General features: G+C 39.6%; 2 protein-coding genes across 6 annotated transcripts; one reads left to right on the forward strand and one right to left on the reverse strand.

The window, feature by feature from the left end:
- Positions 1 to 27,562: 27,562 nt before the first annotated feature.
- On the reverse strand, positions 27,563 to 52,132 carry FANCB (FA complementation group B). 3 transcript variants are annotated; one of them, XM_047765592.1, is made up of 9 exons: positions 52,008 to 52,132; positions 45,212 to 46,273; positions 41,348 to 41,500; positions 40,475 to 40,567; positions 34,031 to 34,159; positions 31,722 to 31,888; positions 30,650 to 31,092; positions 30,290 to 30,527; positions 27,563 to 29,560 (listed from the first exon to the last, which is right to left on the reverse strand). In XM_047765592.1, the coding sequence occupies exons 2-9, from the start codon at positions 46,139 to 46,141 to the stop codon at positions 29,149 to 29,151; spliced, it is 2,565 nt and encodes an 854-aa protein (XP_047621548.1). In that variant the 5' UTR covers positions 46,142 to 46,273; positions 52,008 to 52,132; the 3' UTR covers positions 27,563 to 29,148. The 3 variants fall into 3 exon arrangements, with proteins under 3 accessions (XP_047621548.1, XP_047621547.1, XP_047621549.1); XM_047765591.1 differs by having other exon boundaries at positions 51,729 to 52,132; XM_047765593.1 differs by having other exon boundaries at positions 29,287 to 29,393; positions 51,729 to 52,132.
- A 271-nt stretch (positions 52,133 to 52,403) lies between these two features.
- MOSPD2 (motile sperm domain containing 2) lies at positions 52,404 to 117,166 on the forward strand. Of its 3 annotated transcripts, none has more exons than XM_047764563.1 (15): positions 52,404 to 52,556; positions 52,724 to 52,793; positions 75,114 to 75,269; positions 76,883 to 76,969; positions 78,773 to 78,927; positions 82,326 to 82,386; positions 83,873 to 83,911; positions 91,937 to 92,061; positions 97,909 to 98,085; positions 98,778 to 98,890; positions 103,828 to 103,924; positions 104,718 to 104,814; positions 105,072 to 105,201; positions 113,926 to 114,028; positions 114,632 to 117,166. In XM_047764563.1, the coding sequence occupies exons 1-15, from the start codon at positions 52,548 to 52,550 to the stop codon at positions 114,767 to 114,769; spliced, it is 1,557 nt and encodes a 518-aa protein (XP_047620519.1). In that variant the 5' UTR covers positions 52,404 to 52,547; the 3' UTR covers positions 114,770 to 117,166. The 3 variants fall into 3 exon arrangements, with proteins under 3 accessions (XP_047620519.1, XP_047620520.1, XP_047620521.1); XM_047764564.1 differs by having other exon boundaries at positions 116,243 to 117,166; XM_047764565.1 differs by lacking the exons at positions 113,926 to 114,028; positions 114,632 to 117,166 and adding an exon at positions 105,793 to 105,833.
- Positions 117,167 to 144,179: the final 27,013 nt, after the last annotated feature.

Here is a 144,179-nt window from a genome sequence, read left to right on the forward strand (position 1 = left end):
AGGCAGTTGAAAAAGATTCCCATCATAGACTTACAAAATATGGGATTTGCAATATACCTTAGAGCTTACCTAATCTCTTTTCTAGGTGAGAAATTTCCAGAGAGGTGAAGTGCACTTATTCCAAGGTCAGGTGCCCAGGGAGATAGGATTGGAACTAAAAGCTTAGCTTGTTGACTTTGTGGCAAATTATTTTTCCACTACAGCACATCTTCAAAAGTATAAATTTATTTCTTTAATTAATTAAAACGGCCAAATTTAGTATCTGGCAACTCAATAATGGTACAATTCAACTATATGGAATTTTTCTTCACTGGTCCTTCTTGAGCCTTTGTATTGTTCAAAATAAAAGTTCAAATTTGGTAGATGTGACAAAGAAGGAGAAAGCACGATGCTTGATTCAAATTGACTGAACACTCTAGAAGGGAAGTGAAGATTTGCATGTAAGAAGTCAGAGCAATGCAACAAAGCATGGAGTGTGGCAATGAGTGTGAGTGTGTAGAAACCAACTCTGAGTGCTCTGAAAAAATCAAGAGATAGGAGACATCAATCCATGGCGTATAGTCAAGGATGGCACAGCGGTGGGAGATGACATATAATCGGATTTGGACCCAGAGGATATGTATACTTCAGTAAAAAAAAAAAAAAAAAAAAAGTGTTCCAGATGTAAAGAACATTATTGGAAGACACTAGAAAGGGGTAGAAGCCTGGATTGCATTTTCTAAACCATTCACAGGTTATCTAACAATTATGAGTTATTTATGAGGATGGAGGAGGTGGTTACAGAAAATATTAAAAATTTAGCCTGCCCTGGAAAATATAAGCTACGGGAGTGAAGAATAAGGAAAATGGCCCAACTGTTTTCGAATAGCAATGTCTGATAGAAGCGTAATACAAGTTACATGTGTAATTTAAGTATTTTAAGTAACCTCATTTTGGAAAAAGCAAAGGATTCAATTCACTTCAAGATGTATTTCATCTAACTCAGTACATCTAAAATGTTATTTCAATATGTATTCAATACATAAAAATTATTAGGTGATATTTTATGTTCTTTTACTAAGTCTCTGACATCTAATATGTGTTTCACACTTGCAATATATCCCAATTTGGATGCTAAATTAATCAGAAATTATTAATCTACATTTTTCTTTTTTTTTTTATTTTTGGCTGCTGCATGGAGTGGCTTTATGTGGGATCTAAGTTCCCAGACTTAGGGTTTGAAATGAGGCTGCAGTGGTGAACACAAAGGATCGTAGCCACTAGGCCACCAGCGAACTCCCTTAATCTGCATTTAGATATTATAAAATCACAGCTGAAAAGATGAATTCACATACCCAAACTGTTTCAAATATGTACATATAAAAGTTTTCTCATAACTGAATCAAATACTAAAAGTCATTGTTGATATTCCCATTCACATTGACAAAACTGCTTCTATTTTTAAGTTTAAAAGGCAAACAATCACAATTAAATAAATTAAAAGTTCAATTCCTCAAGCCTACAGGACAAATGTCAAGGGATCAGTCACACACGTGGCTAACGGCTACGTGTTAGGCTGCACAGGTCAAGAAGTGGATTTCAATGGTGACATGCGGCCCTCTGATGGCTGACTCAGAGGAGTGCCTGGGGGCAGACTCTGCATGAGCTGGTACACAGGACAGAGCCCCTCTGCACTACCCGCCAAGAAGCAAGGAGATATCAAGACAAAACCAGATTGCTAGGGAGGCTATCCTGCACCAGGATAGAGAAAACAAAAGAGAAAAAAGCAAAGTCGGGAAGACAGATGGAACGTTTACTGGATTAAGTAAAGTGTGAAATAATGAGGACTGGAACCCGACCTGGGAAAGGGGAGTGAGGCAGAGTCCATGAGAGGCTGTTTCTTGGCTGGAAGAACAGACAAGACTGAAGAACAGATGGGACACGGAAGAAGAGCCACCGGCTGAAGCCCTCAGAGAGACCTCTTGCTTTGTGGTTTGTTTGGGGGTTTGTTTTACGTTTGCTTTTCTGTATTCTTTCTTGTACTTGCATTTAGCAGGGAAAATTCTACTCCCTAGTGATTTATAGGAGTTCAGGGATTCCAGGGTCCATTATCATGGGCAAGAGGTAAAGACAGGAGGGGAGGGGAAAGGAAGGGTGAGGAGGAGACAAAGAGAGAGAGGTTCTAAATTCTAAGTTTAGGATTTACCAATAAACCGGTGAGAGATCAAACCACATGAGTGAGTGAGATCACCCAGGGAGGCATGGAGGGTGAGAAGACAGGGGCCACCCCACGGACAATACATTTCTAAGGACAAAGAAGCCTTGAAAGGAATGTTTCCAGTGTGCAAAGAGACTGAACCAGACAGGCTGGGGTCTGCTTCAGGGCCTCATTCACTCAACCAACATTTATTGACACGAGGCCTAGGTGTTCACCTTCCAGACCCAAGTGAAGTGGGCCACCATGGAAGAGTACACTGCTAGGGACACAGCCAGGACTGAAGTCCAGATGGCCTCTGCCTGCAGCAGGGTCTCTGTCCCAGGCCACAACACAGCAGGAGTCACGCACAGTGTCGGGGGCAGGCTTCTGGCTTTGGAGATAGGTCAGTCTCAACTGCATTCATTTCTGTTGATGTTTCACTTGGTATTTTTAAGAAAGCTCTTCAAATAAGATCTTATTTTTACCACCACCAACAAAGTAATTAGATACATATCTAAAAGGGAAAAGACGGGGCTGGGCAGAGTTGGGATGGTGGGAAAATCTTCTCCTTTACAGCAGTGATGGTGCTGGAGGCAGAGCAGGGTTTTGGGGAGGGAAGCAGGTGTTGGTCTCCCATCCACTAGCTGCTGCCAAAAGATGAGTGTGAAGATACAGGGGAAAAAAAAAAAAAAACATATAAACTTATGGTCTCCGGAGGAGACAGTTTGGGGGGTGGGGGGATGTGCTTGGACTGTGGGATGGAAATCCTGTTATGATCATTATACAACTACAGATGTGATAAATTCATTTGAGTAATTTTAAAAAATGAAAAACAAAAAAGATAAAAAAAAAAACCATAAGACACAAGAAAACTCCAAGGACATTCAGTTCAATGTGAACTGATGACACATTATACTATTTAACTTTGAAAAGAGCACTCAAATTGAGTTAGGATAGAAACGTCTAACTTAGGAACTTTTTCCAAAGAAATGTCACAATATTTTCCATTAAGGATCCAAGGGACCACCATATTTTCACTTGCTCTAACACAGATTTCTATGCGACCCTGTTGAACAATTGGGGCTTTACATTTGTTAGTTATAAAGCTTCTATTTCCCCTGCTTTGTAATTTGGAGGAATGCTTAGTATTCTGGGTTCAAACTGTGAAATACAATAGAGAAAATTACCCATCCTGGAAACTTAATTCCTTTGATTGCATAGTTGACTTTTCTTTTTTATTAAAAAAAAAGGCCTTTAAAGAAAGAATTTATTCATTAAATCTAACCATTTGCATAAAACAATGCTGTCCCTCAATTCAATCCTTGTTTCTTTCTTTCCAAATTTTTCAGAGAAGGTAGAACTCAGTCTCATTAACTTCATACTTCTTTTAGTGACATTCAAGATTCTGAAATCAGAGAACCATGGAACATGCAATAAGAAAAAGCAGTTACCTGGGGTGTCTTTCTTCCCCCTTCACCTGACATCTCCTACATCATTCAGGTGGACTCTCTGTGCCCTTACAAAACCTCAAGTCTTTAGGAGAAATCTACCTGTGTTTTTATTTTTTGTCTTTTATTTTATTTTATTTTATTTTATTTTATTTTAGGGCCACATCTGTGGCATACTGAGGTTCTCAGGCTAGAGGTCGAATCACAGCTGCAGCTGCTGGCCTACACCACAGCCACAGCAATGCCAGATCTGAGCCACATCTACAACCTACACCACAACTCACAGTCACACTGTGGATCCTTAACCCACTGAGCAGGGCCAGGGATCGAACCCATGTCCTCATGGATACTAGTCGGGTGCATTACCACTGAGACACAGTGGGAACTCAATACTTGCCTCTTTCTTATATGTGAACACATCTGTCTGTGCCAGATCTCCAGGGAAGGACTATCATGCACATCTTTGTATGTCTGCAGACTGCCCCAGTAACTGCTCTAGGATGCACACGATAAATATCAGTGTAAGAAATAAAGAATGGATATTTAAATGAATAAACAAATGAATTATAAGAACTGGATTCAGAGCTGGAATTCTTGAGCAACTCACTCCACCTCTCTGAGCTTCAATTTCCTTATCATAATAAAGAGAAAGAGTGGACGGTCTAGAGAACTTCTCAAGGCACTGGAAAGCATCACATATGATAATATGCGTGAAAGCTCTTGACACACGGGAAAGCACTATGGAAATGTGAGTTGCCGTCTGGTGTCTGGCGAGAGACGTAAAAGCCTAGCCAGGGAGTGAATCCCACACGTCTGGGAATGGCGTCGTGGTTGACCTGGATTCCATTACAAAATCCTGAGAAACACCCTTGATTCTTCCTTCTCCCTCGCTCCTAACACCCAGTTAGAACCAGTGTCACCTGTTTGACCATCACTGAGGACATACAGTCATGAACAATTATGCATTCAGGCCTCTACCCCTGCTGGTAGCAGCAAGTCCATTTCCTCCCTCTATAGCACATCTCCCCATAACTGACCATGACCTCCAAAGGATTACCCAATCCCAGAAGTAGGATCAGGATGGAAAGGATGGTAGTGATTTGTCATACAAACACTCACTGGAGAACCAACTAGAGAACTGCTAGCTGACAGAGTTCTCCCATAATTTTGCTGTAAACAAATCCTGAACAGCTGAATGCTGCTGGAAAGTCTGGTCAAGAGCCCATCTGAAGGAGTTCCCACTGTGGTGCAATACATTAAAAATCCAACTGCAGTGACTCAGGTTGCTGTGGAGGCACAGATTCAATCCCTGGCTCAGCACAGTGGGTTAAAAGGATCCAGCCTTGCTGCAGCAGCAATGTAGGTTGCAGCTGTGGCTCAGACTGGACCCCTGGCCCAGGAACTTCCATATGCCATGGGTGCGGCCATTAAAAAAATATTCAGGCTCCAAGGCATGCCAGATCATGTGCCTTAACAGCTGGGGAGGTTAGGTCTAGAGAAGCCTCCAGCACAAGCTACAGACTATGCCTAAACCAGCCCTTCTGCATCAATTCCAAAACCCCTGTTTTGGCCCCTGTTCATAAGCCCCCTTTCTTCAGTCATTGTATGTGCAGGATCTCACTGTCTGTCTCTACCACTGGTTCTCAAGAGAGGTCTTTCTGGCCTAAGTTTACAGGTCTTCCTAACTTTGAATCTTGGGAAGCAGGTATGGAGTTCCCACATCTTTCCCCATGCTGAAGAATGGGTGCCCTCTCCTCTTGTATCGACATCACTAGAGGAGGTCAGATTTTATAAAATAATGAAGATCAGGGTCAAGGACACCACCCACCATGGGCACTCTGCCTTCACAGGCACTCTATTACATAAGCAGTCAGAGTTCTGCCCTTTTGAATGCCAAAATGTTTCTCAGTTCCATTCCTTTGCCTTGCCACTACCTCGTTCAGGCCACATCTTTCACCTGGATTGTTGTGACAGCTTCCTAACACTGTCTGCTTTGTACTGCTCTGTTTCAATCCACTCCCCAAACACAAATCAGATCCCATCACCTCCCTGTTCAAAACAAGTCAGATGCTTCCCACTGACCTCCCAGTGAACCCCTTAACAAGACTGTCAGGATCCGGCCTCTACTTACTTCTTAAGATTTACGTGTCCTCTTCCTCTGCCTCCCCCACAGCTCACCAGTCCCACTCCTTCTTTCCTAGTCCTGTTCTCTTGATTTATTTTCCCTTTCTGGCCAATACTAATTAAGCAATAAATCTGTCTGTCTCTTCCCATCCCTGCCCCTCTACCTCTTACTTCTCAGCCTTTCCCTTTCCTATTCCCCAGTCTGAAATCACCTTCTCTCCATTCTTCGCTGATATGTTTTGTGCTTGTCCTTTATGTCACAATTTAAAGCCACTCCACTTTTTTTTTTTTTTGTCTTTTTGCCATTTCTTGGGCCGCTCTTGCGGCATATGGAGGTTCCCAGGCTAGGGGTCGAATCAGAGCTGTAGCCATCGGCTACAGTCACAGCAATGCAGGATCCAAGCTGCGTCTGCAACCTACACCACAACTCATGGCAACACCGGATCCTTAACCCACTGAGTAAGGGCAGGGATCAAACCCGCAACCTCATGGTTCCTAGTCAGATTCGTTAACCACTGCACCACGACAGGAACTCCCAAAAGCCACTCCATTGAAAAAGTCTTCGTTGATCCTCTGTGAATAGGTTAGGGTCATGTTTTACATGCTCCCACAACTACTGAACTTACTTTATTGTACTGTAACATCCATCATGTTGGTATTGTAACTACCCATTTCATTTGTTCTGTTTTGTTTGTTTGTTTCCCAACTAGCAGCAAAGCTCAATGAGGCAGGGACTTTTTATAAGAGTTCAGTCCATAGGAAGGACAGAATAAAAATGTGACTATAGGAGGTCATGTAAATGAATAAAACCTAAAAGAACTTAATATCAAAAGTAACTGAACTCTTAATTGCAAAGCAGTGATAATAAATAGTCTTTGTTAGGGTATAAATCCAGTTAGACCTAGATTATGCCATCTTTTGGATTTTATCTTTTTTTTTTTTTTGTCTTTTTTAGGGCCGCACCCATGGCATATGGAGGTCCCCAGCCTATGGGTTGAATTGGAGCTGTACCTGCTAGCCTACGGCACAGCCACAGCAACGCTGGATCCGAGCCGTATCTGTGACCCATACCACAGCAATGCCGGATCCTTAACCCACTGAGCAAGGCCAGGGATTGAATCTGCGTCCTCATGGATGTTAGTCAGATTTGTTTCCACTGAGCTACAACACGAACTCCCTAGATTTTACCTTCTTGAAGTTTAAATCTAAAAGACATAACTGAGAAACCTCAGCTGTCTAAAACTTTACATGAAAACAGTATTTTTACTATTAAAATGCATTTTCTTATATAAGATATTAACATAAGGAGAAGTTGGGGAATAGTTCACAGGAACTATATACTATTTTTGCCCCCCTTCAGAAGTCTAAAATTATCTCAAATTTAAGTTTTTAAAAATGCTTTTTTTGTATGCATCCTTTCCTTAGCTATGTAATCCCCTTCAAAAAAAGGAATTCCACAAAAAATGTCAAGACAAAAGAAATGAGAATCTGAACATTTTTTGAAGTTAATATTGATTTAGAATTTCAGATAGATATATATATATATACGGAATGCCTAAAATATTCTATTTGTTGCATTAAGAAAACTGTAATTAACTGCTACAAATTTCTTTTATTGCTTAAAGACAAAAGTGTATATAGAAAATTAACATATTTTTACCATAAACAGCTTTGATTCTAAAATTATATAATGCCTACAATGGCTAAAATCGTGATTTTTGGTAAGAAATTGTCACATCGATTTAGTTGAAATACACTACAGTTATACCACACTTCAGTAATAGGTTACATGTCTCAATTAAAGAAAACCTTTGAGAGAGAGAGAAAAAAAATCATATGAAAAGCGAGGCCCCATGCTGAGTATAAATTTGATAAAAGCCAGAAAAGTGAGGGAAAAGGCATCCATCTAGTTTCATGTTTTCATTATGTTTTCATTTTCATTCAGAAAATGCTACCCTCTAATAAATTAACTATCATACAGCTGACAAATAGTTATGACATATGACATGACAGAATATAACATAAAATAGTTAATATGAACACATGATTTGTCCAGAAAGTGCTTTTTGAGTCTGAATAAATTCATATAGTCACATAACCAGGCCATGTTAGACTAATATAAAGTGATATGCAATGAGGATTTTTGTAATATCTGGGCAGGGGGAGTGTTCCACGAAGCCCTCAGAGCTGAGGTCAGTAGGTATCAAGTATTCTAAAGATAGGTGATGACTTAATCACCTAAGTGGGTGGTTCAGCTCCCTCCACCTGCCTCCAGCTTATTTAGGAGAAACTCAGAGAGACTTATTAGAAAAATGAGAAAACGGGTGGTTTCTCAAAGTGAGAAGTAATGAGAACATCCTGGAATTTTTGTTTTCTTCTTCACGAGGACATTTTCTCTGCCTTCAAACTTAGGTCAAGGGAGTCAAGGGGTCAGCAAGAAACTCCTTCGGGGAGATGGGAGAATAGGACTAGGAAAGAAGGAGTGGGACTGGTGAGTTGTGGGGCAGGCAGAGGAAGAGGACACTTAAACTGAAGAAGTAAGTAGAAGCCAGATCCTGACGGTCTTGGAAAATTTGTTTGAATGGAGGTATGCAATTTCTTTAATCACTTCCTTTCAGTTTTCTCTTTTTTTTTTTTGTTTTGCCATTACAAATAATGACAAAGTAAATACATATACACAGATACATACACACATAGAAAGAATTGCAAATATATTTTAGGATAAATTCCTAGAAGTAAGATTTCTTTGTCAAAGAACATATGTATTTGCAATTTTGTTTAGATACTGCCCAATTTCCTGATTAGGAGATAGATCTGTTTGCACTCTGACCCGTAAAGCATGAGAGTACCAGTTTCTCCATGTCCCTGATGGCAGATGGTACTGTCAAACATTTAAATTTGTGCCAATTCAGTCAAGGAAAATTGTTATTTCAGTGAACTGCTTGTGTATGTGGGAACATGATTTTTAAGAGTTGTAGAATATTCCATTATATGAATGAAAAAAACTCTAAACCCATTTTTCCTATTGCTAGACATTTTTTCATTGTTTAAAGTAGTGAGTGCAGTGATCATCACTGAGAATAAATCTCTTTCCGCATACTGGATTGCCTTCTTGCAATAAATTTCCAGCAGTGCCTATGCTCAAAGAGTTTGCTATCTAAGGTATTTGATACATACTGCAAAATGGCTTTGTAGAAAAGTTTTACCTGTTTTACTTTCACCTGTAGTATATGAGGGGCATATATCAGAATCTTAATTGCAATTATTTATAGTAACTGCTTATAAATAAGCAATTACAAGTGTCTAGTGTTTTGGGATCCAATATCAATATGTGGGGGTGGGGGTTTCTACACACTTCCAACAAAAAATTCTCTGGACATCAACTGGGTGTCCCTCAGTTCAACTGAATTCTGAGGCCTATTTACCCAAAGACAGCACTAGATTCCACAGGTGAGGGGTTCAGTCCTACAAAACAAGTCCCTCCCATTTCAGATGCCATTCATGAGCCTAAGCTGTTACTTGTACTTCTAACTAATAGGTTATGTATCAGAGGTTCCCATGACCTCCTCCTTGGGTTTCATTACTTTTCCGTCTTCTAGTTCACTGCTTCTTTGTTCTCTTGATCCAATTTGGTGTTGAAGCTCTCTATTGCACATTTTAATTTCAATCATATATATTCCTCAGCTGCAAAATTTGTTTGGTCTCTGATGTTTTCTCTGTTGAACCTCTCATTTTGTTCTTCTATCATTTTTTTCATTTTGTTGTCAATCTGTGTTCCCCTGTAGGTCTCTAGGCTTTAGACCAATTATTTTATATTATTCGTCAGGCAGTTTGTGGATTCCATTTCTTTGGGGTCAGTTACTGGAAGTTTCTTGTATTCCTTTGGTGGTGTCATGTTTCCTAACTCATCACAATCTAGCTTTGTGTATGTGTCTGTGCATTTGAAGGAGCCGCCTCTTTCTTCCAGATTTTACGGACTAATTTTGGTAAGAAAAAACCTTCATCTATGGGTCAGGGCATGCTGGTGCATGCTATGGTCCTTGGTCTAATGGCATGAGGTGCCAAGTATGAAAACAGATAGTGGCTCTGAGTCTGGGGGTGGGGTGCACAATGTTTTGCTGGCTCAGGCATCTGTTTATCACAAGGTTGACAACTTCAGGATCCTTTGTGGTGAGAGCTTCAGGGTGTCTGGTGGCTGCAATGGATGTTGGAGTCCTTAGGGATACCTCCAGTTTCAGAGATGAGGGTCTGGGGCTGGTGTTAGTTCTGGCCAGAGCTGGTGCTTTGCACATGTTTGGCTATGGGCACTGCCTATAGGTGCCTTTGTAGTGTCAGAGGCCAGCCATGTGTACACACGCAGTAAAAAGGTCCAAGGTCAGGGGCCAGTGCCAACTGTGGCCATGTGAATATCTGTAGAGTTCCAAGCTATTTAATGTGCCCTTGTGTGGCTGTAGGGGCTAGTTGCAGATATAGTCATGGCAGTAAAGTCTAGTGAAAGGAGGCAGGGCCAGCTCCAGGCATAAAAGCAGCTGTGGGGCCTGAGCTTTTGGCATGTACTCATGCTTCTACTGGGGCTAGATGCAAATATGTACATGGTGGTGATCCAAGGATGTTAAGCTGGCATTATGCACCCACATATCACAGAGACTGAGATTGGTGGCCAGTTCGGATCCTGGGTCTTGAGCATCCTGAAGCAAAGTCACTGGGGGAGAGTAGAGGAAAGCAGGAAAGGACTCAGGCAGGTGGTGTCTGTGAATACAAAATCCTATGGGGCCCTCGATAACAGAAGCTGCAGAAGGTCTGTGGTGGCTGTTCTGGCCGTTTCCTTAGTGGCAAAATTGTTGGGATATTCTGTGGATGGAGCAGTCTGCTGGGGTCTATGGTGAGGTCCTTACTGATGAAATATGCAGGGGTTTGTAGCATCCACAAGCCTGTCAAGGTCCCCAGCCACAAAGGCTACTAGGGTCCTCTGTAGAGCAGATCCCTGGGAACCATATTCACTCCTACAGGCATAGCTGATACTGATAGGCCCTGCCCTTCCTCCTCTGTGTGTGTGTGTGTTTTATTACAGTTGATTTACAATGTTCTGTCAATTTCTGCTATACAGCAAAGTGACCCAGTTATATATATACATTCTTTTTCTCACATTATCCTCCATCATATTCCATGGCAAGTGATTAAATATAGTTTCCTGTGCTATACAGCAGGATTTCATTGCTTATCCACTCCAAAGGCTATAGGTTGCATCTACTAACCTTCTGCCCTTCTTCCTTGATCCTAGCCATCTCTAGATGTCCCAGCTAAGGCAGTCTCTGGGTAGGGTGAAATGAAGCAGGTATTTTGTGCCATGCCCTGCAAGGCTGGGTAAACTGGTCACTTATCCCTTTCTCATTTTCTAAGCAAAGAGAACTATTTTGAGCCAGGAAGCTCCCATTTGGCATTGAGTAGTAATGACTTAGAACTGGGATGATGCAGGCAAAGTGAAACTGTTCTTCCTGTCCTTTTCAAAAAGTACAATTATCCTAGGTTTTTGGGCCACTGTGTTGCTAAAACTGCTTCTTTTTTTTTTTTTTTTTTTTTTCGTCTTTTTAGGGCCGCACCCACAGCATATGGAAGTTCCCAGGCTAGGGGCCTAATTGGAGCCATAGCCATCAGCCTACACCACAGCCACAGCAACGCTGGATCCGAGCCGCGCCTGCGACCTACCCCACAGCTCACCGCAATGCAGGATCCTTAACTCACGGGGTGAGGCCAGGAATCAAACCTGCGTCCTCATGGATGCTAGTCCGATTGGGGTTCGTTAACTGCTGAGCCACAACGAGAACTCTTGTTGAAGTTTGTTTTTGTTTTTTGTCTTTTTGTCCTTTTTAGGGCCGCACCCGTGGCATATGGAGGTTCCCAAGCCAGGGGTCGAATCGGAGCTGTAGCCACCAGCCTACACCACAGCCACATCAACGCCAGATCCGAGCTTCGTCCGCAACCTACACCACAGCTCATGGCAACGCCGGATCCTTAACCCAACTGAGCAAGGCCAGGGATCGAATCCGCCACTTCATGGTTCCTAGTTGGATTCATTTCCACTGCACCATGATGGGAAGTCCCTGAAGCTTCTTAAGTGGACTCTTGAGCACTCCCAGACCTATATTTGTTTGTGGAGAGCTAATTGTTATTCATCATGGGGAGACAGAGACTTGGGTCTCCTACTCTGCCATCATGGTAATGTCACTCTTCAGTTGGAATGCATTTTAATCCTACAAATAATTTAAATTCAAGATGTGAAAATTGTTTCATACAATACTGATTTGTGTATATTTAATCACTATACAGCTTTTCATATGTTCTTCATTTCCTCCTGCATTTTCATGTTTCCATACAGTATCATTTTGTTCCTTCCTGGAGAAATCTCCTTAATATTTCTTTTAGAGCAAGCCTGCTGGCAATGAATTCCCTTAGTCTTTGTCTGAGATGTATGTATTTTATCTCCATTTTTGAAGCATATTTTTGCTACACATAGATTTCTAGGCTCAGTTATTTTCTTTTTGCTTTTTGCTTTTTTTGCTTTTTTTTTTAGGGCCACATCCGTGACATATGGAGGTTCCCAGGCTAGGGGTCTAATCGGAGCTACAGCTGCTGGCCTACACCACAGCCACAGCCATGCCAGATCCAAGCCGCGTAGGTGACCTACACCACAGCTCACAGAAATGCTGGATCCTTAACCCACTGAGCTAGGCCAGGGATCGAACCTGCAACCTCATGGTTCCTAGTCATACTCCTTTCCACTGTGCCATGATGGGAATTCCAAAGCTCAGTTATTTTCTATAAGCAGTTTAAAGGTGAAATTCCATTGCTTACTGAGTTTCCATTGTTTCTGATAAGACAATGACTGTTGGTTATACTCTTGCTCTTTAGAAGGCAATGTATTCTTCTTTAACCCCTTTTCAGATTTTCAGTTGACTGGCTTTTATAGGCTGTTTTTCCATGATGCATATAAGTACAGTTTTTTGCTTGCTTCCTGAGTGTCTGGATTGATTGTCTTTCATCAATTTTAAACAAATTCTCAACAATTACCTCTTCAAGTAATGCTTTTGCCTCATTCTCTGCCTTTTCCTACAGAATGTCAACTACATGGATGTCAGACCATTTAATCTTTTCTCCACCTTTTCTTTCTTTGCTTCAGTTTGTGTATTTTCTACTGAGCCATATCTCAGTTCACTAATCCTACATTCTGCTACCTCCCCTGTGCTGCCAAACTCATATATTTGGTTTTAAATTTCAGATACTTTATTTCTCAGTTCTAATCTTTCCTATTAATTATTGTTCGTTCCCAATTGTTTTAACTTTTCTATCCTTTCATCTATTTTGCCATTTTCCCTCTATTTTGAATACATTATATATTTTAGAGTTCTCAATCATCTCACATCAGAACCAGCAACATCTGTGGATCTGCGTCCATTTTTTCCCCTAATTTCCAGTCATATAGTCTTGACTTTTTGCACATCTAGAAATTATTTTCTTGTGTGCCAGACAGCATGTATAGAAGAACCATAGACATTCCATGGAAACGTGGAAACCATAGATGTTTCATGGAAAAATGGCAAAGAGAGTTTCCCTTTTATTTCACTAGGCAATTAAGGTGAGTAGCTAATAAACTCAATCCAATCAGACATAGAGCTAGATCAGGGATATATTGCTAGTTTAGTGAGACTCAATTTCCTTCTGGTATGTTCCTGTTCCTAGATTTTGGAAATACAGATCTCCTCAGCCCTAGAAGCTAAGAGACAGTTCTGTCCTTCAGAAGTTTTCAGCCTCCTTTAGCCTCCTGCTTCACTCAGCTTCAAAACTTGGCAAATGTCTTTAAGGGGAAACTCACTGTGTTTGAAGCAGAGCTCCTATTTGGCAACACTATACAACTGAAAGATATTTCAGTCTTTCAGTCTGTCTTTTACAAGGTTTTATGCTACCTCCTCATGAAAATAACCCAAGGTAAAAACTGTGTGCATTAAGAGCTCCTTAGTATTTCAATTTGTCCCTACAGTACTACGTAACTGCTAAAGGTTGCTGACTTCTCTGTCTTCAGGCAGATGCCCTTTGCCTGGAACAAGCCTGATCTACAGCCTGCCCCCAGAAAAACAAACAGCTGGCAATTATCAAGTAATTTTCAAACAATTTTCCCTTTTGTATAATTTTAGTTCATCCAGCCCTTGTTCCCACAGCTCTCTAAATCCTTGAAAATGTGATTTTTATAGTGCATCCACTTTTGTCTGGTGGGAGAGTGAGCCTGTGGCAATATATTTCATTTCGTTGTTACATGAAAGTCCAGTTTCATTGATGCGGTTTTTTTGGGTTTTTTTTTTTTGCTTGTGTGAAGTTGCACATATTATTAAATGTTTACTAGCATCTTCTTTTCCATTAATATTTTTGTTTCTTTGTCCTTTTTTCTACTGATACTTTCTCTTCATCATTAAGACATTTTCTCTGTATTGTAGGTATTAGTCCTTATTTTGAGCTATGTCATAAATAATGTTTTTCCAGTGTTAAAATGTCTTTTGACTTTTTAAATTTTTTAATAAGGATGTTTTGATTTTTTGCTTTTATGAATGAATTTTATGGCTTCTGTATTTTCTGAAATAGAAAAGGCTTGCCCACTCTAAATTAACATGGAAGTTATCCCTTGTTTTCAGCTAATATTTTGTTTCCTTTTTTGTTTTTTGCTTTTTTTGCTTTTCTTTTTAGGGCCACACCTGCAGCACATGGAAGTTCCCAGGCTAGAGATCAAATCCAAGCTGCATCTGCCAGCCTACGCCACAGTCACAGCAACGACAGATCTGAGCCACATCTGCAATCTATACCACAGCTCATGGCAACACCAGATCCTTAACTCACTGAGCAAGGACAGGGATCGAACCCATGTCCTCATGGATATTAGTCAGGTTCGTTACCACTGAGCCACAACAGGAATTCCTTTGTTTATATCTAAAAATATGATGTGTTACTATTACTTGGTTTTTTTTGGAGGGGAGGACCCTTTAGTAGTATTCAAATGTTTCCTTCTTTCAGGTCTTGTACATTTGTTATTACAGGTGTTTTTGTTGTTGTTGCTACTATAATTACACTACATTTGCTTTCTTACGTAGTTTCATTTTGCAGATAATAGATGGGAATGAACATTTTAATTCTGGAAAATGAGATTGTTCTTTAGTATCTAGAAGTGCCAGAGAATCCACAGAGTTGTGCCAGAAACACTGTTTGAGAGTAGGCAAAGAAGACTGCCTTCAGGGAATTCAACCCACTTAATAAAAGTTTTCATAAATGGAATAGATTCATTGAAAAAGTTCAAATTATTCTTTCCCCTAAATTCTATCATTAACCAAAAATAAAAACCTGGGAGTCATCTTTGACTACTCCCTCTCCTTCTACTGACAATCTAGCCATGGTTTCTAACTGATAGTGAGCATCAGAATCACACTTACAGCTTTGAAAAATACATACAGGTAGTCTCTACCCTGGACCATTCTAGTTCACGTCCAGGGCAAGTCCAGCCATGTATGTGTGTGTATATACACAACCAACTCCAGTGATTGGGATTCCCCACCTTTTAAGAAACATTAATAAATTAAAAACTACATCCTGTTGACTATACATCCTAAATATCTCTCCAATACATTTCTTCATTTTTACCTTTGCCAATTTAAACCAATTCATCATCTCTCCTAGATTATTCTAGCAATTTTCTTGGTACTATTCCTAAATCTCTTTGTCCCTTACAATCCAACCTCTAAAAAGCCAGTAAGGCCATATATGTAAAATAAAACCAGACTGTGCCACTTGCCAACATAAATTCCTTCAAAACTTCCCATCTATGATTCCTAAACAGTGATCCACTTGCCAATCCATAAGTTTCCACTGGTATGTTGCACAATAAGACTAAGAAAAATAAAGACAACATAGTGACTTTTTTGTGAAACCAAATTTATTCAGTTTAAATTATCTGAATTCTATGATGATATATTTAACATCAATATATTGTTTTATGGAAACGATCATGGCATGGGTGCCATTTTTTAACATTTTTATATGAAGAAAAAATGTCAAATCTATGCTTTTCTCCCCAGTGTTTAGTGTTAAAAATTACACCCACTCATGATCAAAGTCTAGAAACCAATGACTGAAGAATTAAGTACAAGCTTCCTAATGTGATATGTGATATGGAACCCCCCCCCCCACACACACACACACAAACACACTCAGACTGGCTCTTACTTGCATTTCTTAAAACTATATTTCATTTGATAATGTTTCCTTTTTATATTTATTTATTTAGTCTTTTTAGGGCCGCACCTGCAACATATGGAGGTTCCCAGGCTAGGGGTAGAATCAGAGCTACAGCCACTGGCCTACACCACAGCCACGGCCACACAGGATCTGAGCTGCATCTGCAACGCTGGATCCTTAACTCACTGATTGAAGCCAGGGTGCAAACTTGCATCCGTATGGATACTAGTCAGATTCGTTTCCCCTAGGCCATGACAGCGACTACCTGTTTCCTTTGTTAAAAAATTATGCTAATATTAGTTCACCATCAATTATGTGCTAAGTACTATGCCAGATCAGATAGAAAGGAGATCAAGACAGAAAAATGGGCCATGCCTATAGATAAGTTAGGCCTATGGATGGCTTTACATTTTGGAGTCAAAGGCCGGGATTTCAAGTTGAACTTAAAACTATAGTGCCGAGACCAGCTCAGCAAGCAGGGGTGAAGGACGGGCACTGCAAAGCTTAAGTTAAAAGACAATGAAGATATACAGACAGAGTAAAGTTTAAAGATGGAACTGGGGGCTCAAGACCTCATGGATCGAGAGCCCAGATGTGTGGTGCCTCACCGCTTTTACTGTGCTCGGGAGAAATGTGAGGCGGGGCAAAGGCTTAGGGGCGTGACTGCTTACAGTCACGTGGCAAGCTATTCTTTCACTATGGCCTGTAGGCAGATGTTTCTTATCCATAGGAAAACTGGCCATAGCTATCCACGCGGAACACCCTGAGAAACAACGTGTGCCTGCCTGCGCAGGGGGTTTTCCTGCTTGCACTGACTGCGTTCCAGAGTAGACACCATGTTCTTTTAGTTCATGTATATCCTTCTTACTAGTCCCTTTCAGCCCATTTTCCATAGTTAATCATATACTAGCCACGGGCCATTGTGCAGTCACTTCAGAATTAAGGGAAGATGTTTTTCCACACTATCGTATCTGCCTAAAATGAGGGAGCTAAAATTATAATTAAGGTCACTGGAAAGAAGTATAGTGTACTACAAAAGTAACAGGGGAACCTGGCCTGGTCTTTGAGAGTCAAAGGTTACCATGAGGAAGTGAATTAAGAACTGGGATCTGAAAGATGAATGGGAATGAAACTAGGTGAATGGAAGAGCAGGAATGGAGAGAGAGTAGCACAGACAATGGGAAGAGCATGTACAGAATGTGAGGTGAGAAGCACAAGGCTGTGCTTGAAGAGCTGATGAGATGCTGGTGACTAGTGACCAGAGAGTAGAATCCTAGCTGGGATCAAGAGGAAGACTAGATGACACCAGACCTCACATGCCATATATAGATTTTGATCTTTAAAAGTAATGGGAAGCCACTGAAGGAATAGTGAAACAATGAACAGGTGAGGACACAAACTTCTACTTTAACACTCGCAACCATCCGCTTGCAGTCCTAGGCAAACATCATGCTGTTTTACTTTCTACTGCCTTTATAGTGAACTATCCTCCCTTTCTCCAAAAAACTCTTGATATTTTAATTGTGTTTTGGCCATACCCACAGCATGCAGAAGTTCCCAGGCCAGGGATTGAACCCGAGTGATAGCAGTGACAACGCTGGATCCTTAAACACTAGGCTACCAGGGAACTCCAATTTTTTAATTTTTAAAAGTAATGAAAACAAAAACAAAATAATAATAATAAATAAAACATGATGGATGATAAGTGTTGCGTTAGTTTCCTAGGGCTACCGAAACAAAATGCCACAAACTGAGTGATTTACAACAAACAGAAATCTGTCTCATAGTTCTGGAGGCTAGAAGTCTGAAATCGGGATGGAGACAGGGTCACGCTCCCTTTGAAATCTGTAGGGGAACTGTTCCTTGTTTCTTCCTAGTTTCCAGTGTCTTGCTGGTAATCTCTGGCATTTTGAGGCTTGCAGCTATATAACTCCAATCTCTGCCTACAGTGTTGCTGTGCATTCTCCCTGTCTGTCTTTCCATCATCTTTTTTATCTTTTAAAGCTTTACTGAAGCATAGCTGATTCACAAGGTTGTGGTCTTTTCTGCTGTACAACAAAAGTCTTCCCATCTTCTTATAAGGACACCAGTTATACTGGAGTAGGGGCCCGCCGTACTCCAACGTGATCTCGCCTCAACTGATTACATCTGTGACAACTCTATTTTCAGATGAACTCACATGCTGAGGTACTAAGGATTAGGACAACCTATCTTTGGGGTGAGGACAAAATTCACTTCATAAGCAATGCCTATGTTAAAACATTTAAGTGGTAGTAAACACTAAGTAATGAAGTCCCCCTCTCATAACCCCGGCCTAAGCCAATCAAAACAGGATAGTGAAATGACCACAGGCCATTTCAGGTCTGAAGGTGGGTAGAAAGACATGAGGGGAAATTGTCCTTTGGAAAAGAACATTCTTCACTCTTCTGTAAGCTCTCTTCTCCTGGATGGAGTGGTGTGCAGATCTGTATACCTTAACATCCTGCTGAGCTTCTGAATCAAACATCTCAAACTTGTACACCTTCCACCAGTTACAATAACCATGACATCTCCTTCACTGGTAAATTCGTTTTGAGTTGGATGTTCCTTTACTATAAGTCCTAATGGATAAACTGTGTCATTTGGCACTGTGCAATCATTATCTTTCCATTGTTTCAGTATTCGGACTAATTTTTCATTGTTAGTAATTAAAGATATCCTTCCACAATAATTACGGACATAAGGCACAGAAGATAATGTTAACTGGGAGTTCCCGTGGTGGCACAGTGGTTAACGAATCCAGCTAGGAACCATGAGGTTGCGGGTTTGATCCCTGGCCTTGCTCAGTGGGTTAAGGATCTGGCTCTGCCATGAGCTGTGGTGTAGGTCACAGACGTGGCTTGGATCCCGTGTTGCTGTGGCTCTGGCGTAGGCCAGTGGTTCCAGCTCCGATTGGACCCCTAGCCTGGGAACCTCCATATGCCACAGGAGCGGCCCACAAAATGGCAAAAGACAAAAAAAAAAAAAAAAAAAAAGAAGATAATGTAAATTGGAAAATGTCAAAGGAGAGAGTAAGATTAAGCTTATTCATCCTTTGGTTTTCCTTTCATCACCAAAGATGCTGGAACATAAATAATGCAGGGAATACACTTGTGTAGAATTTGTATCAGTGGAAGTACAATGGCAGCAGAGAAGCATTATCTTGTAGCGGATACCTTGTAGTGATCCGTCCAGAAAATACATCCAACTGTGAGGACTGTACATAATGACAACAAGAGGATATTTGAAAACTTGAATATCCCCAACATAAAAGCCTTGACTTTGACAATACCACAGAATTGCTTATCACCTTGCCTCTCAGAATGTGGTCCATGAACCAGCAGCATCAATATCATCTGTGACCTTGCTAGACATGCAGGCTCAGGCCCCACCCTAGACCTGCTGAAGCAGAATGTGGAGCTGAACAAGATCTTGAAGTGATATGTATGTACATTAAAGCTTGAGAAACGTTGGCACATTACATGGTGAAGAGAGAGATGACAAAGAAAAATCTGCAAAGCCATGCCCCTTGAAATGGTCAAGCTGATTTGCTGCCTGCTGCTGCTTGTTGGCTCTGGCTATACATCAAAATCATCTTGGGAGCTTTTAAACTGATGCCAAAGCCCAAGGCAGAACCTGGACTAACTGGATCAGAATCTTTGGGGTGATGCGTAGAATTAGCTAATCCCTTTAAGAAGTTTTCAGGTGACTCTTATCAACAACCATGGCTGAGAATTAGTATAAATAAAGGGTTAGGAAGAGGAGAAGGAAGATTTCATGTTTAATGCATAGAGAGTTTCAGTTGCACAGGATGAACACTGCTAAACTGCACACTTAAACATGATGAAGATGGTAAATTTAGTATTATGCATTTACCACAACAGGTAAAATAATTCAGATAATCAATGTAAAATTGTCTGCTTTAATGTACACAAATAGGTTATTTCAATTTTTACAAAAAAATTTGTTTCTAAAAGGGTTTTGGATATAATTATTTTATGGGCTCACTAGTGCATTAAAACCATTTTTTGATCAATAAATATGTCAAAATTGCATGATTTAAACATTTTAGATCCCTTTGTATTGTCCCAAGTGCTCTGGTTTGAACTTCTTTCTTTGTGTATACACATCTCTCTGGGCCTTTCTTCATGGGGCAGCAACAGGTCTGGTGGATGATCCCTGAATCATAAGGCACAATTCCACTGTATCACTTTAATCCACAACCATCCCAACATGAATATCGTTAGTTTATCAGATGCCCAAAGTGTCCTGTCATGAAAAATCAAGAACTACTGCTCTCAGAGGGTGACCCTACGGGTATAGTGCCCCAGAAGGGCATTCCCATGAGACCCCAGGAATACTTTTATGAATTAGTATAGCATATAACTGTGCCCCTGTCTCTCTCATGAAGGCTGCAAGCTTTACGAAAGCTGTGAAGAGTTGTATTTATCTTTAGATCACTATCACCTACTTATACGCCTGTGCACAACAAAGTATTCAATGAAACTTCAATAAACACACGACTGGATAAAAGATCTTCGTATCTTCTTCCACATACCACTGATACTTTGAAAGAGATGAAACCTTTTCTATAGACACATCATTTGAAATAATTCGAGCATACAAAGGATGAAAAAAGAACTCTACTCCCTTTCTTTTCAAGTGTTCTTGCCAATTCGTATGGAATAAAGACAGACATTTTCTGCGTTTACTTTTCCTGCAATTCCAAGATCTACCATGGTGATTCACAGTTAATGACAAACACTTCAGAGAATCTCAAGACTTCCTACAGATGTCTCAAAGACAAGTTATCTAAAGAATTGACACTTTCCTGGAGTCCCTGCTGTGGCACAACGGGCTAAGGATTGGGCAATATCTCTGCAGTGGCTGGGGTCACTCCTGAGGCAAGGGTTTGATCCCCAGCCCAGCACAGTGGGTTAAAAGATCCAGTGCTGCCAAAGATATGGCACAGGTCACAGCTGCAGCTTGGATTTGATCCCCGGCCCAGGAACTTCCATATGCCAAAGGTGCAGCCAAAAAAAATTAATAGATTGTAAAAAATAAATGAAGAACTGACACTTTCATTTAAGAAACCCTTAAATACAAGTGAGCAATGGTAAATGGTAATTGTGGAGAATGATGGTTCTAACAAAGACAACTGAGAGGAAATAGGGAAGAGACACTCAAGTATTTAGATGTATCTGGAGACAGAAGTAAAGAGTTAAAACTCTGCTCTCAATAGATCCTCTCAATAGATGCAGAAAAAAAGCTTTTGACAAAATTCGACACCCGCTTCTGATAAAAACTCTCCAGAAAGTTGCCACAAAGGGAACCTACCTCAACATAATAAAGGCCGTCTATGAAAACCCACAGCTAACAACATTCTCAACGGTGAAAAGCTAAAAGCATTCCTGCTAAGATCAGGAACAAAACAAGGATGACCACTCTCACCACCTTTATCCAATAGAATAATCTGAAAATCCTAGCTGTGGCAAGCAGAGAAGAAAAATAAAAGGAACCCAAATTGGAAAAGTCAAACTGTCACTGTCTGCAGATGACATAATGCTATACATAGAAAATCCTAAAGCTGCTACCAGAAAATTACTAGAGTTCATCAATGAATTTGATAAAGCTGCAGGATAGAAATTGGATACACAGAAATTGCTTGCATTCCTATTCACTAACAATGAAAGATTAGAAAGAGAAATTAAGGAAAGAATCCCATTTACCATCACATCAAAGAGAATAAAATACCTAAGAATAAACCCACCTAAGGAGGCAAAAGACTTACACTCTGAAAACTGTAAGACACTGGTGAAGAAATCCAGGATGACACAGATGAAAAGATATACCATGCTCTTGGAAAGGGAAGACAATATTATCAAAATGACTCTACTACACAAGGCAATCTACAGATTCAGAGCAATCCCTATAAAATCACCAATGGCATTTGGCACATAATTAGAACAAAAAATTTTACAATTTGTAGGGTAACACAAAAGACACCAAATAGCCAAAACGATCTGGAAAAAGAAAAATAGAGCTGTAGGAAAATCAGGGCTCCTGACTTCAGACTATACTACAAATCTACAGTCATCATAACAGTATGGTACTGGCACAAAAATAGAAATACAGATCAGTGAAACAGGATAGAAAGTCCAGAAATAGACCTAAGCACCTATGGTCAATTAATCTATGACAAAGGAGGCAAGAATATTGAAAGGAGAAAACAGTCTCTTCAATAGGTGGTACTTGGAAAACAGCTACATGTAAAAGAATGATATTCGAACACTAACACCACACACAAAAATAAACTCAAAATGGATTAAAGCCCTAAACATACGGCTGCATACTATAAAATTCTTAGAGGAAAACATAGGCAGAACACACTGACATAAATCACAGCAGTATCTTTTTTGATCCATCTCCTAGAGTAATGAAAAGAACAAAGAAAAATAAGTAAATGGGACCTAACCAAACTTAAAAGCTTTTGCACAGCTAAAGAAAACATAAACAAAATGAAAAGATAGCCCACAAAATGGGACAAAATCTTTTTGCCAATGAAGCGATGGCCAAGGGATTAATCTTCAAAACACTCAAACATCTCATACAGCTTTATACCAGAAAAATAAACAACCCAGTTAAAAACTCGTCAGAAGATTTTTTTTTTTCTTTTTGCAATTTCTTGGGCCGCTTCCGCGGCACATGGAAGTTCCCAGGCTAGGGGTCGAATTGGAGCTGTAGCCGTCGGCCTACACCAGAGCCACAGCAACGCAGGATCCGAGCTGTGTCTGCAACCTACACCACAGCTCACGGCAATGCTGGATCCTTAACCCACTGAGCAAGGCCAGGGATCGAACCTGTAACCTCATGGTTCCTAGTTGGATTCATTAACCACTGAGCCACAATGGGAACTCCAAAAAACTTGTCAGAAGATTTAAACAGACATTCCTCTAAAGGCAGACAGATGGCCAAAAAGCATAGGAAGATGCTCAACATCACTAATTTTTGGAGAAATGCGAATCAAAACTATAATGAAGTATCACTTCACACCAGTAAGAATGGCCATCATCAAAAAGCCTACAAACAATAAATGCTGGAGAGGGCCTGGAGAAAAGGGAACCCTCTTATACTGCTGGTGAGAATGCAGACTGGTACAACCCCTATGGAGAACTGTATGGAGGTTCCTTAAAAACTAAATATAGAACTACCGTATGACCCAGCAGTCCCACTCCTGGGTAAATATCCAGAGAAAACCATAATTAAAAAAATATACATGCACCCCAAAGTTCATTGCAGCACTATATACAACAGCCAAGACAGAGAAGCAACCAAAATGTCCACTGACAGAGGAATAGATAACAACGACATGGTACATATATAAAATGGAATATTACTCAGACGTAAAAAGAATGAAATAATGCCATCTGTAGCAACATGGGTGGACTTAGAAATTATCCTACTAAGTAAAGTAAGTCAGAGAGAGAAAGATAAATTTCATAGAAGATCACTAATATTTGGAATTTAGTAAAAATGATACAAAAGAACTTATTCACAAGATGGAAACAAACTCAAAGATTTCAAAACCAAACTTTTGGTTACCAAGGGGAAACACTGGGGTGAAGGATAAATTAGGAGGTTGGAATTAACATATACACACTATGACATATAAAATAGATAAGTAACAAGGTCCTACTATGTGGCACAGGAAAATCTATTCATTACTGTAACCCCTATGGGAAAAGGATCTGAAAAGGAATGAATACATATCTATGTATAACTGATTCACTTTGCTGTACACCTGCAACTAACACAACATTGTAAGTCAACTATACTCCTACATGAATGTGTGTGTGTGTGTGTGTGTGTGTGTGTATATATAAACAGCTCATACAATTCAGTATCAGAAAAATGGGCAGAATACCTGAATAGACATTTTTCTCAAGAGGGCATGCAGATGCCCAACAGGCACATGAAAAGATGCTCAACATTACTAATCATCAGGTAAAAGCAAATCAAAACCACAATGAGATAACACCTCACGCCTGTCAGAATGTCTATTATCAAAAAGAACAAGTAACAAATATTGGCAATGATGTGGAAAAAAGGGAAGCCTAGTACACTGTTGGTAGGAATGTAAATTGGTGCAGCCACTGTGGAGAAGAGTATGGAGGTTTCCCACAACACTGAAAAATGAACTACCATATGACCCAGCAATTTTACTCCTGGGTGTATATCCGAAAAAAAAAACAAAAAACAAAAAACAAAAAACAAAACCACTAATTCAAAAATAAATATGCAACATTATTCACAGAAGCATTATTTACAATTGACAAAATATGGACACAACCTAATTGTCCATCAACAAATGAATGGATTGCAGTTCCTGTCGTGGCTCAGTGGTTAACGAATCAGCAGCAAATAATAGAAACCTTGATTCTGGTAATAATTTTTTTTTTTTTTTCCCGAATAGGCGGTCCCAGGAAAGGGTGAGATTTAGGTTTGATTCAGGGACACGACAAAATAATTCTGCAGTCTACAGTGTCAATCTAAAGCCTAATTTCCTGTGATTATAACTCTCAGCTTTTCAAGTTAGGGCCACCTAATTCCAGCAGAACAGGAAGAGCCTTTTCCTAAGCAGACTGAGGGGAAGAACCAAGCCCTGGCCCTCCATCCAATGAAGCCCCTAGGTTTTGTGCCCAGCCCAGACCAGTAAGAGCTGCCAGGGAAATGTCTTGCACTAATTGGCTAAATGTAGTCAGGACCAACCTCTGGAACTCAGGGTGGAGTCCACTTGTCCGATCACATGAATGGTGGGAAGGAAGTTTCTTGTGCAAAAATGACAGCTCTGGTATGAGAAAAAGAGGAAGTCGATGTCGAACAGGCAATGCATACAGTGCATTACACTTGTCTCCCACTCTGATGTGGTACCTAGAGACAAACGCTTTGGCTGGTTATTAAGAGTATGCTTTACTGGCCCAGAACACTACTCCCACCTTTGGGTAAGTGACCGATGCCACAGGGAAAGGATCATCCAAGGTGAAGTTAAAGTTGCTAAAGAATTTTCCCAGCTGAACTCAGAACTATTCTATTGACCTGCAGTTATACACACAGGCACGTTTGTCCAGTAGAGCTGCTCATAAGGGGAGCACAGGCAAAATCTACACAGTGAGGGCACAGTAGGTGTCTGGTTTTCTGTCCTTATGAACATTCGCTACCTGAATAGTGGCTGCTTCCCTCCTGAATAAAAAGGCAAGGCAGGATTACTGAAATCAGATCCTGGAAAGCGGCCACGCCAACAGAGCAATGAAGATACTCAATACCGTAGGATTTCACAGCATAGGGCTATGGTGTTGGGGCAGTAAGCAACTCAAGAAACCTCTCCAGGAAACCCAGAAAGCAAAAACGGAACAAATAACTGAAGGACTCAACTAAATGTATTGGTTATGGTTCAGCATTCTTTCCACTGCACCATACTGACTTTAGCAGTAAAAGCCCAAAGTTCTCCAGATGGGATTATACAAGAAAGAGCTCTTACTCTCAGATTCTTAGGATAGAAAGTAATGTTTTCACAATTTAAAAACAAGAGAAAAGATACCTCTCAATGTCTGGTAGTAGCTAAGTTTAGGGAGGAAAAAAAAGAAACGAAACAAAGTTTTGATTTTATTGGGAAGAGCCAGCAAGAAAGTAAGTTAATTAGATCTTTTCCTTTCTGAGACTGGGAAAAACCTGACTGGTCATTCCACGTGGTGTTATCAGGACAATAAAAGATTCACTTTTATATGATTAGAATTCTTTTGTTGTTGTTGTTGTTGTTGTTATTGTTGTTGTTGTTGCTGTTGCTATTTCTTGGGCCGCTCCCGCGGCATATGGAGGTTCCCAGGCTAGGGGTCGAATCGGAGCTGTAGCCACCGGCATACGCCAGAGCCACAGCAACTCGGGATCCGAGCCGTGTCTGCAACCTACACCACAGCTCACGGCAACGCCGGATCGTTAACCCACTGAGCAAGGGCAGGGACCGAACCCGCAACCTCATGGTTCCTAGTCGGATTCGTTAACCACTGCGCCACGACGGGAACTCCTGATTAGAATTCTTAAAGGGTCTGCTGATTTTGAAAAAATGTGTAACAGGAACACAGGATGAGGCTGCTTGCATGCAACCCCTTAATTGGGTTTAATCTTTTTTTTTCTTCATACTGGGAACAACACTAATGAGCTGCCAAGAAGGATTAAACCATATATACATATAGATAAGGATATTAATATGTTTGTGCGTGCATGTATGTGTGTGTGTGTGTGTGTGTGATTTCAAGCTTACTGTTTGGTATATAGTTGATTGTCACTAAATCTTACATCTCCTCTCCCTTCCCTCAACCTGTCACCAAACTGAGTAATACCCTACCAAAGCTGGCAGGCACACATTCCTTAGTTAAGGGATCAGGAGGCCAACACAAAACCTTGTGTCTGGAGACTGGAGGATTCTGTTCCAAAACAAAACTTATTTCCACTTAAGCAGCATGGATTTGAGATGGCAGGTTTTTTGGGTTTTGTTTTTAAGTGAAGTATAGTTAATTTACAGTGTTGTGTTAGCTTCTGGTATACAGCACAGTGATTCAGTTATACATATATATCTATTCTTTTTCATATTTTATTCCATTACAGGATATTACAAGATATTGAATATAGTTCCTTGTGCTACAGTAGAACCTTGTTGTTTATTTAATATGTAGTAGTTTGTATCTGCTAATCCCAAACTCCTAAGTGATCCTTCCCCTCGCTTCCTTTTTGGTCACCATAAGTTTGTTTTCAAAGTCTGTGAGTCTGTTTCCATTTTGTAAATAAGTTCATTTGCATCATATTTTAGATTCCACATACAAGTGACGTCATACGGTACTTGTCTTTGTCTAACTTACTTCACTTAGTATAATAACCTCTAAGTCCATCCATGTTGCTACAAATGGTATTATTCTTTTTTATGGCTGAGTAATATTCCATTGTGCATGTACCACATCTTCTTTATCCATTCATCTGTAGGTAGACACTGGGGTTGTTTCCATGTCTTGGCTATTGTAAATAGTGCTGCTGATAACATGGGTGAATGTATCTTTTCGAATTAGAGTTTCATCTGCATAGATGCTCAAGAGTTGGATTGCTGGATCACAGGGCAACTGCATTTTTAGTTTTTGCAGGAACCTCCATACTGTTTTTACACAGTGGCTGCACCAATTTATACTCCCCAAAACAGTGTAGAAGGTTCCCTTTTGGGAGGACAAAATCTTGAGGGGAGCCTCAGATTCTTGATGAAGTGGTCAAAGGGGTATGATTACAGAGACAAACACAACTGAATCATGACAGCAAAGCAAGAGCATCATTTCCTCAAACTTTGGCTTTTCTAGTCTGTAGTAAGTATAAAAATTATACTGGAGTACAAAGTTCACTTGTGAAGAGGTTATCAGGTACATATAGATTAATACCTTTTGGTTGCTTTTATAAATAAAAATAAGCAATATGCTATTTTCTTTCCTTTTTTTTTTTTAAAACTATCCCAACCTTCCTACAGATAAAACTAAACTTTGGTTTAGTTTTCTGACAGCCTCCATTTTACAATTTAGTTCTTCTATTTTCTACCTAGTTTCTCTTTCAGAACATGTCACGGGCCAGTTTCACTGTATCAACTGATACACAATGCTTCAAGATTTCCACAATTAATTCCCAAATTATCGCATTTCCATTTCCAGAAAGCCTGAAATATTTTCCATTGACATTTCATAGAAATGGAGATAAAGAGTTCTACCTCAATTTGCAATGGATCTCTAAAAAAAGAGATAGCCTATTATATAGACAGTCATAAAAACCAAGACAAGACAAACCACAAAACGAAATAACCACAACAACCACAAGGCAAAAACCCACCTGCATCACCAGATCGTTAGGGACAAGGGCTTCTGAGGTGTGAGGGAAATTAGCATTTCATTACAGCAAGCATGAAAGGCCACTTTCTATAATCATCTTGATTTCTTTCACGGAGACAGAAACCTCTATCTCACTTAAGGACTTTATAGCAAAAAGGATCAGAAACATTCTTTTTGGCCCATACTCTTTTGTGTCTTTGCCTTTCTCCTGACATTCTCTTATTACTCCAGAATTCTTATTGTTCTGAAAAGAAAGTTGAATTTTTATGCCTTTGAAATGCCTCATTGCAACCCTTAAAAATCACTTAACTGAAGTGAATTTTCACTTATTTTTTAAATTTCTCAGTCCCCAAGGCGTGCTATATTCTTTATCTTAGAATTTTATATTTTACCTTTGCCTAGAATTGGAATTACAGATGGCTTTAAGGCATTTTCAATTTTTTAAAAATAGTGACCTGTGAGGTATGCTTAGCCTTTTGAAAGAGAGATGTTTTTCAAAGAAAAGCCCTAAAAATTTTCACATGCCTACAGACTGACACAATTTCAGAGACGTTTTCTAACAAAATTTAACTTAATAAGGGTTTCCAACGTGTTCATTTTAATGTTCTCACCTAGACACTCTTCCATTTAAATTTCTACAGGGGCTCGACGTTTACAGGAACTTTGACAATCATGTTTATCTGTTTGAAACTGATGTCTATATGCTAGGTTTTTACTAAGCAGAGTATGACTAAGGACTATGTAAGTTTTTTAAAGATTTAGAATAAAATAATCGCTTGGGTCCTCACTAAGTGGTAACTCTAAGGCAGGATTTCTCCACCTCAGCACTACTCACATTAGGGCTGGGACAGTCTTTGTTGTGGAGCTGTTCTGTGCTGAGGAGGAAGTTTAACAGCAGCTCAACCCACTAGATTCAAACAGCACCCCTCTCCCCCTGCCCCTCACGCTCCTGCCACTGCTTCTGACAACCAAAAACCATCCCCAGACATAGTCAAACACCCCACGGGCAAAATGAGCCCAGTTGAGAAATGCTGCTCTAAAGCAAGCTCTTCTGTGCATCTTCGAAACCAAGGATCCTACATAAAACTCAATCTTTATTTTTGCAGAGCAGGCCTATCAAGGAAAATGAAAACGAGTAGAACCAAAACATTCTGGAAGGGAAAAATTATTCTAAAATATAACCAAATTGAGACGGTAATTATAAATCAGTCAGTTTCTGGGCAGCAAGGTCTGATTTCAGCTGAACCTCAGCTAATTTCAAAGTCATTTCTCTGTAAAGGGCACCACTCACATTTAGGTTCGTCCCCAATGTTTGCTGCTTTTCTCTCTGAAGTTCTTCTCTGTAGAGATGGATGCGTTCCTCTCTGTCTGATGAAGCAGCCACATTACTACTCTTTCCTTCGCTTGCTTCAGAGCTCTGTACCAAGTTGCTTTCAACCTTAGCTGAGGCAGAAGAAAGAGAACCAAGGGTAACCAATTCCTTCTCCAAAGCTAACGTCAAATGATCAATTAGGATATCTTCGCTTCCTAATTTTAGATTTTTGAAGAAACTGTTTACAGGGAGAACTCTGCTGAGATTATGAAGGCACTGGAACAAAACTGTCTGATTCCTGGAATTAAGAAAATTAAAAACAGTATTACAAAACTCAGGACAGCTCAAAACGGTCAAGTACAACATACTGTAGTAATCAATTAATATTCATTTATAAACCCTCTAGTGATGAATAGAAGCAACAATGCATGCATGTGGTCATGGATATAATTCAGACTGTAGCAATGAAATACATTTGGCCCTGCGGTTCATCGGACGCATGGATGCGCAACTCATGGATGTGGAGGGTGGACTGTAACAGTACAGTCTGTTTTATATAAGGGCCTTGATCATCTGTGGACTTTGGTGTCCACCAGGGTCCTGAATCAACCCCCCGTGGTAATAGACAAAATAACTATACATCCAAGTCACTTAATAAGGTTTGCTTCCTGATTACATTTTCTCTAATAAGATCAAAATTCTACTTTTAAAATTTCATTGTGGGGAAGCAGTAAAGGGAAATCTTAAAATAATTATTAGGTCCTAAGCAAACCCTACCAAAAACCAATAACAAAAATTAAAATAGCTTTATTTTCTAAATGAGATCACCCCTTTATTCACAATATACCAGGTAATCACCTGGACATGTCCCACAATGGCATGGAACACTAACGTGGTGATCCCAGTAGGCACATGTCCACGTACACACACACGTGTACACACACACACACACACGAACACGCACACATGCATGCGCGCGCACGCACACACAAACTTCCTGAACCAATTCCAACGTGATGTGCATTACCTGAAATAGACTATTAAAATCCCTTCAAATGGTGTTCTTTCTTTCCAGCTGAAGAATGTTCCATAGAAATTTCCTGGCCTTTTGCAAAAGCAAACTTGTGGAAATTCCTTGATTACTTCACATTCCATGTGCTCTAGGAGCCATGACTTCACTGAAGTCAGAGCATAGCTGCGTGATGTAATCTGAAAACAAGCTCTGTGCAACACAGCAAGAAGTGCAAAGAGATCTTCCATGTGTTCTACGGCAAAAACATGTCACAAATCACTGTGATTAAACTCTGTCCATTATCACATAAAGAAAGTGCTTAAAATTTTCTGATTCCATTAGGTATATGATTTAAAAGTTACCCATAAAAATTACCTAAAGGTTTCTTCTTTGGAAATGTCAGCAGGTATTTCCCACTTGAAAGATCTTCTAGACTTAAAAAAATTCTGCCACAGTGAACATAATGAACTTTGGAATAGTTCGCATTCTCTCTCTCTCTAATTTGTAGCAGCACAATGCAACAAAAATTACTGAATGCTAAAAGCGGCGAAAGAGATGTCACAGCAGTAATCATCTGTACGCAGTCTTTCTCAGAGGGCTGCTCACAAACAAGGCTTTCCTTCTTCTCTTCCTCTTGCTCACTATCAACACTCAACTTGATTCTTTTTACCCCTGATCGTACTTCATACGGCACTAGGCATGGTGGTGGGGAAGAATTCCTATTCAACTGGAGCACCCTATTTTGACACTTAATACCTGGAAAGCTGGAGTTGCAGGCTCCATGCATTGACAGTGACAAAGTCATGTGACTCGGGGACCTGTAAAAACCATAGGCCTCAGTTTAGTCTAAAAGCTCATTCTCAACAGTCAAACAGATAATTAAAAGTCATGCAAACAACAACTTTTTATTCTCTCCTTTCCTAAGAAACAATTTCAAATGTAAAATGCATCAGAAAATTAAGTATAAAAGCCAAACACCTTTTTAAAGATCATGTAATGGCACTTCGCTTGAGACAGGAAAACAGAACCAGCGTAAACATGCTGGACTTTAGGAAAGTAAAATTTTTAAGGGAAAGGGCAGGTGGGATAATGCCTGTATTTTATTTGGAGGTAGATTTTCCTCCCTTCTTCAACAAGAAAAAAACCACTCGTTTGTTAAACAGAGTTGAGTTTGGTAATATTTACAATGAAATACCTCTAAAGTAAAAACCGCATTTTATACTCTTCTAAATAACTTGAATAAAATCTGCATCTTAATACAGAATATTGCTTATCCATCAGCAATAATAATGTCTTTGATGTGATAGTATTAAAAAATAATTTCACTTGTTTCTATTTATATATGGCTACTAGAAGATTTAGGATGACTCATGTGGCATGCATTCTATTTGTGGTGGACAGTGCTGTTTTAGAGCATCGGGATGTTATCATGTTAGAATTTACTTACACCTTCCAAGAAGATGTGGTTTTCACGCCAACAACCAAGCTATCTTCTATTACACGATACCATATCTTCTCTACTAACTGTTTTGAATCTTGAAAATTTTCTGACAACTTTTCATCAAAGGTACAGACAGGATTTTCTTCTTTACCACAAAGAGTGACAAGACAGTCCTTATAGAAAAATAGGTTTAAATAACTGATTATAAAAAAAAACTACCAAATGTAGCAAAACTAAAAAAAAAAAAATGTAAATAAGCTTTTGGCTAGGCCTTATTCCTTATATATTTTAGAATAAATTATCATAATGACATATTATACATTAGATATAATTCACTAAAATAAAATTTATAAAACATATAATTTACTATCTACTCAGATCAAGAAGCATGGCCAGAATATAAACAAGGCTCTGGGTACTCTACACAGAGCCAGCAGAGAGGCAAACCTGGAGTCCATTTTGAAAAATAATCTGGGAGTTTCCACTGTGGCTCAATGGGTTAAGAACCTAACTAGTATCCATGAGGATGCAGGTTGGATCCCTGGTCTCATTCAATGGGTTAAGGATCTGATGTTGTCACAAGCTATGGTATAGGTTGCAGATGTGGCTTGGATCTGGCATTGCTGTGGCTGTGGCGTAAGCTGGCAGCTGCAGGTCTGATTCGACCCCTAGCCTGGGAACTTCCATATGCCATAGGTATGACAAAAGAAAGAGAGAGAGAGACAGAGACAGAAAGAAATAGAGACAGAGACACAAAGAGAGACAGAGACAAAGAAAGAGACAGAAAGACAGAAAGACAGAAAGACAGAAAGACAGAAAGACAGAAAGAAAGAAAGAAAGAAAGAAAGAAAACCTGTTAATATCTGCCCAAGGCATGCTGAAAACAATCCAATCTTTGTTTTAACAGAGACTGACACCAAATCTGTAACTGTAAACTTTTGTTATGAATAACATTGATTAAACTATATTTGGACAGGTGATAGATCACTACTAAAATTTTCTTCTTAAAGTTCAGGCCATACTCACCCATTTCCACACATATATGGATTTATAATTCAAATGCAAATAGGAGGAGTAATGATAATATACAACACTTACTGAATGCTTACAGTATGTCAGGCACTGTTCTATATGTATTCATGTATCAATTTGTTGACCTATCACAACAACTCTTGTTCCCAAGGGTGGTGGTATTATTATTATCTATGTTTCCAGATAAAGAAAACCTGAGGCACAAGGAGGTTCAGTACCTTCCCTCAGGGCACACAGTTAACAAGAGGCAGAGCTGATACTGCTAAGACTGAAATACAGATACAGGACAAAGACCATGACAAGAATGGCAAATCTTAAAGGAAGTCAGAGCAAGGCACTGAAGTGACTTGAGGGAATTAAATACAACATCAAGTTTCTCTAGGTCCAGCTTTCACTGATTTATCTGTAATTCTGCTATGCTGTCTTTCTCTGTATGGAATGAATGTGCATAAACACTATTTTTTTTATGAAGTCAAAGCAGTTTTTGTTAACTTTCTACACTACTGGTATAAGTAACTACAAGGTATCTAAAGAGGTTCTTACGATGTCAACCACAAACAAAACATGAGTAAATTTATAAAAAACAGATATAAAGCCTAAAAAAAGGAACTGAGCGACAGTATAAACCTAGAAATGAACCATGCAACAGACCAAAAGAACAATGATTGTATTATTGATGAAATTATGTCACTGTTATAATAATACTCTGTATACTCTGTTGAAGAAGTCAGAAAACACAGGCACTTGCCCCTTGAGCTGGTTTGAACTGCGCAGGTCCACCTATACGGGGAGTGTTTCCAACAGTAAACACGACAGTACAAACACATCCGCAGTTGGTGGAATCTGTGTGTGGGGAACTGGGGATTCAGACAGCCAAGTGTGACATTATTCATGGACTTTCATCTACAGTGGGCGTCAGCGCCCCAACTTCCCTGTTATCCAAGGGTTAACTAATTCATTTAGGAGTCATTTCTATTCAAACTATACAAACAAAAAAGGTTAATAGTTAAGTCTTTTTCAAACAAAAGGACTTGTTCCCCAAGGTTCCTGATGACTATTTTAATATCCCACAGAAGAATAATAATTTGCAAACTGGTAAAAATATTGGCTTTTTAACCAAATAGTTTTCAATGACATAAAAGCCTACCATTATATCCTGCCACTTTGTTTCTTGATTCACTGAGCAGCACTTTCTAATATATTCCAATATTCCCATTTAAATAATTCTTCGATAGCTTATAGATTTTCATAAAATGATAAAATGGTCACATGATTAACTTTACCTCCTTTGCACTTGGTGTACTATCATCTTTCCCTTGAAAAAGGTTTGTAAAAGCTTTGTAAGATTTTGATAGAATTTTTTCCTTAAGCAAGAGATTTTGCTGTAATTCCTGAATAGAAACGAAACCAACCTGTAAAGTACAAAGAAAAATCATTGTTAGAGACATAATTTCAAATGAAACCCGATGTGTTACTAATTCAGTATTTCCCCACATTTGCTTATTAATTCATTTCCTACAGAAAAGCAAAGAATACTTCTCAGAGCAAAACCATTCTATCTATAAATTTCAAATCTCTAATTAGAAAGGAAAATAACACAGCAAATAATTGCATTAGTTTATGCATTGAGAGAATGCAAATGTATTTACAGGTTTCACTATTAAGTAATAAGTCCAATCGATACGAATAAAAATCAAGGCCTAACAACGCTCCTCCCCCAACAAGAAAACTGTTTTTCTTGATGAAATAATTTGTTTCAGGAGTTCATTTGTGGTACAGTGGGTTAAAGATCTGGTGTTATCACTCCAGAGACTCAGGTTGCTGCTGTGACATGGGTTCAACCCCTGGCCCAGGAAATTTCACATGGTTCAAGCAAAGCCCCCCCCCAAAAAAAAGGGGGGGACTAAAAAAAAAATAATTTGTTTCAAAAAATGTCATTATGAAGAGACATGCTCACTTTTGATTTGATTCAGCTTGAAATCCTGTTCATATAACCTTTATAGCAAAATCTTGAAGACAATACATAAAGGATCCCAAACTGTTACAAGTTTATTTTTGTACTATTAAATCCACTACTGGGGTCGACTCTTAACTACCAGAAGAAAAAAACTGGCTCTGAACCTGGCAGAAGGCAAACCATCCCTTTTATTATACTGGATAAATAGATTGCAGTAGTAAGGAAGAAACATTGCTGAAGTGTATTTTGCCACTGAAGTGTTAGGCATTGCTTCATTTCAGATGGATATCTGAGACTGTTGTAGGTACTAATCTAGCTTTGAATACGCTTTTCTAGATTTAAAACAAGATGCATCCTGCATTTGCCTTTTATTTACGTATTTATTTACTTATTGTTGGCCACTGCATGTGGAAGTTCCTGGGCCAGGGACTGAAACCACACCACAGCAGTGACATCGCTGAGTTCCTAACCCTCTAGGCCACCAGGGAACTCTCTGCCTTTCTTTTAAATTACATTTGAAGGCAGATAAATTCTGCCTCCTTTTATCAATGAATACAAGTTGGAGAGTGAAGACTGAATTGTATCTTACCTCACTGCACAAAATACATAAAGTGTCTAGCTACTATTTGACCTAGTTCTTTGGGCTCCGTATCACTCGCACTTCATCACTCCCGGGCTGAGGAATTCATGACCAAGGGGAAGGGAGATGAACCAGCCCAAGGTGGAGAGCCACGTCTGAAGCTGCTGGAGGGGCAGGGAGTGGAAGAAAGGGCCACGGGGGCACACTGACAGTGAGGGCACCCTCAGAAACTAGCAGTGTGCCCTCTCCCCTACTCTCTTCAACACGACCCCCACTGCGGGAATAAATGGTGAGTCGCTGGACTACTTAAAACATTCTAGGTGGCTTCCAGTTGTGACAAAACTTTAAAAATAAGCCCATGGTAAAAACTTTAAACAACATAAAGATACCTCACCTTCCCTTCCCAGACCCTCAATCCCATTCGCACAGCTGACAGATTGTTTACCTTTCCAGAACTCTTCCAGGTATATGTTAGGGAATGCTTTCCTTCTCCTCCCCATAGACAAAGAAAACCCACCCGGAACCAAATGCAGGAACAAAATGCGCTGTGAGGCACCGAACCTCGCTTTCTTGTTCTCATTGTGATCTCTTTCATATGTGCAGAAGAGTACACGAGACAGACAGTTCACAGACTAACAATGAAGTCCACGCCCATGTAATCACACCCAGGTCAAAAAAAGCAGCTCTTTGGGGGCACCCCATGGGCCCTCCCCCAATCGTGAACCTCTCTCCACTGGGGCCAGCACTTCCCTGGCCCTTCAAGGTAACTTCCATGCTCGTCTTCATCACTTTACCATCATGATATGAACTCCTCGAGAGTATTTTTAGCTGTCTGTGTTTTGCTTCTGAGTCTTTTCTAAGTGGAAGCGTTCTGTATGTGATGGGTTCTGGGTTCGGGTCACCCATCCGTGGCTAGTAGCTGTAGCTCACACCTTTTGCTATGCTCTGGTTTCCGTCGCATCTCTACACCAGTTCCCCTTTCCATTCTCCTGCTGGTGGACACCTGGGCTATGCCCAGTTGTGGAGCATACGAACCACGCTGCTGTGAACATTCCTGTACAGATGCACAAGTTTCTCCAAGGTCCTGGTCTCTCCGTGTCCCCTCCAACGAGCAGTTGGGAAATAAACTTCACAGGGGGAAGAATAGTGAGCTGAACTCTGCTTCTAGCTCTGCAAGCCACCTACTGTTTCTGGACCTCAAGGCATTTCCTCATATGCAAAATGGGGCAAAGAGTAGATGTGTTCATCTAGAAGGCCTTCCAATGCTTAGAAATGTTTCTAGCCATGTTGAGTGCTAGGGGTAACACATGGATACTTGAAACAAGACAGACACTCAACTATATCTCCTCATCTGTATGTCCCCGCCTTCCTTCTATTTTTCCTATCTTCCTTGTGTCTGTGTTACCTTCTGGATAATACTTCTAACAGTCTGGTAGGCTTATCTGCATCTCTTTGAGTCAACTGTTAAATTCATCTGTTGAGGAGTTCCTATTGTGGTTCATCAGAAATGAACCTGACTAGTATCCATGAGGATGCAGGCTTGATCTCTGGCCCCACCCAGTGGGTTAAGAATCTGGTGCTGCCGTGAGCTATGGTGTAGGTCACAGATGTGGTTTGGATCTGGAGTGGCTGAGGCTGTGGCATAGGCTAGCATCTGGAACTTCGATTCGAACCCTGGCCTGGCACTTTCATATACCACACCTGCGACCCATTAAAAAAGAAATCTGTTGAGTTTTTTTTTTTTAACTTCAACATATTTTTACTTTATAGAAATGGCATTTTGTTATTTTCTGTAAATAATTATTCATGATTTTTTATTTTTTATGTGCTTGGTTATTCTGTGGGCGGCTCATTCTCTTTAAAAAATTACTTGTGAGATTGAGAAGATGCCTAGGATAAATGTGTGTTCCGAGAAAGGATTTGATGTTGTTTCTATCAGGTGCCTAGGGCACTTTCTTTGTTGGTTAATACAACTGCATCCAGGGCAACAGGAATATCAGTGTTTTGCTTGTATCTCTGTGTTCTAGCCTTTAGAGTTCGGCCTGCTGGTTTATTTTTATATTTTCAGCTTTTTGAAGCTTTTAAGAAAATTTTAAAAACATGTTTCAATCATCACTTTAATTTTGTTTGTTTGTTTTTTGTCTTTTTTTTGCCTTTTCTAGGGCTGCTCCTGCGGCATATGGAGGTTCCCAGGCTAGGGGTTGAATCGGAGCTGTAGCCACCAGCCTACGCCAGAGCCACAGCAACTCGGGATCCAAGCCACATCTGCGACCCACACCATAGCTCATGGCAATGCCAGATCCTTAACCCACTGAGCAAGGCCAGGGATCGAACCCACAACCTCATGATTCCTAGTCGGATTTGTTAACCACTGCACCAGGACAGGAACTCCTATCACTTTACTTTTATCAGGGGAGTTGATCCAAATAAATTAAGTGACATATTACCAGAAGTGGAATTTCTACAAGTCATGCTTTCATAAATTAAACTATTTTGATATCATTTAAAAAATCAGTATAGGAGTTCCTGTTGTGTCTCAGTAGTAATGAACCCAACTAGTATCCACGAGGATGCAGGTTCAATCCCTGAACTCACTTAGTGGGTTAAGGATCTGGCATTGCCATAGCTGCAGTGTAGGTCACAGATGCGGCTCAGATCCCGTGTTGCTATGGCTGTGGTGTAGGCCAGCAGCTGCAGTTCTGATCCCACCACTAGCCTGGAAACTTCCATATGCCGCAGGTGTGGCCCTAAAAAAGCAAAAAAAAAAAAAAATCAGTATAAAGAGTTACCTTACTTTTTCATAGATGCCTAGTATTCCACAGTTCAATTGGACCATAATTTATTTACCATACTCCTAATGATGGGTATTTAGATTGTAACTGAATTTTGTTTATAAATACTACTTAAACGTTCCTGTAAAATCAGCTTTGCCTGGAGTTCTCTCATGGAGCAGTGAGGGGAGGATCTGGCGGTGTCACTGCATTGGCTTGGGTCACTGCTGTGGCACGGGTTTGATCCCTGGCCCAGGAACATCGTATGCCACAGGGGCAGCCAAAAAAAATAAAAAATCAGCTTTGCTTATATGTATAGGTATAGCCTTAGAACAGATTTCTAGAAGTGAAACTGCAATAGTAAAAAGACATGTATGATTCACATTTTAAGCTATAACAAATTTCCTTTTGAGGAGGTTGGGTCACTCAATAATACTGTATACTCAATAATACTGTATGTAATATAATACTGTATACTCAATAGTACTGTTTTAGAATGCATACTTTTTTTTTTTTGGCTTTTTCGGGCTGCACTTGTGGCATATGGAGGTTCCCAGGCTAGGGGTCCAATCAGAGCTGCAGCTGCCAGCTTATACCACAGTCACAAGCAATGCCAGATCCAAGCCACGTCTGCAACCTACATCACAGCTCACAGCAACGCTAGATCCTTAACCTACTGAGCAAGGCCAAGGATTGAACCCTCATCCTCAGAGATACCAGTCTGGTTCTTAACCCACTGAGCCACAATGGGAACTCCTAGAATGCATATTTATATGAAGAAAAATTAATCCTTTGTTACATGTTACATGAGTAACATGGGAGAAAGTCATTTTTTTAGAAGATTCCTGCTAAAATGCATAGAAGTGAAGTATTATAATATTTGTAACTTTCACATGGTTTTGCAAAAATACAAGTACATGCACACACACATGCTCCAACAGATGCAACAGTTTTTTTTAAAGGAAACAATAATTGAGTCTACATGGGACTAGAGATAACCACTGTACTATTCTCTGAATTTTCTGTATATTTGGAAATTTTTACGAATGAACGAAGAACAGCAGGTTACATAAGAGCATGTACTTTATAATCACACATTTTCACGTAAATTTGCACATATTCATTAAAAATATCTACAAGAATATGGAAATCAGGGAGTTCCCATCGTGGTGCAGTAGAAACAAATCCGATTAGGAACCATGAGGTTGCAGGTTCAATCCCTGGCTTTGATCAGTGAGTTAAGGATCTGGCATTGTTGTGAGCTATGGTGTAGGTCACAGACACGGCTAGGATCCTGCATTGCTGTGGCTCTGGCATAGGCTGGCAGCTGTAGCTCCAATTGGACCTGTAGCCTGGGAACCTCCATATGCTGAGGGTACGACCCCAAAAAGACAAAAGACAAACAAAAAACACAAAAAATATGCAAATCAAAGTATTACAATTGGTTATATTGCAGTAATGGAATAATAGGTAATTGTTAAGTCTCTTTTTAATATTTATTGGCACTGTCTTAGTATTTTACAGGGAATATGCATTACCTTTGCACATTCGGGAAAAAAACAAACCGTTTGAGAGAGTTTTGTATGGAAAACTTGAAGGTAAACTGTTCATATTTAGAACATGTCATGATTCATCATATTTGCTGTTCTTTAAAGAGTAATGGTATACCAATCCTAAAAGCTAGAAAGAATGTTTTCAAAAGTCAGCTTCTTATATTTTATCTTATAAGGCTTATTAAATTGACATAATCTTACTACAAAAAGAAAAATGATACATTTATAAGTAATGTCATAATCGTTCTTACAAAGGTACCAAAGAGGTAAATAGATCATTTGAAATACAGGTTTTCCCACTATCTTAAAGTAGAGTACTTCTATGAAGCCTTTTTGTAAGCCATTATGAAACGATGTAAAGTGAAGAAGCAATTACCTTAGGACTCATCTTGCTAAGAGATGTACAAAATAAACCAAGATAAAGTGCAGGTGCTCACAGACACAGGTCAAAGCTCCAGCAGCTTAATGCTGAGAAGCTGAGTGCAACTGCTGGGAAGCAGCTTGGCTGGGACCCTCTGGCGGCTTGGGATGCCCAAGGCCTCTGTAATGGCTCTTTGTAAAACAAATGCTGAGCGCTACTTTCCCTTTTCACCCTTTCTCACAGAAGTGAAACTCCTCTTCAGATTTCTTTTGGTTAGCAAAAACAGGTGCTAAGGTATGTCTTTTGTAAAAGCAAAGTGGTGTAAAGCAACTTGGCATAAAGCAAAGTGACCTAAAGCAATGGAAAAGCAGGGATACCTGTACCATTTTTTTTCCACCAATCTAAGTTGCTTATAGTTTAAGGACCTCTCTTTCAATGTTCTTTCCTTCATTTAGAACAGCACTAATCCAAAAAAGCAAAGCAAAAAGCAAACATAGACACTAACTTTCAATCTTCTTTCCAGAGGTGGAATCATTAAAGAGCAGTTATCTTGTTCGTTGTCAAATAAGTCATCTTGACTGCAATCCACTGCTTGGCTCTAATGAACAAAACAATATGCTAAAAATTAAATTTTGAAATAAATTGAAAATCCTTAAGATTAGCAAAATACTATTAAAGTTTATCCAAAAGGCAGTGTGCCATGATACATGCTATTATATAAAAGATACATATTTTCCCTATCATCTTCTCAAAACTAGGGGAAAAACTATCACACCACTATTTCCACCTACCTAACATTTGTATACTGCTTCAAAAGTATCAGTTTACTAGGTTTTTATAAAATCCCTTAACTAAAAAAAGGAAACATTATCCTCATTTTCCTAATTAAAAAACTGAGGCTCAGAAATATTTTATATAGATCTGAAACTTCCAAGGTATTATTTCCCTCATGCTCAAAATCTTAAGATATTATGAACTGTTATTTCTTTTAATAGTTTTTCATTTCATTCCTTAATCTAGTATAATCATGTTTACTGACATAAAAATGTGCTTTTCAGAAGCAATCATAAAGTTAATTTACAGTATTACTGTCACCTGCGTGAATACCAGATATATTCCAAATTTATATCAAAAGCAGTCAATTTGTAAGGAGAGTCAGTGTATTACTTGTTGAAAGGAGAGTCAGTGTATTATTTAAGATTCAATGTATGTATTTTTAAAGTTATAAAAGCCTACTTTAAGTATAAAATAAAAACATTTAAAGGAGGGGCCAAAAGTATAAAATCAAAAATACTTAAAGAGTAAGTCAAAAGCTTTAAAGTGCTCAAATTTTCTAAAATGTTCTTAAAGTAATGTATAAAAAGTAAACAGAACTTACTGAATAGTTTATGTTGTCAAGGTTTGTTATTTTAAATGAACTCAGGCAATCTGAACTCAAGGAGTCTTTAAAAAGTAGCAATACTTGTTCAGTTCCAGTTCCAAGAAAGTCATCTACCAGTACTGAGCTCATTTTCTCCCATTTATCGACAACCTGAAAGAGAGTGGTAAAGAAGGAATAGAGCAAGAAAAATATCAGATGTGAAATAAGCTAAATCCTTTCGTCACACATAGTTCTAATCTGTCATCTTCAATTGTATAAACAAGTAATTAAAATGGTAGTGTAAACACTAAAAACTAACTTAAGACAAAGACATTAGGTTTTTTTCTCTCCTCTTCTTGGTCACCATGCTGTACAGTAGAAAACTGACAGAACCCTATAAACCAGCCATAATGAAAAAAAATAAAAATCATTATATAAATTAAAGTTATTGGGGGACCAGAAAATGTAAGGATTCATAAATTTATAAATAGCAAGGTACTTAAATTTAGCATTTTATCAACATTTCTCCAGGGGCTGTCATGTTCCTGATCTCTGTATTAAAATATTGTTATAAAATATAACACTTATCACTGAAACTCTAGTGAAGATTCTTTCTCTAACACAGGTAATTTAAGGATGACCCTCACTCCCACAAGACTTAGTATATATGGATTTATGATCAAAGCAATTACACGAGGAATTCAGTTGCATTAGTAACTAGAAGGTACCAGAAAATACTTTCAGAGCTCTCAAAGCACAATAACCTTTAATAGCTTAAACTCTGGTAGGAGAGAACACAGCCATTATCAGGGGCACAGAAGAGGAGGAATTCTAATACTGGGGATACCTAGAATCATGCTAGCCTTATAGAATGATTTGCTAAGTTTATAACAGAATATGAGACCCAAGTTTAAAATAGAAGACAACTTCTTAAACCTCCATCAAGTTGAAACCTTCCAGAATGGTCCCCTGGAAAACTAACACCATGAGGATCAGATAGCCCTTCTTCAGGCAGAAAAGCTGAAACTCCCACCCGGAGCCCCAAGAGCACAACTAATACATCATCTTCTAGGTGACAGAGGGTGGCTTACATTAACCCACAAACACATGTAAGAATCTTCAATCTATATAACCAAACATCAATCTTTCCTCTATAAGGCTAATTCCAAAGCTGTGACTTTTTTTTTTTTTTTGCTTATGCAGGGGGAATGCTTATTTGTAAACCCCTATCTTCCCTTCCTCCTGCTGCCCCCTTATAAGTGTCACGGAGTATAATGGGCCATGCCAAGAGACACTGAAAGAAGAATGTGGGAGTTCCTGTTGTGGCTCGGTGGTAACGAACCCAATTGGTATCCATGAGGATGCGGGTTTGATCCCTGGCCTCGCTCAGTGGGTTAAAGATCTGGCATTGCTGTGGCTGTGGTGCAGGCCAGCAGCTGCAGCTGCAGCTGCAATTTGACCCCTAGCCTGGGAATTTCCATATGCTGCACCTTCGGCCCTAAAAAAGTAAAAAAAAAAAAAATGCATCTGGCACACACACATCACTGACCTATGCACGCATGCATGCATTCACACACACACACTTGCAATCTCTAGCTCTAGGATGGTGTTGTCCAAAAGAAATACAGGTGAGCCACAAGTGCAAAGCACATATATAATTTTAAATTTTCCGACAGTCAATAAAAGAAAATTCTCTAGTAGCAGTAAAAAGGAAAAGGTGAAACTCATTATTGAATCTATCTAAAACATTATCATTTCAATTCAACAGAACCAATACAAATTATTGAGGTATTTCATTTCCATTTTGGGGGTCAGAGTAATGGGAAGAACATACTTAACCTGGGTTTCAGTCCCAACTGAGCACCATACTAGTGTTACCTTAAGGAATGTATTTACTTGGTGTCAACGCATTTTCCACCTGCATGGAATTGGGATCATCCTGCCTCTAACAGGGAAGAATTAAATAAAATGATATTGCAAAGTGACTTTCACAGTGGTTGGCGGTCAGAAGCGCAGCAAGTGGTAGCTGTTTCTCTGTTGGACGAGCTCCAATTAGACCACTAGCCTGGGAACCTCCCATATGCCGCGGGAGCGGCCCAAGAAATGGCAAAAAAGACAAAAAAAAATTGCTTTCAAAATAAAATAGAATAGTTTTCAAATTCCTTTTCCTTTGAGAATTTAAGTCCTCTGTGTGTTACACAAGTTGACTGAGGTCACATAATCCCTATAATCCCTATTAACACAAAGGTAATTTACAAGGCAAAGCCTGAGAAAAACACAATTTCAACCTGATATTTACACACACACACACATAAACAAAGTATGCCTTTCGAACTTTCTAAAACATTTACCAATATTCCATATCAAGGTGATAATATAGTGACAGAAATTTTAATTGAGCCTCTAATTAAATGGACAGGGCACACACATCAAGGCAGTATCTGCTTTTTTCCCAAAGGAACAAAAGAACTTTAAAAGTTGAATAATGTAATAAAACACTACGTTTGGAAGATCTTGAATTATAAACATTTTATATCACGTAACTGAACGTGCTGATAAACATCTTAAGCCAGGAGGATGCAGTGTTAACAAAGCATCAAGGCCAAAGCAATATTATTGGAGATACCCACTTACAATTCTCCGATATCCTTCTCATTTTCTGCATCTTTTCATCTGTTACTGAATGTTCAATACCAGTTAAGTATTTTATTTTATTTTACTTTATTATTATTATTTTTTTTTGTCTTTTTGCTATTTCTTTGGGGCGCTCCCATGGCATATGGAGGTTCCCAGGCTAAAGGTCCAATAGGAGCTGCAGCCACTGGCCTACACCAGAGCCACAGCTCGGGATCCGAGCCGCGTCTGCAACCTACACCACAGCTCACGGCAACGCCGGACCGTTAACCCACTGAGCAAGGGCAGGGACCGAACCCGCAACCTCATGGTTCCTAGTTGGATTCGTTAACCACTGCACCACGATGGGAACTCCCCCCAGTTAAGTATTTTAAAGTAATTTCTAAACCTGACATTAAAAGATAGGACTATATGTAGATAAAATGTGAATGCTTGCTCAAAGGACAACTCTCAGTTTCAAAATGCAACATAATGAAATGCCCCAAGCAACAGGTTTTAGAAAAATTAACACATTGCTTTTCTCTGGAAAACAATTATCTGTCTTTAAAGGGACAATGACAGATTTCAAGGAATTCCTCTAGATTTCATTTTAAGCTTAAAAAAAATTACCAACTTTTAAGAAGTTGAACAACTGATCTGAGTTTTCTAGAAAGGCTTATAATCTTATTCTAAGGAAAAATACACATCCAACAATTATCAAATTAATGAAAATTAGAACTACGGTAAAAGACAAATAGATAATTAGTTATATATTTATGTATTTCCAAAAAACTCAACGGTTTTATGACTTAAAATGGCAAAGCAAAATCTCAGATAATCTTTTTTTTTTTTTGTCTTTTGTCTTTTCAGGGCCGCACCCACGGCATATGGACATTCCCAGGCTAGGAGTCCAATTGGAGATGTAGCTGCCAGCCTACACCACAGCCACAGCAACGCGGGAAACAAGCCACGTCTGCAACCTCAACACAGCTCACGACAATGCCAGATCCTTAACCCACTGAGCAAGGCCAGGGATGGAACCTGCGACCTCAAGGTTCCTAGTCGGATTTGTTTCTGCTGTGCCACGATGGGAACTCCCAGTATTCAGATAATTTTTTTAAAAAGAATGATGTTAACACATGTGATTTTCTTTAAAATGCAGCACTAAAACTTGACTTGGATAATAAGACTCCATGGTGAATTCCATGAAGCACAGGGCTGCCTAGCAGGTCTAAGACTACACCAAGTGAATGATTTTAAGTACCATACCTGAAAGTTCTTTGCCCTAACAGCACAAGCATCATTGGACCTAAAGGATACGATGAAATAGAGGTTTCCTCCACCTGAATCCATAAGATGAACTGCACAAGGATCTTCAAATGGAAGCTGGCACACACTTTTAGGAGTCCCATTTTGGAATGAAATCAGCTGATTCTTTTGAGTAAGGGCAATCAGAGACATTCTCAATTGGTTGTCGACAATCTCAGTTGTGCAGACATGCACACAAGTTACCACGCTGCTGTACACGGGAGGGATAAGGTACGTGTCACTTAGGACTTCTTCCCTTTCGAGGGAGTATACACAAAATGGGGTATTCCAAGTTGCGTAATCTGATTTCGAAGGCTTCGGGGTGCATCCTTCCTCAGATAAATATCTCTTTAGTCCTAATAAAACTATACCTAGATTTTCAATCTCCCCTACCCAGTCAATAGAGGAAAAGTTAAAGGACACAGTAACAACTCTGCCAGTTTGGGAAGAGATATAGAAGAATGTCTGGACATGTCTCCATAAAACTAAAGGGCCATTAAGGACCCTTATGCTATCTTTTAATTCATAGCCTAGTCTAAAACTCAAACGCTTTTCAAATTTATTGGTACTGTGAAGAAATAGTACAAAGTATCTGAAAATGTTATTCTCTTTATTGCACTGTATCATAATGTAAGGCAGATTAATTCCAGTTCTGAAATCTGAAACAGAGTTGCAACACGTAATTTTTAAATGAGAGTATTCTTCTTTTATGCTAAAGGATCCAGTGGACTCCTGAACAAATACTCCTGTTCCTCTGTCAAATGTCATTCTTCTGACATGTATCATGGTTATTTTTGCAGGCCCTTTATCTACAAAATTCCCTTTGGACAAACGAAAAACAAGGACTTCCCCATTATAACATAAGAGCCTTTCTTGTTCATTAGATGACATTGCTTATTTGCTAGTCAATCCACAATATCAAGTCCGATTTGTGTTGGTGCAATTTCCGAATGCAAACCGATTCCAGTTGAAGCTTTTAAACCTAAAAATGAAATGAGAGCAACTGCCATTGAGTAGGCAGAGCTGAAAAAAAAAAAAAAAAAAAAACACAGTTTTGTTAGAGAACTATCACACAGGTCACAATAAATTTTAGTAACATTTCTAAGCTTTTTATGCTATCTTAGCAATGTCACGCTTATCAAAAAACTGTATTCCAAATACTATTTTTGTACAGCCCTTGAAAAACACAATTTGCAAAGAATGCAAATAACCACAACACAAAACAACTGAATGTGCCAACATCATCTATTAAAAACTGTGGGTACTCTATCAAAAGAGACTGTAGACATTCACCCTGGCTCAGGGAATTTTTTTTCGTTTTTTCTTTTTTGGCTGCTCCATGGCATACAGAGCTCCTAAGCCAGGGATCAGATACAAGCCGCAGTTACGACCTAAGCTGCAACTGTGGCAACACCGGATCCTTAACCCACCATACTGGCCGGGGAGCAAACCTGCATCCCAGCGCTTAAAAGCCGCTGAACCTGTTGTGCCACATTGTGCCCAGCGCAGGGCAAACTCCGGCTCAGGGAATTTCTTTAGGGGTTCCACTTCTGTCACAAACCTACGGATCTAATATGGCTTCACCATTTTCTAACCTGTTGTCTCAAACGTGGTTTCTCCCTCTCGGCCTTAGCCCCTTTACAATGACAATTCAGGGAGTTCCCGTCGTGGCGCAGTGGTTAACGAATTCGACTGGGAACCATGAGGTTGCGGGTTCTGTCCCTGCCCTTGCTCGGTGGGTTAAGGATCCGGCGTTGCTGTGAGCTGTGGTGTAGGTCGCAGATGCGGCTCGGATCCCTCGTTGCTGCGGCCCTGGCATAGGCCAGTGGCTACAGCTCTGATTCGACCCCTAGCCTGGGAACCTCCATATGCCACGAGAGCGGCCCAAAGAAATAGCAAAAAAAAAGACAAAAAAAAAAAAACAATGACAATTCAGTCAAAGATTCAAATCAGACTGCTCTCACAGTCTGGGCGCTTGGGTTTCTGCTTTCCTGAGAAAGGGATCTGTACAGATTCTATGGCCAGAATGAAAGCCCAGAAACAAAAACAGGAGATGTTATAACGTGGCTTTAAAAAATTTCCATAGAAGTAATAGAAATAAATCGTAAATCTTACTTTACAAAACCAATGCAGTTTTACACCCTAAGAAAATCACTACCCTTATTCAAAGTAGAAAAAAAAAAGAGAGACTTGGTAATCTTATAATGAACATAAGAATTAATAGCTATCATTTATTCATGCTTATTATGTGCCAAGTACAATAGATGCATTATTTCATTTAATGCTCACAATTATTCTTTTAAAATAAGTATTCTTATTATCCCATCTTTTAAATGAGAAAACCATATTTTAACAAAGGTCAGAAAATTTTATAAAGCTAATCAGCAGTGGCATTAGATTTGGAAACGGGGGCCCTCTGACTCCTAAACTTTTAACCACTAAGCTGCCTGGCACGTGTTCCCTTATTCTGAACACTGGTTACAAGAAAGGCAACTTGAGAGAATTAGTATAAAAAACAAAGGAGCACTTTCTTCTTGAACACGTTAGAAAACATTTAAGAAAAAGATGTTGATCTTTGTCCAGTGGCTGTATACGCTGAGTCACAGGCGGAACAGTTACGGAGTGCTCAGCATATGCTAAGAACTGTGCACCGTGAGAGCACCCTCTGAATGCTGGGCCTGCGTCTGACCAGAGGTGTGATTTAGGGCAAACTACTGAACTTACGTCCGCATCTATGTAATGGGGTGCAATAAAGTATCTACCTTACAAGGTATTGGAACTAGCTAATATAATCCACTTGAAATAGAACTCGTAACACAGAAAGTGCTAATAAAAGCCAGCAACTATCATCACCATCACTATCACCGCCAGCTTTGGTGTCCAGAGTACCTAACTTTAGAATCATCAAAATAGTTGCATACTTACCAGTCTGTGAATACTGAAAGGTCTCTTGTCACTATAAATAATTCTAACTCATAACCCTCTTTTTTCTCCTATTTGTGCATCATTTACAACAGGAAAATCAACTATTGCAGAAATAAATGAAATTTAGATCATACGAGTAATATTGTTTTCCTCTTTTGAATGGAAACAAACTCCAAAGGCTTAGGATTTGCTCTTTTATTAGAAAAATCTACTAATAGTTCAATTAGAAAAAAGTATCACTGAACCATAATTTATAAATTAAACTTAATGTAGCCTACATTTTATTGAAATGATTTAGAGGCAATTCTACTTAAAAGCAGACTAGATTAGTCAGCATCTATATTCAAACTGGAGATGCTGCACCTTCTTTAACTTCCAAGTACATCACTTGTGGTTTTAAAATATGCTCGCTGATTTCTTTGAAAGTCCTTCCATCCAGACGTGACACTTAATTCTCCCCTCCTTGAGTGAGGCCTGGTGATTATGACTCACTTCCAGCCAACAGCATACAGCCGAAGACTGAGTCACGGAGCATGCTGTCTTCCTCCGTGACCTCTTCCTTGGATCACTTGCACTGGGGAAAGCCACCTGCCATATAATTAAGACACTCAGGCAGCCCCAGGGAGATGTACACACTGCAAGGAACCATGGCTTCCTGCCAACAGCCCTCAAGGGACTGAGGCGTTTTGCCAAGAGCCATGTGAGTGAGCCTTCTCGGGACCACATGTTCCAGCTCCAGTCAAGCCCTCCTGAGCTAGAACCACCTAGCTAAATTGCTCCCAAATTCCTGGATCTCAGAAAATTTTAAGATGATAAACATTTGTTGTTTTCCACTGCTAAATTTGGGAGTAATGTGTTACACGGCAACAGATAAATACATTTCTCTAGAGCATTTTTTTAAATCAAAGTGATAATATTGTTTTTGAGAATTTCAAGAAGTATTACTGAAGTAACTGGAGATACTGTATCATGATACAAGCTAGCAGAAGCCCACTGGCTTACTGGTTTGTTAGGCAATTCATGCAAAGATCTGAGCCAATAGGCATCATGAAGGAGTTTCAGTTCATCAGTAAAGAAGATAGGGAAATCAAAGGTGTGGCTTTTACTTATGAAACTACCTTTTACTTTAAGGGAAATAAACATATTGGTTATATTACATGAAAATGAATAATTATTTATTCAAATATACCACAGACATCTCAGACCTCTTAGAAGATTTCTGAAAGCTGCCTTTAGCACTAAATGGTATATTAATTTTTTAGCAATAAAATTACATATTCTGAAGTGAAGATCTAAAACCTTATTTTTTACTAGCTACTCACTTAAAAAGGTTCAGATTTCTTTTTTTTTTTATTTTGCTTTTTAAGGCATCTTGTGCAGCATATGGAAGTTCCCAGGCTAGGAGTTGAATTAGAACTGCAGCTGCCAGCCTAGGCCACAGCCACAGCCCCGCCAGATCCTTAACCCACTGAGCAAGTTCAGGGATCGAACCCACATCCTCATGGATACTAGTAGGGTTCATTATTTCTGAGCCACAACAGGAACTCCCAGATTTCTTAATAATACTAAAAAGAACCAAAAATAACTTCTGTCCAAAAAAGAATTTTGTTATTTTAATATTAAAAGTCAGAGCTAATGTGTAAGCAACACAATGCTCTGGTTTGCCAATACCCAAGTGTAACAGGAGTAAGGAGGATCTGATTGCTAAACGGCTAGTGGAATCGCCCCCTTCACTAAACTTTAGAGTATGTACCTTGATAAAGTTATGAGTTTGGAAAATGTGGCCCCTTACATTCTGTTCTGTTAATGCTATCACCAAGATCCTTAACTTAGAAACTTGTTTCTTCCAACTCTCTGTTCCAACTGCCACAATGGTTTAAGCTTTCATCACTCACCTGGGTTGCAGTAAAGCCTTTTAACGTGTCCTCCCTACTCTCGTCTCTCTCCTCCAATATATCAAATTTATTTATGCTACTTCAGTTACTGTTCTAAAACACAAACTTGATCTCTGTTCCCTAATTCAAAAGTTTTTCATGTACCTACCTACCCCCCATCAACTCCCGACAGATCTATGATCCCTGAACCTGGAAAGACAGACACTAAACAATGTATATTGAATATACACATGATGGATGACCAATAATGTAGAGATAAAAGGTTGCAAACCATTGCTATAAAGCTTGGCATGGCATTCAAAGTCCTAGTATAATCTTGACCCAACATGCTTTTAGCATGAGCTCTATGCAAACAACATTCTCATGGACATAGACTCAAATAGACTAAAAGACATACATAGCTGTTACATGAAAGGTCATTTTTCAAATTTTGAAACAGTATTGTAAAACATGCACATTTTCAATGTAAGGTTTTTTGTTTGTTTTGTTTTCTGTCTTTTTAGGGCCACACCTGAGGCACATGGAAGTTTCCAGGCTAGGGATCAAATGGGAGCTGTAGGTCTACACCACAGCCACAGCAACGCGAGATCCGAGGGAGCCGCGTCTCTGACCTACACCTCAGCTCACGGCAACACCAGATCCTTAAACCACTGAGCGAGGCCAGGGATCAAACTCATGTCCTCATGGATACTAGTCTGGTCCATTAACCGCTGAGCCAGAACAGGAACTCCAATGCAAGTTTGTTTTTTTTTGTTTGTTTGTTTGTTTTGTTTTTGTTTTTGTTTTTTTTGTCTTTTTGCTATTTCTTTGGGCCGCTCCTGCGGCATATGGAGGTTCCCAGGCTAGGGGTCAATCGGAGTTGTAGCTGCCAGCCTACGCTGGAGCCACAGCAACTCGGGATCCGAGCCGTGTGCCGGATCGTTAACCCACTGAGCAAGGGCAGGGATCGAACCCACAACCTCATGGTTCCTAGTCGGATTCGTTAACCACTGCGCCACGATGGGAACTCCCAATGCAAGTTATTTTAAATGGGCCATCTTTGGAGTTAAAAATTAGAAGCAATTAATATATTAATTTATAAATTTTTACCTCAAGCTTTTTGTAATCTCAAGGCTTATTGAATTCACATGTTTTATTTTATATTGAGGATACATTTTTAAAGTTCTTGGCATATGTTCATAAGATAAACCTTTAAGCCTATGAAATAAGTGGTAACTTTCTTTTCTCAGAAAGAAATGACCTGAAAACAAGTAAAACTAAGATTCAATTTAGAGGTTCTTAAACCAATACAAACAAGCTCTGATTAGTGTGGAGAAGAGAATATCACCGTTGGGCAGGCAGTGGAGCCAGATAAAGACTGTAGCTATATCTGAAATACTATTTCAGGGATGTGCTCAAATACTTTTTAAACAAAGTGGCTTTTCTCCCCATAAAAAGTAAAATATAAAAAACGTTTGGGGCAAAGCAAAAGTGTCCATCGTGGCTGACTATGGATGGTGGGAATACGGGGATTGTTCTTTTCTTCTTATAATTTCTTTGTAGTTTTCAGCTGCGACAACCAAAAAGGTCTCCAGATGCTGCCAAAAGTTCCCTGGGAGACAAAATCGCCCTGGTTGAGAACTACATACATAAACTGACAGACGCTTTCTAACTTTTACCTTTATATATCTGTCTTAAAGATTTCGAAGACACATCCTTTGTTAAATATCTCACACTCCAAGTGGGAAAGACGCTGCAGAGGTGAAGAAACTTTCAAGCGAAAAAGTCCAATAGAGCAAGCACTTGGTATCTAGTTATCCTTCCAGAGAATGACGAGCACAGGCCCCGGGACGCCCACTTCCTTCCCGCTCTTCCGTAACGAAGGGACTAGGAGAGCAAACCCAGCCCCGCCACCCCCTCGTGGAAGGTCAGGTCAGGGCACACACCGCCGAGTCTACCTCTGAGCTGGAGGTCGCGCGTCCCGCAGCCGCCGCGTCCCCGACGCCGCAAACAAGCACCAAGTGAGGAAGCTCCAAACCTCCCGCCCGCGCGCTGCATCCTGGGAGGCCCAGGCCCGAGGCTGCGTCCCGCGCGGAGGAGGCGGAGCCTGCCCTACAGCCCAGAGCACGGTTGCGGAGGGAGGCCGAGGAGGCGGGGCCTCCGGGGAATGTTGTGAAAACGAATGGCAGACGGAGCTCGCACGGGCGGAGCTTGGCTGGGGAAGCGCCCGCGATCCGCCGGCTGACGGTCGCGGGGTGGGGACCGAAAGAGAAGCGAATGGAAAGCCACGCTGAGGGCCTGGTACCGCCTGCAGACCCAGGCGGCCGCACTGGATTGGGCGGCGTGGCGGTGCTTCCGCCCGCCTTCCCTTGTCACGCGACCGCCTCCACGTCCCGCCCTTCCTTCTACCTACGGGCCGGCTTGGCTAGTGATGAGATATTTGGATCTCAGCTGTGGAAGCGGTGACGGCAACTGCGATCACGTCCGCGAGCGCAACCATGGCCGAGGTGAGGAGCAGACCGCACCGTGTGCTGCCGCCCCCCCCTCCCCAAAGCGGATCCGGAAGCCGCCTCTGAGGCCCGGGGGCCGCACGCCCAGGTGCAGGTGGGCTGGGCTGAAGGGAAATGGAGTGGTGCGCGTGGTGTCCGAGCGTCTCTTCGTGTCTCTCTTCTAGTACCAAGCCCAGAATAAACCCAAGCTCATCGCTGACGTCCGACGGAGGTTCGAAGCTGAGTATGTGGCAGGTGAGTTCTCGGCGTTAAGGCAGGTGTGCAGTGAGCGTCCCCAACTTTGCTGGGGATGTTTGAGGGTGTCTCCGTGGGAGGCGTTAGGGGCCATTTCGGTCCTCACGGGGGACCGTGCGGTAAACGTTTCCAAGTTTTTTCTCTGTAATATGGCACGTATACTGATTGGGCAACTGATACGCCCATTGCTTCCTAAAGGGTTAATGCAAGTTGGAAATTTGTGTTTCTAGCCTCTGGAGTTTCTGGAACTTGCAGGACACTTGACATTGCCCAGTCCACGTTTCCTCTGCTGACCTTTCACCAGCAAAAATCGAGAAAATGAACCTGAAAATGGCCGTAATACTATTCACGTGTACTTAATTGGGGATCCAGATTCCTTGGATATTTTGCTTAATTGCACTTCATACAACCCAGCGTGCTATCCACAAAGTAGGCCTGCCTGTGCTGGAACTAGTTCTTACCTTTTCGTCCCACACTTGTACCTAGCAAAGTATCTGGGTGTCCAGAATTGATTTCTTGGGTGAACCTTCCGTGTCCTGATGTCATAAATACCTGAGTTGTCGGATATTTAAGTGTTGATTTCATCCTTGTATGGTAATTTTGAAAACCATGCAGGATAATTTATTATAAATATGGAGTAAATAGTCTAACCACTTAATAGCTTGCTTGTCTTTCCTGAGCCCCTGATTCCCTATCTGTGAAATTCAGATCATTAGGTTAGGCAGATTAAACAGAAGCATATATCAAAGTGTGTGGCACAGGCTTAGCACATAGTAGGCTCTCAGTATTTTGCCTCAGTAGTCGTTTTGGTTCCTGTGCAAGGAGTCCAGTTTCCACATCTTGACTCTAGTGCTGAGCAGAGGTTCCCTGAAACTTGAGACTGCCCTAGATTACATGTCAGTTGATGACCTAGAACAAATAAAGAAATCTGTTCCGAATAACTTGGTAAGTGTTTTAATCCCTCCCTGTCAGTTTTCTTCACGTCCCAAACATTGTACCAGAGAGTTGCAAAAGCACTCTGTTCACTTTTAGCCCAGAGATCTCATTTCTAATAATATAGCTACTTCCAGGAAAGACAGAATTCTGGAAGTATGTTCTATAGAAATGTAACTCTCAGAGCTGCAAGGTTTATAATATTTTAAGAAGTGACCCAGAACTTGAGCTAGTGTGCTCCCCAAGAGTTACTTACTTGTGCCCAACGGAGGAAGCAGAATAGTCAGAAATTGAGCAGTAAGTAAGATCTTAAAGGTCTCGTTGGTCCAGCCTTCTCAGTTTTCCAGTGAGAAAAGTAAGGTCTAGAGAGATTAAGTGATTTGCTCCAAGTCCCTGGTGTTAGTGGCTAGGCCAGGGCTGGCGAATTCACTGTAGTAATCTTTTGGTAACACCATCATGTCTAATTAGATTGTCACTTCTCAGCTTGAACAAACCCCTGTCGTACCTTGCCACTGTGTCTAGAATAAAAATCCCAGTTCTTTATGGTGGCTTACAGTGCAAGGCCATGCCCACCCCTCCATCCTCACTTGTTACTACTCTTCTTGCTTGGTACACTTTTCGCCACAGCCTACAGTAAGAAACATGTTATACATTGCAACCAAGTACACGCTCACATGCATACGTGACCGAAGCAAAAGTTCATTAAGGAATACTTAGGCTGGAAACCTATGGCCCCCTGATACAGTGACCCACAAAATTGACATTACAACCTACAAACATGACCCACAGTTGGAAAAACATGACCAGCCACACTGTTTCTTTGATGCTCTTCAAACAGACGGAGTCGCTTTCCTTCTCCGAACCTCTCCACTTCTCTCTGCCTAGAAGGCTCTTGACAGGTAGTGAGCACAGCCAGGTTCTCCTTTTCTTTTCCATCTTGGTTTAAATGTGTCAGAGAGGCCTTTGCCAATTATTAAATAGCCTCCCTGTCTTGTCTCCTTTCCAGCTCTTACCATAACCTGTAATTATCTGGTTCATTTGTTTACTGTCCATTTCCTGCAGTAGAATATATTTGAGTCCGGGGCAACCTGTGGGCATTGAGGGCCGGGTCTGACTCACCTCTTTGTACTTAGCACATTCTCCATACATGGTCATAGATTGAATACACCAGCGCTTAAACATACGCATATCTGTATTAAGAGTTGTCCCAACCATCTCTCCTCCCCCAACCAAATCTGGCAAAGAGTACCCCTCACAACATGTCTCATAAAGGCCAGTGATATTTCAGCGTCAAACACCGCTGGCATTAAGTGGAGGGCGGCTTTTGTCACACCTGGGTATGTGTAAAGGTATGCGGGTGAGTTATCTACATGGCCGTTGCAAATATTTTTTCACTTTTTTGCTTTTTAGGGCCACACCTGTGGCATATGGAAGTTCCCAGGCTAGGGGTCAAATTGGAGCTGCAGCTACAGGCCTATGGCACAGCTACAGCACCCCCAGATCTGAGCCACGTCTGTCACCTACACCACACCTCACAACTCCAGATACTTAACCCACTAAGCAAGGCCAGGGATCAAACCCATGTCCTCATGGATACTAGTTGAGTTCATTATTGCTGAGCCACGACCGGAACTCCACAATTTGCATGGAAAAGGAAAATGAAACTGCCTTAAAGACTTTCTCCCCTTAAAAGTTTTGGTTGTTTCCTAAAATACGGCACCAGGCAAAGGCAGAGTAGGAAACTGGTGAAAAGGGTTTTTTGATTTGCCTACATTCTCCCTTTCAAATTTACTTTTTAGAAACTAACGCAGGTGTTGAGAGCATCCACTTTCCTCCTTCCCCGCTCTTTTATTTCACCCTTTCTAGTGTGTTAACAATATTTTGTTTAGAAGAGGCTTAAGACCGACTTGAGCCAACGTGATGTTTCTCCTAAAGAAAGATATTTATTATCTGCAAGTCTATCACTTTACACCCTGGCCATACTCCAAAACCTCTTTTGGAGGCAGGTTCTTGGGAACTCCAAGCATGTTTTTGTTTCCACAGAAATTAACTTACCAATTATGGATGGATTTATAGCTGCCAAAAGAATGAAATCTAAATCCATAATTGTTGTATGCACTCCTAATGGGCCTTTTTCTTCACTTATTGTTTCTGTGAGAAATTTCATGCTGTCTCAAGTGGGAAATATTTCCCGTTCTCTCTTCCTCCTTCTTGTGGCCAAGGCAAAAGACTAATCCCTTGTGACATTAACTTACTCAGTTCCTCACATACTTATTATGTGCTTAATTCTGGAAAGAAGCGTGTCAATATTAGAGAAAGAGCCAAAGGATCAAGCCCCTTCCTGAACGACTACAGTCTAGTAGAGGCATTGAGACAGAGCTAACTATTAAAGGCAAGTTCTAGCAAGAGGAGTAAGTGCCAAAATGACTTCTGTAAGAATCAGAGACCAAGAAAAATCACATCTAGTTGGGATGACTGGGAGAGCATGGAGTTAGAAAAACTTCACAGAAAAGGTGGTGTTTCTCAGGAACTTTGGAAGGTGCTAGAACTCGGCCAGGTAGAGAATGCGATCCAGGTGGATCCAATAGTCCGAGCTGAGGTGCTGAAGTGGAAGGTAGGGGGCATGTTCAGGAAGTCACAGACGCCCACTTAGACGAGCCTTTACGAATCAACAGTGGGAATCTAGAGTGGAGAGCCTTGGACACCAAAGTGATGTGTATGTGCTTTAGTTTGAAAAGCCACTGAGAGGTTTGTGGGTCTCATTATTTTAGGTTTTATTTCTGACTCTGCAAGTATAGGAACTCATTTAAATAAATTTGGGTGATACCAAAAACAGTCCAGAAAATCTCCCATGAGCTTATCATCCAGAGAAAACTCTTCTAAGAGTGGATGAATTTTTTCTGGTATTCTATGCATAATACATAGTTAAAAGATCACTTTGGATGTAATGCATTGCATTTTTTATTGACATGATCTTATTTCTCTATTATGAAGTAAGCAATGTTTTACGTTACTACTTAATATTCAGTTCTATAAATAAAGGATTATTTGCGTATCTTTTAACTAGTTTCTTTTTGGACATGTAGGTTCTTTCTAGTTTTTTGTTAATTCAATTTTTTTTTTAGTAGTTTAGATTATTTCCTGAAGAGTCATGTCTAGAAGTAGAATTACTGGTTTTAAGAGGGTGTATATTTTAAAGACACTTTGTAATATGTGTGAAACTTTTCTCTGTAAAAGTTACACCAAGATTCATTCCCACCAGCACATATGAAAGTGTTAGTGTAACCACAGCCTCACTCATGCTAGGATCATTTCTTAACTCATGCTTCTTTGTTTCAGTTTGCATTTGATTACCACTGAGAGTAAACTTCTTTTCATATTTTTACATCTATTTTTAGTCTAAAAATTCTTTTTCATTAGTACGGTTTTTAAAATTGGTTTGGACTTTTCTTGTTGATGTCACTTTGGCTTTTTTCATTTTTTTTTTTTTTTACGTATTCAAATTACCCATTCCCAGAGTTCCCATCGTAGCACAGTGGAAACAAGCCTGACTAGTATCCATGAGGATGAGGGTTCGATCCCTGGCCTCACTCAGTGGGTTAAGGATCCGACATTGCCATGAGCTGTGGTGTAGGTCTCAGATTTGGCTCAGATCTGGCGTTGCAGTGGCTGCGGCATAGGCTGGCAGCTGTAGCTCTGATTAGACCCCTAGCCGGGAAACTTGCATATGTGGCCCTAAAAAGCAAAAAAAAAAAAAAAAAATCATTTTTGGCTTCTTCCATTGCTATTAAATAATTTTCTCCCATTCAGTAACTTTCTAGTCTTTTAATTTTAGTTTTGACTTGGCTTATTACTTTTTTATATTCTGAAATATCTTTGCAAAATGTATATCACATAAATTTAAAAACTCACATGTACTCACCACTCAGCCAAGGAAACAGAACTTTCTGTGTATCCCCAGCCCTGCCATTCATGGAGCAGCTGCTTGTCCAGCATTTGCTGTTGCTCATGCTCTTGCTTTTCATTAGATTTACCCACTTAGGATGTATTCCTCCCCAGCACTTTACTAGGTTTATTTCAAGTTCAAAAAAGAGGTAAAAGCTGAATATATTTTTCCATGAATGTAATTGATTCCTTTTTATCACTGTGTTGTAGTTCGTGGAATGAAAATACCAGTTGATGGATGTGGGGGTCTTTGTAGATTTTGTACCTAAAAAGGTACAGGGCTGCTATAAACACTCTTACACATATCTGGTGCCTAGACTCTGTGTAGGGCAGTGGTTCTCAAAGTTGGTCTAGGAGCTATATTTCCTTAAGACCATATCAAGGAGTTTAAGAGTCAAAACTATTTTACAAAGAGTAACACTGAGACATTTTCCTTTTTCACTGTCATTCCTTCACAAGCATACAGTGGCCTCTTCCCAGAGGTTACATGGCCTGTGTTGATATCATTGGTGAAGGATGATAGAATATGTGCTCGTGTGTCCTTATTGTTTAAAATTTTTCTCAGTTTAATACCAAATATAGTAACTACCAGTAAATATAACCTGTATAACCAAAAAAGCTCTTTAGAGCCTTCAGTTATTTTTAAGAGTGTAAAGGGGTCCTGAGACCAAGGAGTTCAAGAACTGCTGCTCTAGTTTGTAGCCAAGAGTGAAATGGATGGGTTGTAGAATAGGCCACATGGTCCACTTTACTAGGTAAATCTGAACTAGTTTTCAAAGTGATTGCACCCATTTTCATTTTAACCAGCAGTTTTGTGTGTCCTTACTTTTCTTTACCATAAAATCTGGCATTGTTAGTGTTTTGTTTGTTTTGTTTTGTTTTTTTAATTTTTGCCCATCTGATGAGGGTGTTGGGATCTCATTGTGATTTTAATTTGCATTTCTTTGAGCACCAATAAGATTGAGCATTTCTTTGTATCTTTATGGGGCCATTTGGTTTCCACTTATGACAATCACTTCTTCAGGATCTTCTTGGCCCTTTGTTGTTCCATAGAATCAGCTTATCATATTTCTGCAAAACAAACAAATGAAACCTTTGTTGGGATTTTGAGTGGAATTGTGTTAAATCAGAAGGTCAATTTTGGGAGAGTTGACATTGTCATGGTTAAGTCTTCCTGTTCAAGAACCTGGTACACCTATCTGCCGAACTCTTTTCTTATTGAAAGATTTACAGTTTTCGCCATAAATGTTAACCCACATTTGTTAAATTATTTCTGGATACTTTGTATGTTTTATTTTTGCAGTGGTTTAAACAGTCTCTCTTAAGAATTTATTTTCTAAATGATTGTTGCTGCTTTGTAGAGAGTACATTTGACTTTTTTACATTAATACTGGACTCAGAAATCTTACTAGCTCTTAATTAATTTTGATAATTTGTCTCTAGATTCCTTTGGGATGTCTGTGTAGACAATAATATCACCTTGAAAACATGAGTTTTCTTTCTAACTTTTGAACTTTTACAACTTTAAAAGCTTTACTTTACACCAGCTGGAAGCTTTAGAACACTCTTGAGTTGAAGCAGTGATAAAAGCCTACTTGTCATATTCCAGATCTTAGAGAGAGAGCCTGGAACACAATCTCTGTAGATAGCCTTTATCAAAAGGAAGAAGTTTCCTTCTTTTCCTGGTTTGCTAGGGGTTTTTTTGTTTGTTTGTTTTCTTTTGTTCCCATCCCAAATGAGGGTTGAATTTTTACTAAATTCATTTTCTTCATCTGTAGCACATATGTATTGTATCTAAAGAGACATTCTCTTGTTTTTTCTTTTAATCTGTTAGTATGGTAGATTATATTAATCAGGGTTTTAAAATATATTGCTGTAGTCAGCTGATATTTTGCGAGTTTTGCATCTGTATTCAAAAACTGGCCTTTAATTTTCATTTTTTGTACTTTTCTTATGTGACCTTAGCATCAAAATTACATGGGCTTCATAAAATGAGTTGAGAGTGTTTCCTCTTCTACTCACTGAAGGATATAGGCATTATGTAGTTGTAACCTGATTCCTTATATTCACCCTGCCTCCAATTTATTATTGTTTATGGTATTAGTGTTTACATACCATTTATTTGCCAATACCTTTATCATTCCTTCTTAAGTGTCAGATCTGGTATTTGAGATTGTTACTGTTTCATTTTAAGTGTAACCCTTAGATTTTCCTTTGGCAGGGTCATGGTGGTAAACTCTTAATTTTGAAAATGTCTTTATCTTTTTTAAAAAATTAAGCAATCTTAATTTTATTGCAACTAATAATTTAACCTCGAGGAATACCCACGTCTTATTAGGCTGAGGGAGACAAAGAGGTTAGAGAAGTAGAACAACTTTAGTATTGTAGATGATTTCAGAAAGGAGAATTTCAAGGACAGGAAAATCAGCAGTGAATGGAAGGAACCGCTGTAGGTAAAGGGTACATGAAACAGGAATTGTTCTTATCAGCTTCCCTCTCTGAAAAGGAAGGGTAGAAGGAAAGTGACATTTAAAATATAACTACACTACTGGATGTTTTACATAAACTCTCTAGATTATGAACCACCCAAGGGATCCGCTCAGGCTTTATTCGTCTTTGTGTCTGCAATATCTAGCTCTCTTTTCAGCTAACATTTGGTGGATGATCATCAATTAGTTCTTGTAGCTAATGAGTTACGTATTATTTCCCAAGAGAGGAAGCCTTTAAAAGATAGATAGATTAGATAGATGGACAGACAGACAGACACTTAATTCTGCTCCAGTATTCTCAAGGTCAACGTTTTAAAAGTAATCAGAATAATGGGAAGAGATCTTGAGTTTATCAGTTTTTGTCCTTGTCACACATATAAAACTACCAAGCCTCTAACGTAGTGAATATAGTATAATATTATAACTTTACATGATAGGATAGATATTTGTGCTCTTGGAACTTTTAGAAACATTCAGCACATATTAAGTCATAAAGGAAGTCCCAGAAATTCCGAAGCAGCTAGATCACGCAGACCATGTTCCCACTCCATTAAGCAGCTAAATGAGAAGTCACAATAAAAGGGTACTTAAAAACAAATCAAAAGTAAGGAAACTTAAAATAACACCTCTAAATGACCCATGAGTTAACAATTTCCCGGCAATGTGTATAATTCTTACTTCTCTTAAATAACTCATAGGTGAAAGAGGATATGACAACAGAAACTAGAGACTACTTAAAGCTGAACCAGGAGTCTTAGATTCATTTATTAGAAAACAGGGCCCAAATAAAAATCAGCAAAAGAGTCCATTCAAGAAGCTAGAAAATGAACTAGAGTAGATACAAAGAAAGTACAAGGAAAGAAGAGCAGATACTCATGGTATAGGAAAAAAAGAGATAGTAGATGTAATAAGCCTAGGCTGGCTTTTTGAAAGAACAAGTAAAATAGATAAACCTAGGATAACTGATTAAGAAGCAAGGGCAAAAGTGAAGGCATACTCTAGGACTAAAAAGCAGATCGAATTTCAGATGTGGTAGAGATTTTTAATCATGAGAGAATACAAAGACCAGCTTTATCAGAGTAAGTTAGAAGACTTAGATGAAGTAGAAAACTTTCTGAAGAAAAGGAAAATCATCCAAAAGTTGTCTCAGTAACAAGTAAAAAAACCTAACTAGATCAGTGACTATTAAAGAAATAGAATTGATGGTCATAGCCTTTTAGCACTCTCCCTGTCCCACCATCACAAAGGCACACATGTACAACATGTACACATAAGGCCCAAGTGCTTTTGTTGGTCCCAGGACTGCAAAGATAATTCACAGTCAGAAAATTCAGCAGAGGAACTAACCACATTAACAAAATGCTTCTCGTTGAAATTTTTTTTTCTGTTTTCTTCAGCTATCTTTTCTTAAAAATTTTATTGAAATATAACTGACTTGCAGAACTGTGTTAGTTTCAGATGTACAGCAAAGTAAATCAGTTATCCATATACATATATATCCATTCCTTTTCAGATTCTTTCCCCATATAGATTATTACACTGTTTTGAGTAGATTTCCCTGTGCTATACAGTAGGTCCTTGTTACTTATCTAGTTTATGTATTGTACTGTGTAAATGTCAGTCCCAGCCTCCTAATTTATCCCCCCCCCCCGCCACATTTCCCCTTTGGTAGCCATAAGTTAGGTTTCAAAATCTTTGAGTCCCTCTCTTTTGTAAGTTCTTTTGTATTCTTTTTTTTTTACATTCTACATATTTCTTCTGTATCCATTCCTCTGTTAATGGACATTTAAGTTGCTTCATTATCTTGGCTGCTGTAAATCATGCTGCAGTGAACATTGGGGTACGTATATGTTTTTGAATTATGATTTTCTTTGGATAGATGCTCAGGAGTGAGATTGCTGGGTCATATGATAGCTGTATTTGTAGTTTTTAAGGAGCCTCTATACTTTTCTCCTATAGTGGTTACACCAGCTTCCATTCTCACCAACAGTGTAGGAAGGTTCCCTTTTTTCCACACTCTCCAGCATTTTTGTTTGTAGACTTTCTGATGATGGCTATTCTGACTGGTGTGAGGTGATACCTCAGTGTAGTTGTGATTTGTATTTCTCTAATAATTAACAAGGTTGAGCATCTTTTCATGTGTTTTTTGGCCATCTGTCTTTGGATGAATATCTATTTAAGTCATCTGCCCATTTGTAATTGGGTTGCTTCATTTTTTTTTTGTCTTTTGTCATTTTTGTTGTTGTTGTTGTTGTTGTTGCTATCTCTTAGGCCGCTCCCTCGGCATATGGAGGTTCCCAGGCCAGGGGTCCAATCGGAGCTGTAGCCACCGGCCTACACCAGAGCCACAGCAACGCGGGATCCGAGCCGCGTCTGCAACCTACACCACAGCTCACGGCAACGCCGGATCGTTAACCCACTGAGCAAGGGCAGGGACCGAACCCGCAACCTCATGGTTCCTAGTCGGATTCATTAACCACTGCGCCACCACGGGAACTCCTGCTTCATTTTTAAATATAAAACTGTATGAGAAGTTTGTGTATTTGGGAGATTAATCCCTTGCTGGTCATTTCATTTGCAAATATTTTCACCCAATCTTTAGGTTGTCTTTCCAATTTTTTTATGGCTTCCTTTGCTATGCAAAAGCTTTTAAGTTTAATTAGGTCCCATTTGTTTATTTTTGTTTTTATTTTCATTACTCTAGGAGGTGAATCAAAAAAGATAGTTGCCATGATTTATGTCATAGTGTTCTGCCTATATTTTTCTCTAAGAGTTTTATACTATCTGGTTTACATTTAGGTCTTTAATCCAGTTTGAGTTTATTTATTGTGTATCGTGTTACCAAGTGTTCAAATTTCATTTTTTTTCATGTAGCTGTCCAGTTTTCCCATACCACTTATTGAAGAGACTGTTTTCTCCATTGTATATTCTTGCCTCCTTGGTTGTAGATTGACCATAGGTGTGTGAATTTATTTCTGGGCCTTCTCTCCTGTCCACTGATCTATGCTTCTCTTGTTGTTTCAGTACCATACTGTTTTGATGACTGTAGCTTTATTAAAGCTCTGTAGTATGGTCTGAAGTCAAGGAGCCTGATTGCTTCAGCTCCTTTTTTCTTTGTCCAGATTGCTTTGGCTATTCAGGGTCTTTTGTGTTTCCATACAAATTTTAAAGGTTTTTGTTCTAGTTCTGTGAAAAATGCCATTACTACTTTAATAGGTATTGTGCTGAAACTGTAGATTTCCTTGGGTATTGTAGTCATTTTGACAATATTGATTGTACCAATCCAAGTGCATGGTACATCTTGCTATCTGTTTGTGTCATCTTTGCTTTCCTTCATCAGTGTCTTGTAGTTTTCAGAATACAGGTCTTTTGCCTCTTTAGGTAGGTTTATTCCTAGGTATTTTATTCTTTTCGATGCAGTGGTAAATGGGATTGTTTCCTTAAGTTCTTTTTCTGATCTTTCATCATTAATGTATGGGAATGCAAGAGATTTTGTTCATTTTCTGTCCCACGACTTTACCTAATTCATTAATGAGCTCTAGTGGTTTTCTGGTAACATTTTAGGATTTTTCTATATCTGAAAACAATGAGAGTTTTACTCTTTCTTTCCCAGTTTGGATTCCTTTTATTTCTTTTTCTTCTTTGATTGCCATTGGTAGGAGTTTCAAAACTGTGATTGAATAAAAGTGGTGAGAGTAGATATCCTTGTCTTGTTCCTGATCTTAGCAGGAAAGTTTTTAGCTTTTCACCATTGAGAATGATGTTAGCTGTGGGTTTTCATAGATGGTCTTTATTATGTTGAGGTAGGTTCCCTCTGTGCCCACTTTCTGTAGCGTTTTTATCAGAAATGGCTATTGAATTTTGTCAGAAACTTTTTCAACATCTATCGAGGTGACCATACAGGTTTTATTCTTCAGTTTGTTAATGTGGAGTATCACATTGATTTGTTAATATTGAAGAATCTGGAATAAATCCCACTAGATCACGGTGTATGATACTTTTTGTTTGTTCATTTGTCTTTTTAGGGCTGTACCACTGGCATATGGAAGTTCCCAGGCTAGGGATCGAATCAAAGCTGTAGCTGCTGGCCTATGCCATAGCCACAGCAACAGCACATAGGATCCAAGCCACATCTACAACCTATACCATAGTTCATGGCAATGCTGAGTCCTTTACCCACTGAGCAAGGCCAGGGATTCAACCTGCCTCCTCATGGATACTGGTTGGGTTTGTTACCACTGAGCCATGACAGGAACTCCATACTTTTAATGTATTGTCGGATTAAGTTTGCTAATATTTTGTTAAGGATTTTTGCATCTGTGTTCATCAGTGATGCCTGTAATTTTCTTTTTTTGTGGTGTCTTTGTCAGATTTTGATATCGGGGTGATGGTGGCCTCATAGACTGAGTTGGGAGTGTTCCTTCCTTCCTCTGCAGATTTTTGGAAGAGTTTCAGAAGGATAGGTGTTAACTCTTCTCTAAATGTTTGGTAGAATTCACCTGTGAAGCCATCTGGTCCTGGACTTACGTTTGTTGGGAGTTTTTAAATCACAGGTTCAGTTTGAGTACTTATATTTGATCTGTACATATTTTCTGTTTTATCCTGGTTTGTTCTTAGAAGGTTGTACCTTTCTAAGAATTTGTCCATTTCTTCTAGGTTGTCCATTTTATTGGCCTATAGTTTCTTGTGGTAATCTCTTACGATCCTTTGTATTTCTCTGAGGTCAGTTGTAAGTTCTCCTTTTTTCATTTCTAATTTTATTGATTTGAGCCCTCTCCTTTTTTTTCTTGATGAGTCTGGCTAAAAGTTTATCAACTTTGTTTATCTTTCCAAAGAATCAACTTTTAGTTTCACTGATCTTTTCTTTTGTTTTCTTTATTTCATTTATTTCTGCTCTGATCTTTATGATTTCTTTCATTTTACTAACTTGTGTTTCTTTGTTCTTCTTTCTCTAGTTGTTTTAGGTGTAAGGTTAGGCTATTTATTTAGGATTTTTCTTGTTTCCTGAGGTGAGATTGTATTGCTATAAGCTTCCCTCTTAAAACTGATGTTGCTGCATTCCAGAGGTTTTAGATCTTGGTATATCTTCATTGTTGTTTGTCTCTATGTATTGTTTTATTTCCTCTCTAATTTCTTCAGTGATCCATTGGATAGCACACTGTTTAGTCTTGAGGTGTTTGTGTTTTTTGCAGTTTTTTCCTTGTAGTTGATTACTAGTCTGTGGTCAGAAAAAATGCTTGGTATGATTTCAATTTTCTTAAATTTACTGAGACTTGATATATGGCCCAAGATAGGATCTGTCTTGGAGAATGTTCTGTGTGTACCTGAGAATAATGTATATTCTGCTGCTTTTGGATGGATGTTCTATAAATATCAATTAAATCTATGTGGTCTATTTTGGATGGATGTTCTATAAATATCAATTAAATCTATGTGGTCTAATGTTGTCATTTAAGGCCTGTGTCTCTTTATTGGTTTTCTATTTGGTTGATCTGTCCATTGATGTATATGCGGGGTTAAGTCCCCCACTATTATTGTGTTACTGTCAATTTCTCCTTTTATTGATGTTAGCAGTTCCCTTGTATAATGTGGTGTGCCTCTGTTGGGTACATACATATTTACTCTTTTTATATGTTCTTGGATTGATGATTTGATCATTAGGTAGTTTCCTTCTTTGCTTCTTGCAACATCCTTCAGTTTAAAGTCTGTGTTGTCTGTTATGAGTATTGCTACTCCATATTTCTTTTTATATCTTCTTCCATTCCCCTCACTTTCAGTGTGGATGTGTCCCTAGATCTGAAGTGGGTCTATTGTAGACAGCATATATATGGGTCTTGATTTTGTATTCATTCAGCCAGTCTGTGTCTTTTGGTTGGAGCATTTAATCCATTTACATTCAAAGTAATTATTACATGTGAACTTATTGTCATTTTTGTAATTGTTTTGGCTTTGTTGATGATTGACATTTTTTCTTCCCTTCTTTTTTTGTTTTCTTGTGATTTGATAACTACTTTTGGTGTTATATTTGGGTTGCTTTTTCTTTTTCTTATTCTTTTTCTTTCTTTTTTTATGTGTGTGTCTATTGTCCTTTCTTGGTTATTTGTTTCCATGAGGTTTTGATATAGCATTCCCTATATATGCAAAATTGTTTTAAGTAGCTTGTCTCTTAATTTCAAATGCATTTTCAATATCTTGCATTTATACTTTCCTCTTATCACAATTGCTGGTTTTGATGTCATATTTGTGTGTGGATGATTTCCTACCTTTACTATATGTTTGCCTTTACTGGTGAGGTTTCCCATTTGTAATTTTCTGGTTTCTAGTTATTGTCTTTTCAACCTAGAGAAGCTCCTCTGACATTTGTTCTAAAGCTGGTTTTGTGGTGCTGAATTATTTTAGCTTGTTTGTTTGTTTGTTTGTTTGTTTGTTTTGTCTGTAAAGCTCTTGATTTCTCCACTGTATTTGAATGAGAGCCTTGCTAGGTAGAATATTGTTGATTACAAGTTCCTCCATTTCATCACCCTAAATGTATCTTGCCACTCCTTCTGCCTTGCATAGTTTCTGCAGAGAAATCAGCGGATGTCCTTATGGGGGTTCCCTGGTGTGTTATTTTTTGCTTTTCCCTTGTTTTAATATTTATTCTTTGTACTTAACTTTTGTCAGTTTGATTAGTGTGTGTCTCACAGTGTTACTCCTTGGTTTATCCTGTATGGGATTCTCTGCACTTCCTCAACTTGAATGAGTGTTTGCTTTCCCCTATTAGGGAAATTTTCAGCTATAATCCCTTCAAATATTTCCTTTGGTGGTTTCTCTCTTCCCCTTTTGGGACCCCTATGATGTAAATATTGTTATGTTTAATGTGGTCCCATAGATCTCTTAGACTGTCCTCAATTCTTTACATTCTTTTTTCTTTATTCCTTTCCATGGGAGTGATTTCCACTACTCTTTCTTCTACCTCACTTATTCATTTTTCTGCCTTCATTATCCTGCTATGGATTCCTCCTAGTACATTTTTCATTTCAGATATTGTGTCATTCATCTTTGTTTGCTTGTTCTTTAAATCTTCCAGCTCCTTGTTAAACATTTCTGGAAACTTCTCGTTCTCTGCAACCATTTTCTTTCCAAGATCTTGAATCATCTTTATTATCATCACTCTGAATTCATTTTCAGGTAAATTGTCTCCTCTCATTTAGTTCTCTTTATGTGTTTTTATCTTGTTCTTTTGTCTGAAACATATTTCTTTGTTATCTCATATTGCCTAACTTTCTACACCTTTGGTCCTCTTGACAGCAGGTGTATAGATGTGGCAGCTGGTGCCTGGTCCTGGAGTACTTGGCAGTGGTGGAGGTTCACATGCACCCAGAGCACATGATTGTGACTGCAATAGCTTGATACCTCTCTTGGATCCAGGTGGCTGTTAGGGATGTGGTCTGAGCAGGAGATAGCAGCAGTTCATGGGACTGCTCTTGAAACTGGGTGGGCTACATCAGCTCCCATGACACCTCCCTTTGCCATGTGGCTCTTGGGACCACTCCTTGTAGTTGTCAGAGCCAGTGGCTGCTCCTGTGACCCCTCCCTTTGACAGGCGGCTCACACAACTGCTTCCTTAGCTGCAAAGATAGAGGCTGCTCCCACAAACCCCCCTTTTCCCAGGCAGTGCTACAGGTTCTGGAGCTGTTGTGGGTGGTATCCTGGTGCCTCAGGGCATACAGGGAGCGCGTTGTAGTGGTGGATCCTACCCCTTCCTTCCAGCACCCCCAAACATTGGCACCTGGCCTCTAAGCCAGCGCAGGTTTCCTCACCTTACATCGTCACATGTGTTCACCTGAGACTCTAGTCCCTCCAGGCTGTTTCCATGCCACCAACCTCAGGGGTTTTTTTTTCTACACAGCCAGCCCCAGTTCTCTTAGTCTGATCTTCAAAGCCCTAGTTTTAGTTCCCAACCCCTGCCCATACCAACAGATGTTCATCTTGGGCTGGGGCGTGCAGGCCACTAGCATTGACTGTGCAGAGCTGTTGCCATTGGTATTGCTATAAACCAACTGCTGTTTTCTCCAAGACTCAGAAGTTCCTCCTCTGTCCTGGTTGATCTCCGCACCAGTGGAGGGACTTCCTTCCCAAGGTGCAGAAACTTTTCTTCTTTCCTGGCTCCCTCCTAAGGGCACAGGTCCCATCCCACTTTCTTTCTCATTTTCTTTTTTCTTTTTCTTTTATCCTACCCTGTTACATGGAGTTTTTTTTAGTCTATCAGACTCCTGAGGTCTTTTGCCAACGTTCAGTAAATTTTCTCTGCACATCATGCCACACGTAGATTTATCTTTGATGTGCTTGTGGGAGTAGGTGAGCTACACATCCTACTACTCTGCTATCTTAAGAATTCCCTCTGGTTTTTGTATTTTTCAAGGGTTGCTAAAAAAAAAAAACAAGAATCAGCAATGGGAGGCTATATGTGACCTTCAAAGTCTAAGATATTTAGACATTTACCATCTGGCCCTTTACAGAAAAATTTTGCCAACCCCTGCAATAGACCAGTAGTTTTCAAAGTGTGGTCCCTGGACCAGCATTATGAGCATACTGTAGGAAGTTGCTTCATATGCAGATTCTCCCATCCCACCCATGAATCAGACACTCAAGGGGTGGGGCCCAGTGGTCCCTGTTTTAACCAGCCCTCCTGGTGACTCTGATAGGTGGCAAAGTTTGAAAATCACTTCTATAGGCCGATGGCTTAATTCCATTATAAAAGATCACCTACTTCTCAATCTCTCACTGGATAGCTTCACAGGAAAGATGAGATTCAGGGTAGGTTGTGGCCAACTAGCAGAGGATGCCTTTAAAGGGAATTCTTTGTTATTTCAGCCTCATCACTCCCACTGTTGACATTTGCATGGTCCAGCCAATAGAGGTAGTCCATTCAATACAAATGCTCTTCCAGAGTCCCATCAGGACTTAAAGTAAATCAGTGCTCAGAGTCTTGGAGAGATAAAAGATCCTAAGAATTTTTAAACTATTGTAATGTGTGTCAGTTGTATATTTTCTGCCTTTGAACATTTTAACACCTAGTTAATTACTATCTCTAGTTTTCATTTTCGTAACACTTTTTTTTGTCTTTTTACAGCTGCACCCATGGCATATGGAGGTTCCCAGGCTAGAGGTCTAATTGGAGCTACAGCTGCTGGCCTACATCACAGTCATAGCAACACTGGGTCTGAGCTGCATCTGCGACCTGCACCACAGCTCATGGCAGCACCAGATCCTTAACCCACCGAGCGAGGTCAGGGATTGAATGTGCATCCTCATGGATACTAGTCAGATTTGTTTCTGCTGAGCCATGATGGGAACTCCATTTTTCATAACACTTTTGTATTTTATCAAGCTTAATATGAATTGTAAGCACATTTGTAATAACTATAGCATGTCCAAGATTTTCTCAACGGATTAACTAATAGGTCAGTTAGAATTTAGTCTTCTGTTCATGGGAAGCATTCTACCTTATGTTAATAAAAATTCAATGGTATAGTGTGTAAAATTTTCAGTGTCCTTGATCTGCATAAGACTGGATAGTCAGACCTTATCTCCATTTTACAGAGAATAAAGTCAGTCTCAGAGCAACATGCTCAATTCCCTATACATAATTAGTAGCGGGGGTCTTCCGGTTCCATTACTCTGCTTGCTATCCTGAATATGACTAGAATTTTTTCATGTTTTTTTAACTTTAAAACACAGTTTCTAGCCAGTTGGTAATTTCACCAGCCGACAAGTACCCAAGAGAGAAAAAGGAAAGTTAATAATGGATTTTGCTGTTTGGCAAATAAGCACTTTATCCTCTTTATGTTGCACCACTTAAAAATGTATTTGTGAGTGTGTAAAGGAGGTGCGTGTGCGTGGAAGAGAGAGGTGAAAAGCTGAGAGAAGTCATCTCTCTCTCTCTCTCTCTTTTTTTTTTTTTGTCTTTTTTAGGGCTGTACTCACAGCATATGGAGGTTCCCAGGCTAGGGGTCCAATCAGAGCTGCAGTCACCAGCCCACACCCCAGCCACAGCAACTCAGGATCTGAGCCGTGCCTGCAACCTACACCATAGCTCACGGCAACGCCGGATCCCCAACCCACTGAGCGAGGCCAGGGATCCAACTCGCATCCTCATGGATGCCGGTCATGTTCAGTAACCACTGAGCCATGACGGGAACTCCCAGAGAAGCCATCTTTACCCAGGAACATTTAGTCCTGTCTGACCCAGAGGTGAATCACCATTGCCGCTTATCTCCATTTATCTAGTCCTTTCTCTGCAAAATTAGGAACGTTACGGTTGGTTTGGTGCTTATATAGTGTTTAAACATAAGACCAGTTTACAGAGCGAAATCCACATATGGAGAAATAAATAGTAGAAAGAGACAACTATATAGATATGGCAATAGTTGATTAAGGTTTCTCAACAAAGGAGTGGTCAAAAATGAGCTTGAGCTATTTCAACACATGCAAGGATGAGGCTTAAAAGTCTGCCACTTGAGGTTGATACTGGTTCGTGATGAAGTTTTCCCTGGTTGCACAAGATGAAAGTAGTAAGGACAAGGTATTATGAGAGTACATACGTATATATCTGTGTAGGAGTTAACACAGTGGCACAGTGGTTAACAAATCCGACTAGGAACCATGAGGTTGCAGGTTCAATCCCTGGCCTTGTTCTGGGTTAAGGATTCAGCATTGCCATGAGCTGTGGTGTAGGCTGGCAGGTACAGCTCCGATTCGACCCCTAGCCTGGGAACCTCCATATGGCATGGGAGCGGCCCTAGGGAAAAAAAAAAAAAGATATATATCTGTGTATAAGACTCATCTTTTTGGCATCTGTATGCTTGAATCATTGGGAGGTAAGGTCTTTCAAAGTGATTTGTCTTGTGGGGGAGGAAGGTGCGTGCGCACATGTGTGTTTGGATATCTTCAGATACTTCTGAGTACACATCTTTAGCTTCTGTAACATCTGGACTTCCTAAAAGGCTGGTTTTCAGAAAGCTTAACACTTGATGTTTCTGAGGAAGTGAAAATCTTTCCCTTCTACCCTTTGAGGTTCTTTGGTCTAATAATTAAACTAATATAAGACAGATGAAGAGGAGAAAAAGAAAACCTTATCTTGTATACCTCCCGAATACATGGGAGAGACGCAGGAGAACTGAGTAACTCTCCAAAGTGGCTCCAGCCACCACCTTGGATGCCATCTTCAGCTAAAGACAAACGGAGATGTTGGGCGGCGAGTCAGTTGTTAGAGGTGACTGAGGAGCTCAGGAAACAAGGGTCTGATTGTGCAGATTTAAGCCCTTGCCTTCTCCACTGATAAGAGTGTCTAGAGATTTAGAGTCATTCTCCTTTTCCTGTTACAGGGAGGGAGGCACCCTTAGAGTGGAGACTTCTCTTATAAATGTTTTCTTAGAAAAGAATGACTTTTACTCAGTTTTCATTACTCAGTTTTCAGAGCTTTTCCTGTATCTGCCATTTGTTGCAGATAGCAGACTGAAATAACCAGTATGCCAGAGAGGCATGTTTTGGGCTGGTGTATTTTGCCTCCCTCCAGCTCAGTCATCTGGGGGCTGTGTTTGAAAGCAGGCAATTGTGGTGTTATAAGCAGTTATGATTGCACTTGGCCTTATGGTCCCAGGCCAAGTTTCCCTTGCCTTGAATGCTCAGTTTACTCTCTGTTTCTCCCTGTCTCATGCTCTCTTTCCCTCTCCTCCTCTCAGTGCCCTTCTCTGGCTACTTCTGTCCCCACTTTTCTGCTGCTCTCTCCACTTCTTCATGACCTCCTCTCCAGCCCCCACGTTCTCTTCTTTTCTAGCTCTTTGTTTCCATTTCTCTCTGTCCAGGGGTGATGTTCAACAACAGGCATCTCCCACGTAAGCACATGTTCTACTCATAACAAAACTTAATCCTCTTAAAAGCCCTGCATCCCTAGAAACTGTCCAAGAGCAGTAAGCTTTACATGTATTTCTTGGTAATGAGCCCTGTCTTGTTTATGGCCTCCATTGCGCTAATACCAGCAGGGGTGGTAATAGCGATAATAACAACAGTGTTTTCTTCTCATGGCTAATATTTATTTACTGAGTTTTCACCACTTGTCACATGTTGTTCTGGAGAAGTGGTTCTCAGAGGTTAGTCTGTGGACCGTTGGAGATGCCCAGGACTCTTGAGGAGCCCAAAGAGTTCCCGTCATGGCGCAGCAGAAACGGATCTGACTAGGAACCATGAGATTGCAGGTTCGATCCCTGGCCTGGCTCAGTGGGTCGAGGATCCAGCATTGCCGTGAGCTGTGGTGTAGGTCGCAGACAAAGCTTGGATCTGGCGTTGCTGTGGCTCTGGCGTAGGTCGGCAGCTGTAGCTCTGATTCAACCCCTAGCCTGCGAACCTCCATATGCTGTGGGTGCAGCCCTAAAAAGCAAAAAAAAAAAAAAGGCCATTTTCACAGTGATGCTAAGAATCCTTTTGATTGTTTCATATGTGCTGACTACAAGGAAGCAATGGTGGCCAGAACTGCTGCCTCCTCAGCCCAGATCAAAACAGGTGGCCATTCTAATCTTCATTGTCAGCACTCTCAGTTAAAACCTTTTTTTAAAAAGCCAATTTTATTTTACAAAGTCCCTGTTGAAGCAGTAACTTTTATTAAATCTTAACTCTCAAGTGCATGTCCTTTTAATGTTCTGGGTAACACAGTCAGGAGGTACACATCAAATACTTAGGTGTATTTGAGTTTTCGTATTTTTCATGGACCCCCGTTTTTATTTGAAAGAACAACTGTTAAGAAAACTATGGTTATTCAGACTTGGGTCTTTGGCAGAAATTTTCTTGAAAATGAAGCCAGTAATTTTAAGGCAAGTACCGTATTGGTCCAGTGGAGCAAGCTGTCCAGTGGCCAAGCTGGATGGTCCTTCTTTAGGGGCAGGTACTCCTGGGGGCCTTTTTGCTGCCCAACAGTATAAATTCTTTTACCTCCAACTTGTGTTTGTAAATTATAATAAAAGAAATGTTGTCCTTTGAATACTGATGAATTTTTGAATAGCAGAGCTAAAAAAAATATATGCATATTTTCCAACATTAACCCACAACAGAACCACCCATTGTATAGATTATAAAAACAGAGCCCAAATAATAAAAGCCTTATCCAAAGTAACATGGTATAAGTGCATGATTTATGGCCTAGTCTTCTATTTTATGGTACCTTAAACTTTCAAGTACTTTCCATACATACATTTTTTTTTGTCTTTTGTCTTTGTTGTTGTTGTTGTTGCTATTTCTTGGGCCGCTCCCGCGGCATATGGAGGTTCCCAGGCTAGGGGTTGAATCGGAGCTGTAGCCACCGGCCTATGCCAGAGCCACAGCAACGTGGGATCCGAGCCGCGTCTGCAACCTACACCACAGCTCACGGCAACGCCGGATCGTTAACCCACTGAGCAAGGGCAGGGACCGAACCCGCAACCTCATGGTTCCTAGTCGGATTCGTTAACCACTGCGCCACGATGGGAACTCCCATACATACATTTTTATCTGATCTTCACACAACCCTGTGAGTATCTAAAGCAGTTTATAGCTAAGGAAACTGGGACTCAAAGAAGATAATTCTGTGGATGCACTTAATATTTCCCTGCCCTTTCAGCTGTTATCTCTGAGGGCCTGAAGTAAGTCAGAGCAAATGGAGAGGAGATAGAAGCTATACAACTTGGCAACTAACTAGAAGCAAAAAAAAAAAAAAAAATGGAAATGAAGGAGCCAGGCGGTTTTCATAAGTTTCTTCCTCAGGCCCCTGGGAGGGTACCATTAACCAAGAAAATAAAATTAGAGAAGGAATAGATTCAATCAACCAGTGTTTCCTGAAGGCCTTTTCATTGGCAATGTTGTAATCTGCTCTGGGGGATTCTTTGGATGTATAGACTGTGCTGTTAGGATCTCTCTACGGGAAGATAGGGCATCAATGCCAGGAACTCTGATTCCAGGGGAAATGTGCTAAGTGCTTTAAGAAGGGTGTCGTTCAGGTCCTGTAGCTTTTCACAGGAGGGGAGGCATTGCTTCTGGGCCCAGGGAAAATGTTATGGACGAGGAAGCATTTGAAAGGAGTCCTGAAGAATGGTAGAACAGGGCTGTGCAGGGGTGGCTATGAGGAGACAAAGTTCAGTTACAGAAAAATGCCAGGTGTAGAGAGGTTGATGAGAACACAGTATGTGTGTAGGTGGATGATGAGAAATGATTGGCAATGATTATTCCAGTAACTTAAGGGAAATGGTGACTGCCACATACATAGTTTTCTCTTTCATATATAGTTCATTTCTTAAAAAAGACGTTTGCCAAACACGTCTTTAAAAGTCCAACTTAGTTTTTTCTTTACACATAAGATTTCATTTTTCAATGACTGGAGTAAGGATTTCAAGTTCACATAACAGAATTGATCTTCCCAGATGTTAGTTTATAGTTTTAGAGAAGGTTATATAAAATATTTTACCATGGTCTTAATTTTTAAATCTCTGGTGGCTTGTTTTAAAATAAAGCTGCAGACGAAGTTCCCATTGTGGCTCAGTGGTTAACGAATCCGACTAGGAACCATGAGGTTGCGGGTTCGGTCCCTGCCCTTGCTCAGTGGGTTAAGGATCCGGCGTTGCCGTGAGCTGTGGTATAGGTTGCAGACGCGGCTCAGATCCCACGTTGCTGTGGCTGTGGTGTAGGCCGGTGGCTACAGCTCCGATTCACCCCCTAGCCTGGGAACCTCCATATGCCCCAGGAGCGGCTCAAGAAATGGCAAAAAGACAAAGAAAGAAGAAATTCATCAGTCCTTTCACTTGCATTTCCATCTGAACTGCATCCTTGTTTCCGTCTTCATATAGTTTGGCTTTATCTTCCGGGTCTTTTGTCTCCTTTGGTATTACTGTTATCATTTACTACAGAATTTATCTGCCTTGGGTATTTAATACTGTTTTTCCCCTAGATAAGTCAGATAAATATGATCCACGTGATGTTGAAAGACTGCAACAAGATGATAACTGGGTGGAAAGTTACTTATGTTGGAGGCATAATATTGTAGATGAAACACTGAAGATGCTTGATGAGAGTTTTCAGTGGAGGAAAGAGATGTCTGTCAATGGTAAGCTGTTGAATTGACCCCTGACTGTGTACTGTATCCCCTGCATAAATGTTATTGTTTTACATATATGTACATGTATTTGCAAATATTCTTGGCAGTCATCATAAATACCAGAATATAATGTTTTATAAAGACCCAGTAACATTTTGAAAGGCGCAACTTATGAACAAGTCTTAAAAAGAGCAGGATGTATAAGGAAATCAGATCTCCAAGGAGCGCAGTCACACTCAGATTCTTCACTCACAGCAGCGTCTCCTAATCTGTGCCTGGTTAGTTGGGTACTATTAAGATAGCAAGACAGCATCTTTACTACTAGGCCTGGAGAAAGGCGACGCTATTGGCCTGCCTTTCTCAGTTGTTGTTGCCAGAGTTCCTTATGGTAATAGGTGTTATGCATGCAATTACTAGACAAATGGGAGTCCCCCACAAGCAAGCTTATCCCCAAGGATGCCTACGGCAGTGTCCTGTTCTTGATTTCAGGGCCCAATTGTAGACTGAAATCCACCCCCCCCCCCAAAAAAAAAGGAATTTTAAACCTTAGAGGGATTTTATAATAATCTTCAAGTATATGAAGAGCTCTTTTCAGGAAAGATTACCTATTATCTCTCTCCTCCTAAAAATTTAACAGGAAGACACTGGCATAACTGCTGGCTTTGAAGAGCTATAAAGGCTTCCTGACCTTGGGGATAGTAAACTCTGGAGTGACCAAGTCTGGAGACTGAATCCAGAATAGTCCACAGAGAAATCCAGAGCAGATAACTTTCCCAGTCACCGTGCTTGTTGCAGGAATCTGTCAGAAGGAGAGTATTTTAAAATGATTTGGTTGGAACTCTAAAAACTGTAGGTCGTTGCAGCAGTGAAGCCATTTATTAATCAAGCAAAGAAATGTGAACCTAATTATTTCTAAATCGTTGAAGTACAGAATAAACCTTTATACTCCATGATACATTTGTTCTTACATAGAACTGCTGGTTTCTAGTGGCAGCCAGCAGAGGTGTGATGAAAGGAGGGTGGGGAAAGATAAAGAAAGCTGGGAGTGTTCTCAGGGAAATACTGGTGGATGCCACAAAAGCCCGGGCATTTGCTGCCTTGTGTTGGTTCTCGGCCTCACTAGAGAGTGGGCCTCCTACTGAAGGATCCAGCATTTTTGGTGTTTCTCCACTTGCCCCAAGATTATAAAATGTATTAGACTCTACTGGTTTTCAAACATAGAAAAATAGTGTTTTAATAGAGAAACCAGTGATTTCTCTCATCGTTTCTGAGGCTGTAAAATGTGTATATTTACTGCCGTGTTCTTTGAAATTGTCCAGTAGTGATTTGTGTCCGTATCATTGTGTGAAATACAACCAGAACATGAAAATGTGTCCACAGTCATGGCTGACGTGTACAGGGAATGGATTTTTACCTTTTCTCTCATCTGTGTCTTTATATAGTTTTTTTCACCTATGTAAAAACACCATTTTTTAATTGTCAGAGATTCTTTCCAAATGTTTACATAAGCTTTATCTTTTTTAATATCATGAGTACTACAAAATAGTAACCTTTATGTTGGAAGTTTTCTATTGGAAAGGCTACTAAGTAACAATTACTCATCAAAGTTTACCACTTTTTAGACCTGACGGAAGCCTCCATTCCCAGGTGGTTGTTGGAAATTGGTGGTATTTATCTCCACGGTTATGACAAAGAAGGCAACAAGTTGTGTAAGTAAATTTAATGGATGTTCCGGCTTTTCTGGATTTTGAGATGTCGTTATCTTTCTCAGCTGAACTAGTAATCGGCAGAACTTGCTCTGTACGTACCTACAAGAGGGAGAACATACAGTGTGTGTTCCCACAGTGGGGATTGTTAGGGCCAGCTGGACCAAGCATCACATACTTAGTAGCTTGCATTATAATAAAGTAGGCTGTAAAGGCAAATGCCACATCCCATAAAGACATGATAACACAGCCCAAATGATGCTACTCAGAGTCATTATCTTCTTTCTCCTTTACTGATATTCACCCCAGGATCTTCATGGACAGTCTTTTTGACAGTCACTTGATTTTGCTAAATGGACTTTTTTCTTTTCACCTTTCCGGGTCTTCTCCTCTTGCTTCTTCCTCAGTCTGCATGAGAGGAGAGGAATAGCAACAGTCATCCTGCTGTCCCAGTGACCCCCTCCTCTCTCCCCATGGCCCAACATCCAGCTTGGTCTCTACCAAGGCTGGGACTCAGCAGGAGTGTCAGAGCGCCATCCTGAGTAAACGTTCAGTCAAAGCAGTTTCCCGCACAGTTGGGGCCGCCCTGTGCACCCTGCGTGTGGCCTGTCACGGCCCCCTGTCTTAGCAGGACTCTTGGCATTTTCCTCCCATTGCTGCCTCTTCCTTCTCAGACTTCCTTTCCCATTTCTCTTATCCCCCCGCCTCCCCGCATCCCAGGCTTCATTCCTTTCTTGGCCTTTTTTACTTGCCAGCTGCCTCAGTCTCCTTGAGTGATCTCATGCACCTTGGCACCTTCCACTGCCTTCCCCCAGACAGCAGTAACCCCGGACTGTCCCCAGGCCACATGCACATACATACTCAGCCGCCCACCAGATTGATGGTCAGCCACCTTCCCCACCACGCACAGCAGAACCACGCGCGTCCCAGCGCCTGCCCTTCCTGTACTGCCCGCTCGGGCCCCCAGCCATGGGTGCTTCCTCTGCCCAGCCTCACGCTAGCCCCGCCTCTGATGGCACCAGGGCTTCCTCCGTTCAGTCGCTTCCCAGGACACAGCCTGCTGGGCTTCCCTCTCTGCCAGTCTCCCCTCTGTGCTGCCGCCAACAGATGCATAAAAAAGGAAAATCTAAACACCCTCGCGTTTCATTCAAAGTCCTTCAAGCCCAGCTCGTGGCTCTCTATGTAGCTGTTCCTCTCCCCACGTGTCACATTTCTCTCAGCTGCCACCACCCCAAATGGTCGCCATGCTCTGCCCCCATGCACGACACCTGCTCAGGCTGCCGTCATGTCTCTCTGTCTGGGCTTTTCCTCTGGACGGAACATTCTTCTAGTGCTTTGTTTTCTCTTAAGGACAGTGTAGAATGCTTTTAGTTTATTACTGAATATTGTTTGTTGACCTGTATTTTCTTTTCCCCTTTACTTACCAAGGGAGAGAGTTTATTTTCTAAGAGAGGGATAATCGTTTACCTTTCTGCTGCTCTTGAGGGTTCCCAATTGGACACTGCTGCTCATTTAAATGAAAGAAGAGATGTTTTTAATCTGAGAAACAAAATGAATTGTAACTAAAGAAAAATGTCAAGGAAGGCGTTCCCTGGTAGTCTAGTGGTAGGATTTGGCACTTTCACCGCCGCAGCCCAGGTTCAGTCCCTGGTCTGGGAACTGAGATCCCATGTCAAGCTGCAACATGTCATGGCCAAAAAAATCCCCCAAAATGTCAAGGGGAAGTAATGATACAGTATATGCATAAGATAATATTATAATGCCATAAATATTTCTTCTTATTTTTAACTTATGTTCTGCTTAAAGTCTGGATCCGGGTGAAGTATCATATAAAAGACCATAAGACCATACTGGACAAAAAGAAGCTCATTGCATTCTGGTTGGAACGATATGCAAAGAGAGAAAATGGGAAGCCTGTAACAGTGATGTTTGACCTGTCAGAAACTGGAATAAATAGCATAGTAAGCCTTCTTTGTTCATTCTGAATCATTGTTTATCGTGGCATACTCCCTTTCTCTTTCCTCCCTGCCACCACCCCTCAACCGAACATTCCTCTAAAATTGAGCTCACCAAGTCATGTTTGGGATTTATTTTGTTCCCCCTGCATTGTGAGTGAAGTCAGACGTGAAATAGGATTTGCAAAGAATTAAGTGTGCTTCAGGATTCGGCATCAAAACAGTAGCTTTCCTAGAAATGTTCCTCGTCTGATAGGTGAGATGTGGAAGTAAGATGCCGAGGCTGGCAGGGTAATGAGTAGATGTGATAACAGTGCACTTTTCTATCAGAGCTAATATCCTGTCCTGCCCCTCCCAGTAAATGGGGAATGAAGCTCCCCAGAGGAGCATTACTTGCATTGAGCTCCGGTGTTTTGCCGGAGCTCAATGTCCACCTGAGTTCTTGCATGACCCAGCATGTTGCGACTTTGTTGAGGGGTTTTGTTTGCTCGTTTGGGTTTGTTTTCGGTTTGATTTGGTTCACTTTGGAAACCAGTTTTCTTCAGGTGATAAAGCCAAGCTTCAAAAATAAATAAAACCGGAGTTCCCGTCGTGGCGCAGTGGTTAACGAATCCGACTAGGAACCCTGAGGTTGCGGGTTCGGTCCCTGCCCTTACTCAGTGGGTTAAAAGATCCGGCGTTGCCGTGAGCTGTGGTGTAGGTTGCAGACGCGGTTCGGATCCCGAGTTGCTGTGGCTCTGGTGTAGGCTGGTGGCTACGGCTCCGATTAGACCCCTAGCCTGGGAATCTCCATGTGCCGCGGGAGCGGCCCAAGAAATAGCAAAAAAAAAAGACAAAAATCAATCAATAAATAAAAGCTGCCAATCTTTAATTTGAGCCCTTGTGACTCCAGTGGTACCTACAAACCCTTCAGCAGTGATGGGGATTTGTTGGCACATTTATTAGAGCTCTTGTTTCTAACACTCAAACCTTGGCTAATTCTGAAAGCAGGAGACCTGCCTTCGGCAGTGTTGAAATCTTTTTGAAAATCCACTTGGCAGAGTATGTTAATCACCTTAAAGCGTTTGTATTCATACTCTTTGCCTGGTAACTATCTTCTGGAAGTCTCTTCTAAAGAAATACACCTGAGTACAGAAAAAGTGTTGTACTTCAAAATGTTTTTTCAGTGTCGTTTAAAATGGTGAAAAATTAGGAAAAAAAAGTAAGCATCAACACAGTGAGGGGGTTAATTATGATGTATCTAATTGATGGAGTGTGTGTGTGTGTGTGTGTGTGTGTAGCTATGTAAAATGGTGCTTCCAAAGAATTTGTAATAATGTTGGAAAACAGCTTTTTTTGTTAAATGAAAAAGGCAACAGGGTTATATCACAGTGAGAGCTAGCCTCCAAAAGGGAAACTTTAGACATCAAAAACACAAACAAAAAACAGGCTAGAGGGTTTTTTTTAGGCAGTGAGACCACATATTTTAATGTTAGTTTTCTAATTATTAACCCAGAATCATAAAACATAAATGTTAATGTATTTTATTGACAGATACAGAGGCAAAGAATTGATTTGAGCTGTCTGATTATTTTTAAGCTACCTATATACTATTTCGTTATCTTTAATTTATAAATAAGGTTTATTTGCATTAGTAAGTATTAAAATCAGTAATGGTTTCAAATGCTAGAATTTTACTGAATTATGTTTATGTATGACCTTCCTAATTCACAAACGATTGAAGTTGGCCTTTAAAGGTGTATACAAAAATTGCAAGGCAAAAGCTTTTTTTTAATTATTTATTCGAATTGAGCCACTAATTTGGCTTTAAGCTTGCCTACAAGAAATAGAATCATTTAAAATTACTCAGTGGACATACTTTCAAACCAGTGTCTTAGGAGAAGTGTATCCATTCCTGATACTTGAAGTAGAAGCAAAGTCTTTTATGGATCTTCAAAGGGAAGGCATTTTACAAGATAATAAATAGCATCCTTGAAAACATCCTCGCAGAATGTGGAGCAATGAGTTTCATGGAGCTTTTTTATGTAGTACCCACTAATATACATACACCAGTGGCAACCTGTCAAATCACCTTGAATTAGCAGTAACTTGGGATTTTATAAGCAAGGTTTTTCAATTAAATAAAAGATGAAAATAAGAATATTGGATGAAGACTTTTTAGGCAAAGTCTGGGGACCACAGATCATATACTAGGTAACAAATCTTTATATAAGTATCTGTTTTGAGATATTTTCTTTGGTTCTTACTTAACTACAAGTTATTAAACTCTGTGTACAATGGATATAATTGTTAGTTATAAAGGTGTTATTATATGCTAGAATTTATCCCATAGTAAATACCTAAGATAGTTAAGGGTGCTTATTTTCAGTTTACTAGAGCTAAAGATGCTATAACTCCCATGTTAGGAATAACTTTATAGACTCTCCTCTCTCGGACAGCTCACCTTGTAACAATTGATAGGTTTAAGTTTGCCTGGTTGTCTCTGATCCTACAGTGTTTATAAAATGGCTGATCAGTAAGTCAGACTATGGCCAGTGGAAGCACATGAAATGAAATGATCCATGTGAATAGTAGCCCTTATAATAATCTAATTTCATGTTGCTGTGTTCAGTGCAGTAGAACCAACAAACAGCTATGTTTATAAGGTCTCCCAGAAAGTGAAATCAATGAACAGCATTTAAATATAAACCGAAAAAAGCTAATTCTTTTTCTAGGTCCCTATACAAAAGGAAAGAAGCTAGAAGTAAAGTAAATACAGTAGGCCGATAGGATCAGCTTAACCACTGTATAAAAGATTAATAAAATATATTTTATTGAGGCTCTTATAAGGTGTAGAAATTAGTTTTTAAAAAACAAATAGAGGAGTTCCCACTGTGGAGTGATGGATCGGCGGTGTCTCGGGAGCACTGGGACACAGGTTCGGTCCCTGACCCCACACAGTGGGTTAAAGATCCAGCATTGCCACAGGTGCAGCTTAGGTCACAGCTGCGGCTGGGATCTGATCCCTGGCCTGGGAACTCCATGTGCCGTGGGGCGACCAAAAAAACCCAAAATACAGTGAAAAACAAATATATCAGAATTTCTATACATATGTATTATCATTCCAAGTAGTCAGGTCATATACTCTCTACTTGTTTTAATATTTCTTTAATTGTTCAAGAGATTTTTAGTAGTTCTCTATGGGGGTTGCTCTTTAGCTCCATTTTACAATGCCACATTACCTTAGCAGCCTGAAATATCTAACTAGTTTGAGGTAACATGAATGATGTAAGCATCTAATTTCCTTAAAGAATTTAATAATTGTCTCATTTATATTTAATAATTTATCATCTTTAGAAATACGCAATTTAAAATTCTCCAATATGGACAGTGTGAAAGATTTAAATGTATAATCTTTATTTTAGGACATGGACTTTGTACGCTTTATCATCAACTGCTTTAAGGTTTATTACCCTAAATACCTCTGTAAGTAACTTATTCCTTTATAAAAATATAGTGAAACTGAGCATTGTCTGAGAATTGTGAAGCTTTATATTGTTAGAGACTTTAACACCTGAAACGTTGTTTTCTGGTGAAGAACTTAAGTGTGTTCCTAGAAGTTTTAAGTACATATCCTAGAAGGTACAGGAGAAATTTTTCACAAATAATCTTTGTCCTTTACCGTTAGTTTTAAGACTCTAAGTTATAGTCTGTATATATGGTATCCTGTAATACACATGCACATGAGAAGACCTAAAAGCATTTATTACCAAGATTATCCCAAGATTATTTTATTAGTAAAATTATTTTACTAATTTTTCAATTGAAAAATTAATTTTAAATATTTATCATTTGGAACTTCTTACATGTGAGAGACATGAGCAGTATCGGTAGGTATATTGTGTGGTAAGCAATACTCATACATGAAGTACACTGAGCTTTTAATTGCTCTTTTAAAATTGTCATTAAGAAACACTTGACTAGTGTCACTGCATTTTTTGAATCTGGCATTTGGAGTTTGTTTTTAATTGTGACTCTGCTGTTAATTACCTAAATGAAGAACTAAATCTTATGTATTCATTTTTGATTTGGGGGGCTTATGTAATGGTTTTTCCCAGGGGAAATCAAGATGCCATCCCACATAAACAGTCAAATATTTTTAAACTCAGTGGGTTGAAAGTGAAAAGAGAGAAGAGAGGCAACAGGGACATCCAAAAATGGAAACCCACAGGTCTGCCTGGGCATACCCCTGGCAAATACCACAAGTGGGTCTTTTGGGACTTCACTTGTCCTACATTAATATAATCATTCCAGGAGGTTCTCTGTTCAGAGAAGGAGGAAATTACATTTTGATTCATCTGGAATAGAAGAATGAATTTGATATCAAAAATCCCCTTTGTGGTTTCTCATTCTTTTTCACACTTCATCTAAGTATGCAAATAATACTTGTGTATACTTTGGAATTATGGGCTTCCTGGGGCTCATAATATTAAGAAAAGCTAAAATATTTTTTGTTTCTTAAAACATAATGATTTATTAAAAATGGAAGGGGCAACTCTCAGAGTGGGTTTAACAGTATAATCTCTAGAAAATTTAAACCATAAATTAGACATTGAAATCATTTTAAAGCTCAGTGGACTTTAGCACTAATACAACATGCCTCATCCACTTAACTATTTTCTTTTGTGCCTTTCTGGCAAACAGCAAAAGCAATAAATGAAGAAAAGAAAAGTTTATTTGCCAAAGGGCAGTGATAGTGCGTTATTCATTTCACACCAGCTGCCCTCTTAGGTGGGCCCCCTCACCATGTGAGAAGTTAGTTTAGTTCTAGCAGTACTCACAATTCATGAAATTATAATTGAGTCTCAGTTTTTAGTCCCATTTAGATTACTAGTTTTTGCTAGGCCAGGTGTAAGTGATAATATTATTGCAGTACTAAGTCGCAGTTGATGAATCGTTTTTCATCTTTCAGCAAAAATGGTGATTTTTGATATGCCTTGGATCATGAATGGTAAGTATATTACTTATACTTTCCTAACACAAAACATCTCATTGCTTTTTATCTTTGCTAATTTAGCCATATTTCTGTGCTTTTTCTTAAAAATGTTTATATTATACTTGGTGTATATTCTTGAGCGGCTGGGGCTAGAACACGCAAAGGCTGTTTCTAAGCCAACTGGGCTAACCTTCTACCTCCAGGCTTTGGGGATACTCATTAGTCTTCTTTAAAAACAGCTTTAAAATGTTCAACTATTCAGGTAAAACCATAGCCAGAGGTCTCAGTTTGTCACCCACAGATGGGGTATGCCACAGAATGTAGACCTTGGCTAGGATTTCTCGTGGACTTCAGGTGTTGAAGAAAATGGGACAAATCTAAAATTTAATCCAAATCTCTGTAGTCACATAATCCTTATGACAGTCATGATATATTTTTCGATAAAAAATATTTTTAAGCCATTAAAAAACCTTCTCTACCAACTTTAATGTCCTTATAAATTTAATGTTATTTTCAGAACATGCACTTTCATTTGTGTTTGCAGTCATTTGCTGCAAAGTGTCTACATAGAAAGCAGTAGAGAAAACCAATGAAATCAAAACTTGGTTCTTTGAAAAGTTTGGCAAAATTGATGAAACTTTAGCTAAACTATGAAGAATAAAGAAAGACTCAGGAGTTCCCGTCGCGGCGCAGTGGTTAACGAATCCGACTAGGAACCATGAGGTTGTGGCTTCAGTCCCTGCCCTTGCTCAGTGGGTTGAGGATCTGGCGTTGCCATGAGCTGTGGTGTAGGTTGCAGACTTGGCTCAGATACCGCGTTGCTGTGGTTCTGGCGTAGGCCAGTGGCTACAGCTCCGATTCTACCCCTAGCCTGGGAACCTCCATATGCTGTGGGAGTGGCCCAAAGAAATAGCAAAAAAAAAAGACAGACTCAAATGATGAAAATCAGAAATGAATGAGGATTTACCACTGCTGACTTTAGGGAAATTTAAAGAACTAAGGAAATACTGAAAAAATTATATGCCAAGAAATTAGATAAGCTAGATGAAACGGGCAAATTCCTAGAAAGACACAAACTAGCAAAATGGACTCAGGAATCTGAATAGAAGTATAACAAAAGAAATTGAATTAGTTATCAAAAAACTTCACACATGAAAAGCCGAGACCCAAAATGGCCTCACTGGTAAATTCTACTAAACATAAAGAAGAATCAACAACAATGCCTCTCAAACTCTTCCAAAAAACAGAGGACGAGGAGTTCCTATCATGGCACAGTGGAAACTAATATGATTAGGAATCATGAGGTTGTAGGTTCAATCCCTGACCTCACTCAGCAGGTTAAGGATCCGGTGTTGCCATGAGCTGTGGTGTAGGTCACAGATGCAGTTGGGATCCCACATTGATGTGACTGTGGTGTAGGCTACAGCTCCAATTGGATCCCTAGCCTGGGAACCTCCATATGCCATGGGTGTGGCCCTAAAAAGACAAAAGACAAAAAATAAAAATAAAAACAAAAAATAGAAAAAGAGAGAACACTTGCCAACTCATTTTATGAGGCAAGTATATCCCTAAAAACAAACATCACAGGAAGAATTATAAACCAATACCCCTTATGATTATCTATGGATCAGCCCTCAATAAAGTACTAACAAACTGAACCTAGGAGTATAAAAAAGGATTATATGCTATGACCAAGTGGGATTTTATCTCAGGAATGCAAAGTTGGTTCAGCATATGAAAAGCAACCAGTTATGCAACATATTAATAGCCTAAAGGAAAAAAATAAAAGTCCTAATAGACACAAAAAGCATTTGATGAAATCCATTACACTCTTATGGTAAAAGTACCCAAGAAGGTGCAGGAGTTCCCTTGGTGGCTCAGCAGTTAACGGACCCGACTAGGATCTATGAGGATGTGGGTTCAATCCCTGACCTTGCTCAGTGGGTTAAGGATCTGGCATTTCTGTGAGCTGTGGTATAGGCCACAGACGCAGTTTGGATCTGGCGTGGCTGTGGTATAGGCTGGCAGCTGTAGCTCCAATGGGACCTCTAGCCTGGGAACCTCCATGTGCTGTGGGTATGGCCCTAAAAAGCAAAAAAAAAAAAAAAATGTAGTTCCCATCATGGTGCAGCAGAAATGAATCCACCTAGGATCCATGAGGACATGGGTTCAGTCCCTGGCCTCGCTCAGAGGATTAAGGATCTGGTGTTGCCATGAGCTGTGTTGTAGGTTGCAGACATGGCTCGGATCTGGAATGGCTATGGCTGTGGCTGGCATCTGTAGCTCCAATTGGACCCCTAGCCTGGGAACCTCCAAATACTGCAGGTGCAGCCCTAAAAAGCGAAAGAAAGAGAAAGGAAGGAAGGAAGAAAAGGTTCAAAGAGTTAGAAGAACTGCAAAGTTAGAGGGACCACAGTAGTTCACACAAGACTACCTTTACTTCTGACACCAACCATAAGTTTAAGGGGTTTCTAAACCACCCTCAAGTTTACTAGACTCACAGAAGTCACCAAAAGCTATTGTACTCATAGTTACGGTTTATTACAGGAAAAGGATTCAGATTAAAATCAGCCAAGGGGAAAAAAACATGGCAGAATCCAAGGAAATACCAGATACGGAACATGTTGTTTTCCCACCATCTATAAGTGACAATGCTCATGGAGTATTGCCAACCAGGGAAGCTCACCCAAGCCTTGGCATTCAGAGTTTTTATCAGGGCTCCATTACATAGGTCTGACTGGTTTATCACATGGTCATCTCAGTCTCCAGTCTCTCCAGAGGTCTCCAGATAACTGTGTGACCCACAGCCCCCACCCTAAATCTGTATTGTTCGCAGGTGACTCAAAGCCTCTACACAAACAAAGACTCCAACAGGCATGAAGCTTACTTCCAGAAGCTGAGGGCAAAGGCCAGACCTTTCTTAGGGTAAAGTTAATTATTTACAGAAGAGAATTTCCTCAGCTCAGTAAAGAGCATCTGTGTAGAACCTATGTCTGTGAAAAACCACAGCTAACATCATACTCAGCAGAGAAAGAATGAATGCTTTCCCCCCTAAGTTCAGGAGCAAGATGAGGTTATCAGCTCTTAACACTATTTTGCCAGGGTACTTATCAAGAAAAAGAAAAGTCATCCAGATTGGAAAAGAAGTCCTGTAGGTGACATAATCTATGCGGAAAATTTTAAATACATAGACATACACAAAAAGCTATTAGAACTAATAAACAAGTTCAGCAAGGTAGCAGGATACAAAACCCATACACAGAAGAAACTATATTTCTATACTGGTAATGAATAATGCAAACATGATTTTTTTTTTTTTTTTTTTGTCTTTTAGGGCTGAGCCCACAGCATACGGAAGTTCCCAGGCCAGGGGTCAAATCAGAGCTGCATCTGACAGCCTACGCCACAGGCACAGCAACGCAGGATCCCAGCCACGTCTGTGACGTACATCACAGCTCATGGCAACTCCAGAGCCCCAGCCCACTGAGCAGGGCCAGGGATCAATCCCACATCCTCGTAGATCCTAGTCAGGCTCATTAACCACTGAGCCACAATGGGAACTCCCAAAAATTAAATTTAAAAAACAATTGCATTCATAATAGCACTACAAATAATAAAATACTTAGGAATAAAAGTAATAAAAGAAGTTGAAGACTGTACACTGAAAACTACAAAACGCCATTGAAGGAAATGCAAGACCTAGGCAAATATGCGTCTCTTGTAATATTGCCAAGATGGCAGTGCTTTCCCAGTTGATGTGGGACAGATTCAATGCAGTCCCCATCAAAATCCCAACTACCTCCCCCCCCCCCTTTTTTTTTGGTCTTTTTGCCATTCCTTGGGCTGTTCCCAGGACATATGGAGGTTCCCAGGCTAGGGGTCAAATCGGAGCTGTAGCCGCCGGCCTCCGCCAGAGCCACAGCAACGCAGGATCCAAGCCTCATCTGCAACCTACACCACAGCTCACAGCAACGCCGGATCCTTCACCCGCGGAGCGAGGCCAGGGATCGAACCTGCAACCTCATGGTTCCTAGTTGGATTCGTTAACCACTGAGCCACGACAGGAACTCCCCATCCCCCCCCTTTTTTTAATAGAAGTTGATAAGCTTGTCCCTAAATTCATATGGAAATGCAAGACTCAATAGTAAAAATAATCTTGAATACGTACAGTGAAAATGAAGACTGCACACCTCTTGATTTTAAAACTCTTTAAAGCCATAGTAATCAAGATGTGGTGTAGACATAAGAATAGATGTATAGATCACTAAAATAGAATTGAGAGTCCAGAAGTAAACCCTCATATGAATGATTAATTGATTTGTTGACAGTGGTACCAAGGCCATTTAAGTGGAGAAAAATGAGTCTTTTTAATAAATGGTACTGGGACAACTGAATATCCACATTTGAAAGATTGAAGTTGGACCTTTACCTCCCATCATACACAAAGGTTAACCCAAAATGGATCAGTTACAACTATATAACTTTTAGAAAAAACCATAGGTAAATGTTTTGACATTGGAGTAGGCACTGATTTCTTAAGAGTTAAAATTATAAAACTATTAGAAAAAACCATGGGGGTAAATGTTTTGACCTTTGAGTAGGCACTGGTTTCTGAGATGTGACACCAAAAAACTCGAGCAACAAAAGAAAAATATAAGATGTATTGTACTTCATTAAAATTTAAAATTTTTGTGTTTCAAGGGCTACCATCAGGAAGGTAAGAAACAACTCTCAGAATGGAAGAAAATATTTACAAATCAGACATTTGATGACAGACTTAGGTCTAGAATATATAAATAGCTTTTATAATACAACAAGATGACAAATGGTGCAATTAAAAAGGGCAAAAGACTTTAATAGACATTTTTATTTTTATTTTTATTTTTTTTTATTTTGGTCTTTTTAGGACTGCACCTGCAGCATATAGAGATTCCCAGGCTAGGGGTCGAGTTGGAGCTGTAGCTGCCAGCCTATGCCACAGCCTCAGCAATGCCAGATCCAAGCCGTGTCTGCAACCTACACCACAGCTCACGGCAGCACTGGATCCTTAACCCACTGAACGAGGCCAGGGATCGAACCTGCGTCCTCATGGATGCTAGTCAGATTTGTTTCTGCTGAGCCACAATGCGAATATATATATTCTTTTTCTCACATTATCCTCCATCGTGCCCCATCACAAGTGACTGCATATGTTTCTCTGTGCTATACAGCACGATCTCATTGCTTATCCACTCCAAATGCAATTGTTTGCATTTATTAACCCCAGGCTCCATCCCACTCTCTCCCTCTCCCCCTTGGCAACCACAAGTCTGTTCTCCAAGTCCATGAGTTTCTTTTCTGTGGAAAGGTACATTTGTACCGAATATTAGATTCCAGATATAAATGGTATCATACGGTATTTGGCTTTCTCTTTCTTACTTACCTCACTTAGTATGAGAGTCTCTAGTTCCATCCATGTTGCTCTAAATGGCATTCATTATTTTGTTCTTTTTCATGGCTGAGTAGTATTCCATTGTGTATATATACAACATCTTAATCCATTCATCCATGTCTTGGCTATTGTGAATAGTGCTGCAGTTAACATACAGTTGCATGTGTCTTTTTCAAGAAGTTTTGTCCAGATATATTCCCAAGAGTGGGATTGCTGGGTCATATGGTAGCTCTATATTTAGTTTTCTGAGGTACCTCCATACTGTTTCTCATAGTGGTTGTACCAATTTACATTCCCACCAACAGTGTAGGAGAGTTCCCTTTTCTCCATACCCTCTCCAGCATTTGTTACTTGTTGACTTTTTATTGATGGCCATTCTGACTGGTATGAGCTGGTACCTCATAGTAGTTTTGATTTGCATTTCTCTAATAATTAGTGATGCTGAGCATTGTTTCAAGTGTTTGTTGCCCATGTGTACATCTTTGGAGAAATTTTTCCAAAGAAGATGTACACATGGGCAACAAACACATAAAAGATGAGCAACACCATTAGTTATTAGAGAAACCAAGTCAAAACCAAATGAGTACTACTTCATACCTACGAGGATGGCTGTAATCAAAAAGACAGACTAGGAGTTCCCTTCTGGCACAGCAGGTTAAGGATCTGGCATTGTCACTGTAGCAGCTCAGGTTACTGCTGTTGCATAGGTTTGATCCCTGGCCTAGAAACTTCCACATGACACAGGCATGGCCAAAAAAAAAAGACAGACTAAAGTAATAGGTGTTGGTAAGGATATAGAGAAATTGGAACCCTCATACGTTGCTGGTAAGAATGCAAAATGGTGCAGCTCCTGTGGAAAAACTGGCAATTCCTCAAAAAAATCAGAGAACTACCATAAGACTCGGCCAATTCCACTCCTTGGTATATCCCCAAGAGAATTCAAAGCATATGTCTACACAAAGACTTGTACACAGATATTCATAGCAGCATTATTCATAATAGAAGTGGAAGCAGTCCAAAGTTCATCAGTTGATGGAATAGATAAATGTATATCCATAAAATGGAAAATTATTCAGCCATAAAAAGGAATTATTGATAACATGCTCCATCAGGGATGAACCTTAAAATCATGCTGAGTGAACAAAGCCAGTAAGAAAAGAAAAAAAACATATTGAATGATTCCATTTAGACAGAATGGCCTAAGGCAAATCCATAAAGACAGAAACTAGATTAGTGGTTGCTTAGGGAATGAGAGAGGGAGGATGAGGAGAGCTTGCCAGTGGGTACAGATTTCTTTTTGGTGAGATGAAAATGTTCTAAAATCAGATAGTGGTGGCGAGTTAGGTGCACAACTCTGTGATCATACTAAATAAAACCCGTTGATGTGTACACTTTAAAGGGGTTGATTTTATGGTATGTAAATTTTATCTCAATAAAGCTGTCATAAAAAATCAGATTTAGCACCATTAAATTCAAGTAGCATAGCTTCAGACATGTCAACTCAGACTTTTTAATTGAAAATTAATGAAACTGTAAATGTTATGTAAAAAAAGCTAAGCATAATTAGCCAAAGTAAAAATGCAGTTTTCTGAACTACCATTTAATGTTTATCATGTTTTATTTCCTGACTTATCATCAGAGCTCTTGCAGATTTAATGCAGGATTTCTCTTTAAAATGTGCTTAGGAGTTCCCTTCGTGGCTCAGCGGTTAACGAACCCGACTAGGATCTATGAGGACGCGGGTTCGATCCCTGGCCTCCCTCAGTGGGTTGGGGATCCAGTGTTGCCGTGAGCTGTGGTTTAGGTAGCAGACGTGTTTCAGATCTTGTGTTGCTGTGGTTGTGGTGTAGGCCAGCAGCTGCAGCTCTGATTCAACCCCTAGCCTGGGAACTTCCATATGGCCCAAGTGTGGTCCTCAAAAGAAAAAAAAATGTGCTTAAAGTGTCATAGTGAAAACAGGGTTTAAAAAATGAGGTATTAATCAGAATGGCGTGACAGAACAAGATTGTAATGAGTAAACGACTGTGTTTGATAACAGTTGGTTCTTACGGGTTCCATAAGTTGCTCACAGTTCCAAGCTTCAGGGCTTGAAAGACAGACACGGAAGTCTAGGGTTAGGAGGAAAGTCTGGGCCTGGCTTACACATCTAATGAGGAGGGCTGCTACTTTTTCTTCCTGACTTCCCCTTTGAGAAGGTTTTTCAGATCAGGCGGTTTGTCCAAAGCGGAAGCCAAGTGAGCTTCCCATACTATCGTGCAGTTAGTGGATCACATGCTGTTTGATTCATTGTCTGGAAATCTTAGGAGTTGGGATCACTGGTGGATTGGGCAAAGGCCAAGCAAGCCCTGATAAGTTGGTTAATGAACATCAGGGTAATTTAATCTTCCTCAGTCATCCTGGAACATTTGAAAACCATAAGGGACAATCAAAGTGTAAACGTCTACAGGGAATAGAGCATATGGATTAAGCATCATGCCATGGAAAAATACATATATATTAACAGATTTTAGCACAAACCTAATTTCAGAGGACCTGGGTTAGCACATACAGGAAGTAAATTGAAAAAGAGAATGAAAGGAATTTAATGAAGTGACTGTTTTTTTCTTTAGCTGCTTTCAAAATTGTGAAATCCTGGCTTGGTCCAGAAGCAGTGAGTTTGTTGAAGTTTACAACGAAAAATGATGTCCAAGACTATGTCAGTGTAGAATACCTGCCTCCCCACATGGGCGGAAGTGTAAGTACAATACTGAAAACCTGTTTCTAAAATAAGACTGGGGGAGTGCCCGTCGTGGCTCAGCGGTAATGAACCTGACTAGGATCCATGAGGTCGCTCAGGGGGTTAAGGATCCGGTGTTGCCATGAGCTGTGATGTAGGTCACAGACACAACTCAGATCCTGCGTTGCTGTGGCTGTGGTGGAGGCCGGCGGCTGTGGCTCCAATTGGACCCCTAGTCTGGGAACCTCTATGTGCCACAGGTGCGGCCCTAAAAAGACAAAATAAGACTGGGTTATGGCACATGAGGCTGCATTCTTTCCTCAAGGAAAAAGGAAAAGCAGTAACATCCTAAGAAAAATCATTGATAACCCTAAAATAACAAGCATTGTTACAGACATTTTTAAGTTTTTATTTTTGAATAGGTCATGTCTTGGCATGGTTCTAAACTGAATGGTGTTCAGAAGCAAGTACTGAGTAAAAAGTCTTTCTACTGCTATGCCAACCACTCTGTCCTCCCCCCCCAGTTTTATTTATTTTTATTTCCTGGGATCTGTATTGCCTGTGTAAGCAGCTGTAGTAAATATGTAATATGTATATAAGCAGCTATAGTGTGTGTGTGTATATATATATATATATATATTCTTTCTCCCTCCCATCTCTTTTAAACAAGTAATGCATTTATATACTGTTGTGTATCCTGATTTTTTTCTTCATATCATGTCTTAGAGATCATTCTAAATCAATATGTGATAAGCTGTCTGAGTCTTATTTAGGGCTGCATAGTATGCCAGTGTCTAGAGATAAAGCATAAGTTGTTTAATGAATATACGTAGGTTATTTCCTTTTGATGTGTCTTTAGTTTTGCTTCCATTTGTTTACTGGTATACAGTCTTTAATTTAAAAGATAATATATGCTGGAGTTCCCATCGTGGTGCAGTGGTTAACGAATCCAACTAGGAACCATGAGGTTGCAGGTTCGATCCCTGCCCTTGCTCAGTGGGTTAAGGATCCGGCGTTGCCGTGAGCTGTGGTGAAGGTTGCAGACACGGCTCAGATCCCGTGTTGCTGTGGCTCTGACGTAGGGCAGTGGCTACAGCTCCAATTCAACCCCTAGCCTGGGAACCTCCATGTGCCACCGGAGCAGGCCTAGAAAAGGCAAAAAGACAAAAAAATAAATAAAATAAAATAATATAAAATAATAAAATAAAAGATAACATATGCTATCAGTAACTCACTACTTACAAACAAGAGACCAGGAGTAGGTAGATATGAGTTAAATTTTACCACTCTATAACAATGAAAAATTTAGATAATGACTTTGTTTTTTAAGTTTTATTGACATAGATTTACAATGTTGTGATAATGTCTGCTGTACAACAAAGGGATTCAGTTATACATATACACATATCCATTCTTTTCCAGATGTTTTTCCCCGTATAGTTTATCAGAATATCGGGTAGAGTTCCCTGTGCTCTACAGCAGATCTCCATTGACCATCCATTGCATATCCATTAGTGTGCATGTGCCAAGCCCAAACCCCCAGTCTTTCCCTCCCCCTCACCTGTCCCCTTTGTTAACCATAAGTTTGGTTTTGAAGACTCTGAGTCTGTTTGTGTTTTGTAAATAAGTTCATTTTTTTTTCTTTTGTCTTTTTGCCATTTCTTGGGCTGTTCCCACGGCATATGGAGATTCCCAGGCTAGGGGTCGAATCAGAGCTGTAGCTGCTGGCCTACGCCAGAGCCACAGCAACGCGGGATCCGAGCCGCGTCTGCACGGCAACGCCGGATCCTTAACCCACTGAGCAAGGGCAGGGATCAAACCTGCAACCTCATGGTTCCTAGTCAGATTCGTTAACCACTGTGCCACGATGGGAACTCCCAAATAAGTTCATTTTTGTCATTTTTTTAGATTCCACATATAAGTGATCTCAAATGATGTTTGTCTTTCTCTGACTTCAGTATGATAATTTCTAGGTCCCTTCATGTTGCTGCAAATGGCATTATTTTGTCCTTTTTTTTATGCCTGAGTATACAAACAAGATACTGTGGTATATGTGCCACATTATCTTTATCCATTTATCTGTCAATGGACATTTTAGTTATTTCCATGTCTTGGCTATTGTGAATAGTGCTGCAGTGAACTTTGGGGTGAATGTATCTTCAGATGATGGTTTTCTGTAAATAGATGCACGGGAGTGGAATTGCTAGATCATATTGTAATTCTATTTTTAGCTTTTCGAGGAACCTCCATACTGTTTTCCGTAGTGGTTATACCAATGTACATTCCCACCACCATTGTAGGGCATTCCCTTTTCTCCACACCCTCTCCAGCATTTGTTGTTTGTAGATTTTTTTGATGGTGACCATTCTGACTGGTGCGAGGCAATCCCTCATTGTTGTTTTGATTTGCATTTCTGTAATAGTGACTTTAAGCATCCTTTGATGTGTTTTTTGGCCGTCTGTCTGTCTTTAAAGAAATATCTATTTAAATATTCTGCCAATTTTTTACTTGGGTTATTTGATTTTTATGATAATGAGCTACATGAGTTATTTGGATATTTTGGCCATTAATCCCTTGTCATTCCCTTCATTTGCAAGTATTTTCTTCCAGTTTGTGGGTTTTTTTTCATTTTGTTTATGATTTCCCTTGCTGTGCAAAAGCATTTACGTTTAATTAGGTCCCATTTGTTTATTTTTGTTTTTTATTTGCATTATTCTAGGAGGCAGACCAGAAAAGATATTGTGGCAATTTATGTCAGAGTGTGTTCTTCCTATGTTTTCCTCTAAGAGTTTTATAGTATCTGGCCTTATGTTTAGGTCTTTAATCCATTTTGAGTTTATTTTTGTGTATGGTGTTAGAGAGTATTCACATTTTCATTCTTTTACATGTAGCTATCCAGTTTTCCCAGCACCACTTCTTGAAGAGACTGTCTTTTCTTCGTTATATATTCTTGCCTCCTTTGTTATAGGTTAGTTGACCATAGGTGCATGGTTAATTTCTGGGCTTACTATCCTGTTAACATTGATCTAGATTTCTGTTTTTTGTGCCAGTACCATATTGTTTTGATGGCTATATCTTTGTAGTATAGTCTGAAGTCAGGGAGCCTGATTGCTCCAGCTCCATTTTTCCTTCTGAGGATTGCTTTGGCTATCCGGAGTCTTTTGTGTTTTTCAGGTAAATTTTAGAAATTTTTTGTCCCAGTTCTTTGAAAAATGCCAAGATAGTGGCTTGTTTGTAAGCTGTGAAACCTGTGGATTTTGTATGCTTTGGGTTAACTTGATTGGTAATATTTCAGTTACTTGATTTCTACATTCTACTTGATACTGGCGAAATTGTATTCAGCTAGACCCACAGAACTAGTAAAATGCAAAGTTTTGGTATGTCCTTTTTTTTTTTCTTTCATTAGAAAATACTTGAACCAACATTTTTGATTTGAAGTTTGTTACTTTCCTCTTTTGAGTCTTTATATTTCACATTGTAACCTAGAAAAACATAGTATGGTTCATTTCAACCACTACCCTTAGTTAAAATAGCAGTTTGATTAATTTGTCATCTTTAATAATTTGCCAATAGAACTGTTATATTTTACAATTAATAGCATGTAGTAAAAATTATTTTTAGGGGTGGAAAAAGTTATGTCCCTACTCTGTTGTTAGAGGTATATTCCCTCATGATTGTAGTTAAAATAGTAGTAGGACTACTATTCTTTTTCTTTTTTCTTTTTTTATTATTTTGTATTATTACTCAATAAATTTATCACATCTGTAGTTGTATAATGATCATAACAATCCATTTTCACAGGATTTCCATCCCACAGCCCAAGCACATCCCCCCACCCCCCAAACTGTCTCCTCCGGAGACCATAAGTTTTTCAATGTCTGTGAGTCACCATCTGTTCTGCAAAGAAGTTCAGTCTGTACTTTTTTAGATTCCACAAGTCAGTGAAAGCATTTGAGGTTGGTGTCTCATTGTATGACTGACCTCACTTAGCATGATCATTTCTAGGTCCATCCATGTTGTTAAAAATGTCGGTATTTCATTCCTTTTAATGGCCGAGTAATATTCCATTGTATGTATGTACCACATCTTCTTGATCCACTCCTCTCTTGATGGACATTTAGGTTGTTTCCATGTCTTGGCTATTGCAAATCGTGCTGCAGTGAACATCAGAGTACATGTGTCTTTGCGAGTTGTGGTTTTCTCTGGGTAGATGCCCAGGAGTGGGATTGCTGGGTCACATGGTAGTTCTATGTTTAGTTTTCAGAGGAATCTCCATACTGTTTTCCACAAGAGTTGCACCAATATAATCCCACCAACAGTGTACTAGGGTTCCTTTTTCTCCACACCCTCTCCAGCACTTGTTGTTTGTAGACTTTTTGATGATGGCCATTCTGGCTGGTGTAAGGTGGTACCTCATTGTGGTTTTGATTTGCATTTCTCTAATAATGAGTGATGTTGAACATCTTTTCATATGTTTTTTGGCCATCCATATGTCTTCTCTGGAGAACTGTCTGTTTAGATCTTCTGCCCATTTTTGGATGGTTTTTTTTTTTTTTTTAGATATTGAGCTGCAGAAGTTGTTTATAAATTTTGGAGATTAATCCCTTGTCAGTCGATTCACTTGCAAAGATTTTCTCCCATTCTGTGGGTTGTCTTTTTGTGTTGTTTAGGGGTTCCTTTGCTGTGCAGAAACTTTTCAGTTTGCTTAGGTCCCATTTGTTTATTTTTGTTTTTACTGTCAGTACTCTAAGAGGTGGATCTGAGAAGATGTTGCTGTCGTTTATGTCAGAGAGTGTTTGGCCTGTGTTTTCCTCTAAGAGGTTTATAGTGTCTGGTCTTATATCTAGGTCTTTCATCCATTTGGAGTTTATTTTTGTGTGTGGTGTTAGGGAGTGTTCTCATTTCATTCTTTTCCATGTGGCTGTCCAGTTTTCCCAGCACCACTTATTGAACAAGCTGTAGGACTACTATTCTTTAACATACATTTTTCCCCAAAAGGTAATACAAGCAACATGATTTTTTTTAAAGCAGATAATACCAAAGACTTAAAAGTAGAATGCTTCAATGAAAAGTACATCTCCTTCCGCAGATCACTGCCCACAGACTCCCTATAGGCAGTCACTGTTTTCTAAGTTTTCTCTTCTTCTAGGGATATTCCATCTATTGTTTTTTTTTTTTTTTTTTCATCATGGTCACATACCATATAGTATATTCTATTGTGGCTTTTTGCATATAATTAATTTTTTTGGTCTTACCATATTGATTGATAGGGAGCTGCCTGATTCTTTAAACCATTGCAGAATATTCCATTATGTGGACCTAACAGTCTATTATTTAATGCTTTCTCTTTTGAAGGACCATTAGTTGTTTTCTAATCTTTTGCCATTACTAACATCGCTACAGTGAATATCCTGATACCTAACTCTTGGTAGCTGGGTGCAGCAGTATCTGTAGAAGATAAACTCCTAGAATGAAAACCATTAGTTCAATGGGTATATTTAGTTTAAATTTTGCTAGATGTTACCAAATTGCCCTCTAAAGAGATTGTGCCACTTTACCAATCATGTGTGAGGATGCTTGAGTCATCCTTGCCAACACCACATATTCTCATTTTTTAAACACTTTTCCAGTCTCAGGTGAAATATATCATGGTATTACGTTGGATTTCTTTTATTGTAAGTGATGTAGAACATCGTTTTTATGATTTAAAAGGCAGTCCATTCTTTTCAGTCAACTCTGTCATTCCTTTATTATTTGTTTTGTTGGGTTATTACATTGTTGATTTGTGTATATTAATAAAAACTGTTTCTGTTATATGTGGTATGTATTTTCCCAGTTATGACTTAAAAAATTCTTTTCTGTCAGGATCCTTTCAAGTATAGCTATCCACCACTAGTAGATGATGACTTCCAGACACCCTTGTGTGAAAATGGACCCATTGCCAGCGAGGATGAAGCTTCGAGTAAAGAAGATCTAGAAAGTGATGGCAAAGAATCCTTAGAAACAGTTTCTAATGAGGAACAAGCAGCTTTTCTTAAAAAGGTAATTTGAATGATAAAATGAAATTGAGACAAACGCTTTGACCCAGCCCCAGGGCTACCACTAGATGCGCTATGTGATTTTGGGTGATTCACTTAACTCACTGCCTTTCCACATCTTAGTATGTAGAAAGAAAGAGGGGGGTTCCCTGGTGGCTTAGTGGTTAAGGATTCAGCTTTGTCACTATGGAGAAGAAAGAAAGAGGAAGGGTGGCACTAGCTGTGTCACTGCAGTATATAAAAGGCTGTCTCCTTGCTTTTGTATAAAATGGCGAAACAAACCTGCAAAAAATTGTTTCATTTAAAATATTGTTATTTATCTAAAATAAAGGTAATTAATTTAAAACATTACCTTGATACACTTCCTCTACTTCACTTTTAAAGAACATTTTGTTATCTTTTTACGAATCATCAGGAGCTTGATAGAGGGATAAATATACCACGATGTAAAACAGATTCTGGAAGGAAAGACCATGTTATACTTTTTATAGGGGCCTAGTTACAAAATGGGCAGTCAAATACATATTAATGATCATCTTACTGTATGCTATATAGATAACTTAGATATAATAAACCTACGTTAAAGATTATAATTTGGATTGAATCACTACAAATTTTATTTTTTGAACTAATGAACTGGCTATCCGTGTGAAACTCATTTTATCTTTTTCTTCATATATATTTTTTCATCTTTAGAGTAATGTAACCGAACCTACTTCCAAAGCAGAGGAGAGTGAAAAAGTTGATTCCAAAATGAGAGCTTTCAAGAAACCACTGAGTGTATTTAAAGGGCCCTTATTACACATCAGGTAATAGTTGAGGATTTTATTAGCTATGCTTTCATAACATATCTTGATCACCTTGAGGGAACTGCAAAATTAAACTTTTGGACTATTGGAAATAGAAAATTATGGGTTATCTGAAGACTCAGTCTTGGTTTCCAGACATAGTGGTTTTTTGTAGCTACCTTTTTATTTATTCTGTTGAGTGTGTTTAAGGGCCTTTATCCCACATCAGGTAGTAAAAGCAAATATTCATATATTAACAAGTCTGAATGACATTAATTTTTCTCATTTTACTGATAGTGTTTGACTTGTACAAGTTTGCAGCTGCCAGAAATGATCTTGAAGTAGCCATTTATCGATTTGACTTTCCAAAAGCTAAAACTAAACCAGAAGTTGACAAAAGCCAGACTTCAGCACATCTCTTCTTCCCTTTCTAGGTTGTTCAGTCCAAAAAATTCAGTATTGTTTCTTCATCATTACATAAACACCTTTCTCACTAATGATGCTTTTGATTGGTAAATCTATACAGCCTTACGTTCATATATGTTTTACCAACTTTATTTAGTGATGTCCTCTAATGGATCATGTTCTATCCCTATTGAAACCTTTCTATGTAAGTGTTTTAGGTATGACTCCTACGAACAACACAGCCAGACATTTTACAGATCAAATCTGAAATTCTCTAATTGACAAGATTGGTTTGTTTACATATATTTTTTTTTAATTTTTTGGTTTCTAGGGTCACACCTGTGGCATGTGGAGGTTCCCAGGCTAGGGGTTGAATCAGAGCTATAGCTGCCAGCCTACACCACAGCCATAGCAACACCAGATCTGAGCCGCATCTGTGACCTACACCACAGCTCACAGCAACGCTGGATCCTTAACCCACTGATCGAGGCCAGGGATTGAACCTGCAACCTCACGGTTCCTAGTTGGATTCATTTCTGCTGTGCCACAATGGGAACTCCTACATATATTTTGATTACTGTTTTATTTGGATTTATCTTCACCATCGGCCTAAGTGTGTGTGTGTGAGAGGGAGGGAAGGAAGCACACACACACACACACAATCATGTTGTCTGTGCTTTTTTTTCTTTGTCATTTCCCCCCTTCAGAGTTTGTTTCTCATTTTTCCCTTTAATAGTAAGGAAGTGACACACTGGTTTTTCACTGGAGGCCTATGAAAATCATAGGCTCCGAACTGTCGGGGTACGGCTGGAAGAACTGGCTAGGGAGAAAGCCAAAGCGAGTGGGGCAGCTTCTAGGGCTGCACTGTGGGCTCTGCAATACCCTGCCCCACCCCTGGAAAATCACAGTGCTTCTCCGTCACATGCACAGGGCCCTCACCAACCTCTGTCTCCCCAGAGTTTTTCAAGGTTTTTGTGCAGTTTTGAGATCCATGACCTTCCTGTCTTTTCTGTGGCGTATGTCAGATTGGGTTCTAAGAAGAAGCCAGCAGCCATGCCAGTTGAACTCCTGTCCAGAGCTAGGCAGAGTTCTCCTGGGAGAGCACTGACTTAAAAATGTGTGGTCTCTAGATGAATCTCTCTGCTGTGTAGACATTCCTGATACAAAATGCATCTATTTGAAGATGGACCTCAGCGTCTAGGGCTGTCTGAAGAATTCACCTTTTTTCCCAAAAAAAAAAAACACAGTCCTCCGCATTGTTTGGAGGCACATGATACAATTTGGCTCATACAATTAAACTACACAAACTTTGCTGGAGTCTTCTAGTTTTTTGTTTAGGTCGTGGGCATTACAGTGGCCAGTAATAGTAAAATTTCTATTTTGAGGCTCGCATTTTGTTTTTTGACATATTTTTCCTGGAGTTCTCACCTCAAATGTTGTTTTGTTTCTCCTTCCGTATTACTTAGAAAAATCCTTTAGTTAGGAATTATTGTGTTATTTAAATATATTCCCAGTAATCTTTTTAAGTTATAGTTTTCTTTGTTGGTGTATAAAAATGTGCCTCATTCTAAATGTTTATACTTAGGTAAAGTTGAAATGGGAATTTCTTCTTTGATTTTATCTATCACCTACCAAAGAGTTTATTTTTTTTTCTATTATTTATTTTTTTTAATTGCTCAAATGAATTTTTCACATCTATAGTTGTATAATGATCATAACAATCCATTTTCACAGGATTTCCATCCCACAGCCCAAGCACATCCCCCCACCCCCCGAACTGTCTCCTCCAGAGACCATAAGTTTTTCAATGTCTGTGAGTCAGCGTCTGTTCTGCAAAGTTCAGTCTGTCCTTTTTTCAGATTCCACATGTCAGTGAAAGCATTTGATGTGGATGTCTCATTGTATGGCTGACCTCACTTAGCATGATCATTTCTAGGTCCATCTATGGTGCAAAAAATGCTGGTATTTCATTCTTTTTAATGGCTGAGTGATATTCCATTGTGTATATGGACCACATCTTGATCCACACCTCTGTTGATGGACATTTAGGTTGTTTCCATGTCTTGGCTATTGCAAATCGTGCTGCAGTGAACATCAGAGTACATGTGTCTTTGCGAGTTGTGGTTTTCTCTGGGTAGATGCCCAGGAGTGGGATTGCTGGGCCAAATGGTAGTTCTATATTTAGTTTTCTGAGGAATCTCCATACTGCTTTCCACAAGAGTTGCACCAATTTACAATCCCACCAACAGTGTACTAGGGTTCCTTTTTCTCCACACCCTCTCCAGCACTTGTTGTTTGTAGACTTTTTGATGATGGCCATTCTGGCTGGTGTAAGGTGGTACCTCATTGTGGTTTTGATTTGCATTTCTCTAATAATGAGTGATGTTGAACATCTTTTCATGTGTTTCTCGGCCATCCGTATGTCTTCTTTGGAGAACTGTCTGTTTAGATCTTCTGCCCATTTTTGGATGGTTTTTTTTTTTTTTTTTTTTAGATATTGAGCTGCAGAAGTTGTTTATAAATTTTGGAGATTAATCCCTTGTCAGTCGATTCACTTGCAAAGATTTTCTCCCATTCTGTGGGTTGTCTTTTTGTGTTGTTTAGGGGTTCCTTTGCTGTGCAGAAACTTTTCAGTTTGCTTAGGTCCCATTTGTTTATTTTTGTTTTTACTGTCAGTACTCTAAGAGGTGGATCTGAGAAGATGTTGCTGTCGTTTATGTCAGAGAGTGTTTGGCCTGTGTTTTCCTCTAAGAGGTTTATAGTGTCTGGTCTTATATCTAGGTCTTTCATCCATTTGGAGTTTATTTTTGTGTGTGGTGTTAGGGAGTGTTCTCATTTCATTCTTTTCCATGTGGCTGTCCAGTTTTCCCAGCACCACTTATTGAACAGGCTGTCCTTTCTCCATTGTATATTCTTGCCTCCTTTGTCATAGATGAGTTAGCTGCAGGTGCGTGGATTTAATTCTGGGCTTTCTATCCTGTTCCACTGATCTATATTTCTGTCTTTGTGCCAGTACCATGTGGTTTTGATGATTGTTGCTTTGTAGTATAGTCTGAAGTCCCAGAGCCTGATTCCTCCAGCTCCCTTTTTCTTTTTCAGGATGTCCTTGGCTATTCTGGGTCTTTTGTGTTTCCAAACAAACTTTAAAATATTTTGTTCGAGTTCTGTGAAAAATGTCCTTGGTAGTTAGATAGGGATTGCGTTAAATCTGTAGATTGCCTTAGGTAGTATAGCCATTTTGATAGTATTAACTCTTCCAATCCACGAGCATGGTATATGTCTTTCCATCTATTTGTGTCATCTTTGATTTTTTTCATCAGGGTCTATAATTTTCAGCATACAGGTCTTTTGTCTCTTTAGGTAGGTTTACTCCTAGGTATTTTATTCTTTTGGATGCGATGGTAAATGGGATTGCTTCTCTAATTTCCTTTTCTGCTTTTTCATTGTTAGTATACAGAAATGCTATCGATTTCTGTGTATTGATTTTGTATCCTGCTGCTTTGCCAAATTCATGGATGAGCTCTAACAGTTTTCTGGTAGAGTCTTTAGGATTCTCTAGGTATAGGATCATGTTATCTGCAAATAGTGATAGTTTTACTTCTTCCTTTCCAATTTGGATTCCTTTTATTTCTTTTACTTCTCTGATTGCTGTGGCTAGGACTTCCAGAACTATGTTGAATAGTAGTGGCGAGTGCAGACATCCTTGTCTTGTTCCTGATCTCGGCAGGAATTTTTTCAGCTTTTCACCATTGAGAATGATGTTCGCTGTGGGTTTGTCATATATGGCCTTTATCATGTTGAGGTAGGTTCCCGTTATGCCCACTTTCTGAAGGGTTTTTATCAGAAATGGGTGTTGGATTTTGTCAAAGGCTTTTTCCATGTCTATTGAGAGGATCATATATGGTTTTTATTCTTCAGTTTGTCAATGTGGTGTATCACACTGATGGATTTGCGGATATTGAAGAACCCTTGCATCCCTGGGATAAATCCTACTTGATCATGATGTGCAATCCTTTTAATGTATTGTTGGATTCGTTTTGCTAGTATTTTGTTGAGGATTTTTGCATCGATGTTCATCAGTGTAATTGGCCTGTAGTTTTCTTTTTTTGTGGAATATTTGTCTGGTTTTTGTACCAGGGCGATTGTGGCCTCATCGAATGAGTTTGGGAGTATCCCTTCCTCTGCAATTGTTTGAAATAGTTTCAGAAGGAGATTTGTTAGCTCTTCTCTAAATGTTTGATACCAAAGTGTTTAAATAAATGCACCTTACAGTGGTACAGATTATAGGGCTAATTTAGAATCTTCCTAATGCTCTCTTCTGTTCCCTCCTATTTTGCTTTTGATCTTGGGGGAAACCATAGGACATATTAAGTAGCATGCATTGACTCAATAGGATTAAAATACAAATTATATTAGGTATTGTTTTATCATCTTTTGATGAAATCTATACAAATGAGTGTAAAATATTAACCAAATACTTTCATTCAAGCTTATGATTAGATTGTCATTTATTCTGAGCAATACCAATACTTTATTCTTTTGTGCCCACCTAGCCCAGCAGAAGAACTGTATTTTGGAAGTACAGAATCTGGAGAAAAGAAAGCTTTAATAGTGTTGACAAATGTAACTAAAAACATAGTGGCATTTAAGGTAAATATCTGAAAGATATGAGTTATGTGTGAAAATTGAAAAATTGATCATTTTGAACTTGCATGTTTTTATTTATGATATATTTAGGCTTGTCATGCTGCCTTCTAGTTCTAACCATGTGTCATAGCTTATCTAAAATGTCCCCTGAGATCTATATCTCAGTCTTTAATGTACACTGATAGGGTACTGTCCAAATTAACCCCAGGGTTTAATGTTTGTTGTAAAAAGTACATAAATAAGGAAAATCACTCTTCATTATATGAGTGATTCATAACAGTGAAAAATTATAAAATCACAAGTCCTTTTCCCCCAAGTCTGGTATATTCTGGAGTATAGTTTATAGTGGATACTAACCTGACTCTGAGCATCAAGTATAATAGGACTGAGTTCATCATTGCCCTGTGTTCTAGGCATTTCTTCCTTAAGTCATCTACTTTGTGGATGTCCTTTGATTATCTACTGTTTTTAAATTTGTGAATGCCATTGTAACGTGTTCTAACATGCATTGTTTTTTAATATGAATTATTGAACTCAGGCAATTAACACGATAAATATTTAACATTTGGATTAATTTTTTATTTAAGAGGAAAGCTAAGTGACAGTGGGACTGATGAGTGTATTTTTAAAAAAGATCAAGATGCTTTTTTCCTAGTGATGGGAAAAGATACATTCCATGCATAACCACCAAGGGTGTTTTATAGACTCAATTAACTGATTTTTTTAAGTCATTTAAAAGCCACTTCCCCCCAAAAAAGTATAGAGGTTATTATGTGACTACTGTTTTTATAAACAGGTGAGAACAACTGCTCCAGAAAAATACAGAGTCAAGCCAAGCAACAGCAGCTGTGATCCTGGTGCATCAGTTGATATAGTTGTGTCTCCCCACGGGGGTGAGTTGTCACCAAGTGGAATGTTGGGGTTTGGGGACCTGGGGCTGGGTGATGAGTCAGCAGAGCTGGACTGGAATCTAGAAATTAGCAGAGTGTCAGCAACTCATCTCACCACACTCTGGGTAGCTCTTTTCTCACCTGTAAAATGAGGTGGGTGAATGGGTCTCATTAACATGAGGCATTGAATAATGCCTAAGCCACATATCTGACCCCTTGTAAAGGTTCCTGTTTATATAAGTTACCCTTTTGGAATGCAGGTTTAACAGTCTCTGCCCAAGATCGTTTTCTGATAATGGCTGCAGAAATGGAACAGTCATCTGGCACAGGCCAAACAGAATTGACTCAGTTCTGGAAAGAAGTTCCCAGAAACAAAGTGATGGAGCACAGGTACGCTTTTTACTCAAAGGCTCTCAAACTGCAATAGGAAGACTCCGAAAGAGTAATGTGTTTAACATGGGCTAGGCAGGCATTCCTGCCTTCTTCTATCTAATAGACATCTAGGGTTACAGCGTGGGCCCCAAGCCCTCCAAGGCTCTGGGGTGCCCAAGTGAATGAGACCTGAAGTCTCTAGGAGATTGCTAGTCTAGTAGCGGACGCTAGCTTGTAGGCCAGTGCAAGCATCTGGGTATGTCAGTATTACAAACACAGATCTCTAGTCCAGCAGTTACTCATCTTATATACTAGAATATTTGTTGCAGCATTGTTTGTACTAGTGAAAAATGGGAAAGAACCTAAACGATCACCAGTAAAGCAACAGTGAAATGCATTTGAGTATGTCCACACTAAGAGGTACTCTTCAGCCATTCAGAAGAGTGTAGTATGTCTGTCTGTTCTGATACAGGGAAGATGTGTATGATATACTATTAGGAACAGGAAAAAACCTATTTATAGAAACATATGTATGACAGTTACCCTATTTAAGAGAAAACCCTGTGACTGTACAGGCATATACATTTATGTCTGTGTGTGTTCATGCAGGTATGTCAAGTCTTGAGAAGATGTATAGAAAAGAGAAGAAGGTTGGTTGTGGTCTTTTTTTTCAGAGCATGCCCAGTTTTGTCCCCCAAGGGACACTTGTCAATACCTGGAGACATTGTTGGTTGTCATAACTGGACAGTGGGGTGCTGCTCAATATCCCACAATGCACAAGACCACTCTGCTTAACAAGGATTGATCCAGCCCCAAATGTCAGTGGTGCCAAGATCCAGAGAGTTCAGTTGAAGGTAGTTAAAGGATGGCTACTCTGATGACATTTGAGTAGGACCTGAAGGAAATGAGAGTAAGCTAAATAAATAAATGGAAAAAGAGCTTTCCAGGTAGAGGGACTCACGAATGAAAAAGAAGTGTGTTTGGCCTATGTGATGAATAGCAAGGTGGTCCGTATAGCCTGAACCCAGTAAGAGGGACAGTAGGGAGCCAGGTCATTGCCATAATTAGAACTTTTGATTTTGAGAGGAGAAACTGTTAGTTGGTGCCGAGCAGAGCCAAGAAATGATCTGGCTTATTTTTTTTAAAGGATTATTTTGCAGGGGGTGGGGGCTGGGGCTCTGTAAACAATAGACTATGGGCAGACACAAGTAAAAAAGAGTGATAGATACTGAGTTAACACTTAAGTAGAACTTGCTCTATTGCCAGCACTGGTTTAAGTGTGTTACCCCCTTTTTTTTTTTGGCTTTTTTTTTTTTTCCCCAAAGGACCACACCCGCAGCATATGGAGGTTCCCAGGCTAGGAGTCGAATTGGAGCTGTAGCCGCTGGCCTATGCCACAGCCAATGCCATATCAGAGCCGCGTCTGCAACCTACACCACAGTTCACGGGAAAGCCAGATCCCCAACACAGCGAGGCTAGGGATCGAACCCAAGTCCTCATGGCTGCTAGTCAGATTCATTTCCATTGAGCCACAATGGGAACTCCAAAAATGTGTTACTCTTATGTATTCATTTAGCCACTAAAACAGCCGTAGGTCATAGGTAGTTATTTGCCCCACTTTATAAATGAGAAGATGGGAAGCCCAGTAATGGTTGCCATTGAGTTAAATCTTCAGAAAAGGAGTTGCAAGAATACAGATGTGGCCAGAAGAGAGGATGAGAGGCTCCATATGAGAAAGAATGTTGGAGAGGCCGACAGAGCACAAAGGAGCAAGCAGCTTGGTCACCATCATAAAACCAGTGAGAGAACGCTGACCCAATCTGAAACGCCTTGGACAAGGAGCCACTCATATAGGAGAGGAGAACAAGAATGGGCCGGGGAAGATGAGCTCTATTTCCTCTGGGCTAGGTCTTACTTTTTCCCAGTGAGGGAGGTAAACGTTAGAGCTGGCCTGGAGGAGTAGTTAGTGGCCAGAGGAGGACAATATAAGAGTCAGGAGGGAAACCAGTAAGTGAGCTGTGTCATCAAAGCCCAAGTTCGAGTGTGTTTCGTGAAGGAGGGACAGAGTGCTGCTGGTGACATCATGGTCATTGATGACCTCACAAGGAACAGTTGGCACAAGCCAGATGCCAAAGAAATAAAACTCCCCAGGAGGTTTGGCTTGCTGGGGAGGGCCTGGGGTCATATGTGGAAGGAAGAATGTAGTATTGATATAGGGATTATGTGGGCTTTTTAATGGGGAGATAACTGAGCACTATGTAAAACCATCATAAGGACCATTTCAAAAGGAGGGGCTGACCTTACAAGAGAAGTTGTTGGCAGTGAAATCCCTGAGAACGTTAGAAGGAACAGAACCTAAAGCCAAGGGGAGGGCTCAGCCTTAAGTCAAGAGGAAGGAACACAGCCCTCGATAAGGCCCAGGATGGCTTTGACTGTTTTTAGATGGAGTAGTTAGATACTTAAATTTTCAAGTTATATGACAGGAGGGCCTAGTTTTGAAGTTCTTAGGAAAACAGTACCTCAAAATTAGGATTTGGGGGTTTGTGGGGTTTTGGGGTTTTTTTTTTTTTTGGTTTTGTTATATATGAGTTGCTTTGTTGTTCTCTTTTTCATAAATCAGTTCTGAATGGCTTACTGTTCTGTAACTGGCAAAAGGGGATCACTTATCTCACAGAAACAGTAAAGACTTGGTGGTTTGGTACTGAAGGCCCAGGTTAATACAGTGTCTCTCATCTAGAAGAGATGGTTTCCTTCCTACTGAAAACCTATGCACACTGTTCTAGATGGTAATAGAGCACTTTGTAATTGCTTGTGTTATACATGCAATAACGTTAGAAGATGTAGGAAAGGAAAAATAATTTTCCCTCTACCCTTCTAGGTTCTTGGCTGAGACCCCTCTCTAATAAAAGACAGATCAACAGAGAGAAACAGACCAAAATGGCATTAACATGCATATCTTAGGTAAACAGGGGAGAGACCCAGAAAAGCCCAGTAACTCTCCCAAATGGCCCAAGCTACCACCTTCAATACCATCTCCAGCTAAAGACGAAACAAAGATGATGAGGGGTGGGGGGAAGCCAATTAGCAGAGGCTATCAGGAAAAGCACAGCCAACAAAGGTAAGGTTGTTATGCCAATATAGGCAAATTCCTCTCTTCTTGAGGTTCCCAAAATATCCTGAGGTTCCTGAGCTTGCCAGAAGTGACCTTCCTTACTCACCTGGGAAGGCAGTCTGGAACCCTGTAAGCAAGGTACCAGGTGAGTTTTTTCCAAGGGTCTTCAGTTCCTTAAAGCCATCTGGTCATATCTGACTTTACTCATTTCATTTTCAAATATGACATTTGAGTCAAAGTCTTGACAATAACCATGTAACCATGTCTCCAATTGTATCCTGTTATAAGAAGAACAGATTCTTATTGAACTTATGCAGATAACTATATCACCATGAAAAGGAATATTCACAAAGTTGCTAAATTCTGGAGGCATCGAGTATGGAGAAAAATTGTTTCAAGTCTGCTTACAATGGTGTAACTCACCAAATTGCCATAAATCATAGATAGCTTAAGAGAAAAAGTTTTACTTATAAGTGGAGAAACAAAACATTATGTTTCAAACAAAAAGTCATGATAATTATAATCATTCTCATCAGGTTCCTTCAGTGCCGTGTTATTAATTTTTGTTCTGATTGAATCCAGTTTTTGCATTAGTTCTGGAAATTCTTACCCAATTCAATTTTACAATCTTAAAGTTATCAGAAACCTGTATTATAGAATACTTGTCAGGGTTCTTGCTGCAAATCTCTTTGAAGGTGAAACGTGTATCTATACAAATACAATCAAGAAATCAGAAGGTTTAGTATTCATATTTGACAACGCGTCCAGTGTAATTTAACATATCAAATAAGCCTAATTAGCATCTTTTTAAAAGGAGAGAATACATCTTCTGAGGTGTTCCAGGAACCCTCTGGGAAAATCCCAGAGTTAGTTTGAGGTCAAAAAGACCTTCTTTGGAATTTGATTTAGGGAAGTTTGTCAAAAAATACCAAAAGATTTTTGGAAACTTGACTAAATAGAATCATAAATCATTATAAAGCAATACTTAATTTCTAAGTTAACCAAAGTAGCAGTTTAAAAAATTTTCAAAGGCAAATGCAGGTCACATAGTTGTGAGTAAAACTTAACTCTTTAACTTTTGAAAGACTCAGTGTTCGTGTTCGGGAGTTCCCGTCTTGGCTCAGTGGTTAACGAACCCGACTAGTATCCATGAGGATGCAGGTTCGATCCCTGGCCTCACTCAGTGGGTTAAGGATCCAGTGTTGCTGTGAGCTGTGGTGTAGGTCACAGATGCAGCTCAGATTGTGTTGCTGTGACTCTGGTGTAGGCCGGCAGCTGCAGCTCTGATTCCACCCCCTAGCCCGGGAACTTCCATATGCTGTGGATGAGGCCCTAAAAAGACAAAAAAAAAAAACAAAACAAAACTCAATTTTCTAAAGTAATCAAACGTCTAATGATAAAGACAGCATGAAACACGGGAAATTGTTTTGATGAAAGGCAAAATCTTTGCTTTCTAGGCAGATTACTTAAAAAAGTAAAGAAAAACCTTTCATAGTCTCTTATCAGGAGCAGACCACTAGTCCAATAAAACTTTGTTCTGTTAGCAAATGAAAGAAAGTTTAGTTTGACATAATTAACACTACTGATAAGCTTATTTTTAAAACCCTAAAAAGAAATTCATTCAATTTTAGCCAGCTTGACTACACCAGGTACAATTTTCTCATTCTTTCTCTTCCCAACTTTCTATGTCCACTTAATTTGTCCTTTGTTCTCCTATTCCCTATTCTGAAGTAGCTAGCTTTTTACTTTAGGGTAAAATAACCTTCATTTTCCCTTAACAAAAATGCATCTTCATACCTTCTCTTGGCCAAAACCCATGCTACTTCTTGGATACAGAGGTGTTATACTTACTATTTCTGGTAGTTTTAATAACTCTTAGAAACCTTACTTTCTAGTGAAAACTAAAAAGCACCTGCAGTCTGTGACAGCAGCATTCTTTTAGATTGGCAAATTTATGAATATATATATATATTGTAATTTCTAGAAGCATATGCTTCCTCATAGTCCAGCTTTTCAGTGTGGCACAAGATATGTTTACTCATAAACCCAAGTATCTTTCATTCTATAGTCAAAACCTAAAAGTAGATAAACATGTGGAGTAATTAATATTTCAGTATTTTATCTTATTTGGAAATGATCTAGATATTCAGTGATTTTCCCATCATTTAAATTTAACTTAGCAAAACTCTATAAAAGTTTCAAGTTACCAAAAACATTTAGAAAACTGCTAAGTAGATATGCCATAAAACACTCATTGCCGAGAATTTCACCTAAAAACTTTTATCCCACTGATATCTATCTAATTCCCTTGTTCCCAACACTTATGTTTAGACTACTCATAAAAACATTGAGACATTACACAAAATCAGTCTTATCCAAAGTTTTTTTTTTTCTTGCTGACAAATTTGCTAACAGAGATAACGTGAACTTATTTGAATAGTAAACCCAGGTAGAATAAAACGCACATGTCTGCATTATATCTAATGTTGATAACTCTGAAGACCTACCTGTTTAATTAAACCAAACCTACCTTTTATTTACCAAAGAGTATCCCCAAATCATGTGAATGTCAAAAAGAATTGGGGTTAGTTTCAATATTTCTGAGAGTTTCAGGAATACTTCATTTGAAAAGCACTTATTTTTCTTTAAGCCAATTAGTGCTTTTACAAATTAATTTTGGCACTACCCTTCAGAGGTCGAAAAATATCACATATTTGTAACATACATAAACACATATAAACACAAAGATGCCAACAGAGATCCTACAGCTTTGGTTCTAAAATTTTAGCCATGAATTAGGTGTAGTAACACAAAACTCACTGGTTTATAAAAGTTGGATCCAAATTGTGTTTCTGCCAGTTGGAATAAGTTTACCTGCTCAGAGCGCTAGAGCTTTTTTGTTTGTTTTTTCACTAGTATTTGTATTTTTTTTTTCATTTGCCTAACTTCAAAATAATAGCTCCTTTTACTCCTTTTTTTTTTTTTCTTTTCTAAGGCCGCACCCACGGCATAGGAAGATTCCTCAGCTAGGGGTATAATCAGAGCCGTTGCTGCCAGCCTACACCAGAGCCACAGCAATGCAGGATCCGAGCTGCGTCTGTGACCTACACGACAGCTCACGGCAACACCGGATCCTTAACCCACTGAGCAAGGCCAGGGATCGAACCCGCAACCTCATGGTTCCTAGTCGAATTCGTTAGCCACTGAGCCATAACGGGAAATCCTCCTTTTACTCCTTCTAATGAAAAATCATTTTTCTGATGTTTGCATTTCTAAGAGCTGGCTATCAGGTCCTAGAGAAAGTGGGGTAGAAAATTTACGTCTCAAAGGCACAGAGAAAGTATGTGCTTTTTTTTTTCTTGGAGTTTTGGGATGTGTTTGCCTATTATCAGAGGTTTAGAGTAATTATTTAAATTTTTTTTCTAAGTGCAGAACAGTCCTGATTGTAGTGTACTGGTCTTTTATAATACCTACAAGTATTTGAGACAAATAGGGCAGGTTTGGGGATCGGTCAAGATGGGTGAACTTTGAATTGCTTCTAGAGCTGCATTTCTGGTTTTGTAAAGATTTGCAAGAGAAAGACAGTTGCTTTAAATTCCTAAAAATACTGGCTTGCTGCCTGAGTGATAGCAAGGGACTGACCCACTCATCCAACTACATTTTCTTCAATGTGCTTTATATCAGGGAGAAGATTTCCAATTAAGATGAGAATCAAATGATTTCTATGTTCTGGACTTCTAGGGCTTAGTGCAGCATGCCTTTTTACATAGTCTGTATCAAGTGTTCAACAAAGGCCTCTGAATGCTCTTTTTCTACGTGTACAGTTCAACCTTGGACCAATTCACCTGTAAGCGAAAAGGCCCCTGCTATTGCTTCTGCCAGCCCCTGAACATCAGCCTGCAACTGATCCATTTCCTGATCATTTGTAGGCGGGCCTGGGAGAAACTCTTGTCACATTTCCTTTGTCAGTGTGCCTGTTTTCCCAGGGGACCATCTGGCTCATCTGCTGATGGGTGTGAAGAACACCCCTTAGCAGCCAGTCAAGGTCCCTGGGAGTGAGGAACTGAATGGCCACTAATCCTTTTAACTGCTCTCTAAATTTGGTAGATAGCTTCTGAAAGTAGAGGTTAAAAGAGCTTTGTAATTTCCTCTTGCTAAGGACATCCCTAAGGCTAGCCACCATACTCCTTCATGTCCTCCTTTCAAGTTGGTCTTTCCAGAGAAGTTCTTCCAAATTCAAAAGATCCATCATTTGGCCATTGACAAGTAGGATCTTATATTAATCTCAATAGCAACTCAACCCAATAAGTGTTTTGATGGCTTAACCCTGAATGCAAGAAGCATCCCAAAAGAGGGTGCAAAAGGTGGAGCCCTCACAAGATTTGGTGAGTTCACCCCCAGTGTTGGCTTAAGAAAGCAGAGACCTTCGTGGGGACAGGTGCTAAGAATAATGTGAAAAGTGCCTCTGGTTTGCCCCAAGAATGGGCAATGCCTTCAGTTACAGACCTACTCTGTGACACCGGGTAGGCGCTTCTGCAACAGGACTGTGCCATTACTAAGTCAGACAAGGAAGGTTGAGATGCCAAGGGCCCCTTACGGACCAGGTCCTCTTATGACAAACTCCCACGAGAGCCAATAGGGTCAGAGAATGCCATGCATCACTCTGTGTCTCAGATCCCCAGCCTGTTAAGTTGGTCGCCAGATACAGGCAGACACATGCATCCTCCAGCCAGCAGCGACCAGAGAATATTCTCACTGGTCATAAAGCCAAGCTCCCAAGACAGCTGTACTGTGATTCCCCTTAGGACAAACAACACAAAAGACAGAGATGAAACCATGGCCACCTGTGGGAGGAAAGAGGATCAAGAGAAAAGAAAAGTACTCATAACAAAAATGTCTACCGAAGTCAATCTGCCTAAGAAGCTAGCAGACAAAACCATTTGTTTCTCCTACTAATCTAAATGTGGAAAGGAAGGGACAAGGTGAAACATTTACCTTCCTCTCTCAACCTGGCACCAGGAGAGCTGACTTTGGTACTTTGGTAAGAATTCTTGCCCTTCTCTGGCTTCTGCCAGTTTCCCAGGATCCCAGGTGCAGGTTCCCAAGCAAGTGTGGTATCTCAGCAGGCAGTGGTGGCTCGTCAAACTGTAGGAGAAGAAAAATAATTTTCCCATTACTTTTCTAGGTTCTTGGCTAAGAAACTCCACCCTATCCCCCCACAATCATAGACAGATGAACAGGAGAAAGACAGAAGTTTAATAGCATGTACACCTCCCGTACATGTGAGAGATACCCAGGCAAACAGTCAAACTCCCCGAAATGGCTCATGGACACCACCTTTAATACCATCTCCAGCTAAAGATAAAAGGTGATGTTGGGGGGTGAGGGAGCCAGTTACGGCAGGATGTCAGGAAAAGCACAGTATACACAGGCAAGTTTGTTGTTCACACTTAGGTCGGTGCCTTTCTCCACTGAGTTTCTAGAGGTTTCTAGAGTTTTGAATCTTCTCTCTGGTACAGAGAGGGAGACATCCTTACAAATAGAGATTTCCTTTGTAAACTATAAATGGCTTTTACAGAAGGGTAACTTCTCAGTTTTCAGAGCTTCTCCTGTGTTTGCTGTTTCCATAGGTTAAGATGCCATATTGTTGAGAGCAGTAAGCCAACCACTCTCACATTAAAAGACCATGCTTTTAACATGTCAGATAAAACCAATGAAGATCTATTTCTACAAGTAAGTGTTATTTCTTCCTAACAGAAATGAAGTTGTTAATGTCAATCAATATTAGGAATCCATTTTTCCTACCACCATGAGGGAAAGCTTTGACATAGATGCAACAGAAATGCTCTCTTCTTTGTGAAGGGAAGCCAGATCAGAAATGGTAAGCAGTAGGTAACTTTTGGAGATCTACTCACTTTTTGAAAGCTCTGGCTATTTGGATTTGGACTAGGGACCATAGAGCAAAGCACATGGAGCTTTGGGGAGTATTGAAGAACTTGATCTCCCGGAAGAGGTACCACATAGTACATTTAAATTTGGCAAAGATGGAGGGGGGCCCTCTTTCTGAATAGCTTGGTTTCAGTACCGCCGGGAAGTGATTGCTTTGCTCCTTTCTCAGCTAGAAAATAAGACCTTTTCAAAATGATCATAAACAGAGATACTCATCTGTTCACCAACCAAATCTAATTCCTCATTGCATTTCCAGCTCCCAGCCTTTCAGAGTAGAGGGACTCCATCCCTTAAGTGTTTGTGAGATTCCTAATATTCCTGTTTGTCAGGCCCGTGGCGAATGTACTGTTATTGATATAAACCTTTCCACCTTTTTTCCCTCTTCAGCTCAATCGTTTACTAGAAAGCAATAGGAAGCTTGAAGACCAAGTTCAGCGTTGTGTCTGGTTCCAGCAGCTGCTGCTTTCCTTAACAGTGCTCTCGCTTGCTTTTGTCATCTCTTTCTTCTATTTGCTGTACAGTTAAAGAAGTGGTGCTCGGTAGGCAACATGGCTCTTCCGTTCATTAGTTGGAAAAAAGTAAGACCTAGAGATTGTCCACCACGCTGAGAGTGTCACACAGCTGTGCTTCCTCCAAGGACATGCACGACATTGAGGGGGAGACTGAAACACGTCTTGAAAATAAACTGTTAAAATAAGGAAACACTGAAGAAATTGATTACCAGAGACTATAGGTAGTTAGTAAATTAAGTAAAGGCATATCCATTGTGTGAATTAATAGCTTAGAGATAATTTATTTTTCCCTTTTGATTTGAATACTCTGAAAGCTTGTTTTATCATGTATATATATGTTAGCCAAAAGGAGAAAGTATAAGGAACATGCTTTGTTGCAGCCAAAAAATGTAATCTGCTTTTTTTTTTTTTTTGGACAGAAATATTACAGCTGAGCCAACTTATTAGCTTTTCTATACTATGTATATAGAAGAACCTGTATATTAAAAAAACATAAAGAGTAATTTCTGTAACCATGACTTTGTAATTTTGAGAACTACTAACAGATGCTAATCAATGTTCTTTTGGAATGTAAAACCACTTAATGCCAAACCACCTTTAGCCTTTGTTTCTTATCTGTCTTCCTTAAAGGCCTGCCTGCCTTTTATTCATCTCAGACTTTTTAATGAATACTCTCATTTAGGTGGGGATTTTGGAAACTAAATTCTCAAGTAAGGTCCAAAAGGAGAACCGACCGCTCTAGTCCCACTTTCCAGTCCTTTTTCCATGGATTCACGTTGCTCTCTATGGCTGGACATGAACCCTCTTGCTTCATTTATTATAAAGGCCTGATCCCCTCCACTGGACCATCTTTACCCGCTTTTCTAAATGAAAATGAGTTAAAGTCGTTTTGAAAAGTAAGTTTTTGAGATGCATAGCAGTATAATTTGTTTACATTTTCGTTCCTGGTTAAAATCAGCCTTGAGAAGGGAACTTGACCAAAGACTGGACAAAAAAAAATCGAAACCCAAGTGTCGGTTCTCCATTTAAGAGTGAAAAATATAGGTCAGAGATTGACTGTAAAACCTTCAGACCAGGGCTAATTTGACTTGCTTGATATTCTGCCTTTGTCACAGCAATACTGAGGGCGGTTCCTCAATTCCTACAATGATACGGCTCACAGGAGCAGAGGCTAATGAAAGTCGTTTGTTTTCTCACCTCTATCCCCATTTTCAGTCCTTGTTGATTCACATGTAAATCTACTTTATATGAAAGAAAAAAAAAATAGTCTGCCTGTAAAATAAATGGTGAGATTTGATTGAGCCATGTTTGGAGAATGTTTTATTCTGAGGCGTAGTGTTGGCAGCTCTCATCTTGAGAAGGTGATGATTCCAAAATGGCGCTGTGAAGAAGGAAATGATAGTCCTTTCACAAGTGGCCTAGGAAATAAAACCTTAAATGGACACTGGTCTGATACTTTGTCTTAATTTGGGTTTTTCTGTTTCAGTTTGCCAACTCCAGACGTGACACTGACTGCAGCCCACCCTAAGTACTGTCTGTAGTATCTCCCTATGTGTGCGTACAGCAGTTTCCCCTTATATGGTAGATTCCTGGCTTTATTATAGTCTAATCCCCATAGTATTTATGTGTTGCTTTGTTCTTTGGCAATTAAATGAGGAAATAATTGGTCAAAACTGGAAATGTATTGTCCTAACGGTGTCCCTTTAATGTTTCACATGAAAATGTTATCGCCTCACTAAAATGTTTTTCTCCAGTGTCTGGCCAGTTGAAATTAATAACTTAACATTTGTGTGTCTATTAAATGTGACTAAGCAAAATTTACTGAAAATTAACTATAAAATCAAAGGTATCTAAACTTTTGTACTTGTCTTGATTAATCACGAATATTTACATTTGATTTTATTCTGTCTTCATTTGATTTGATTTTATCACATTTGTATGATTATTTTGAGGACTCTATAATTAATGATTTTATTTTTAAATGTCATTACCTGTTCATGACCAAATTACCAAGGACCAACATTTAGATTTAGATTGTTTTCACTTGGAAATTGAAAGGCATAGAGTTTCCATGAAAACATTAATGAAATAATCATTATAGGCAAGTAGCCTAAAAATGCAATTGCTGGTAAACCTTGCCTCAAATTTCATAATATACCATAACTGTTTTTATATCTTGCCACTAATTTTGACTGGATTTAATAGCACTTTATTGTACAATTACAAAAAAAAAATATATTCCTAGAATTGTTGCCAGTGTAATTTCTCTAATGTTCTGGTGCTTTTCATATATTTTCAGTATTTTTATTACTATATTGGTATTTTCTTTGTATAAATTGATCAAAAGAACATGTTTTCTATTTTAATATGTTTTAGAAAAATAATTACATTTATGCAATAAATATCATCAGGAAAAACCTCTGGTCTCTAATTGATAAAACATCTTAAAAGTCCATGCTCAGGCTCACTCTGACCTTTCAGAGATCACATTAATTTCTCCTGGACCTGCTTGAATTTTTACAAGGACGGCACCACAAGCTTCCAAAGACGCAGTGGTGGCTTCAGGTAAACCCATCCTTAATGTATCCCGTTTCTCCTCGCCCCCCCAGGTCAGGGTCTTGCTGCTCTTTAGGGGAGATGTCCATTTTCCCCAGACTTAGCATTGGCCTCACTGCCCCCACTGGGGGCTCCATCATGGACACTACCACTAGCACTGTCACCCATGTCAGAATCACCCTACACCCCCCAGTCCTAGTCCCTACACGCCTGCCTGCCTACCTGATAGCAACAGCAGGAAGCAGGCTGACAAGAAGCCCTACTCAGCTGTCAGGCACATGGCAGGCGGTCTCTGCAAGGTGGCAACAGAGCACCAGCAAGGGGCATGGGTGTGGTCAGGGAGGGGAGACCGGGCAGCCCTGCATGGTGGAGGAAAAGGCCCTGGGAATTGGTTATGTGGTCTCCTGGCCTCTGGAAGACAACTCCCAAATGGTAACTACCAATCCATAAAAATAAAAGGAATAGTACAGGTCTATCTTCTAAACTACAAAAGAGGTGGAGATACAAAACCAAGGAAGAAATTCAAAGTAGAGCTACAGAGACAGACCACAAACCTATCAGAGAGCACCACATGTACCCACAACTGTGAGGGGGTGGCCTCCTTTCCCCAGAGGCAAAATTTTCTAGGAAACAGAAGAGCTCCGTTGGGAGAATTTCCAGCTAGAAAAGTATCAGTTACTTCATAAAAGGCTTCAGCTTTTTCTCCTCTAAATTTTTACCAGCAACTTGAGGTTTCTTGAGTCAGAACACATGGGTCCCCAGAAGCATAAGACTCCCCTTTTCTTCCTGGCCCAAGAGGACAGAATAGAAACCCTTCCATTTGTCCCAACCAAGACAGTGGTGGGCAGGAGTGAGGGCTCTGAAGACTGCCTGGGTTCAAGTCCCCTCTCTGACATTTGCTACCTGTGTGACTTGGGAATGTTAATTAACCTCTTTTAGCCTCAGTTTCCTCATCCCTGAGTGAGTCTATAATCATAGTACCACCTCACAGGATGAGCATGAGAGAGGAAATACATTTCACACTGCTCTGGAGAGGCAAGCCTGGCTTTGCTGGTGTTGCCTCACCATCTTCCATCCTAGCGCCCTAGAACTTTTCACACTTGGGTTGATCATCCTGAATATCCCATCTCACTTAAGGCCAAATGGTAGTTCTCCAAACTTTTTCCTGCTTTGTACTCCTATCCTTGGCCTTCTTGGTATCTCACTCTTAATTCTGGTGCCTAGGTCAAAGGACACATAGAAAGCCAGTGATGACTGGCTGCCTTGAATCTTGTGAAGGGGTATGTATCCCTTGCCAGTCTGAGGAAGGCTTGGTTTGATCTTTCTTTCCACCACTGCACATACACCCAGAACTGATCTTGTAATATTCCACCTGTAACAGTTTCCCCTTATATTTGTAACAATTCCATAAAGAAAATACATCCTCATAATAATTTAGTCCCTAACTTTGAATATAATTACTTCCCTGTAATGTCCAAATAGTCTCTTTCCTACCCTACTCATGTCCCCTGCCATGCAAAGTAAGACTAATCTCTTGCACATGTTAAAATATTTGAGACAAATGATTCAACTGGCAGGAAAAGAGAGGAACATCTCCCTGACCCAGAGGAACAAGATCCTGTGCACTTTTAAGTCTTCCTAGAGTGAGAATTTGAGTGATCCTTGAAACTACCCATTGTTCGGGTTTCTTTGAATAGTCTGGGAATACATCATAAGATCTTGTTTTACAGATAAGGAAACCAAGAGACTAAGAAAGAATTCTTTTTCCCAAGGTCACATGGCTAGTTAGTAACTAAACTTCCAAGTTCACTGCTTGTTACAACCACTCAGAACTGCCATGTCTGAGGAATAGGTTATAATACTGAAAGGACAGAGCTAAGAACTTTACCCTAACAACAGGAGGGGGAAAAGAGAAGATACAATATTTGAGAAGAAGAGATGAGAAAACCACCACTCATGACCTTTGACCGGAAAAGTTTCTTGGTATCTTAAGCTATATAGACCGGTCTTACTTTTTTTTTTTTTTTTTGGTCTTTTTGCCTTTTCCAGGGCCGCTCCCGCGGCATATGGAGATTCCCAGGCTAGGGGTCCAATTGGAGCCACAGCCACCAGCCTACGCCAGAGCCACAGCAGCGCGGGATCCGAGCCCCATCTGCAACCCACACCACAGCTCATGACAATGCCGGATCCTTCACCCACTGAGCAAGGCCAGGGATCGAACCCGCAACCTCATGGTTCCTAGTCGGATTTGTTAACCACTGCACATGATGGGAACTCCTAGACCGGTCTTACTTTCAAGAAGATTTGAAATGTACAAGTTAATGTACTATTTACTTTGATGGAGGGCTTAGTTGTGTACCATCAACCTTCTGTGAAATTTATCCATCACTCTGTAGAAGGGCATCTAGAAGGGTGTGTTTCTACTAATTATCTTGGCCATAGTCTAGTCACCTCAAGGAGTCATGTGTTTAATAAAATCAGGCCATATAAGTTTTCTATTGCCATGTAACAAATTACCACAAATTTAGCAACTTAAAACAACCCAAATAATCTTATGGTTTGTGTGGGTTGAGTCTAATACAGTATGGCTGGGTTCTCTGGTCAAGGTTTCACAAAACAAAATCAAGGTGTCAGCCAACTGCATCCTCCATGGAAGCACAACTGGATAAAGATCAACTTCAGGTTGTTGATACAATTTTTTTCCTTGTGGCTATAGGACTGAGGTCCTCAATTTCTTGCTGGCCGTTAGACAAAGACTACTCTCAGCTCCTATAGGCCACTTCCAGGTCTTTGCTATCTAGGCTCCTATATAGGCAGTTCACAACATGGCTGTTCTCATGTCAGATCTCTTCTTTCAAGAAATTCCATTTAATGGCTCACCTGATTAAAAGAGACCCACCCAGGGTAACCTCCATTCTGATGAACTCAAAGGTGACTGATTGGGAACATTATATCTGCAAAATACCTTCTGCTGTATAAGTTAACCTAAATCATGAGAATGTTATCCCATCACATTCACTAGACCCAGCCCCTACTGAAGGGAAAGGGGAGGTATTGGGTGGAACCTGCAAGCTCATTCAATATGGTCCCTTTATTTTACAGACCAGGAAACACAGGGTCAGGAAGCTGAACCCAATATTACCCAGTCTAACTGACTGCTTTGAATTCCCAGAGGTCCTGCATGTGAAAGGAAATTGACTAGAACTATGTGAGGCATTCAAACTTATAAATAATCTGTTAAGGGAAAGTATATCACCACTATTTGAAACATTTGTTCCATCATAAAGAACACTTGAGAAACATTCTCATGGTGACTTAGAGTGCTGGAGCAAAGAGGACTTCCAGGAATTGTGTACTTTTATAAATGAAGCTCTAGTTAAAGACAGGTTTGTTTTTTCTTTTTAACTTTCCCTTTTCTTTCTGGATAACCCATTCACTTCAGTTAGTTTGTTTGTATTTGTTTTCTTAACATAGATATGCTCTGTGAAGGTAGCTACAAGAAAAGGTTAAAACTAAGAAAGGAAAAAAAATTCTTTTCTTATGGAAACTTGCATCATGATTCCTAGCATATTTAACTGTTTCAATTGATTTTGGTCCAGTTCGATGCCTTGAATTCTATTATTCCAGAAAGTCCCCTGCAAATTTTCAGGTCATTCTAGAGCTGTGTATGCATGTATGTATGCTAAAAATCTCACTAGTTTTTGTAAGTCATTCAAAACTCCTTCTGCCTGGATTTGCTACACCCCCATGAATTCAGACTTGATTTCACCTTCTATGTATGTGTGTCATCTTGTTTTTAACTGCAAGAAACGTCAGAACTCCTCAGATTATGACTGGCCCCTTCTGCAGGATCTGAGAGTATAACAAACCAAGAAGAAAATCATTTGTCCTTCCACTCCAATACTCCTCTCCTTTCTGCAGCCAGCCCTCACCCTAAAACTGTCACACTGATTCGCTCAGTAGAACTTACCACGTGCAGTTAAATTTGCCCTGAACTGCTTTCACCCCTAACAGTCAAATGAGCTTGAGTAACTTGATTCAAATACCAAATTGCTGTTCTCAGTCATAAACTAAATGTCAAAAATGTGTTGCGGGTACTTTTCCAATCCTCTAGCTCTGTGACTCCAGCTACTTCCTCTTAAGGGGGTGGAGAGGGTGGAAGTTATTATTAGGGGAAATAACAATAGTCTGACGCAGTCTCACAAAATTTAAGTGTTTGTTTTGTTTTGTTTTGTTTTGTTTTTACTGTGGCTGAGATAATGCGTTGCTTAAAAGGAAACTGATGGAAAAAGCAAAGCTTCCTTGCAAATCCAGTATTTATTGCTCTCAGATCTCTTCAACCATTAAAGATCTTAGTTACTAAAGGTGGAAGTGTCTCTCTAGAGGAATCATATTTTAAAATCAGCACTTAGGGTACAATTGAGTATAGTCAGAATTTTCCCTGAAAATTCATTAGGAAGATCCTACAATAGAGACGGACATAGTAACCCATGTCTTGTTGAGTCCAAATCTTTTTAGCACCAGATAAAGCATTTGCTTCTTTTTATGGGGCTGGGGAGCTAAGTCATACAGTATAATAAATATATGTGTATATACAACTGCTATGGAAAACAATATGGAAGTTGCTCAGAAAACTAATTATAGAACTGTCATATGATCCAGCAATCCCACTCCTGGGCATATATCCAGAGAAAACCATAATTTGAAAAGATATATCCACCCCAATATTCACAGCAGCACTACTTACAATAGCCAAGACATATAAGCAACCTAAATGTCCACTGACAGATGAATGGATTAAGAAGATATGGTACATAAATATAATGGAACACTATTCAGCCTTAAAAAATGAAATAATGCCAATTATAGCAACAGAGATGCAACTAGAGATTCTCATACTAAGTGAAGTAAGTCAGAAAGAGACAGACAAATACCATATGATATCACTTATATGTGGAATCTAAAATATGGCACAAATGAACCTGTCTACAAGACAGAAACTGACTCATGGACATGGAGAATAGACTCATGGTTGCCAAGGGTGAGGGAGGAAGGAGTGGGATAGATGGGAGTTTGGAGTTAGTGTATGTGAACTATTGCATTTAGAATGGATAAGCAATGAGGTCCTACTGTATAGCACAGGGAAATATATCCAATCTCCTGGGATGATGGAAGATAATATGATTAAAAATAATGTATATATATGACTGCATCACTTTTCTGTATAGCAGAAATTGGCACAACACTACATCAACTATAGTTCAATAAAAAATAAATACATAAACAAATATATGTACTGTGTCTTTAAAACTAGAATGACCATCAGCAAGATTCTTTTAAGAGACACAGGAGAATTGGGAATGAATGAAAGAAAAACACTCCTATGTCCCCCTCGATATACAGTGGAACAGACCATCTTGATTCTAAGAGTTGAGGGCCAGATACAAGTGAGGTTGTTCACATACTTAGGGCCAAAATGAAAACTAAAATTTGGTCTTCCTCTTAAACAAACCACTTTAGGAAGGGGCCTCACCTCACCTCCACTTCTATCTTGCTCACTGTTGCCTCACTCCATTCTAGTGACTATTCCCATCACTCTAACCAAACAGTATTTTCTAAGGTCCAGCAATGACCTCCCTATCACTTCATCCAATGGACTTGCTTCAGCCTGAATGTGAACTGAGTGCTTGCGGCAGCATTTGGCTTTACCAACCACTAGGATCCTGAGACAATAAACCTCTGCTTTTCTTTTCTCTCACTCTTGTGTCTTTATTGGCTCATCTTCCTCCACTAAATCTTTAAGACAATGAAGTTTTAACTTGGGTCTCTTTCCTTTCTTGCCATAGGTAATCATCTGCACACCCAGGCCTGCAATTAGGATTAGCAAGCCATTAACCCTTTGATAATCCAACCATGCCTATTTTAGGTCTAGACATATGTATCCCACCATCAGCTCAGCAGTTCCAAGCGTCCATCACAAAATGTCATCAACAACTCATGATCCCCCTCCCCAGACTTACTCTTCTAGTCCCTATCTCAAAGGATGGTACCACCCTCCATCTATGTAAAACTGAGTCCCCCCAAAACTGAGTTCCCCTGCCACATTTATGATTAACCTCTCTAACAAAAACTTTATTCCCTTTCTTGTAAGGCACCTGTTCCCTTTCCAGACTGGGGAGTATCAAGGAAAGGAAGGATTGTAACCAAGCAACACCCTATGGGGCTTCCCCAGGACACCCCCCTGCCACCATGTCCCCTGCCTGCCTCTTGTCTGTAGAAAAACTTTAACCTTCTAGGCCTTCCCCAAGTTCTAAAGAGCAAATTTAATTAGAGAAGTGAAAAAATGAAAAATGAAGTCAAAAATGAAGAAACTCAATATAATAAGAGTGTAGCCATTAAACAAAGTCAAGGATGTTTAGTTCCTCCACAAGAGATATAGATAATATTCTGAGCCATATCCTTGAGCTGTTTTGCAGATACTGAAATTTCCCCCACTCAAGGTGGAAGAAGTTTTTTGTTTTTTGTTTTGTTTTAAAGTGGAAGAAGTTAACTACACGTTATTCACAAGCACAAAGACCCCAGATCAGCTGGAACCAGAAGGGTGATGATGTTGACTTCCAATTTCCTCACCACCAATCAATCATAAGACTGTCCATGAGGTGATCACACACTCTATAGCCCTCTCCCCCTCTCTGTCTTTAAAAACCTTTCCCTGAAAGCCATCAGGTCTTTTGAGCATTAGCCTCTCATACTCTTTGCTTGGCCTTGCAATAAATGTTGCACTTTCCTTCACCAAAACCCAGTGTGAGTAGACTGGATTTACTGCACCTAGGGGAAGAAAACCGAATTTGGTCTAGTAACCCATTTACACCAGCTAGAAATCTGACCTTCATCTTTGACCCCCAGAATTTCTCCCCTCTCCACTGCCATCCCCATGCTTCAATGCACAGCATCTCTCACCTGGGCTTATACAACAATCTCAGGTAGTCCCCAGGCTTCCCTCTGACTCTCTGTAGTCCTTTCTTCATATTGCAGTCATGGATATTCTGGACCCATTGAAAATGCACATGCTGGAGGTCCCATCGTGCTGCAGTGGAAATGAATCTGACTAGGAACCATAAGGTTGCGGATTCGATCCCTGGCCTTGCTCAGTGGGTTAAGGATCTGGCATTGCCATGAGCTGTGGTGTAGGTCGCAGATGTGCCTTGAATCTAGTGTTGGTATGGCTCCAGCGTAGGCCTGTGGCTACAGCTCCGATTAGACACCTAGCCTGGGAATCTCCATATGCCATGGGTGCAGCCCTAGAAAGGCAAAAGACAAAAAAGAAACAAAGAAAGAAAGAAAATGCACATGCTATCATATCACTCCCCAGGTTAAAACCCTCAAGTGGCTTCCATGGCTCTTAGACCATGATTAAATTTCCTAACTGGGCCTACAAGCTGCTGAATGACCTGGCCCTTCCTACCCTCCTGGCCTCATACCCCACCCCTCCTTCTCTTTATAGTCTTGTTCCACTTCTCTGCCTGGAATTTTCACCCATCCCAATTTCCTACTCTCTCTTCAGGGTGGCTCTCAGCTCATCATAGGCTCATAAAAGGTACCTCTCTGCCCATTCTCACCATTTTTCTTCAACATATTAGAAGTCCTATCCAGAGCAATTAGGCAAAAAACAAACATAATAAAAAGCATCCAAATTGTAAGGCCAGAAGTAAAACTGTCACTATTTTTAGATAACATGATATTATATATAGAAAACCCTAAAAACTCCACCAAAAAAAACCTATTAGAACTAATCAATTAATCCAATAAAATGGCAGGGTACAAAATAAATGTACAAAAAAAAACTGTTGCATTTCTATACACTAATAATGAACTATCTGGGAAATTAAGAAAACAATCTCATTCACATGTGCATCAAAAAGAATAAACTATCTAGGAATAAGTTTTAACCAAGGAGGTGAAATACATGTGCATTGAAAACTGTAATACATTATTGAAAGAAACTGAAGAAGACACAAATAATGGAAAGATATTCTGTGCTCATGGATTATTAGAAGAATTAATATTGTTAAAATATCCATACCACCCAAGGTAATCTACAGATTCAAAGTAATCTACAGATTCAAAGCAATCAAAAGATTCAATGCAATTCCTACCAAGTTCCAATGCCATTTTTCACAAAATAAAACAAGCAATCCTGAAATCTGTATGGAACCACAAAGACCCTTAGTAGCCAAACTAATTCTGAGAAATAAGGACAAAGATGGATGTATTCCTGATTCCAAAGATTATGATAAAGCTATAGTAATCAAAACAGCATGGTACTGGAATAAAAACAAACATATAGATCAATGGAACAGAATAGAGAGCCCTGCATATATGGTCAAATAATTTACAATAAATAAACTGAGAGTATGCAATGAAAAAAGGATAGTCTCTTTATTAATCAGTGTTGGGAAAATTAGGCACATGCAAAAGAATGAAATTGGACCACCATATCCTAAATCCTATACAAAAATTAACTCAAAATGGATTAAATACTTGAATTTAAGACCTGAAGTCATGAAATCCCTAGGTAATCTCCTTGATAGCAGTCTTAGCTCTGATTTTTTTTTTGATTTAACACCAAAAGGCGGCAACAAAAGTAAAAATAAGCAAGCAGGACTAAATCAAACTAAAAAGCTTCTGCACAACAAAAGAAACAATAAACAAAATGAAAAGTCAACCAATGGAATGGGAGAAAATATTTGCATATCATGTATCTGATAAGGGGCTATATGCAAAATATACAAAGGGAAAACTAATAAACAATCTGATTTAAAAATAGGCAGAAGATATGAAGAGGAGGTTTTTCAAAGAAGACATTCAGATGGCAAGGTACCTTAAGTCAAATATACAAGGTACATGAAAAGATGTTCAACATCACTAATCATCAGCAACATTCAAATCAAAACCACAGTAAGATATCACAATAAAACCTCACACATGTTACGATGGCTGTGAGCAAAAAGCTAAGAAATTGTTGGTGAGGACGCAGAGAAAAGAGAACACTTGTGCACTGTTGGTAGTAATGTACATTGGTGCAACTACTATGGAACCACTATGGGCAACAGTATGCAGGTCCCTCAAAAAACTAAAAATAGAACTACCATATGATCCAGCAATTCCTCTCTTCTGTATTTACCCAAAGAAAATGAAAATTCCAAATTGAAAAGATATATGCACCCCCATGTTCACTGCATTATATACAATAGCCAAGACATGGAAAAAACTCAAATGTCCACTGATAGATGAATGAATAAAGAAAACATTACACACACACAAACACACAGGAATGTAATTCAGCCATACCATTAGTGACAATACAGATGGGCCTTGAGGACTTCACGTTAAGTAAAACGAGTCAGACAGAGAATGACAAATATTATTATATTGTCACACAGAGAATGACAAGTATTATCTCATTTTGTTGTGGAATCTTTAAAAAAAATGAGGTCATATCCACAGAGCACAGAGGTGGAGGGTTGGGAAGTTTGGGGGCAAAATGGCTATAGGGATCAAAAGGTACAAAGTTCCAGTTATAAACTAAGTCAGTCCCAGGGATGTCACATACAGCATGGTGACTATAATCAATAATATGGTATGGAGTATTTGAAAGTTAGGGCCACATATGCAGCATATGGAAGTTCTCAGGCTAAGGGTTGAATAGGAGCTGCAGCTGCTGGCCTACACCAACCATAGCAACATGGGATCCGAGCCACATCTGCAACCTACAGCACAGATGATGGCAATGCTGGATCCTCAGTCCACTGAGTAAATCCAGGGATCAAACCTGCATCCTCATGGATACTAGTTCTGTTCCTTACCGCTGAGCCACAAGGTGAACTCCAAGAGAATAGATCTTAAAATTCTCAGCACAAGAAAAAAAAAGTCTGTAATTATATGTGATGATAGGTGTTAACTAGATTTGTTGCAGTGATCACTTTACAATATATACCAATATTGAAGCCTTATGTTTTACATCTGAAACTAATATAAAGTTCTATGTCAATTATATCTCAATTTAAAATGAAAAGGGCTCTGTCTTTCCAAGAATGTAGTTATTCAGTTCCCACTATTAGATGTTCCCATGACACCACATTTTCTTCATAGCAGTTATTGCTGCTTATATGTAGATACTTGTGCAACTTTTATTGAAGTATAGTTAATTTACAATGTTTTGTTAATTTCAACTGTACAGTGAAGTGATTAAGTTATATACATATATATACACATTCCTTTTAAGATTCTTTTCCATTATAGGTTATTATAAGATATTGACTATAATTCCCCATGTTATACAGTAGAGGTTTGTTGTTTGTCTATTTAATATATAGTAGTATGTATATGCTAATCCCAAACTCCTAATTTAACCCTTCCCCCTCTCCCTTTGGTAACCATAAGTTTGTTTTCTATGTATCTGTGTCTATTTCTATTTTGTAATTAAGTTCACTTGTATCATTTTTAAGATTCCACATATAAATGATATCAGATTGTATTTGTCTTTCTCTGCCCAACTTACTTCACTTAATATGATAATCTCTAGGTCCATCCATGCTGCTGCTTGTGTGACTTTTATTTATGCTTCACCCTCCATTCGACTATAAATTTCACAAGGAATGGGATGGCATTCATCCTTGAGTCCCTAGAACCTGGCACATATCGGCCACATGGATGGAGCCTCTTTGGTAAAGGAATTAATTCCTTGGTTTTAATAAACAGACTATGCTGAAGTTCAAGGCTAGCTTTCCCCTTCCTTGTTTCTATTTCCTCCTCCCCATATACATCAATTAACATTTACCAAGCACAGCTTTAGGCAAAGCATATAACTTGCTGTAGAAAAAATATCAAGTAAAAAAGACAGTGGCTGTTCTCAGAGAACCTGGAATAGCTAGTGTGCAGTCCTGATGGGAATTATAGGTCACCAGGGACAGTGTCTTTCCAAGCCTCGCAATGACAGAATTCCTTGTATCAATGGTTATGAACAGTAGAGCATGACAGTGTCTGGGCTCATCCAAATGCTGAATGAGTGGGTAGCTTCTGAGAGCCTTTCTTACCCTACTCACATCACAGCAGAAATGACTATGGCTCTGTTAAAATCATGCCCAACATTTTCTCAAGTGCTGTTTTCTCTCTCTGTAGGCCTGCATTTCCCCCCAGGAGATCCCTTAGGATACTAATTCTATAGTTTACTTTGGGCCAAAAGGTTTCCATCATCATATAATTTTGAGAAACACTGTATTAAACAAAACTGAAATTTCCCCCCATAGAATTTCTCAGAATCTTTAGTGTACTAACGTGCATGACAAATCTCTGAGAATATTATGTATTTCCCCAGTTTTTATAACTGTGGAATCCTCTTTTTAAGAAATATTTTGGGGGACTAAGTATCATGAGAACACATGTGGGTAAACACTCTGTTGGGAGTTTTAAGACACACTGAAGGGATCCTGTATGCCTGTAAGCCCAGGTGCAACAGAAATTTAAGTCAGAGCCAAAGGTGATGCTTCAAAGTATAAACATCCAAACTGTTAGGTCAGGTATAGATCTTTAGATTCTTATTTTCTAAATTCCATTTGTAAAATTAATTGAACATGGCAGAGTTTATCTTAAAGCTACCTGCACTCTCAAAGCTCATTCTGTGGATCTTCATTTCCAGGTTCAATTCCCCCCTCCCCACCCCTCACAGCTAGTTTATATTTTAGTCATGGTCAGATTGCATGTGTCTGAATCTCCTGTCCTTCCAAGCCATATATGGATCAATATTTGTCTGTTATCTTTCTGTAGATCAAATATATGAAACATGTTTACAAGTCCCCGAGATGGAAGTTCATCATGGCAGCCAGCCATTATTGCTCTCTGCTCAGTAGGATTTCAGCCAAACCACACACAACTTTGCACCCAAGCTCATATAGCCAATAGGCAGTTAGTACCTCCAAGAAATACACCCACTTTGGTTTGCTTTCCTTTCAAGGGCAAATCCAAACAGACCTCTAAGGTATTATGAGAATCCTAACTTAGGGGACTTCATTATAGCCACCAAATGTAAGTATGCTTAGAGTTAATGGCATTTTCTAAGTATTGGCAGATTTGGATGGAACTGTGTATAATTCTTTCATCTCAGCCTACCTCCTTCTCTGTTAATGGCATTTCTTTTTTGAGTCTTCTTTTCCAGCTTGATGTTTCTCTGAAGACAAATTCTGACGAGAACTTCATGCCAGTAGTATTTTCTTCTTCACTTACATCTTTGAATTTCAAATGTTCTGGCACTGATCTTTGGCTACCTGTAGCTATTAACCCTTCCATTTCATGGCTTAAAGATCAATATACATTTTTGTTGTTGTTGTTAAAAAAATACAGGGGAGAAAAAATAAAGGTGACTGACACTATGATCTACCTATACACATTTTCTTTACCCCAGGTACATCTTTAACTATTGAATCTAATGTTCTTTGACTCAATTATAGGTGAAATTTCCACGTGCATTCTCTTGCCCACAGGACCAATTATCCAATACTGTATATTCTTGCCCTCCAGTAAATAGCATGCATAATAGTATTAGACTGTTTGCCAGGCAGCCCATAAACAAACATGGCTTTGAGTCTAATGGATTAAAAGTTCAAAGTTTTATGGTTTCAGGAAGATAAAAGGGACAAAAATATGCTTTGTTGCTCTACTGCTCCTCAGCCATAAGCTTGGAAAAGCCAATCAATTATGATGGATATAGACAGAGGCCAATCAATTATGATAGATATAGACAGAGGCAAACAAAATATCACTTCTGAAATAGGGCCTGATAACCTTAGAGAGAGAACAATAAAGAGTCCTTGGCCCATCGACATGAATGGATAAAGAAGATGTGAGATAGAGGTAGAGATATATAGATATAATGCAATACTACTCAGCCATAAAAAATAATGAAATAATGCCATTTGCAGCAACATGAACTGACCTAGAGATTCGCAGACTGAGTGAAATATGTCAGAGAGAGATAAATATCATATGACATCACTTACATGCAAAATCTAATAAAAATTACACAAAAGAGCTTACTTATAAAACAGAAACAAACTCACAGATTTCAAAACCAATCTTATGGTTACCATAGGTGAAACCATTGGGGGGAGGGAAGAATTGGGAGGGTGGGAAGAGTTGTATAAAAAAGATGATTAGGAGTTCCTGTCGTGGCGCAGTGGTTAACGAATCCGACTAGGAACCATAAGGTTGCGGGTTCGGTCCCTGCCCTTGCTCAGTGGGTTAACGATCCGGCGTTGCTGTGAGCTGTGGTGTAGGTCACAGACGCGGCTCGGATCCCACGTTGCTGTGGCTCTGGTGTAGGCTGGTGGCTACAGCTCCAACTGGACCCCTAGCCTGGGAATCTCCATATGCCGCAGTAGCGGCCCAAAGAAATTGCAAAAAGACAAAAAAAAAAAAGATGATTAAAGAGAACCTACTGTATAGCACAGGAACATCTACTCAACAGTTTTTAATAACCTATATGGGAAAAAAAGAATGGATGTATTTATATGTAGGACTGATTCACTTTTCTGTACACCTGAAATGAATGTGACATTGTAAGTCACTTTTATGCCAATAAAATTAAATTTTAAAAAATTAGATTTTAAAAAATAATAGGAATTTTCTCACTAAAAAAAAATGGAGTCCTTGGCCCCTTTCAAAGAATAAGTTTGAAGGAATCAAGAATGTATAAAAAAAATCTGATTAAGAAAAGCTCGACAGGACAGAAGATTCTGCATTTCTAACTAGCACCTAGAGGTCTAAGCTGATGCTTTAGCTTCTGACCCCAAGTTGACTAATGATTTAAAAATGGTAGAAAAATCAGGGCCTACCCTAGATTTTCTGCATTAGAAGCTAAAGGTAAGCAAGAAAAATCAGGGCCTACCCTAGATTTTCTGCATTAGAAGCTAAAGGTAAACAAGATTCCAGGTGGTTCACATGCACATTAAAGTTTAAAAAGCGCTGATCTAAACAACTAGTCCTAAGTCCTTTTTCCTAAGGGCCTTCTCATTTTACTTGGCTTTTCATTATTACCTTGGCTGTAACAGTTGTGGTTAGAAGCTGTTACGCTCTTTTTATGGATTTTGCTAGCTAAATAATTTGTGGCCATTTATAAGTAGGTTGTGTTACGTATATACATTCTTTAAAAGGAATTAAACATTTATTGCCTCTTCTCTAGGTACTGGATACTGTGCTGGGTACAATGTTGCAAAGAGGACTAAGATGTAGTCTCTATCCTCAGGAAATCACAGCCTTTGGCTGGGATGGTCCTGGCCCAGATTTAACATATGGGGTACCACTTATACAAAAGGAGGTAATTTTGCCATGAGGTTTATTCATTTCATTCTCTGATAATTAAAAGGATGACACTGATGTTTCCCAGCTTGCCATGAAGCCCATAAGTAAGTAATTCTATACAGACCTGCTGTATCCCAACAAAAACATTTCATAGGTAAGGACTTCACATCAACAAACACCATCACAAAGTTCAGCAAGCGAGCTGATCTATAAGATTGGCTCGAGTCACTTTCCCCTGGAGTGTCCTCTGCAGGGGTGTGAAGGGAGCTGGACTGCAGATCAGCTGTTAACTCTTTCCTTCCCACTTGCACATATGTGTCATGCTGGGAGTTGGCTAGTGAAGTACACTCTTTCTAGAATGTGGGCTTTTCAGAGGCAGAAGGGGTTGAGAGACTGATTCCTAAGAGATGTATGTGTTAACTATTAGACCTTATTCTAACAAAACACATCCTGGAAATGTAGCATCAGAATCAGGGGAAGCAATTAATAAATAATTTCCAAAAGATTGAAAATGTAAATCTGCTTTAGGGCAAACAGTTTAGAACACAAAAGAATGTTCTTGGGGACATTTATGCTCACCCTCTTCCATACTGGTGGGAGCACACCCCTTGTGAAGGATTCATCATGCACAGTAAAAAAAAAAAAAGGGCAGGGTATGGCCTGACCTCTATCTGGCGGGGGCTAGTTGTTAGAAGTGCTGGTGTGACTACTAGTAATAAATGGCTCTCTGTTTATTCACACTTCAAAAATTATTTTGATAATTCAGCTTTGCAAAATGAATTCAGATGTTTAATGCTCCACTGAGAATTAATGGATTTAATGTTCAAAACCCATTAGCAAAACAGAGATTATTTTGGGGACCAATTCTTCCACATTCTGCTACTTGAGGCTCTACAGAGCACCTATAAAAGATACACTTCAACAGATGCCATTTGCAACTTTCTACCATCTAAGATGGTCCATGGAAATAGGAAATACTACTAAAACTCTTTCCTGGGAATGGCTCCTATTAAGTATGTTTCGTTTGGGTGCTAATTAAATGGATTTTTGCTTTGCTGGATCTGTGAAATAACTCCATTTCTGGTTTTAGCTCTTTCAGACAACCCATAGCTCTACTGATTTGTCTCCTTTTCTTTTGCTTTTTTTTTAAGGCCACATCCATGGCATATGGAAGTTCCCAGGCTAGGGGTCGAATTGGAGCTACATCTGCCAGACCATGCCACAGCCACAGCAAAATGGTATCTGAGCCACATCTGCAATCCACACCTGGCTCACAGCAATGCCAGATCCCTGACCCATTGAGTGAGGCCAGGGATTGAACCCTCATCCCCAAGGTTACCAGTCAGATTCATTTCCACTGTGCCACAAGGGAAACTCCCTCCTTTTTTTTTAATATATATTAAAAAAGGATTCCTGGGTCTAGGGCCAGCTACCAAGTATTTCCACGGTGGGAGAGAAGGGCAGGCCTTTGAGATGATGATTAGAAATAAGAAATGTCACTGGAAGGCAGCTGGGGAAAGAAGAGTTGTTTTGTGTAGTATAGTAACACTCATAAGGCAAAAGTAAAAGGGCACGTTTGCATCTACAAATAATGGTTCTACAAAGATAAAATGAACAAAGCAGCAACTCACAGCTAACACAAAGATTAGATTCCTTCTTCCCAGGTGAGAAAAAGTCTTGGCTGTACTGGAAAAAGCTCTTGACATCAAAAATCCAGTGAAATAGATGGTGCAATGTTGAGATTATATTGGGGATTTCTCTCTCCAGGTTGGGAAATGAAGGACCTTTGAAATTCACACATCTCTGTGCAAATCTATGCACCTTCCATAAAGCTGAGAATGGGCCTTGAACTGCTAAAAACCAGACAGCAGGGCCCAAATGGAGTTGCTTATGCTAAGCCCCACATCAGCAAACCAAGACTTCATTACAGTTTCAGCTCTCCAAGCAATGGAATCTTAAACCAGTCAATTAGGAAACTTTCTGATCAGCACTAGTTAGATAATATGCCTGACAGATCTCTGCTATCCCCTGAAGGAGAGTAAGCTTGCAATAACCAATGCACTTTTTGGCCTAGTATAACTTCCTTGGTCCTATTTCCTTCCGCCTATGAAACTCTTTCACTTAGTACAGCTACTTTCTGTCTGCTACACTGGATGATGCCCTTCAGGAATCAGTGAATATGCCAGGAAGATCTTTCAAATTGACTCACTGAATTTGTGTTTTTCTAACAGAACCCAAAATGAGGCAAGCAAAGCTCATACAATGACAAAGAATAAAGACATGAGACAAAATAAAACTAATTGTGACTTATGTTAGTTATGCAATTTTTTGATACTTTAAAAATGTTGGATGGGATTAAGATGTCAGACTAGAAGGACTGGAGCTCAACTTCTCTCATATAAACAACAAAATTACAATCAAATGCTGAACAACCTTCAACCAAGTGGACTGGAAACTTTCAAAGTGATATCCTACTCCAGAAGACAAACAGGAGACCACATCAAGAGGTAGGAGGGGTGATTATGTGATATAAGCAACCCCATATCTCACAGTTGGGAAGCCCAGACTGAAAAGTAACTGTATGACAGAGACTCACCTACAGGAGTGAGAGTTCTGAGCCCTACATCAAGTCCTCATGCCTGGGGGTGTGGCATTGGGAGAAAGAGCCCATTCTTGAAAGGCTCACACAGGCATTCATATGCACTGGGTCCCAGGGCAAAGCAGAGGCCCCATAGGAATCTGTGTCGGACCGGAATGCAGTTCTTAGAGGCTTGCCTGGGAAAACAGGGGGTGACTGTGGCCCCTTTTTGGGGGAAGGACATTGGAGGCAAAGCTCTCAGGAGTATTCCTCAGTGTGTGTTTCTCTGGAGGTGGCCATTCTGGGAAAATCTGGCTCCACCCATCAGTGCTGATAAGCCCCAGGCCAAACAATCCAGGTGGGATCACAGCCCCACCCATCAGTAAACAGGCTGCCTAAAGTCCCCCCAGGCACACAGGCCAGCTGCCTCTAATCTCACCCAAAGACCCACCAGAGGGATAGGAATCAGCTCCGCCTACAGGTGGGCAGGTACCAGTCCCTCCCATCAGGAAGCCTACAGCAAACCCCCATACCAACTTCAGCCACAAGGGGAGCAAACATCAGAACTAAAAGAGGTTACAACTCTACTGTCTGCAAAAAGAACACCATGCCAAGAACCTATAAAAATGAAAATGCAGAAAACTATAACTCAGATAAGGGAGAAAGAAAAAAACCCAGAAAAACAGCTAAATGATCTGGAGATTATCAGGCTCTAGGAAAAAGACTTTAGACTGATGATGCTGAAGATGATGCAAGACATTGGAAATAAAATGGAGGCAAAGATTGATAATTTACAGCAAACAATGAGCAAAGAAACATAAGATTAAAATACAGAAACTGAAATAAAAAATTCATTAGAAGCAACAGCAGAATACAGGAGGCATAAGAATGACTAAGCGACGTGAAGGAAAGACTAGTGGAAATCATGGATGCAGAACAGAAAAAAGAAAAAAGACTAAAAAGAAATGAAGAGAGTCTCAGAGAACTCTGAGACAACATTAAATGCACCAACACCCATATTATAGGGGTACCAGAAAGAGAAGAGAGAGAGAAAGGGACAGAAAAAATATTCAAAGACATAATAGACAAAAATTCTCCTAAAATGGGAAAGCAACCACTCACTCAAATCCAGGAAGCACAACAAGTACTATATAAAATAAACTCAAGGATGAACACCCTGAGACACATCAAACTGACCAAAATTAAAGACAAAGAGAAAATCTTGAAAGCAGCTAGGGAAAAGAAACAACATACAAGGGAACCCTGATAAGGTTATCAGCAGATTTTTTAGCAGAAACTCTGCAGGCCAGAGGGGAGTGACATGATATACTTAACATGATGAAAGGAATAAACCTCCAACCAAGATTCCTCTACCCAGCAAGGCTCTCATTCAGATTTGAAGGAGAAATCAAAAGCTTTACAAATAAGGAAGAGCTAAGAGAATTCAGCAACACTAAACCAGCTTTGCAAAAAACACTTAAGGAACTTCTCTAGGCAGAAAAGAAAAGGCCACAACTAGAAACAAAGATAACACAAACAACAAGGCTCACCAGTAAAGGAATGTATACAGTAAAGATAGGAAATCATCCATGCACAGTTATGTTATTAAAATCAGAAATTATGAGAAGAGGAGGGTACAAATTCAGGAGGGTACAAAATCAGGAGATGCACTTGCAATTAAGAGACCAACAACTTAAAACAATCTCGTGTATATATAGACTCCTATATCAAAACTTCAGGGCAACTACAAACAAAAAATCTACAACTGATACACAAACAAATAAGAAAAATCAATGCAAATACAACACTAAAGATAGTCATCAAATCACAAGAGGAAAGAACAAGAGACGAAGGGAAGAAAAAAGGGCAAGAAAAACAAATCCAAAACAGTTAATAAAATGGCAATAAGAACATACATAACAATAATTACCTTAAATGTTAATGGACTAAACACCTCAACCAAAAGACAAAGACTGGCTGAATGGATACAAAAACAAGATGCATATACATGCTGTCTTCAAGAGATCCACTTCACTTCTAGGGAAACATACGAACTGAAAGTGAGAGGATGGAAGAAAATATTCCATGCATACAGGAATCAAAAGAAAGCTGGAGTTGCAAGAAAAAATAGACTTTAAAATGAAGAAAAATTTAAGGGACAAGGAAGGTCACTACATAATGATCAAAGGATCATTCGAAGAAGATATTACAATCTTAAATATATATACACCCAACATAGGGTCACCTCAATATATAAGGCAACTGCTAACAACCTTAAAAGGACAACTAAACAATAACACAATAATAGTGGGGGACTTTAACACACTGCTGACAGCAATGGACAGATCATCCAGACAGAAAATCAATAAGGAAAGAGGCCCTGAATGAAGCATTAAACCAGATGGACTTAATAGATATTTATAGGAAATTCCATTCCAAATAACAGAATACACATCTTCTCAAGTGAGCATGGAACATTCTCTAAGATTGATCACATCCTGGGCTACAAATCAAACTTCAATAACTTTAAGAAAATTGAAATCATATCAAGCATCCTTTCTGACCACAATGCTAAATGAATAGAAATCAACAAAAAGAAAAATACTGCAAAAAACACAAGCACATGGAGACTAAACAACATGCTACTAACAACCAATGGATCACTGCAGAAATCCAAAGAGGAAATTAAGAAATACCGAGAAGTAAATGAAAACAAAACACTACACTCCAAAACCTATGGGATGCAGCAAAAGCAGTTCCAAGAGGGAAGTTTATAGCAATACAAGCCTACCTCAGGAAACAAGAAACAGCTTAAATAAACAACCTAACTTTACACCTAAAGCAGCTAGAGAAAGAACAGACAAAACCCAAGTTAGCAGAGGGAAAGAAATCATAAAGATCAGAGAAGAAATCAATGAAATAGAAATGAAGAAAACCACAGAAAAGATCAATGAAACGAAAAGCTGGCTCTTGGAAAAGATCAACAAAATTGATAAACCCTTAGCCAGACTTATCAAGAAAAAAAGAGAGAGGACATATCAATAAAATTAGAAATGACAAAGTAGAAGTTACAATGGATATCACAGAAATACAATGGATCCCAAGAGACTACTACATGCAACTATATGCCAATAAAATGGATGACCTAGAAGAAAGGGACAATTTCTTAGCAAAGCACAATCTTCCAAGACTAAACCAAGATGAAATAGAAAAGATGAACAGACCAATCACAAGTACTGTGATTAAAAAACTTCCAACAAACAAAAGTCCAGGACCAGATGGCTTCACAGGCAAATTCTAACAAACATTTAGAGAAGAGCTAACACCTATCCTTCTGAAACAATTCCAGAAAATTGCAGAGGAAGGAACACTTCCAAACTCATTTTATGAGGCCACTATCACCCTGATACCAAAACCAGACAAAGACACCACAAAAAAGAAAAGTACGGGCCAGTTTCACTGATGAACATAGATGCAAAAATCTTCAATAAAATAATAGAAGAGTTCCCATCGTGGCTCAGTGGTTAACAAATCCAACTAGGAACCATGAGGTGGTGGGTTCAATCCCTGGCCCTGCTCACTGGGTGAGGGATCTGGCGTTGCCGTGAGCTGTGGTGGAGGTTGCAGACACAGCTTGGATCCCCACATTGCTGTGTCTGTGGTGTAGGCTGGTGGCTAAAACTCCAATTCAACCCCTAGCCTGGGAACCCCAATATGCCACGGGAGCAGCCCAAGAAAGGGCAAAAAGACAAAAATAAAATAAAATAAAATAAAATACTAGCAAACCTAATCCAACAATGCATTAAATGGATTGTACATCATGATCAAGTGGGATTTATCCCAGGGATGCAAGGGTTCTTCAATATCTGCAAATCCATCAGTGTGATACACCACATTAACAAACTGAAGAAAAAAAAATATGGTCCTCTCAATAGAGGCAGAAAAAGCCTTTGACAAAATCCTATATCCATTTCTGATAAAAACCCTTCAGAAAGAGGACATAGAGGGAACCTACCTCAACATAAAAAAAGGCCATATATGACAAACCCAGAGCTAACATCATTCTCAATGGTGAAAGGCTGAAAGAATTCCTGCTGAGCTCAGGAGCAAGAAAAGGTGTCCACTCTCACCACTACTATTCAACATAGTTTTGGAAGTTCTAGCCATGGCAATCAGATAAGTAAAAGAAGAAAAGGGAATCCAAATTGGAAAGGAAGAAGTAAAACTATCACTATTTGCAGATAACATGATCCTATACCTAGAGAATTCTAAAGATGCTACCAGAAAACTGTTAGAGCTCATCCATGAATTTGGCAAAGTCACAGGATACAAAATTAATACACAGAAACCAACTGCCTTTCTATATACTAACAATGAAAGATCAGAAAGAGAAATTAGGAAAGCAATCCCGTTTACCATCACATCCAAAAGAATAAAATACCTAGGAGTAAACCTACCTAAAGAGACAAAAGACCTGTACGCTGAAAATTATAGACCCTGATGAAAGAAATCAAAGATGACACAAATAGATGGAAAGACATACCATGCTCTTGGATTGGAAGAGTCAACATTATCAAAATGACTATACTACCCAAGGCAATCTACAGATTCAATGCAATCCCTATCAAATTACCAAGGACAGTTTTCACAGAACTGGAACAAAATCTTTTAAAATTTGTTTGGAAGCACAAAAGACCCAGAATAGCCAAAGACATCCTAAAGAAGAAAAAGGGAGCTGGAGGAGGCAGGCTCCCGGACTTCAGACTATACTACAAAGCAACAGTCATCAAAACCGCATAGTACTGGCACAAAGATAGAAATATAGATCAGTGGAACAGGATAGAAAGCCCAGAAGTAAACCCACGCACCTACAGTCAACTAATCTATGAGAAAGGAGGCAAGAATATACAAGGGTGAAAAGACAGCCTGTTCAATAAGTGGTGCTGGGAAAACTGGACAGCCACATGGAAAAGAATGAAATTAGAACACTCCCTAACACCACACACAAAAATAAACTCAAAATGGAAGAAAGACCTAGATATAAGACCAGACACCATAAAACTCTTAGAGGAAAACATAGGCCAAACACTCTCCGACAAAAACCACAGCAACATGTTTTCAGATCCACCTCCTAGAGTAACGACAATAAAAACAAACAAATGGGACGTAACTAAACTTAAAGGTTTCTGCACAGCAAAGGAAACCCTAATCAAAATGAAAAGACAACCCACAGAATGGGAGAAAATCTTTGCAAATGAATCGACTGACAAGGGATTCATCTCCAAAATTTATAAGCACCTCCTGTAGCTCCCTACCAAAAAAACAAACAACCCCATCAAAAAGTGGGCAGAAGATCTAAACAGACAGTTCTCCAGAGAAGACATACAGATGGCCACAGAAAACATGAAAAGATGTTCAACATCACTCATTATTAGAGAAATGCAAATCAAAACCACGATGAGGTACCACCTGACACCAGCCAGAATGGCCATCATCCAAAAGTCTACAAACAACAAGTGCTGGAGAGGGTGTGGAGAAAAAGGAACCCTAGCACACTGTTGGTGGGATTGTCAATTGGTGCAACCACCGTGGAAAACAGTATGTAGATGCCTCTGAAAACTCAAAATAGAACTCCCATTTGATCCAGCAATCCCACTCCTGGGCATCTATCCAGAGAAAACCGCGACTCGCAAAGACACATGTACTCCAGTGTTCACTGCAGCACGATTTGCAATAGCCAAGACATGGAAACAACCTAAATGCCCATCGACAGAGGAGTGGATCAAGAAGATGAGGTACATATACACAATGGAATATTACTCAGCCATTAAAAGGAATGAAGTACTGACATTTTTAGCAATATGGATGGACCTAGAAATTATCATGCTAGGTGAAGTCAGTCATACAATGAGACACCAACATCAAATGCTATCACATATGTTCAATCTGTAAAATGGACAGAATGAACTTCTTTGCAGAACAGATGCTGACTCACAGACATTGAAAAACTTATGGTTTCCAAAGGAGACAGGTTGTGGTGTGGGGGATGATGAGCTTGGGGTTTGGGATGGAAATCCTATAAAATTGGGTTGTGAGGATCATTGTGCAACTGTAAATGCAATAAAATTTATTGAGTAATAAAAAATACTTGCAAAAAAATGTTAACTGTCAATAACCCAAAAATAAAAGAAAATGAACTGTCACCAGGTTCATTTTCAAGCAGCATAGGAATTCCTGCTGGGTGCCGTGGGTTAAGAATCCAACTCCAGCAACTCGGGTTGCTGTGGAGGCACAGGTTCCATCCTGGGGCCTGGCACAGTGTGTTAAATGATCCAGCTTTGCTTCAGCTGCAGCTTGGGGTTCAATCTCTGGCCCAGGAACTTCCATACGAGAAAAAAAAAAAAAAGCTGTGGTCATAAAATAAACCAAAAAACAAGCAGCATAAAAACAATTCTCACACAGCCTCTGACAGGCTGTAGATACTGTGTTTCCATGGCAATTTTTTTCCCTTTTCAAACAGACACTAGTCCAATTTCATTTTTTTATTTGTTGTAGTATTTTAAAAACATTTTTAAAGTATTTTTTTTGCCATGCCCATAGCATGCAAAAGTTCCCAGGTCAGGGATCAAACCCGAGCCACAGCAGTGACAATACCCCAAGCCACAGCAGTGACAATCTTTAAGCAGTAGACCACCAAGAAACCCCTATTTGTTGCAGTATTAGTATTTTATATACTATTTTTATAGTTGACCCTTTTATTTTTTATTAGTCAACAGCCAAGATCTCAAAACCCAAAAAACTTTTTTGGTTCTTCGGTTAACAGACCATAAATAATGACACATCTGAAGTCTCATAAGAAGGCTCCCATTTTAGTGATCTGGCTACTGTTTAGGATTTCCAGAGCATTCTACCTACCCAAGCCAGAGCTCAAGGCTCCCTCTAATTCCTCACATCCAACAATCACGAGCCCGTTCTACCTCCTTGATGTCTTCTGAAAAATACCTACTTTATCCAACCCTACTTGCTACTCCTCTAAAGCAAGAGTCAGCAAAGTTTTTATGTCAAGGATCAGATAATAAATACCTTAGGGTTTGTTAGTCCCATATTCTCTGTTGAAACTACTCAACTCTGCTATCAGAGAAAGCAGCAGAAGGGGACTAGAATAAGCCACCCTAAAATGTGCCTCTTTGGCGTAAGGATTATTTTGAGCTGATTATTTTTGAGAAAAAGCGGACACAGGAGACTTTCTAGAAATATAGTAGAAACTACTCTTTTGTAAAGGACATTTACATTTATATGGGAAATCTCTATATTGATGTCTCCCTCTCTATAACAGGAAGAGAAGCTTGACTCTAAATCTCTAGAAACTTCTCAATGGAGAAGGCACTCACTTAGACCTGAATAACTTGACCCCTGTTGACCACGCTTCTTTTCCTGCTAACCTTCCGTAACTAGTTCCCTCCATTCTCCAAAATCTTTCTTTTTTCTTTGGCTGAAGATATTTAGAGTAGTGGCTTGGGCGATTTCAGGGAATTTTACTCAGTTTTTCTACTTATCTCCCATGTATACAGGAAGTATACATATTATTTAACTGTCTTTGATTACAGGGTTCCCAGTCAAGAACTCAGAAATATAGAGGCAAATTGTTGTTTCCTTCTACGCAGCCATAGACAATATCTAAGCCTCACAATTATGTTGCAATAAAACCTTACTTACAAAAAGAAGCAGCAAGCCAAATTTAGCTTATGGTCTGTTGTTTGTCAAGCCCCGCCTCTGAGTATTCCACTGCCTCATCCATTGGTCTGCCCATCTCCAGTTGTCTTTTTATATAACCTGCTCTCCACACTGCTATCAGAATGATCTTCCTGAAATACAAATCTGATTCGGATGAGATTTTCCAGAGATATGGATATCAAATACCTTTTTACTCCCACTTATTCCATCACAGAGTTCTAGTTTTTAGTTGAGTAAATGGCAACCCAGAAGAAAAAAAAAATACATCACCTAGCCTCCTTGGAGATATGGAACAAGTCCTGGCCAATGACTTGTGTGTAGAAATATGATGTGAGATTTCAAGGAAGTCTTCTTAAAAATCAGGAAGTGGTCAGTTGGCCTGGAGTGAAGATGTGTTGGATGAAATTTCAGCAACTATCATGAGGCTAGAAGTTAAGCAGGGAAAATGATAAAAGGTAGCAAAGAGGGTTCCCAGTATTCTGGGGTAAGTACCTTCCACTTTAGCCTAGACTGCATATTGCTGAATTTTCTCTATATGAGTGGTAAACACATATCTCATTTAACCAAATGTTGTTCTGGATTTTGTGTATGTGCAAACACAACACTAACTAATGTGCAATACATTAATGATGTGTCATTCTGGGCCAGTCAACTTCGGCTACAAGTAGCAAAACAACAAATAGTGTCTGGAGGCAGTATCTCCTGGCTTTGGTTCCCAATCCAACAAGTCAGGGCTAGCACTGGCCTTTTTCCCATCATCAAGATGGAATACAGCCTCATTAAGGGCAGAAAGAAAGAGCAAAGCAATATGTCAGCCACACCTGTTATTTTAATCAGGAAAGCAGGAGCTTTCTCAAACATTATCCCAGTAGATCTCCAGTGAGGTGCTCAGCACTTCCTCCAGATGCAAAGGACTCTGGGAAATTCAATATTGAGCTGCACACACATCTACCTGGCAGCTATGGCAGAGGCAGGCAAGAGCTCCTAGGGCAATTAGTTTAGCCATCTTTTAGTGCCTAAATATCTTGTAATAGTTACCTGTACCCCTCGGGAGAAAGACACCAATAAAAAAATTCAGCCTTCCTATGTCTCAGAACAGTGCTTCTCAGGCTCTCTTGAGCATAAGGATCCCCTTGGGTTCTTATTAAAATGCAGATTCTGATTCAGCAGATCTGGGGGTGGGGCCTCAAAGTCTGCATTTCCAAAAAGCTCCCAGGTGATGCAACTGTTACTGGGCCTTGGCGCCATACCTGGCACAGCAAGGGCTGACAAGGACTTCATCATCTGGCCCCTGCATTATTTCTATAGTCCCATCTCTAGCCTCTTCCTCTTCTACTCTCGGATCCAGCCAGGTTTTACTTTCAGTTCCCTGGAAGGGTTGTGACTAACTGCCTCCAGTGCAGTACCCTCTGCCTGAAACCCAGGCTCACCCTCCTCAGCTTCACCCTGTGAACTGTTAGCCATGTCTCAAGTCCTTCTGGATATCACTTCCTCGAGGAAGGTTTTCCGAATGCATGACCCTCACCTCATAGGTGGAATTTCATCCTTACTCATCTTCTGATCCCTAGAGCCCAGATCAGGGCCTGGTACACTGTGGGTTGCTGAACGAATGCATGTGGAATCAATCAACCAATCAATCAAAGAAATGATGCACAATCTACCAGCCAAACCCTCCATTTCAGCAGGAGTCTTCACAGCCAGCTTTCCCATGAATAAGAGCTATTAATTATCATGCTTTTCCAAGGGCATTCATTCAATTTAAAAACTAAATAGAAGTCACCAACAAAACAACTAAATCTAACCTAAATCATCTAATTAATTAATTAATTTTGCTTTTAAGGGCTGCACCTACAGCATATGGAAGTTCCCAGGCTAGGGGTCAAATTGGAGCTGCAGCTGCTAGTCTACACCACAGCCACGGCAATGCTGGATCCCTAAACCACTGAGCAAGGCCAGGGATTGAACCTGTGTCCTCATGGATACTAGTTGGGTTCATAACCCACTGAGCCACAATGGGAACTCCAAATCAACTAATTTAAAGGTGACAAAATGTTGGACATGAACAGTGCTTTTACATTTAGAATGGGTAAGTAATGAGATCCTACTGTACAGCACAGGGAACTATATCCAGTCTCCTGGAATAGAACATGATGGAAGGTGATATGAGAAAAAGAATGTATATATGTATGTATGACTGGGT

This window comes from Phacochoerus africanus, chromosome X (genome assembly GCF_016906955.1).
Source record: "Phacochoerus africanus isolate WHEZ1 chromosome X, ROS_Pafr_v1, whole genome shotgun sequence".
Classification (NCBI taxonomy): Eukaryota; Metazoa; Chordata; class Mammalia; order Artiodactyla; family Suidae; genus Phacochoerus; species Phacochoerus africanus.

Excerpts from the sequence above, each read along its gene's own strand:
- MOSPD2 (XM_047764563.1), top strand. Across the intron at positions 76,970-78,772 it reads CAAAGAAGGCAACAAGTTGT|TCTGGATCCGGGTGAAGTAT; the intron begins GTAAGTAAATTT and ends TTCTGCTTAAAG. Across the intron at positions 92,062-97,908 it reads CTCCCCACATGGGCGGAAGT|GATCCTTTCAAGTATAGCTA; the intron begins GTAAGTACAATA and ends CTTTTCTGTCAG.
- FANCB (XM_047765592.1), bottom strand. The coding sequence starts at position 46,141 with ATGTCATCTAATGAACAAGAAAGGCTCTTATGTTATAATGGGGAAGTC. Across the intron at positions 41,501-45,211 it reads TTAGGGCAAAGAACTTTCAG|GTTGTCGATAAATGGGAGAA; the intron begins GTATGGTACTTA and ends ACTCTCTTTCAG. Across the intron at positions 34,160-40,474 it reads CTCTGGAAAGAAGATTGAAA|GTTGGTTTCGTTTCTATTCA; the intron begins GTTAGTGTCTAT and ends TGTACTTTACAG.